The sequence below is a fragment of the Parambassis ranga genome, chromosome 12 (assembly GCF_900634625.1).
Source record: "Parambassis ranga chromosome 12, fParRan2.1, whole genome shotgun sequence".
Taxonomy (NCBI): Eukaryota; Metazoa; Chordata; class Actinopteri; family Ambassidae; genus Parambassis; species Parambassis ranga.
This window is the reverse complement of record NC_041032.1, coordinates 12,177,216-12,295,336: the sequence shown is the minus strand read 5'-3', so window position 1 is coordinate 12,295,336 and position 118,121 is coordinate 12,177,216. Positions and strand designations below refer to the sequence as shown.

The window sequence follows — 118,121 nt, the reverse complement described above, 5'->3', positions numbered from 1 at the left end:
GATGTGATCGCGGCTGTGGACTGGACCACCTATCTACAAAGAATGCATGGCCCATGGCTGCTGGACTCAGGTTAGCTTTGATAACAGATAATGCTAAATACTGTAACAAGATTAGACTTGACCCCAAGGTTTAATATGTAAAGTTTAGACTGCAGTACACCTGGTAAAGAACTGAATATGTTCTGATGCAGAGACACTATATGTGATTTGGAAGCCTGATTGTATGAAGCCCTGGTATCTATGCAAAGGGACAGTAGCCTGGACAGAAGTGCAAAGAGATTCTGAGTTCTTCCATTCTCTTTTTCCTGACTGAATAATCTCCTTTCTTTCCAACTCCTCAGCATTGAAGTTTCTTCCGGAAAGGCTGGCTGAGTGGGTAGTGTCAGTATCCAGGTGTCAGCGGTATGCTTTCACCGTGTGAAGGTTGAGAGCATGTAGGGATTAGTGGGAAGTGGTGTTTGAAGTGGGTATTACCCTTTTTATTCACCTTGTGTGCACCTTTTCTTTATTTGCCTGGTGTGCCCATGCAGTTGGAGAAAGTGGCATGTCAGGGCTCACCAGAGTGGGAGAGAGAAAAGGCCAAATCAAAGCTCAGAGCTATTCATGTTGGAACCTTCTTTCACCTGTATAAATTACACGGTCTCACTGCCTCTATAGAAGACACATTTTATTGCATTTTGTATGTGGCACACAAGAAGGTTTCAGAGGGAGGCAAGACGCTACTGCTGTAAGTGAAACAAAAAAGAGACCCTGGACCCTGAGAGCCGGAGGAGGGTTCACAGGAAATGAGAAACGTGGAGGTGCTAATTCAACAGAAGGACCTCCACCTCCGCATGCTGATGGCTGGCAGGTTTGATTGAACTTCTGAATATGTTATGTCAGAAGTGACGGGAACTTCAGGTTTACTGTGTCAAAAAAAACTCAAGAAAGAGGGGTCGAGTCCATTTTCAGAATACTGTTCTGAGTCTGTTGCCATGGTGAACATAACCTAGTCAGGGGCAGGTTTCTTATATAAACCCTGAGTTTAAACACAGTTCAGTTCCCTCAGTCATTCATTGCCCCCCTGTAGTGCAAATTTAGCAAATTGCTATTTCTGCAAAATGTCCTTTTATCAAAGACCCTATTGATGAGGAGGCTGGGGGGAATTACATTTAAGTAGGTAAAGATATTTTAGTCCTACCCGATCATATATCATATCTTATGATAACCAGCTGGATAACATTAACAAGGCTTGTTTCCAAAGCCCAAATAACACACACATAATACACAGACACAGGTTTAGGGAGTGCTTGGTTCGTAGGATTCTTGCAGGTACGAGGCTGCTGCTCTGTATTCAGTGGCTGCCTATGGTTTGGATATAACTCATTTCTGAAAGGAAAAACCCGACACCCCACTGTGCCTCCTATTGGCTTACTATTGTTTTTGTTTTCCTGCTACTCGAATATTGCATTCCCCGGCTCGCTCGCTTGAGAGCAATCTTGCTGAATTTACTGCAGCTGTAATACCATTTTCCCCAGGAAAGGTGACCTCCACTCCAGGTGTGGTGAATCTGTCACAGATCCCATTCCTACTACTGCTAATGACAACAGTGCTCGGCAGTGCATCTTCAGCTTGTTTATGGCTTGTTATGCCTAAAGGGATATTTTCAAGCTGAAATGGCTCAAAGGCAGATCTAAATAGCTGGAGATTGTTTGTGCATCTTCTTGTTAGATTTGACAAACCAAGAGGATGAAACGATAGAAAGGAAAGTCTGTTCTCTCATTCAACAGAAAAAAGCTGAAAGCGAACAGTAAATAAAATCTGAAGCATTATTCATAGACGGCACACACAAAGCTTCCCTGATGTCACCTGTAGCTTTCTGAAGCACCACTTTTTTTTCCTGTTCTGACTGTTGCCATGTTGGCAGCATCAAGACACCTAAACATCTAATACAGGCAAAGAAGTGAAACATAAATGAGGCTGAGGTAGAAGAAGGCAGCTTTGAGTTAAGATTCTAATACCCCGTTCACACTGGGGAAATCAATCCGGCTAGAGCGGGATTTGGCCGTATCAGGATATATCCTGAACACCGCGAATCCGGCTATATTAGGCTTGATTTCAACAACGCACGATTCATGAGCACATGCGGTCCCTGAATGGACTCTGTATATTACAAGGCGCCACCTAGTGGTTTTGGAGGCAAACAAGCCGGATTAAGCCACATTGAGTGCGGACACGCGTGTGTGATAGCCAGATTTGAAAATACGTCTGAACATATCCAGTTTAAAGAATATTCAGATACAATCCTACTCTAGCTGGATTAACTTTCTCCAGTGTGAACGGGGCCTATGGGTTGGCAGCACTAGATTTTGCCTCAGGCACAGGAAGAGGGTTCAGCAAACCAGGTGAGTTTTTTGTAACCAAAAACAAACAAAGAAAAAAACCCAAATCCATGAATACAAAACTAAAACCAAGGAAGACCGAACAAAGAAGTAATCCAAAAAAACAACTTAGATGAACCAAAGGAAAACAAGAGACAACAAGACAATCCAGTCCAGACAAAGGGGAGCACAGGACTGAAAAAGACAAGGTAACAAGACACAGGTGAAGCACATTAGGGCGGGGCAAGCAATCACAAAAAGCGGGAACACACAGGACGTAAAACACATGGACACACAGACAACTAGAAGCAGGACAACACAGGGAGCACAACCAATCCAGAAAAAAACCCAAACTACAAACATAAGAAAGCAACTGGGAAGTAAATTACAAAGCATGAAAATAACCAACTAACCACAATAATCAAAAAAAGACAGACATTCATATTTATATTGCATTATAGATCAAAGAGTACAGAGTTGTGACAAAGCTGAGAGATAAAAGCTTCTGGAAATGTGACACGTGGAGGAACCATCCCTTTGACATCTTTACATCTACTGAAGAAAACAAGGATTCCTGTTTTCATTGTTGTCCCTAAGACGTCCACTTTACTGTGATGGCACATTTTTATTCATTCTCAGCCACATGTGCATGTCTGCAGACACATTTATTGAAGAATCCAGCTCCGTCTGTTGATAAAAGAAACACACACACAGAATGTAAGCTGGGATAAGGTGGAATGGGATTCTCAAGTGCACTGGTCAGTCTGGATCTTATTATATATTATATACAGAAGATAATACAGAAGGATCATCTTTATTCTACCAACACTGTGTTTTGTTTTCTACTGTATGCTGAGCAGAATGCAATTTGTACAATTTGATCCGGACAAAAGTGTGATACGTGTGAAATGGGGGTAGTAAACACCATCTAAGATAACACTGCTGGTTAACAGTTTCCTGAGAGGATGGGTGCTGGGTGCTACAACTTGTAATTTAACACGTTTGATGAAGTGTGCTATTATTAGCATGTTTGAGTAGTGGTGGAGTACTCACAGAAACAGATGTAGGTTATTTTCTAAATTTAATTTCCATCTGGAGGCACATACAGCCTGAGTTATCATAGTGAGTTCAGAAAGAAAATACTGAATAGTAATGAAGAAAGTGTATGTGCTGACTAAGGTGCAGAACACCAGTGGAGATGCTCATAACTTGGACCACAGAGATGTATAATGACCACTGGTGGCCGTGCGTCTGATGGCAAAAAGGGGCTGCAGGGCCGTGCGATGTAAAACGGTCCTCTCTATTAATATCTCCGGAGCTGTAAAGCTGTCACTGCCACTCCGTGCTCTTCCCACATAAAGCTGATTTGTGATGGCTCCAATCCGCCAGCCCTCAGTCTCCCTAATGATGGCAAGATCCATCACACTCATTTAATCAGAGCTGTAAGGAAAGCAGAGAAGATGTATGAGGCCATTGTGTTCCTTAATGGGTACTTTATAAAGTCACACTCGTACCGTGGTCACACAACATCCAAAATCTAGAGGACAATATGGTCGGTAATCCATTGCAGCTGCTTACTTGAACTACTTGACACTAAAAAAAGCGTAGCACAAAGAACTCGACACCTGATTTACCTTTGAGAATTCACGTTGCTTTTGAAAGATTTAACTTTGAAATTTAAATTTAAATTTGAAAGAATTAACCATTAACTGTGTCAACCTGCCTCTTTTCAGTAACACCCAAAAATTGATACAAGGCTTAAAAACGTGGAAGTGTGTGAACAGAATACCTACCTATAGTAGTGTTAGTGGCCTGTCACTCACAGCTGATGTTTAATGCATACATGAAGTGCCTTTTTTCCCCTATGTCTGTGTAATCAACATCACTTTCTTTCTGCACATCAAATATGATAGGTATACAGAGCGAGTGTGTGGCTGAGTGCCAGAGTGGGCAGGTTAAGGCTGTGGACTTGTTCCCCGGGAGGACCTGGGAGTTCACCGAGCAGTCAGCTGTGCAGGATGAGGAAGTTTTTGTAGAAGAAGAGAGTGAAGAAATATGGAAATAAGCCTGTAATTCTCCATCTGTACAGCAGGAAGGTCTGCCCCCATGACTGGATATGAATAATGTGTCATGGCTCCTGTCCTTGAACTCACAGACACACAGTGGTGAAGCAGAAACAAAAAGAAAATCCAGCACTGCTGACAGACAAGTGGATGGAAAAAAAAAATCAAGAATTACTGCAACCAAAGTGGTATTGATCCTCTGTGCACTTCTGCACTGTTATTTTAGTCTTTCTTCCATGTTTAGTCCAAGGTTTTGCACCTGATTCCACACGATCAACTGAGTGGACATTAGGTCTGAAACTCAGCATAAAAGTTGACAGTGTTTTTCTTTTGCCTTAAGCTATTAAACCACATCACCCGTGCAAACTGTCTGTAGATGTGTGTGTGATTTCAGGGTGTTGATTGATATATCAGCAAAACAAACTGGTGAACAAGACGGGTAAGACGGGTTTCGGGGTGTTGGAAAGTGTGCAGGCAGCCAAACAAATAGCTGACTCTGTATTCCTCCTGGCAAAATGAGGTTACTTCTCCTGCAAAGCTGCCCAATAAACTCTGCAATGAGGTTAGGGTCACAGACAGGACTCAGCTTATCACTTTATGTATGTGTAACGGAGGGTGTGTGTGTGTGTGTATACACACAGGATGTAAGAAATGGAGAGGAGAGAGGCGAGCATGGAGAGAGAAGAAGAAGAAAAACAGGGAAGAAAAAAGGAGGAGACGCACTCACAGTAAGACGCCTACCTCTGTGTGTTTGAGAGAGCGTTTCGCCCACTGGGACAGCCCGTGCCACCATATTAGATTTTCTGCCTTATTGCCTCAGCCACACTGGCTCGCCTCAGGTCACTCTCCTGTATGAGGGGACGTGTATGACTCCAATCTGCCAGAAACCTCCTGGATATGTTGATCCAAGGCCAAGACTTTAATATCAGGCGGCTAACCTCTTAAGATCTACCCCGGGTTAATTCAACTCAAACAACTTTAATAACGATTGAATCAATATTGAAAATATGAAGGTTGGTTAATACATGTGGGTATATCACATCTCAACAGTCACAGGTCCCAGGGGATCAGGAGGATTCCTCTTCATAGTGAGCTGCATCACATCAGTGATCATTAGTGCTGGAGAAGCTTTTCTTTACACTTATATTCCTTTTGGTCTAAGGGTGGATGAAGGCTATGCAAATTATGAAGGGAGGGAAGCTGTAATCTGCAGCTGACTGATGGGGTTATAAAGAAACAGAAGCGAGAAATCAATACAAATACAAAGAAGCTTTTTCTTCCAAATCAGTGCATCACTATTGCTTTTTACTGCCTAACCTTGGATGATTAATGAAATGTAATTCATCAGCACACACTCACACACAAACATGACTGCACCACCCCTCGTGCCTTCACTAAAGATTAGCATTGTGGATAAGAATGACAAATATATCCTCCTGTTTCCAGGTAGGTCTGGTGGGATAAAACATGCTCATCATACTCTTCTTATTCCACAGATAACCTTGAACAACGCCTTAATTTCGAACAGGGAATGATATGGATGAAGCACTAAGCAGCAGGCTATGCTACTGATGGGTAAAGGCCTGTGCATGTTACTGTCAACTCCCTGTCAAACAAATGAGTAAATTATGAACAAACACTATACGACTCATCCGTCATATGCGTCCCTGACATGCAGCTCTTTGCATTCTCCTCATGCAAATTAAAATACCGAGCTGCACTTATTCTGTGTGAGCTGAATACATGAATCAATATTTGCACAGAGAGCGCCACGTCTTGTCAGTTTTGCCGCACTATGCCACGGTCCAAAGAGAAAACGTCTACATTGTGCTTGTTGCGTTTGAAGCCCGTGTACGCTGAATGTGCACCTGAATGAACTCAAAAGATGAGTAGGACGGATGTACAGAAAAATCCATTATGGCTCTGTCATTTGCATTTTTTTCTTCTTTAAACACAGAGGTACACTAACAGCAGCACAAGCAGTAAAGAACTGGTTGAACTCTGCACGGCATGATACAAGGACGGGCTGAGGAGGGACAAAGGAGGAGTATGAAAGAAGGGAAAGACGTTTCTGTGACAAATTAAATAGAGATAAGTGCTCATGCAAAACAGGGAAAGGAAAAAAAATAAAGGAAAGTGTGAAGTCATTCCTGGGTCATGCAGAGAGGAGAAGAAAAACAAGACGAGGCTGCTGTTGAAGCTGCATCAGCTCTATTATTATCAGACCGGGCAAAAGAAACAAGCTTTTCTCGCATGTGTTGGACGAATGAAGGTGTCACAGAAGTCGGTGCTCATCAATGGCATTTTTTGAAGAATGGCAGCTTTAATGACTCCAGATTCCAGTTTTAATGGAAAAAAAGACTAAATTGTGTCATTTAATTCTCTCTCTGCTACATTTAAAATCTGCTGGTCTTAATCTTAGTGCAGCATGGAAAGCTGTCCGAGCTCCAGCTGAGCCCTATCTGTCTCACAGAAGGTAAGATTGGAGAAGGTGCACACCGTACACCATCCTACATCAAACCTGCAATATTTACTACCTGCTAATATTTAATTATTTTGTTAATTATTCATCGAGCAAGTAGAATTTGACACATTATTGCACATTACAGTCACTTTGGTAAGCCATTAAAAAGCCTATTACCCAATGAAAAGCAAAAACGTTGTCAATTTATCATGATATTAGGACTTCATGAATTAATTACAAAGCAAATATGTTACACATGAATTATATATGAATGTTCACAAGAAGCTGTAATATGAGCAAAAAATGCACATGACTGCAGTGTGAGTGTATCCTGTGCTTTTTTTTAAGGTTTATTATTATTTTGTCCAAAAAGACGAGGGACCTGAATTTTACACAGTAAAAATCAATCTGTATAAAGTAGGAAATACGATCAAATATGATCGTGGCATCTTATAGTTTTGAGTACATCATGAATAAACAAACTGCGATTAATAATTAATAATTACCCCAGACTGTGCACTCTTACTAAACCTTTTTACACTTTTACACTTTTTACAGTGTGGAGAATGCTCTGCATCATTGTAATTACTCCTACTGCCAGAAGGGGGAGACAAAGGTTCTGTGGTGTAGCTTTAAATACGACATGGAGCTCGACTTTTTCTCTGGACTTTGCAGCAGCATTGTTCTCTGCCTGGATTTCACAGACACTGTAATTACTGAACAGAACTTCAATAAATGTTCAAATAAGTTTTAAAAATAAAGATGCAATTTCTAAAAAAAATGTCTTTTTTGTCATTTAGTATGTAACGCTGCATAAAAGAGATATATGGATGTCACCAGGCTCCTGTTTGGATTCTGCTGACTCCAGATTTGTGAAACACTTACAGGGTATAGAGTCAAGTGAAAAATGGGTCCTCTGTGAGTACAAATGAGAAGACCGTTAAACACCTCTGGGCTCATGACCAGTGAAAAAAATGACAGTTTTAATTATTTTTCTGTATTAATTAGCAAGAGGGAGGGTAAAAAGTTAATTATGAGGATAAGAGGGTTCAGGGCAGTGAAAAGGTCAGTAAGAAATATAAATAACAAATAGACACAGTGTGCAACAAGTGCAAAGCCAATGTAATTTTTTGGAACATGCAACTGTTCACGGCAAGCTTCAAATGCAAGTGACAGCCTGCTGGGTCCTGAACATAGTACACTGATCATAGTACTAGTATGTGTCAGAGTTTGTGTGAGAAAGGACCCAAACGCAGGACTTTTCAGCAAGTGCAAAAAACAAAGTTTATTTCTTGGTAGGAGTAACCAGGAAACAAACAAACTCAAGGAAACAAACTACTCCAGAAACTCAGGGAACTCACAGGAATCTCATGAAAGAAAAGAATCTCACCAAGACAATCTGGGACAGACAAAGGGGAGCACAGGACCTAAACAGACAAGATAACACACAGGTGAAGACAATCAGGGCGGGGCAGGTAATCAAAACAGGCGGGAAACACAGTTGTCCACATTATCTGATTTTAGGGCCAATACCGCCACAAAAGTGTTCTGTGTTAGGAGGTTGGGGTACAGTGGTACATGCAATGCTGGCAGAACTGAACTGAAGAGTGTGGAGGATTGAGTCCCCCTGACACCGGAGGCTGTTTTGTTTTCACCAGCTGCTTGTGCAATAAGGTTAAGATTCATTTTTAGTCCTGGCTAAATTTGGCATTAAAAGCTACTGGTTAAGGTTAGACATTAAAAACAGGGTAAGGGATTGCACACACACACACAATCAGGCTGCTGTTTTTACAGGGGGATCTCAGCGTGCATTACTTCTGACAGGATGTGACAGAACCTGGTCGGTTGTGCAGATCTCTGCTTTAACACAAAAGCTGGAAGAATTAGACATCTAGCTTAGAGGGGTACTTGTCCTTTTTTTATGAACGTCTTGCACAACTCTTCTAATAAAAGATGGATGGGGCAAAATCAGGAAATGGACAGAACCCTGAACACCGTGACATCTGCTGTAATGATGACACATTTCCAGCAATAAGCAAGAACTGATTCTCAGGATCCACTGACGTCTGTGAGGATTATGATAGCAGGAGGTTACCTTCCACAAACAAAGAGTCACATTCTGCACGAGATTCTGTGAGAAGCCCCACTTTCAGGCTTCTCCTGAATGTTACATTATATATATTTTTTTTACATTTTTAAAAAACATAGAACTTGGTTTAAAGCACCAACAAGGTCATGGAGCATTTTGCTGAATAATAGAGACTTTCTATTTAAAAATTGTTCTTATGTAACTGCCTCCTCCTTCACACACACACACACACACACTCGACACTATGCCATGTGGACTAAATGCTCGTTCTGATTTTGGTCTCATTTGTCTGTCTGTCTCGAAGCTGCTGATGATAAAAAAGTTATGATATCCAAGAGAGTAAAAAAACAAAAAACAAAAATGGTTACATAAGCTGTCACTTTTTATTTTGTGTTGTGCAAGAAGTAGAATTCTGTAATGGCCCTAAGACACCGGTTGGAGCTGTCAGGTATACCTTAACGTTCCTAACTTTGTGTCAAGTGATGAGCAATGCAGATAAAATTCTGCAAGAGTTCCATGATGTTTTATGGCTTTATTTGTTGCCATGGAAGCATGCAACAATATCGACTTTTAACATCTAAATCATTAAAGACGTTCCACCCATGAACCTGTCCATCCAGCTATCTGAGCTCAGGCTTCAGGGCATCCTTTCGCCAGTCCGTGTGCTCTAAGCCTCATCTGGGTGAACCCAAGGCTTTCCTCAGACCAGTTGGAATATCTAATCTCTCTCGAGTCTTCTGGGCTTCCCCTCTAGTCAGACGTGCCCAGAATACCTCTGCAGGGGAGGCTTCAGGGGGAGATGTCCTAATCAGATGCCCCCGCTGCCTCTGCAGGCTCCATTCAACAAAGTAGCAACTGTTGCAAGAAGAGGTGAGGAGCTTAAAAAGGGTATCAGAGAATCAGAGTTCTTAAGCCCATTCCAGCAAAGAAAGGTAATTTCAAAAGCATGTGTGTCTGTGGTTTCATCCTTCTGGCCACGACCCCGAGCCTGTGACTAAAGATGAGAGTTGGAGTGTAGATCAGCTGCTAAAGCCCAAAATTCAGCCTCAGACTTTAAGGTGGAAGCAGAAGAAGAAGAAAGACAAAGAGTAAACATTTCCATTAAAGACACAATAGCATTAATGTTCCATGTGTAATGAGCTGTTAAATGTTATTCATAATCAATTAACTACAAGGCTAATCTGCGGTGCTAAACTCATTGTTTTATAAAAGCCTGAACTTATAATCATGGTGTGTATAAATGAGCCCAGCCATGCTGCGAGCAGACACGTTTTACTTACCAAACTGTGAATTAATTGAATTGTTGTGAGGGTTGCCACAAAAAGAGCCACAGGAGAAATAAAACTTGACAAATGCTGCCAATATATGTGGTAAATTTCAGTGGATTTAAAAAAAAGAAAAGAAAAAAAAAGACAATTTTCAGCTTACGATCTTGGTTAAGAAGTAACAAAGCGACCATCTGCAGTTGTGTAAATACACAAAGAAAAAGAGAGTCTTCACATCCCAGAGGTGTATCTGGATTCAGCTGAAAAGCTCACATCTTTTTGTCATAATACAGCGAGGCAGGAGCCGTGTGAAACACAGGAAGATAACACCTCAAATTAAGAACTCTGTTGCTTCAACAGTGTGACGTTATGTGAGAGAAACGGGGTATAAATGACACAATGTGTGGCGAAAGGGGGGCAAAAAAAGCTGTGCTGTGTGTAACTTTGTGGTAGTGAAGAAATGATCCAACAAACAACGTCTGCGACAAGCTTCTCTGCCAGTTTCTTGGCCACCACAGGCTCTTCTCATCTCCTTAAATGTGCGCTTGCTTCCTTGTTTCCTCAATCCTCTGCCCTCTTTCCTCTGAAATAGACCTCAGTATGCCATTTTGAAGGACGCCTCAATTCATAAAGCACATTTAAGCACTTTGCAAAATAAAATCATAACAATTTGTATTTTTTTATTTAATTCTAAAACATGATACATCACTGGCATTATATTCATCTGACCACAAGGGGGCACCAGACATGCAAAACTGGTCCTGTCATTTCTTGGAGAAACCAATGGTAGGTTTAGCGTTACATTTCCTGGTTGGGATGTGCTGCTGCAGACACCACCATGAAACAACAACAACAACAACAACAACAACAAACGAATGATGCTAGTCTGTTCTGACTTGTGCTCTACACCTCTGTTTGGTGCTGATGTGAGTAAACCTGTGATAGCATCAGAGGGCTGTACCCTCTGTACCCTCCTGCTCAAACACAGGTTTGGCCAAGACAGGAAGCCTCCGTAACTTCTACACTGACGCACACGCTTCAGCCGTTTTGTTTGATTTGAATAAAAGTGTGTTAGCTGAAATGGACACATTCCTGCCGCCAACATCCTTCTATCAAAGGCTCTCATGGGGTTTGCCTGGTTATTAGCCAGTGTTCCATATTTGTGAGGTGTCACCAGTAATAAGCAGGTTCCAGCTTACACTTCTGCTTGTGTCTGTCAGGCAGAATATTGAACCCACAGCTCCTACAAGGCCCCTCTGGGACCTTCTACCTGCCAGCTACCATCAATTAGCCTTACGTACAATAACGTCACGTGCCACGGGGAGCTGGAGACTGCACAGGAAGGAGAGAAGAAGAAAGAGAGCTACAGTGCACAAGGCCACATATACAGAAAGAGAATGGATGCTGCTGAAATGTATAGAAAGATATATTCTCCATGAGCTTCACGTGAGATCCTTCAGTACACAAACATGTCAGCCAGGGTTAGAGGAGACATTATTGCAGGTATACCTTTTTTCTCAGTGGTGAAGCAGGCAGGAATCCGTTAGAAGAAGAAGAAGAAGAGGATCCATCTTGTTTTGTGCACCTCTCAGAACAACATTTGAAGCATACAGAAACAGGAGAGAGGGCTTTTACTGTCACAGCACAACAACATTAAGGTGTTACTCCTGATGGATGGTGGTAGTTCTGAAGAAACAGAAAATGAGTTTTAAACTGTATAATACTTTATATCTTTAAAATTGTTTGGCAAATGTTTTTCTTATATTTAAATGGACAGTACTATAGATTCTTGTACTCGTGCCTACAAATCCAGCGTAGCATAAGGCATTTTCAATCGACTGGGTTCCTCAAATGAGCGACAGTTTTGGCACTTATTGGCTTTTCCTTCAGCCTGGTGTTTGCTGCTCCCAACGCATCAATTGACTGCGACTGTCTTGGAGTTTTATACAGCGTACTGCACTCGCTCGCTTCTTCCTACCCGAGGTTTAGTGTCACACTGTGAAATCATCTGTTACAGGGATTGTCACTGCTGCTGCCAAAGCTGGACCGCTCAAAAAGGTTGTGGTTAAATGTCAGAGGCAGACTCAGATGGAGCAGCAACCGGGTCAGGTTGGCTCGCAATCTGAGCTGCAGGTAGACTGATGTCTTTAATGAGAAAATTCCAGACTCATTTCTCCAGAAGATGAATGTAGTCTAAAAGATAAAAATGATTTTTTAAAAAATAGATTCTGTCCTCATGTGTGGCAAGCAGCTTTTTATGTAAGGTTTTATTGTGTCAGCGCCCTCTAGTGCACACAGTAAGTAGTGTCCTGGGGTGTCCATAGTGTCTGCTTACAACCAGGAATACATTTCCAGCACTTTTGTAGAAAAATACCTGCCTTTGTTAATTCAATAATGCTTAAAAAAGATGGTTTGAAGATCTAATTTCCCTACAAGAACATTTTGCTGTTTTAAATGTAACAAGAAATAAAAAAAGGCCAGTCAGAGTGAACATTTCTGCATCACATTCTCATGATTGTGATTTATAATGAAGGATAGCTGTCAGGTAATGCAGAGTGAAACAGCCAGACTCAGAGTTGCTTCAGTATTTCGTCAACCTTTTCCTGTTCTCGCCTTGTATTATTATTCTAATGAAGGTGCTGACATGTCAAGAGCTTTGCCAGAACACAAGGTGAATTCTGCAAAGGAGTTAAAAAAAAGAAAAAAGGATCCACCTTTAACAAAAGCTCCAACACCTGAAAGCTCATCAGAGCCGACCACAGGAACATCAAGGCCGCGTGAAGAGGAGGGCCGCTGCTCTCAAGCTAATCAGCGCTGGGAGCTCTTGTCATGCACATCACTGAAACACCTCATGTCTGCACGTAAAGGCTCAAAGCAGCGAAGCATGATGAAATATTGCTTGACACTCATGATTGATTTGATTGATCTTATATCTGAAGAAAAAAGTCAGATGAATCAGTTTTTATATCTTACATATATACATTGTTTCTTAAAGAATTATTCTGTCATCAGAGATTAATTTTTGCTGTAATATTTATACTTTATGAAAACAGTTTTCGAACTTCTGGGGACAAATAACATAAAAACTTTAGTGTTTGTGATGCGTGTTGCTCTGAGGACTGCAAATAAATCTATTCTCACGAGGACAGAAGCCAGCACAAACGGAAAAGTAAAAACACTGTGGTGCGGCGGATCGATAAAGTGAGAAATGGAATCAGTGCAAACCTGTGTTTGCAGTGCTTATGTTATCGCAGGTTAAGCCGAAGCCAAAATCCTTATCATCATAAAGTGGATTTACTGTATACAGCAGCTGGATATAACAGACAGCGCACTAATGAAAGTGATGCTCCTGGAGTACAATGTGTCTCTGAATAACAGTCCTACACTGAAGGCTACAAAGAGAGGATATAACAAAGTTATTTTTCTGCAACTATAAGGATTAATTCATGATGTTTGCAATAAATCCCAATGCTGAGGAGGGCTTACAGCCGAAAAAAGTATTAAAAAAACATTCTCATGGTGCAACATGGAAATGAAGGAGGTGAAGGTGTCATGGAAACAATTATTGGTAATAATCTGCAACCATACATTTGCATCTATTTCTATCTATTTACAAGTCAATTATATAAGAAAAGAAGGAAGGAAAGTGTGATTATATCACACAATTAAAATAAACTTACCTCAAAGTTACACAAAATTGTAATGGATATTTTTATGCAAAGGAAGCAATATGCACACACACACACACAGAGAAGAAAAACAGAAGTCATGCCGATCCCTGCTGGATATGTGCAAGTGCTCCACACCTATAAACTGTCATTTGTCAAATAATCAGCACGTTCTGCTACAGCCAGGCCCTCTAATAACGTCAAAGCAGCCTCTGAGTGGTCATTACTCATTGTGTTGGCAATTCACTTACTGATCACACATGAAGAAAATAAGGAGAGCTGGTATAATTATCTGTCGACACTGCATTGTGTTGAAATTGCTCTGCAGTAAGGTCATAATTGCACCATACTGTGAGGAAAATAAAAAAGAACATTAGTTTAACAGGCAGCCTATCAGCAGTATTTCCGATCCTAATGACTAAAATAGACGCACTTTGCAAACAAAACAATACACGGAAAAACACCGATAAACGCTGCACACCCGTTTTCTGTGGCCACATTTAGTCACGTCAGGTTTGTTTTATCATAAACAACATTCTTTTTTCAAGTGCAGGAGGGGAGAAAGTTCTAGCAGGTTTGCTGGTTTGGAGGGCACTGACAGCCCCTCTCTAGAGATGCACGACATGACACGGCGTCGACTCTGCTCTCTGCCATCTTAGTGTCAAGTTTGAATACTTGGCGGCTTTACATATATTTCATAAAACTCAGCTACAGGACTCGATACAAAAAAATACAATCTGTCCTGTGTGTGTCTCTTTCTGTTGTCTCTACACAAACAACACAAAATTCAACACAATTGACGCAAAACATGCATGTAATTGTGTCACAAACACAGCAGTCACATGATAAAACCTTTTATAGCATTAAACTGTAGCATACTTCCTTTTTGACATTCATGGCTCCACAGTAAGCTAACCCCCCGCCTTGCTACAGACACACTGAAGATATAGGCAGGCTGCAATGCAAATCCCCCCATGGGTGTTCACAGAGTGAAGCCAAGGCAACAACAGCACTGTGTTATCTGTGTCAGAGCCACTGGATAGACTACATCAGATTAAGGGCCGGGGATGTGGAGATGAAGCTTCACCTTACAGCAGCAGCAGCAGCATCAACAATCAGTCAACATGTATAAGTCATTTAAATGGCCTTCTTCTTTTTGGTGTGTGCACTGATTGGCTGATAGATTAGCAGCGTGTGCTCTCTTTCCAGTCAGGTGTGCATGAGGTTTTCACGGCTCTGCAGTAATCTGTATGCTTACCTTGCTGGCATGCAAAAAAAAAAAAAAAGGAGAAGCAGGGAGGGAATGCTAATACACTCGCACTCAGAACTGTGGTGCAAATGTGAAGGAGAAGGCTGTTAAATGGCTAGAAGCAACATCACAAAGGCAGGCGCCGCATAGCACAATACTGACTGCTGCCTTTTACAACATACTCTTACTTCTCCTCTTGTCTTGTCTTCACGATGGGCTGCAGACCTTCAGATAACACCGTGATGCTGTGGGTGCTGTTCAGCTTTACGTGTTGTTGCTCTCTGCTGCCACTTGGTGGCACTGCCCAAACAAAATGCGGGCTGACCAAGCGGCAACCTTCGGGGCTCAAAGTTGAAGCCCATGCGGAAGTGTCAAAACTTGTAATTCACGCCGCAACTGCTGGGGGCTGGCTCCAAAAGCGAGTAATTTCCCATAGACTCCCATGTTAAAATGGCCGACTTCACAGCAGAAAAAAACATGTTTACAGCCTGGTACAAAAAACCACTCTGGTCTCAGATGATAGGTTCTCTTCTAGTGTCAATTGTACGGGGGGTGAATTTTTTTACAACTCACTCGCTTCAATGGTATTCTGACTTAAAATTACGCATAATTATGGGCGTTGCCGCTTGAGTGACAGACAGTTGACGTATCACAACGTGAGTTTCCTGCTTCCACGATCGCCCGCCCCCCTAAACCCCGCTCGTGCTCCCCCTTTTTGTCCATATTTGGAGTTTTGGCGGACGTGACGCTGCCAACATGGCGGCGGTCATCAATGTCCTGGAACCTCCCACCGAGCCTCAGAACGGCTCTTCAGAAACAAAAGGGTGACGTCACGGAAGCTCTGTCCATAGTTTTTACTGTCAATGGGGCTGACGTGTGCAAGTTAAAACTTTCAACTAATCCACTAAAAGAGCTGGAGCGCTGCAAATATCAGGTTGAATTCTCACATAGATACAAACATGGTCACCAGCGTGCAGCCATGAATCATCCTTAACATCAATGCACACAATCAACAGAAAAGCTAGTTCGAGTGCTTCGTGCTGGATGCGGTGAAATCTGAGCAGAGTATGTCCTTATTGAGCTACAGCAAGAAGTGGAGGAGAGCATGAGCGTGACTGGAGACAACCTGCGAGTCGGACCACAGGAAGTCCAAACTACCGGAAGCCAACAGGGACAAACAGCAGCAGTGTAATAATTCCCCGGCACTCTTAAAGGGGCGGCACACTTGAAACAGTACAAAACTGCTCTAAGATATCAAAAAGCTGGATACGACTTTAAAGACAAACAGTGTAAAAGCTGAACGGTGTCTCTAGTTTAAACACTGCAGAAGATACTTTGGAAATTTAAATAAGTTTGAAGGGATTTCAAAGGGCTTCCATTCATTTCAAAGGGCTGAATATTCTAATAATTCTGAATATTTTAAATAATACAGTATCTTGAAAGAACGGTCGACTCCCTAGCAGGTGAATGTATGACTGCTGAGCCGAACAACGTACAGAAGAATAACAACATGTTTGAATGCCATGCAGCAATCAAACCAATTAAAGCTAATTTAAGCTTCTAAGCCTGTTTAACAGAATCCTTTAGTGACATTTAGAAGAGATAAGACATAGTTCCTTATGGTGCATTATGACAGAAAGCTGTAAGCTCCTGCTGGAGGAAGACATTCAACTGCACAGAATGAGCTGTTACACAAAATGGTACAGAGCCGTTGTGTCTGACTGATCCCTGCATGAGGGCTTGAAATGGTATTTTAAAGAACTTGACACAGCTCCACAAATAAGCAAACAACATTTTTGCTGCCAGTTCTGCACTTTGTAGGGGCTGAATAGGCAGCACAGCCAGCAAGCACACAGTGTCAAGACCAGACTTGAATGCCTCGTGCATCTAGTGGCTCTCCAGAGAACTTTTGAACTATAAACTGAAGAGCTAGATCACACAGCTGGCAGCTTTTCTCAGTGTGTGTGAAGTCCTTTAACACACACACACACACACACACACACCCTTCCTATCATGACTCACACTCATTCAAGGCAATCAGTGGTGGCACCACGTTGGTCTGGTTTTTATAGCCAAACACAGACACTTAAAATTTGATCAGTGACAGGTTGATTTGTGTTATCAGGGGATCGTAGGAACAGATGTTCAGCATTTGGGTTTATTTGGAGTTTCACTGATCCAGTAATGGTCCTGAAGAGAGACAGACAGGCAGACAGACAGACAGACAGACAGACAGATACAGAGACAGATACAGATACAGATACAGATACAGATACAGACGCAGACAGACAGAGAGACAGAGAGACAGACAGACAGACAGAGGCACACACAGACAGACAGATAGACGCAGACAGACAGACAGACACAGACAGACAGACCTACACAGACAGACACAGACAGACTGACAGACAGACAGACGCAGACAGACAGACAGACACAGACACAGACACAGACACAGACACAGACAGACCTACACAGACAGACACAGACAGACTGACAGACAGACGCAGACAGACAGACAGACACAGACACAGACAAACAGAAAGACAGGGGCACACACAGGCAGACAGACACACGCAGACAGACAGACACACATACACACAGATACAGACAGACAGACAGACAGAAACAGACAGACACACAGACAGATAGACAGACAGTCCTTCATTTAAATTAAACAACAGATCCATGAGGGCTGTGAGTAATATTTGTCAGTAGAGCGGGATGAAAGATGCAGAGTCTAATCAAAATATGAAGAGCAACAGACTCAGTAAAACCGACAGCACTAAGGCAATAAAACCAGTCAAGCAAAAACTGATAGTTAAACAGCTGTAGAATTATGGCATTTCATACAAAACAAAGCCCGTATTCTGGATGCTGGCGGAGGAGAGGAGAGAAAAAAAAACTGTTTTCTGTCATGGCTGACAGACTAAGAAAAATAAAAGCATAAATTAATGCAAGGTACTGTAAAAAATGTGTTAAATTTAGTAAATTGGCATCCACAAAATGTTATGACACTGTAGATATCCTGTTTACCTAAACTACACTGTGATCCTATGGGAAGACTTTTATTTGACGGTCCACATCATTCTCCCATCTGGCCTCACTCAGCCAATCACTCTGGGAATAGGAAGTGCAATTAATAATATCCAACAGTTCATTTCATTTAACTCTGGATCCATTATTGATGTCTTCAGCTGGGTATGAACCCTATTTGGAGCTGAAATGAGCAGGGATGGGATCTGAAATGTTTATTACGTCAAAGATATTGGTAAAATGATAGAATAAAGATGTTAGACTTATCCCATAGACATCTTTACTTGTAGATAATGTAAACATTGGCCATTGTCCCTGTTTAAGTTGTTTTCAGCGTCAAGCTTCATGGTGTCAAATTGTCTTTCTTTATTGACCAAATGTGACATTTTTTTCATTCATTGGTCGCCATACAGCATGATGCTATTAGCATCAGGCTAGTGATGTTGCCGTAGCAACTTAAAAATCAGATATCTGACTTTCTCAGCAAGTAGCGGCAGAATGAGCGGCCATATAAACCCATTCCTGGAAGACACTGATGGATATTCAGGTTCATGACACCAAGCATGCACATATTATTATGCAGCTTTCACGAGATTGAAATTAAATATTCATATCACAGTATGCCCCCATTTTTTTTTTAAATGTATTCCCTTACACTGAAATATAAGGGCTGTTCTTTTTACACATGATTATTATGTGGCACTTTAGTAGGGCAAAAACCACTTATCTGTGTCAATATTAGGATGGCACATAATTATAGAGGCAACTAATTAAAAGCTAATTAATGTCCTCTGATATCTCCACTTACCTCATTTTTTATTTCATTATTCTTTTTACTTTGTACAAATGTCCAGGCACACAATTACGCTGTGTAATCATGTTCTTTGTGATAACAGCTCTCCCAAAGCTGCAGCTGTAAAACTTTTTACAGTTCTCTTTAACTAGGACGTCATCTTTAAGCCCCACAAACAAAATTCAATTTACTCCTGCTGCATTGGGTTTGCAGGAGAAACTACGAGGAGATGGTATCTAGAAACCACAGAAAACAAATAAAAGCCGAAGCTGTGTGGACGGCCCCAGCAGACCTCCGGCTCTTTGAAAATTATGTATAGGCTACTTTAAGGGCTACTTTTCAAAACCAAGGGCGCTCTGCGTGGCTCTTTATTGTGGTCGATGTTGCAAAACATTAACAGGGCTTTCCTCTGACAGGTGGAAGGCTGCTAAGTGCTCTTATTTAGCAAGATCAAATCAACATTTTCAGATTAAACACAAATTCACACACACCTTCAAACATGCATGGCTGCACTGAGACAGAAAAGAGAGACAAGCACAAACACACACAGAGACAGAAACAGAGGCACAGAGAGAGAGAGACACAGACACAGAGAGAGAGAGAGAGAGAGAGAGAGAGAGAGAGAGAAAGACACACAGAGCATGAGAGACAGAAAGAGAGACAGAAGAGAGAGAGCGAGACACACACACACCCACAGACAGAGAGAGAGAGACACACACACCAAACGTGTTATCCATTTACAAAATGTGAATGTTTATTAAATGTTGACAAGAACATTAAAACACAGTATCAAGATTCAGCAAAACAATCTATAGTACTTCACCAAAAACAAAAGAAACAGAAAACAGAGTTAGTTCTGCGCTATGGATGGAGGAATGGGAGGTTTTAGAGGGAGAGGAGAGGCCAGTAAAGAAGGATGAAGAGGAGAGGAGAGAGAAGAAAATTCAGGAGTTAGGGATGGGAGGGGGGGGGGTGTTGGCAGCAGAGGCTAAGGCAATTAAGGAGGTAAGAAATATAGAAGGTTTGGGGACCTGGGTGATCGATCAGGAGGGCGCTGATGCTTTGTAATGAGGGGGATAACCGGGAATGATTAGAGCCCAGATTTTCGCTTTTATCATCTCTTCCACGGGAGACTTTGTAAGCTGCAGCTAAGAAAGTGACACTCAACGAAAACACAGAACGGGGCAAGTAAAGTGTGTCTCTACATTAAAATCACAAGGAGTAACATAGCATTAACATATACAGAGAGCACAACGTGTTGAAGTTAACAAAAAGAAGAAGAAAAAAAGAAGAAATAAAATAAAGAAGGGGGGGGGGGCTGGGTTCTCAGGGATGCAAGCGCAGTTCAACACAGTACCAGAAGGTGGTGTCCACTCTAATGGGTTCACAATCACAATAAGTAATAGTTCTTTATAATTAAGTCGATCTCTCTGTTATCAACACAAATAGCAGGGGCGGCAAGTTGCACATAAGCATCACATTACTTCAAAAACTCCACAGAGAGACGCTGCCTCCTGCTCTCCGCTCTGATTCATGCACATGGGCATGTGCAAACTAGAAGCATATGCATATATCTGTACACACACTGATGCCATAAACGCACACCGGTGTGCACACACACACATATGCTCTGTCTAGCACGCGTACACACATACACGGCCTTCCCCGTCGTACAATTCCAGCTTATTTATTTATTTATTTTTTTTATATTCCACTCCTCTGACGTTGTCATATTTCAAACTCTGTGCCATAACAACATCTGCAAGTAACATGTGTCTGTGCTTTGATGAAAGAGAGGCGGCAGTCGTCCACCTGCAGGACATGACGTATAGCTTTATGTACACAGCCGAGTTGCTGCAGGAAACACACACCCACACGACAGCAACAGCACCTCGGCGAGCACCGGCGGCGGTGGCGGCGGCAGAGACACTCACAGCTGTTCCAGTGTCAGAGGTATTCAGTGCAGCGTTGCTTGGTGCTACACGTTAACTCACTGTCAGCTGTAGTGACAGCCTTCAGTACATTCACAACTTTTTCTCTGTGTTTTTTTTTTCTCCAGTGCCACAGGATTGCCCAAAAAGCCAAGCCAACAACCACGTGTCCAGCGAGAGAGCTTCCAAACCTCTCATGTTGTGCCTTCATAAAAACATGTATGTTTGTGCTGCAGAGGGATAATCACATTCCTCATCTTCATGTTAAACCTTCAGAGCAGCACTCGGGCCGCTCCCACCTGTCCTTCAGGTAGAGGACGAGGGGGAAAAGTCCTTTTTAATATTTTTTTTTTTTTTAGCAGATTTAGTCCATGTGCTTGAGTTGTCTTTGTGTTTTTAGCATAGTAAGAAACAGATTCACATGCTCTAAAAGTCATACACACTGTACAATAAAATCTACAGATATTTTAAAGCTTTTATTACATCCAAAAGAAAACAAAAAGAAGTTGATTCACCGACTTAAAAAAAGGCGGAAAAATTGAAATTGCACTTTTTTCCGCCCACATGTTGTCTTTGTGTTATTTTTCTTTTTTCATTTTCTCTCATTCATTTTTTTTTTGTAGTTTGTTTGTTTCCTTGCTTTAGGCAATTCTGCCATGACACATTTAAAATTTCTACTCAGGAGAGGGAAAAAAAAAAGAAAGAAGGTGGCTGAGAGCGTCAAATCTTATTTTACAGCAACTTTCAGTCTGTTTGCATGACGAGAGAAAACTGCATCAAACAGACCACAGTAATCACCCGGAAAGGAGAAAAAGAAATTGCAAAAAACAAGAGGACAAACAAAGAGAGGCGGGGATGGTTGGATGTAACGTTTCCTGCACACACACTTTGTTTCCTTCAAATCGTTGCTTCTTCCCTCCTCATACCTCAGCACATACTTCACAGTGTATGAACTGCGTGGATGGAGTGAGTGAGGGTACGGCCGGCCATGCATCACGTTTAGTCCGTCCGTGCTAAACATTGTAGTCAATCGAGACGCTCTATTGAACCCATGACAAGAAACTGATAGTGTTAGAGAACTCTGTCTGTCTGTCTCTCTATCACACAAACACCTACACGCACACACATACACAAAGTGCTGGGTTACCATCTGTGAGTGCTGCATCAGTTGGCCAGTACTCAGCTGGCAGGCAGATCAGACAAAGTGCCCAATATGCTCCCTAATGGCCCAAGTCAGATGAATGAGATCCTCCAGTGTTTCTTCCTTTTTTTTCATTCTTTTTCTTTTGTACCTCCTCTCCCCTCTCTCCCCCTTTGATTCACTTGCTCCCCCCTTTTTTCCCTTCCACCAGTTTAACTCTTGTCAGATTGTTTTCTTGTTTTCCTTCCTGCACTTCTTTGCCACTAAACCCTGCTGAGTCTGATGTTAATGTGACGGAGCGCGCCGCAGCGCTGGCCCCTCTCACAGGTGAAACTCTACACTTCCTGTGCAGAGGGTGAGGAGAAGAAAAAAATTAGTACCTCCGGCTCATGTTTTGTGAAGGGTTTGTCTTTTTCTATTATATGTGGAGCCACAACTCTCCATTCACAGATTATACAGCAGCGGGCAGTGAGACTGAACCACCATCTAAGTGCCATGTCAGCACAGACGGGAGGTCAGAGTTACATGTCAGGAGAAAATCACTGGTCTGTGATTGTGTAGGGGACGGTCAGACCACCATGTCAGGCTGAGTAAAGCTAGCGCAGTGGGCTGTGGGCTCAGGGCTCTGGTACAGTGTGTTGAATGGTGAGAAATAAGAGCATCTCCGATACATTATTTTTTTTTTTTTAAGGTAAGGATTATGGCAGCCAGAATGACTAGCGAGTAGCTGAGTGATGAGGGAAGAGGATTAAAAAGGAGGAGGAGAGACATCACAAGGCAAACAGCAGAGTCAACTAAAGAGGTATGTTTTAGTGAATAAACTATGTCGAGACAAGTAACTCCATCTAGCTGTCAGAAAGTGTGGTTTGTAATTTCTCAAAAACTTTCCTCCTTTTTCAGTTTCATTTATTCTCAGGGTCGCGGGTGGGCCGTATCTTCATCTCAGAGAACTTGAGTGAATACTGCCAGCCAGTCCAGGAGGACCACTCGATGCCGTCGGCATAGGAGGTGTGCTGGCCACGCAGGTACTGCCCGTTAAGGTTGGAGGTGTGGCAGTTCCGGTACCACCACGCTCCGTGGTAGAAGGAGGCGCAGTTGTTCTCCGAGTGGTCATTATCTCTGTCTTTGGTGGTAAACTTCATTCCATTGTGCTTCAGCAGGGAATCACCTAAAAAAACAGCAACAAAATGTGAATGTGTTAATTCATACAGGAAGCACTAACCAGGAGCAGAAGATGGGATACAGGGAATGAAAGTGGTGTCCAGCCTGCTCTCAGTCCAACATTAGAGGAAGGAGGCAGTCGTGAATGAAACAGAAATGATGGCTGAAGGTCTTCTAACCCTCGGAGAGCAGGATTAAATGACAGACTAGCTAGGCTCTGTTTTTTAAAATCAGGTGCTGTGCTGCTACATCCTCACACACTGAACTCCAAGTGTTAAAATCCTCAACATGTCAAATCCATGTGACATTCATGAACAGATTTTTTCATGCATTTTTCAAACATCATTTTAAAGTTTGTCATGTAAAAAAGACCAAATACTTCTTAATTTACGATGGTAACAGTAAAATACAAATAACCAGAAGATCCTCAAGACTCACAGACACTCTCCTGACTGATTCTGATTGTGCACAACTTATTTGCATCATGCTACATGCATGCATTAAACTCAGAGGGAAGACTTTTACAAACAGCTGGAAGCAACAATCTAACTTATTCAGCAAATAAATGAGTTGTAACATGATGGCTCTATTAACTATTCATTAAGAAAGGAGCCGCAGCAGGGGACGGCAGACTCTCCATGAGCCACAAAGACTCAAAGAAGTACAATGGATGAGCTCCAGACATGAATATTTCCATTTGCAGAAAAAAACAACACTTATAAACAAGGGCAGGCGGGAGATTAAATACAGTCAAAGAATATATTCTTTCTTCTTGCATATTTCACCAGAATAAAGTTAGATCTGATACCAGGAAGTGATTATTATTAGTTGTATTCACAAGTAATTAACTTCAAAACGACATAAGACTCTTCAATTAAGCATTTTAATAAACAGAGAGATGAAAGAATGAAAACTAAAGCTCCTCAGGTCTCCAGAGTGTTTCTTTCTGCATTATCTAAAGCAGGAGGTCAGACAGCTTTATGAGCAATTTATCAAAGGCTCTGCAGTGACCTTTATGCCTCACTCTCTTCAATAAGACACCAACAATGATCTGGATATGATGTCCGTCAGTTTAATGGACACAAATAGAGAAGAAAATACATTCAATCCACTTAATAACATATATTGATTTCAATGTTTTCTGTAATTCCTTTCCGAATCGTGAATATGATAACGACCACTTCACAGCCTTTAACCATGATCTGGATGTTAAGTCAGATCCAGGATCAGGATCTTAGGATCGCTCTGCTGAGCTGATTTCTTCATGATGTCTCTGGATGCAGCTGAGGATGCAGTAAATGAAAGCAACATCCTCGCGAACAGCGTGGTGAACGGAAAGTTTTCCGCAAATGGATGTTCAAAGAGCTCGTAATGTTCAATAAACTCCCCATACCTCCCCTTCACTCTCTGCCCTTTGCGTTCTTTCTAAAGCAGGCCTCACACTGTGACGAGAAGTGGATAGGAGGATAAAGCTGTGAGCGGAATGAAAGACCGCTCGCCAGCCATCAGGTGATGGCTAACAGCTCGTCAGGGCGTAAAACAGCCCTTAATTGCTCAGGATGTGGCCTCCCAGCTCCTTACCCTCTCACACTGTCCTACTCCCGCTCCCCCATTTAGCATCACTATGGTAACCACTCTGTGGTGAAAATAATTTGACAGGCATGTCTGATGTTCATGTTGTGTGCTGCCTGACGCTAGGACAGAGAAGAGATGGTGGGAGGGGGAGACAGAAAGGAAAAAAGAAACAGCTTAATGGTGTCAACAATGGGATGATGTCCAGAGGGTGTATAAAAAGAAAAGTGGAGGAAAAAAAAAACAAAAAACAAAACAAAGCACAGACACTTAAAGGCTCATTTACAAGGGACTGGATGTCACCTTGGTGGCTGGAGGCCGGCAGCCTCTTCTGATGCCCATTAAGATCCAGCTGCTCCCTGCCCAAATGAGCACCTGTCAGCTGATCGGACAGCAGCCTCAGCAGAGCAAAAAACTAATAATACTAAGAGTAGCACTACCTAAAGGGAGAACACGAGCATCTTGAGAGGGTTTGAGTACCGTTAATTTGACTGGATTCAAATGCCCAACAGGGAAACGAGTTGAAGGTCAGGACACAGAGAGGACAGGCCAGGAGCTCTGCAGGACTTTCAGTGGACACCATATCTGGGTAATAAGCTGTTTTCTGCCCCCTCTCCCTGCTTTTTCTTTTTTTTTCCACTCCTCTGCTTCCTCCAGCCCCTAGATATCTCTACCCTCATTTTTATTTACCTCTTCCTGCCTTGCACCTGTCCCTTTTTCATCCTAGTTTCCTCCTCCTTCCTCTTCACATCTCTCATACCTGTCCCCATTCTCTCTCTCTCTCTACCTGTGTGTGCTCACAGCTCTGCTCCCCAAAGGTGCCTTAAATTGGTTCTTCATTTTGACGGTAGGGTTTTTGTTTACGGTGCAGGTCAAGCAGCGCAATTAATTGGCAGTAATTTAATCAAGATGACAGGAAGCTGGCGAGGATCTGACGGCTGGGGAGCAAAGACACAGGCGCTAACAGTCTCTCGTTCTGTGTAACTGTCTGTGCGGTGTAACAAGTGGACACACCTACTGCACTGTAAAAATAACATGCTATTATTTTACAGGATGGAAAAAATAAAAAGTGCAGAAAAGCAGCGTGCACCAATCAGAGTGTAAGCGGAGCACTTCGTTCTGCATGGTGTTGTACATACCTGCATTGCCGGAATAGTCTCCCACAGTCAAAGGGTATCCATCATCATCAGGGTCCACTGAGAAGAGGCCCACTCCAAAGGTACCATACTGAGCGTATGCTGTGCTATTTTCAAAGTCCTCCAAGTCGATACGCAGCTCATAGTTCCCCTGGATGGACAGGGCATGGATCTGCTTCAGCCCTGCAGGAGGGGGGGCGAGACACAGACCAAAACAATCCATTACAAAGTACTGCTGTTGTTCTCAGCAAGCAATATAAAGCTATTTCAGCAGCCTCTCAGTGCTGTACATTTTCTGGAAATAAGATGTAACATGGTTTTTGTCCCATTTAAAGTCTGCCCTCTTCATGCAGGTTCTATTTCCAAAACCAGATTAGACTGCTCACACAGCTGAATCTGCTGGAAGTGGTAATGTATGTGAGCTTAAATTATTAAATAATCACAGACTGTTAGCTCTTTCTTAACACTCACATCAAATCTCATGTTTGCTTTTACAGAAACATTCCTTACCCGACCATCTAGGTGCACACCCTGCAGCTGTAATTGTTGGTTTTTAATTCATGTTTATTATGTGTGAGAGAACAGACACCAATGCTAGCATCAAAGCTAACAGAAGGTCGCATTGCATTGTGTTTAATGCCTCTGTGTTTAAAACACTTTTGAGATTCAAAAACTTAATTTTCATATGGGGATTAAAGTCATTATTAATCTTAATCTTTACTCAAACAAACAGGATGTCTGACCGTATCTGGATATATCCAGATACGGCCCGAATCCCGCTCTAGCCGGATTGATTTATTTAATGTTTTATATTAAATAGAAATACACAGAATCATAAACTCTGCTCTCACACTTAACTGGACTGGCAAAAATGAAGGTGCTCTCACAGGACGTATTTACTAAAATAGTGAGACAAAGGCTAAGTAGGTTAATTTCATGTTCTGCAACAGGAAGTGCTGCTAAAAAAAACGAGGTGTACCATGTCATTAGTGCAGTCCTTTCACAGCAGGAACAGATAAATACATATAATTGTTCATGTTGTAATGTTATTCAGGTGAAACTAATTTGGTTTAAAGAAAAAAAATCAGTTCAGCTACTAAACTGGTAATTACCTTTTGATTTGAGTCTTAGCTCATTAATGGACTGGAATTGAATGAAGGAAACACCTTTGATTAAAACTCATTTGCATATGAAAGTTATGTGTCATTACAGTACACTAAATGCCTTTTTTTTCTTTAAAAGAACACTTTAGCCTCTGTGTTTGTGTAAAGGTGAGTTTTATAGACAGGATATAAACTTCAAATCATAAACTTGCAGCTGTCTGAAATATTTTACATTCAAGCCTGCTATCACTTCATCGGATGCCCTGAACGAATCTTTTAATTATTGCTAAATCCTTTAGAGAGAGTGTGTAAGACAGAAAGCGCCAGAGGGGGAACGTGGGTTTCCATCCCTCCTTCCTTGCCCCCTCCTGCTCTGAGTGTCCCCCCGCTGTGTTGCAGTGATGGCGCTTTCCAGGGCAAGTTTTTTTTTTTTCCTCTCCTGGGCTGATCAAAGGAACGAGACGAGTACTATGTCGAGCAGGGAGAAGCAGGAGGAACTCTACCCGAGTCCCTTAAACACTATATCAACAAGGCAGGAAGACAAGTGAACTACAGCTCCAATACCCCCCCCCCTGCTTATGAATGTACTTTGCACATTTACAGTGTTTATTTGAAGGAATAGAAAGTGACAGAAAATGCACTGATGGAGGTGCTTCAAAGGGTTTCTACTCAGGATTTAGAGCATGTAGCAAGAGCTGCACTGTGTGGTTTCAGGTTTGTTTTACAGTCTGTCCTGTAACGTGACTCGGAGTCACCGTGAAAGCAGCTGCACCACAGGAAGGAAGGCGTTTTTTTTTTTTATGAAGCCTAATGCTGTCATTTTACCTCCCGCGGCAATCATCACTTCCACAAATGAAACTCATTCTTTTTTTTTTTTTTTAAATCTTACAAACCTTAGACTCACTTTGCCTAATTTGAATTCTATCGATGTCAAGAATCGCACTCTGAGAGCGCCTCGTCTGAAGTAGAGGGCTAATTTGATGACAAACACAGCTGAGAGAATCCATTAATATTCAGACAGAAGCCTGCAGTCTGGGCCTGAGCACTTAGTTTGGATTCAATCTTAACCCGACGGGAGGTTGATCCTGTTCTTTTCATTTTCACAGTGGATCAGCAAATTGGAGGTGGAGAATCAGTCATTAACACATTCATAAGGCAGGTAATTTTATGCACATCAGTTTTCTTGGTAAAATTTTTGTACAAAAGTGTAAAAATACTCAAGTATGAAAGCAGAAAGAAGGAAGGAGTACGACTTCAGAGAAAAGGCTCGTTTGCAGAAATAGTTTGTGTCACAGCCCTGTGAGAAAAAGTATCAATCCACACAAACACCTGAGGGAGAAGCACCCTGCAGCGATTTGACAAACTTCAAAAGACAAAATTAATATGTTTTCTCTTTCAGGAAAAAAAAAAAAAAAACAGACGCAACACAACTCTATTTAAAGACTCTACAGCTTCCAACTGTATTTACATAACTTTAATTCAGTCCCTAATTAAAGCCCCAGAGAATCTCAGTGAGACTCCAATTCAGAATAATTAAACAGGAAGACAAGTAAAACAACAACAGAGACTTCTTTGGTTAAAATCTAAATGCTCAGGTGTGACTCCTTGTTAATTAAATGCTATTGTTATGCTATTTAAAACAGGTTCTAATTCAAGTGTGAGTTTTGAGGTGTTTTGCTTCAGTATTAACATGCTGATTGCTCCACTGGGGGGAGAGAGTTTTCTCTCTGATTTTTCATTTAGGGAAAGAAAAAATGAAAAAAAGTAAAAAAAATAAAAATAAATCTGCCCTCCCACACACTTTACATGGACAGTTAGAGTATGCATTCATTATTCCCTTTATTCCGTGTAGCTCGTTTTGATGTACTGTCTACAGCAGCAGATTACTACAATACATATTACTGTGCCAAAACATATCAAAGTATAATTATGTGTATGTATTCATTACTGTAATTACAAAAAGCAGCAAAGATGTCTAAATGTCTACAAACAACAAAAAATAGACAAATGATTGGGTGTGACCGTGCCAAAGGAATAAAACAGTGTGAACTGTTGTGCTGCTGAAATGTTTATTTCTGTATTCAAATGAGGTTTTTAACTGCATGAAACTGAAGCTATAGCTGCTGTATGCTAGGAGGTCCACAGCACTTTGACCGAGTGTCGATGATTACCATCCTAATTAGCTGTAACGTCTTTGCTAACATGAAAATGTATAGCCATGGCTGAGAAGCACATCTATTCTGTAGTAACGAAGACACTCTGTATGAAGCAGCTCTTCAGTAAATGCAGTTCTTATAATTTATACTGGTGGCTGGTTCCCAAACTAAGCCATGTATTTTTTTTAAACATATTTTTTGACCTGAAAATGACAAAAACACTGCAGGGTGTGAGCCTGTTTCATATGACCTGGAGTCAAGATTGGATTAAAAACTAGGTGATCCAGGAATGTGCCTCAGGACCTGAGACCCTTCAGGGTACAGACACATGGTGCCTGTAATCTTCCCTCATACTGTAAGTCAACAAGCATTTATAGTCGAATTATCAAACGCACCGAACCTGAGGCTGAAATATCATTTTCTGTCCTGTATCTTTGGGCGACATCTGGGGGGGATCCTGGCAGGTTAATCCTGCCCTGCACTGAGCTGCCTTTTTTCTTCAGTATCTTTGGGCCACAGCAAGGCTTGAAACCACAGATTGTGAATGAGTAAAAGTGTCAACCTCACACAAATACACCGGCATAACTACTCATCTGAAAAGACCCCGTCCAAAATCTGAATCTCATTTTCAAAATTCAATATGTTTACTGGAAAATTATTTGTGTCATCATCGCCTCCTTTACAACAATTAAAACTGAACTGCAACAAGAAATTAGCATCATAGATATTAGCACCACAGGTGGATAAATGGCACAGAGTACCCTGTTTGCACACATGAGTAACAGGCTAATATTAAATTTAGAACACACCAATGCATATGGGAGCCAACCTTTGGTCCTCTTTGGTAATAAATCCATGGAAAAATGGCAATAAAAATGATAAATATCTGCAATTACCTCATTAAACTAGGTCATAGTAATCCATAACTCATTTTCACAGCTCCGAGGTTTTATAGGTAGGAGGACAAATTTAGGTTGTTTAGAACATGTGAGACAGTAATTTGTCATTTTTATCTTTTATTCAGTGTGAGAGGGCACGTTGTGTTTCTGCAGGACCAGAAGGGAAACAAAGCTCAAGACTTCCTGACATTGATTAAACCATTACCACCAGAAATTCCTGCTCCTTAAATGTGATTTTACAGCTAATGAGACTGACATCAATGGCTCGATTAAAAATGTAGAAGAGCTCTGTGAGATGTCTCTGTGATACTGCTAAAAGGCCCAAATATTAATGATTTATTTGCTTTTATTTGAAAAGTATGTAGGGGGAGGGGGGGGTGTATTAAGATGCTTTTAGGGGACGGGTTGAAGTCCTGCGCTCGCGGTCTCAGCGTAGAGTATATGCAGCACTACAGGGCAAAAAGGAAAAGAATAAAAAAACGGATCTCTAAACCCAACAGAGAAATGATTACACTTCTCGCTGCCTTTTGTGACATTTCTGGAAGTTAATTATTCATCATGCTTTTCTCCCTCTGTTGCTGGGGGGCAGCTCCTGAGACTTTCAGAAGGAAAAAGAGGAAAAAGAGCAGCACTCTTCGTTCTCCTCCTCCTCATCCTCCTCCTTCTTTCCTCTCCCCCTCCCACTAACCCCCTCCCTAATGTTGTCGTTCTTTTTCTCCATTTTTCACCATCGCTTAATCTTCCTGTCAAGCTGTGTTACTCTGCAGAGATTGTGGAAGAGGATGAGGCTATTTCCATAGCCACAAGGACAGTTCCTGTGCCCTTTGCCATTGGGGGGGGGGGGCTATACGTCAGTCCAGGGGTCTGTGAACAAGCGTCTGCTGAAAAGCTTGCTGTCGTCTCCTCTTAGGGAATACAAAAGGCCTGCTCTCGTTGGTTCTCCCCTTGTCATCAAAAGATAGGAAGGCAGGGAGAGAAAAACAGAGACAGGTGTGTGCTGAACTCTCCGGCTTGCCGTTCCCTTCTGAGCCAACTGTGACATTTGGCGGGACAAAAAGAAAAAGATATTCTATGATTAACTGTCACACCTCTGACATGCCTGCATGCAACTTTTCTCTTGCAAATACCAGTTCAAGTCTGTGGGTTTTATCATGAAGAGGAGGACAGTATTTGGAAAAATATTCTAATCCCTGCTGAAGGACTTTTTAATGCTAGCTATAGGAAGGGATATACTAGTTAATGCATGATCTCTTCTTTGAAATATGAGCTCCTGATCCCACTTTCATGACCTGAAACATGCAAATCCAACCCGCTCACTTCACACTATGAATGCTGGATGTTCACACTGGCTGTAGATCTAATGAGATATGGACTGTACTGAGGAATGGGGGAAAGAGCGACAGGGATGCACTATTTTCTGTCTGATTTAGTTGCACTCGTGCACCCTCCCTGCTTTTCTGGCTAATAGAATAAGTGCTAAGAGGCTGATTTCACAGTATACCAAAGCTGAATATTCTTTAACTGAATGTACTATTTGTTCAGGCGAACATGCGGCGCCGCTCCCCAGGCTCAGCCCGACTTGGGAATAACGATCCCGGGAATGTTTGTTCACTTTGCCCACAGCGCCCTCATTATACTGCTCTCAGGAGTCGCTACTTGCTTCATCTTTGAAGATAGATATTGCGATATATTATTAATACATATTGTTTCCTTTGATTCGTATCTGCTTTCTGAATGCAGACTGAGCTGGATGAAATCCAGAGAGCTGCATCACCGGGCTGAAGACGGAGGTGGTTCAGGCATGATTTCAGGCGTGAAGACCCACCTCTGTAGATCTGATGAACGGTGTGTAAGATGACAGCGTGAATAAAGAACGATACAACAGATCTCTGAATGTGGTACAACCTTCACAGGAGAAAGAGGGTGTCAACTTGAGTGTCATTATCGTTCCAAGGTCAAAGGGTCGGGTTTAATTATTTAATGGACAGTATGAACATTCAAACATCACGCCGTGTTAGCTGAAAGCATGGCTGCTTTTTTTGTGACAGCCCAATGCAGCCATTAAGTGTTGAGAGCGAGACAGGCTTAAGTTATTATGGTGGTGTTCTAATGCAACATATAATTAAATGTTAATCCGCCACAAAAACAGTACTTTGTGCTCTGAAATTCTCTGTCTGCATCAGGGACAGCGCAGCCTGCAATAAAAATATTTGAAAAGTAAACACTGAAAGTTTTTATCTGCACACTGACAAAATCTAATATTTTAGTGACCTTGTTGCACAAATACTTTCACATAAATTGCCTGCTGTTTGCTATACATAAATAAATACAGGTATTTAGTATTACCCCAAATGACTTGAGAGATTGTAGTTTACTTTTATTTTGTGAGTCAGATTTAAATGTATATAATTGTTTTTGAATATATTCAGCTAAAGAAATTATAGCAGAATAATCAATAGATTATTTTTTGGTTGTCCTTCAAGGACGATAATGTTTTTCTGGCAGTGTCAAAGCAGAGGAAGGCTAAAAACCCAAAAAGTACACAAACCACAGGTCTTCTAAATTCTTCAAACTAGAGTTGTGTTTTTATCATATCTCTACAAACGGTTCTATCACGAAGCCGCGCTGAGGCGTCCGTGACTACCCCACACATCTGCCGTTTTAAAGTTGAGCTCAGCTCGACTTTTTTTCCTGTCGCTGAAATCTCTGCGCCAGCTGTCACTCCTCTCCCCATCGCACCGCATCTCCTCCCTGTGCTCATTTGAAATGAATGAGCACCGGTTTGCTTTGTCTCTCGTTGCTGCTGCCAGTGTGAGCTCACAGCAAGGTGACAAGTTTTGCTCATGTTGCTTATAATGTAGCTTGAACAATTTAATTGAGTGTTTGTACGGTTCAGCTCCTGCTACTGAGCTTGATTCGTACTTCTTTCCATGCAGGCCTGGTTTGAAAAAAAAGAAAAAATCTTCATCCTCCTTGTTGCTAATTTCTCCCTACATGACTATTATTAATGAGTATATATTGTTTTAATAGATAAGGACAAGCAGGGGTTGACGTAACATGCAACATGCAAAACTAATTGGCAGATCACAATGATGTATAGCCGCATCGTGGTAGTGATGGGTCCTGATTAAAACTAATGTCATTTTTGCTTCTAACATAGTTCAACCAGGCAACCATGACAAAGATGATTACACTGCAAACACACACGCACCTCTTTCTGCTTGATATACAAACCTACAGATTCATACTTTATGTAGAGACACGTTCTAATTATTTCAGCTCATCACTGACGCTCTCCATGTTTATTTCCTTCTCATCATCTCAGTGTTTCACCGGTGAGATCCATGTGGAATTTTCTCGTGTATTAAGGTCCTGTTATGATGTATTATACATAAACCATTGCACTTGCTCCAAAAATAATTCATGCAGACATAATTGAGCATAGAAGAGGATGTCAGAATGTCTGCTACGACTCTACAGTTGACTGTGATTACTGACGGTAATCGCATTGCACAAATGACTAGTGTCTTTGATGATTGACAATAATGCTTTCCCCCTATATTGTTTTAGCTGCAAACATTTGGCCAGTTTTTTCAATAATGATAGAAAGCCAGCAAAAGAACAACAGCATTGATTGTCTCAGAGCACTTCACTTTTCTGCATCTTGACATTGCCGTCTAGAGTATTTCAAGGACAGTGTTTAAGTGGGGGAGATTTAAAAACAGCAACTAAAATCCCTGCTAGCTTGTTTAAGATTTTGTTTACTGATAAGACATGGTGATAGAATAAATCCTAATCTCTGAATGCTGGCTAGCATTACATAAAAGTTGTATTTATCTGATGTGAGATAGATGTCAGTATTAGATTGCAGGTTTGCTTTCATCCTCACGCTTTTGTGAAACTAAATGCTTCCAAATACTGTCCAACGGGCAAAATAATGGAGGCGATTCTGCTCAAGTGGCAGGATTACAGTCATAAAATCATGAGAGAGAAGAATGAGAGCCAACAACCCATCACTTCTGATACCATCAGAAATTAACCTTCAGGGTGGAAAGACTGAGCCAAGAGTACAGTGAAGGGGAGACAGAGAGGGAAGGTGGAGGAGAGGAAGAGAGGCAGGTAGACAAATGCTAAGAGAGCTGGCAGGCCTTCAAGGCTGTAATTCAGGGAGAGGACCGCATTAATATTTAGAGGTGCTCTCAGGTAAAACAAAATGAGCAGAGCAGCCCCAGCTTGACGGGAAGGACCAGCAACAGACGGTATAAAGATCCACTGGGTGTGCAGCATTCACACTGACACAGAGCTTTAAGGTTTGGCAGCAGAAGACACAATTGACTTAATAGGTAAACAGTTAATTAAATACAGCAGACTTTACTTATGCATTATCAATGGAAGCATGGCTTAAAGACAGACTTTAAGAACAGAAGAGGAATGTGGGTGTGGTACAGAGCTGCATCAAAGCTGACCCCTTTAAAAAAAGGAGGAACACATGTCTGCTAACGTTATAGGTGTATAACCTGTAGTGTGACTGTGTTTTTGGCCACTTTCAGCTTTTTTCTTAGCCAATTTTTATGAGCATCCATCTTTTCAGCAGGAAATTATTATGTTAAACCTGTAATTGCAATAAGGCACATCCAAGTAAGCAGACAGTGTTGAAGGAAAGGGAGGCACACTGGCAGATGGCCATACTCAGAGAAAGAGACAGAGAGAGCTGAGCAGGGAATGATGAACATGAACAGTGAAATGCCATGAAGACTTTGATCACAGGAAGATGACACTATTCTTGGCTGGGTGAGGGCAGTGTGATGGTCTTGCTAAGCCCTTCTCTGATTCCAGGGTCAAAGTAATGAGGAGCTTGAGATGGAAAGGGTGTCCAAAGGGGCTACGCATCTTCAGGCCCTCCAGCGCTGTTTGCTTGTAATGAGGTAGCTAAAAGTTCAGCGCTAATTAAGCAGCCGGTGTCATTAGAATTCTATGACTTTTAATAAGTCATGACTCTCTCCTTCATATATTAATATTGACAACAGTGTTTTTTCGGACCACTGAGTGAATAAAAACACAATTCCCCAGTAGGAGCCAAACCGCAGCTATTCTATGATAGCAACCCTAACATTATAAAGAGGCACTAAGACATATGATTAATTCAGTGACAAAAAACACGCTTTTCACAGTTACCTTGGCCTCAGCTCTTATTTAGAGTGTGATTTACAACACAGAAGCACACAGCATGGATGCTATTCTGCAAATATGTACGCTAATCTGAGCTCAGAAGGATGAATCGTTAATCCATATGTCTGTGTAACGTCTGACCAAGCATGGACGATGAAGCACTGATGTTGTTATGTGCATTTTAAGCTTTAGAAAACCAAGAGGAAATTTTACATGTAACCAAAGAGAAGGAAAATTATAAAGACTTTTCTGTTACTGCCATTGGGAGATCTATTCAATCATACCTTAATCAAATTTCCAATCATCTCATTCCTTCATGTGCACACCATGCTCATAAAGTTTTACATTTTCTGGAAGATCAAGAGCCTTCAGTGCAGCATGGGTCACATCATATTTTGGGTCCAGCACAAGAAGGAGGGTGGTGGAATATACCTTTAGGTTGGTGATGAGAGGCCTCAAATAAAGTCCCTGGGTCTTGTGGAGAGGGCTACGAATTGCTCTGGTCCTCATACATATCGAAATTACTGGGAGAATTGCTGCAAATTGCAGCTATCTCCACTCCAGCACTGCAATCTACTGCAGATGGAGTGTCTGCCAGGGTACAGCCAGACCAATCAGAGACAGCAGCATTCCCCTCCTGAAGGAAGTGGAGGCAGCGCTGGAGGCCGAGGCATCATTGTGTCAGCACCGGGACTGATTGGCAAGGCTGCAGCTGGCTGGCTCGCTGGCTGGATCCCTGGACAGCCAACATCAGTGTGTCAGACTCACTGAGGAGGAATCATCCTCTTAAATAATTGATTGAATATGAATGCAGTATTGGAGGAGCTTTAACTGAAAACACTTACATGTGTTCTAAATAATAGAGTGCTAGGGATTGTAGTTTATATTTCTCTTTGTCATGTGGGATGTGATATCATATGATATGTTCTTGTATTTTTAGACAGCTAGGTTTCACACTAATCTCAATCAGTTCCTCCGAGTTGGCTCAGAATCTGTAGCGGGCGGTGGCACGCTAATCAACACAGCAAATGCAATCATCACAAGTATCACAGAGCTAGCAATAACCATGTGGCAAGTGTGTTGACTTTGATATGAGAATTTTATTTTGATGAGTGATAATTGATTTGCATGGTGTTGAAGTTATGTTTGATGTGTGTAAATATGACTTATATGTGCTTGTAGTAAAGTTTCTCCTGTTTAATTTGATATGCAATATGATTATTTTTTACATGGTTAGTTCAGTGTTATATGGCTTTTATTTTTTTTGTGCATGAAAAAGCCCCCAAATTTGGGTGCCGTGGGGTAGAAAGGGTTAATGCGCCTGATGTGCCAAATACAGTAGTAGTCTTTTTTTCTATCATAGCAGAGTAAGGTATTTGTAGTGCTATTTCTCTAAAAATGCAGGAACAGCTAGATGAGACTTACTTACGCATATATCAAAATCCCTTTAAACACCCATTTGGATGTTTCCGCATGTACTAGGATGTGCAGATAAAGTACAAATTAAGCAAGGAGCAACTTCTGGGACTAAAAAACCGAACCAATGTGAAAGTGCTGAAAGTAGCAGTTACTCAAAAATACCACTTGAGGCGAGTTAATCCCCACAGACCACCATTAGACTGTATATAACGATGTGCCAACCCACTGTGATAGGTTTCATCTAACTTTGACCCAAATAGGCAAGGAGTTGGAGCATAAGTGGAGCTGAGGCAGGTGGGTGATATATGGGTAAAACAGCTTTTGTACAAGGCTATAAACACCTCTAAGTATGTATAATACAAACACATATTTGATTCGGAATCCTAACATCTTGTTTAAAAAAATATTTATACATACGGTAACACCCACACTGCAGCCTTTAGAGAGACTGTCCTCATTCATCTCAGACATCCATTTCTTATTCAGTGCATGGTATGTATTATTGTAGTATGTTCAAGAATCCAAGGTCTTTTCTTTGCAAGTATTTAATGAAATCCTGGGTCCAGACATACTATAAGGGTCATACAGCTCTATCCCTGCTGTTATGAAGAGCCAATTATTATGGCAGCAGTTGTATGAAGCTCTATAGTTGTTGCTGAAACACTATGTCATGGTCAGGAGTTAAATATAGTGTTGTACTACCTCATGAAATCATTTTGTGGATTATAATTATGAGTCGGCATAGATGTGGTGGGGAGAAACTCTTGTAGGGCAGAAAGCCAAAAGGCAGCATGAGCCACATGAGCAGCCTTTGTGGGCAGACAGGGATTGTGAAAAAGCTGTGTGTGTGAAGCTGGGTTTTGTGGAAGGTCCTACAATATAGTGCTACAAAATCTGCATTATTCCTTGTGATAACCGTCAGTCTGCAGGGGGACATGACAGTGAATCCACTGTTATCCTGACACATGATTCACAGTGTGTTCAGTTAACACACAAACATTATAAATCATATGAAGCGGTATTGTGCACTCCTCACAGACCATGTGTAAGGTTGTGCGTCTATTTTCAGCATGCATATTAATCTGACCCACAACAACTTTAAAAAGACAACAAATGTGTTTTTACATTACTCTGACAGTAAAGATGGTGCCTGCTTCTTGTACACGATCAAAAGTAATCCTTTGTGAACACAGTGGTGATGAAAAGACGTAAATGTCTAATGAGTCATGAAAAGGTTTGCAGATAAGTACTTCACAGTTTTGTTAAAAACTGACGTGTTCCAAGATATATAAACTGACAACTTGATTCTTAGCAGAGTTCGGGGGTTTAAATGTCACCTGCTGTAAACAACGCACAAGCCTTTGAGTATAATGCTTGCCTCCTCAGGCAGAACAAATCATCTGCTGACTAGCTCTACATAACAGAATAGACAAATGGCAAATTGTAGTGTAGGAAAAATTTTTAAAATATCCCATAATTCCTTGCAGTATAGTTACGGGGGCTATTGTGTGAAGCGGAGAGAATGAAGAGTTTTCACAGCGATGTGTGATAGGAGTTTTTTTAGAAACAATGGAAGCGACACACAGGGATGGATGGTGAGTGCCTGGTGGAATAATGAGGCCATTTATTCCCTCTAACGGGAACAGGGAGAGTTCAGGGGTAGGCTATGTAGAGCCTTCTGGAGACTTTCGAAGCTGTGACCTTCCTGCAAGGCAGCAGCCTTTATTGACTCTACAGCAGGTTCAAATCAGCTTGTTATGCACATGAAAATGTGCAGATGTAAGCACATATGCATCTTAAAGTAACACAACATGCCTAAGAAGAAAATATGTATATGTACAGGTATGATTATAGAGGTAGGATGTTTTAAATCTACCTTTTCTTAGATGTATTTTTCAGCTTGAACTCCTCTTCCTCTTTCTTTCTTTTTTTTGACAACCTATTGGATTTCCTTTCTCCTTAAGCACTTCTCTCCCTTTCTGTTATTCCACTGTGAGCCGACCTAATCGCTAACAAATCCTTGCTAATGTCAGTCATGTGTTTCCTCCTCCAGCTACCTCACCAAATTTCCACACTCATCATCTGTCCAGATTTGTTTTTTGCCTATCCTCTCATTCCTAACTGTCCAAATATGATTTCACACACCGCATAAGCATGGCTCTGCAGCCGAAATCTCAGCCGTTAAATAAGGCAGTAGCATCACCTATCTGTTAAAGACTGGAGTAATAAATCTCCCAGAGTACAATCGATCAGCAATCCATTCCTGAGTTCACTAACCCTTTGAGTGGTAAGAGGTACTGACCCTTGACCTTGCTACTATCACTATACTATTCTGCTGAGCTGAGAGAAGATGAGCAACACAGGGTTGCGGTATCTGGCAGGTTTTCAAAGATGAACCATTGATGGGGTCAAGGCACATCTGCTGCCATTGATTTTTACTTCTCTCTCTCTCTCTCAGAACAGGTATACCTGTAGTGTAATCAGTGCTGCAGTCAACATGAGGGTCATACAAAGAAAAGATTGGAATCATGAATAATATCCATGTGTATGATCAAATGTTTATCCAAACTTCTGGCCCTCATATCCACAGACTAACTAATGGAAAAAATACACAAAGAAAAGCAAAATGAGCCGTCATCCTCACGGGAACGGTGACGTTCTTTGATTCGTGCTCTCTTTGTAGATACAGTCCTCTTTAGATTTTCTACCAGCTGACAAGAATATAAATACAAGTTTCAGGATTTAGCATTGTTACAGTGGCAAGCTGTGGAGGATAAATGTGCATAAGGATGCATTTATGCACGGGTGTGTGGGAAAGAAAAAGATTAGGAGGGATGGAAGAAGAGAGAAACAGTTGCAGAAAGTATGGGCACAGACAGCAAAGAAGAAGAAGAAGAGGAAGAAGAAGAAGAAGGGGAAGAGGAAGGCTTCCAAGCTATTTGCTGCATCTTCTTTTTTTATGGCTGCTGTCCACAAGCTTTAAAGCGCATTCCTGCCACCTACTACAATAATGTAAAGAAATGGAAATGAGGGTGCTGGATTACTTTAAATTATATCAATATGATTAACATTTTAAAGCAGGATACTGGAAGGTTTGAATAATATGATGATCAGGAATATAGAAATTTACATGTTATATCCATACAGGAAACAGAAAGAAATGGTATCTTTAAGCTGTTTTGGCCCCATCACATATGGTGTCAGTCCCATTGTGTGTCGGTCCTGTGCATGTGTGCGTGTAGACAGCATGTTCTCAGCAGACAGAAGATGAATGGGCTCCCCTGCTGTGGGTGGCTCCTCTCCTTCTCTAAGCTCTGAGTAGTTCTAAAGGCTGGGAGTTAATTGCCACAGACTTTGTGCTATTTCACATTGATCTGAGGAACATGGGTAGGAAAGGAATCCTGCTACAGAAAACAGACAGACACGAGAGAGGGAGAGAAAGGGTGAGAAGAAGGCAAGAAAACAGCTAAAGGAGAGACATCAGGCATGCTTGGCATTAACACAGGCTTACCATGTGTATTTATGTGTGCTTGCAGATGGGTGTAGGAGTGTTTGTTGCTACGTTTTTCTTTTGTAGTTTCTGTGTAGTAACATTTTTTGTTATTGAACCCTTTGCTTTACATTTCTCTGATTCTGCAAACTATGACTGTTACAACTCCTCATTCTTTTCAGCTTGACCTTCTGATGTAAAGTGTCTGCCGCTTACTGAGAGGAGACAGAGTCTGCAAAACGCCCATCTCCAAATTACAGTCATCCTCCAGCCTGGTTTCCATCTGTACTCTCACTTTTGCATAAACACACCCAAACATGCAAATGTTTCATTCTTCTTGGCTCACCTTCCTCCATAATCACATGAGTCTACAATACTCTGGGAGGGCTAAGAGCTCAATTATAGCACTTGCATGTGTCCCGCTCGTTAAAGGTGAGCAGTAAAGTGGTTAACACTGCAATCTTCTGCAGAAATTCATGCAATTTCTGTGACAGACAAGAGAAAAGGCTGCAGAAGAGGGGATGGGGGCGGGGTTTGCTTTCTTGTGTCTTCTCAGTGGCAGCTGTAAGTGTATCTTTAATGAGGCAGTCAGCTGAGGAATGTTAGATCACAACAAGGCACTCGTCAGAAAGAGGACAACTTCCAGGCAGACACATGGGTCTTATTACACTGTTTCCCCACACGCACTGCTGGGGACCATCACAAAAATAGGATGATGTGGCACACTCTGGGGACACTTAGTAGAAAGAGAATCTTTAAATACTTAAGGGGGAAAATGAATCTGTTGTATGGTCTTTGGTGTAAAAAATGCAATAACAGAGAAATTATTGTTTGCAGACTGGACTATTATTTTGTTTCTCCTTTATTAAACCCATATGCTAATGACCGAAAAAGAGTCACATGCCTGAACATGATGCTTTCACGCTCTTGCTATTATTCACTGTAACAAGGACAAAAATAGCCAAACATGCAGCGTGTCCAGGTCACTGCAAATACATATTTCTGCTGTCGCTTGGTAACCCTGTATACGGGAAGTACCACAGTGCAAAAAGGAGTCTGAATAAATGATGATGTGTAATCAATAACGTGACAATGCTGTGTGAAGCCGAGCCTGCAGCTGCTTAAGGCTACACAGCAAAGCTGAATGTTATGTACAGAGTGATGGACATTGGGCAGCTGTTGTTTGGAAACACAGTGGGGGTGTGTTATCCGTTCTTTCTTGTGAAATGGACATCTCTGACTGCCAGAAATGTTCCATAGCAATGATGATATCATAAGAGTAACCACTAAGAAGAAGGGTGCCAAATTTGTTCCAAAATGTTTCTGCTTTTTCTGCCTTATTCCACAAACCCATCAATCACCCAGTATTTGTGTTTGTACACTAGTTATGCAGATGGATTGCATCTAGCCAAAATTGCCATCCCTACGTTAGATCTGTTGCTAACAACAGCACTCAGCAATCACTTCTGCTCTGAAGTCTAACTTTACTGCATTTGATTTGCATCTCTTTCAATGGAAAATGACATAAAATATCAGGAAAAACAAGGACATGATCCATAACGTTTTCATCCTCCTTTAGTTCCCGCTGCCTCAGGCAGAAGCTGTTTTTTAAAAAGGCAATTTAATAAAGCTTATTTTCAGCTCACGTCTTTTACAGCTGGCTTATTAAACAGTTGAGTAACTGTATTAGCATTCTTGTCTTAGATTAAAACAATCCATAAGGGCTACATGTGTCTCATTTTGCCTGTGGGATGGACCAGAGAAAATAGGATCGTGACAATGCGATCAGAATCTCTGCAAGAAAAAAAAGACAGAAGTGACAGAAAGCATCTGCGGGGGTAATGATAAGAAATCCTACAGGGGAAGGCTGACACCTGGTGCTTAAACAATGCCTTCCAGTCCTTTATTGTGGAGCACCACTTAGAAGGAAGGAGTTAAATAATTCAAGGTCAGGGTTAACGGGCATGTTCACTGGCTGATGATGGTGATGTCTTCATCAGTTTGCTGGACTCTTTTCCAGTGCTGTTTTAAAGCCAAGCATGGCAGCTAAAAATCACTGTGGTGTTTGGAGACCAATGTGCCTCAGGAAAAAAAGCACTGAGGTGAACACACAGATCCAAGGACGGCCATGTTCTCGTCCAGCTTCCTGTGCTCCTAGAGGTTAGCCATCCAAAGGCAGAAGACTATGACAGTTAAAGGAGGTAGTGCTGGGAGAGCAGTTACTGGAATGAGTACACTGCAACAGGGATTACTTAATTAACCAACATGTTTTGCCCAGTAGGCAAACTGCAGCCAATCCAACACAGAGTCTATGATGTGTTTTTACATGGGCCAACAGGAGAAGAACAGAAGGATACAGGCCTAAAGTTATGGCAGCAGAATGGAGCCTCACTCTCCTGTGGTTATATAAAGAGACGGATGTAAAATCACCCAATCAGGGTAAAATTCATCATGATGGAAAACGGCAGAGAGCTTTGTTGAAGGTGGGAGATGGAAATCAAAGTAAGAATGCTGAGACTGTCGGACATTTAAAGCATCACAGAGCCTGTGATGAGCTGAGGACCTAAGCCTGGTGAGGGCTTAGAATTGTTGCTTAGGGCCAAGCGACATATTATTTTAGTTTTTCATTGTAGCATCTTTTGCATGCTCTAATTCTTATAGCTGTATTTTAAATCTCAGTCAGAACATATGTTTTCTATCTGTACTAATACATCATGCTGTCACAGTGTGAGTAAGCTCAATCAGGCCCAGTTCCTCACAGTGTTTACTGAGGGCTTTGCAGAATTATTATTTTTTTGCCTGTAAGCTGAGCAAAGATGAATGATGAGAGGGTCTAAAAGCTGCATGGAGGACAGAGCAGTAAGCATCCTTTAATACTGTGTGACAGTGTTGTTGCCCAGTGGGATACTTAATATACTGTCTGGATTTGTGCAGACCCTGGCTGAGGTTTGTTCTCTGGTAAAATCCCCTGGAATAATGATTGAGAATGAGAAAGAGAGTTTGGGTGTTCTTCCTCCATACAGGCTATCCTTGCAGCACTTCACTCACACAGGCTCGAGGCTCGACGTAAACACACCGGCAAGAATAAAAGAGGAAAAAAGTCGTTGTGGTGGATAATACGGCTTACTGTTATTTAAAAGTGCCAGAAGGTAGGGATTTTATTTTCACATTGTTGTATCAATACACAAACCTTTACTGATATAAAAGAAGATTCTGACCCTTAATTTCCCTGATACACTGATTCCTGTCCACCTTCGCTTTGAATACACACACCAGGCAGATATCATACAGGTAATGTTCATGTCAGTCTGTTCCATAAATCCATAAAACCCCCATGCATATTTGATATATAGGGCCAAAAACAATCTTCCCCTGAATTGTTTGGAAATCAGGGTGCAGTGCAGCAGGGTGCTAAATGATCTTGAAAAATAGGAAAAGTGGGTCATTATTTATCACTTTCTCTTTAAGTTTGGTGCTTTTCTTAAAGATCACTGTGATTAATTTTGTATTCATAGTGACATTTGAATGTGTATTGATTACAGAAAAAAACATTATGACTAAAGACATAAAAACACCGACAACCTTTTTTTTCCTATTGTAATAAAATAACTACATGGATGACAGAAATCCAATCCAGTAGTTGTATGATATCAAATGAATATTAATTCCTTTTTTTGCTGGGAGTAACAAAAGAAGTGAATTCCATTTAGAGCTATGTATTAAACTGTTTATGCTCTACTGATTAATACAATTGAGTACAGCCAAAGAATGTTAAATGTTTCTGTTTTATTTGACTAAAACAGTCCTTCTATCAACCAAGAATCTCATTATTCCAGGGGATTTTAACAGATAACCCTCAACCAGGAATCCAGACAGTAATACGTACAATTACACCTTCATATGACTGTAGCTAAAATTACCTTCTAAACAAACAGCTAAAGTTTCTGAAAGTCACTCCTTTAATGACAGCTATCACAGGAAGAAAGGACAAAATGTCACTGGAAATCGGTTGTGCCAACTTTATAATGACATTCCATAATTCCATAAAACACGCCGGCTGAAGTGCCAACCTTTGATGATTTGTTATGTTACTTTTCTGGTACACAGGAATAAATTATAGCTGGGCAGTAGACAGACATGAAGGCAGCAGAAACGACGCGAATGTGACAACAGATAATTGTCCATCCTGTTTTATTTTACCAGCTGGATTTAAGTGCAGCTTTCAACGCTGTTCGACCGCCTATCCGGAAAAGTAGGTTAGTCTCTTTGGGAGCACATTAAACTGTTTCAGGGCCTATATTACAGGTAGACAAGCCTACATCAGCCTGTGTGACCAGGTGTCTAATAGATTTGATGGTGACAATGGAACTGTCTTGACCCACTTTTATGCTCTTTATACTTACTCCTCTGGGAGCGATTATTCAGCAGGATGTTAGTTTTTACAGTCATACACACAGTGTGCAGCATGTAGATTTTTCTGTTATGCTCAAGGGCATACATTTAACTTCCTGTACAACACAGATTATACCTGTCTGCATGTATGACATCAGTTAATGGTTTTATTTTTAACAATCTGCAGCAACGATGGTGCTTACATGGACTGCTGATGGACACATTGCCTCGTCTTGAGTGGATGATGGCACCTAATTCTTTTAAATCAGCACCAGATTTAAGAAATCGCAGCTAGCTTGTTCAATACTATTATTATTATTATTATTACGATCTGGCCTTATTGTTTAACCTAAGCAACAAAATGGAGATGACACTTCACACAATGCCAAAGGTGTTACTATAGACAGGACATCTGGACCTCACATGTAAAGACAAACTGAAACTAAGGCTACGTTCAGACTGCAGGTCTTAATGCTCAATTCAGATTTTTTGGTGAAATCCGATTTTTTGGTGTTTACAAAATAATATGCGACTGCTACCACTCTCCTGTGTGAACGGATTGCGGCCCTGAAGTGGCCCGCATGCGCAAAAAAAGGACACAACGTCACACAATGTGTGCCTGCTCCTGTGTCGCAGAATTATGATGTCTGTTGCCTTTCACTGACGCAAAAGTCAGATATATGCTGCATAGCCGTTCAGGTCGCCGTTCAGGTCGCATTGCAAAAAATCGGTTACATATCTGATTTAGGACCACATATGAAAGTGGCCTGGATCGGATATCAAAAAATCGGAATTGAGCTGTTCAGACTGTCATGACAATATCAGATACAGGTCACATTTGTGCAAAAAAAATCGGATTTGGGTCACTTTAGCCTGCAGTCTGAACGTAGCCTAAGTCTTCACATCAGATATAATGAAACTTTATATTCACCTGAAACTATAACTTCAAATTATTGTAAATCACTGTCGGCGACTGACAGTTTAGTCATAAATAGAAGAAGAGATTATTGCACTTCCTCCAAATGGAATTGTGGCTATAATTAAAATCTAGAGGCACTTTAACTAATTGACACCTTGGCTGCAAACACGAAAAATGTATTGTAAGAACCATTTACTGGCACTAAATTGAATTTAGACAATTTGCAATAACAAATGTGCTCACAGTTTCAATCCTGTGATCATTTACACACACACATTTCTCAGGAATGCAGAGAAGCTGGCCACTTTGCAGACTTTTATTGTATTTTTGCACTATAATTGTTTTTCTCTGAATGAACATCCAAATTAGCAGCGTATAAAGATTAAGAGGAGTGCGAAGGACTTCAGAGGTGGTGGGTGGTAGAAGTGAGGGATATTGGTCTAGAGAAAGTAGATGCAATGAATTTCTCTCTAGGTTAGGGGCAAGCTTGGATCCATTTTTCATTTTTGCCCTGAGGGTAATCGATGATGGGGGGTGACGAGACAACAGCACAACCTGAATGAGCAAGGGCTCTCTCAAAGGTTCAAAGTCGCCTGCTAGCTCATTCAAATTCAGTCTGCTAAATCCTGAGCTTTCCATATTCCCACCATGTTTCTACAGCATACCACAGGGACATCTAGCTGGCACTCTAACCACTTTTTTTTTTATTTTTTATTACAGGCTGCACTCTGTAATGGCCTCCGGTCGGCACAGGGACCTAGATCTCCATTAATTCACATAAGCTGTGCAAATTCTATAAACTATATACAAGCATGATTTCTGCATCCACCGTGTGGAGGTGGTGTAGCACTGAACACACAAGCAGACCCACATATCATGTTCCGGATCCGCAGTCTGGCCAATCTACATACAGTGAATTATTAAGAGTGAATATCTGATGGATGGGTAATCCGGTTCCTTTCGGAAAAGAATTTATGGCTGAGATGGCAAAGAGCTGCAGAGTCATTCAGCTCATGATCTTATTTTGGTGATGTTTTAAACATCACACGCACACACCGGCCAGTTTTGGCATTCAATGGGTTAACAGCAATAAAAAGGGATCAGCCAGAGACACACAAAATTGAACACATCCTTTACCATGTGTGACAATTAATCTAGCATGGCTGCAAAATGAGCTGCCCACAAATACTTATTAATGTCCAGAGCATTCTACGTGTGTGTGTGTGTGTGTGTGAAGGAGAGCTTTAATCTGCTGATGGGAGTGCACCTCTGTGATATGACCTTGACCATGACCAAGCATGTATGTGTGCGTGTTTTTACAGAAATAGACTTCTTCAAGCTCCACTTACTCTACTACCCTGAACACGAGCAAACTGTTACGAGAGGGTTAAGATACACAGGCTTACCCTACAGCTCATTAATACTCTGCCGCTCTGACTTTTTCAGGCCTGGTGTGTAAGTAGAATATATTTAGTGATTGTGAATGCAAGTTGGGTGAACATTTTTTTGTTTCATTAAAGGTCATAGTTTTTATTTTCGCAGCGATTTTGTCTTTGTGAGTCATCTCAGTAGCTTCAGAGTGTTGTCACCGTCACAGTTTCACTGTGTCCATTAAGCTGCAGTTACAGTATGTATGGCATAGGGTGAGTGGGAGTAGCCCTGAGGATTCTGTGATCAGTCATGTTCTCTCACCTACGAAAACCGTCCTCTTTGTTAGTTGTGTCATGCGGTTGTGTACCTCACAGGGAAGCAGCGTAGCACTGATACAAAGTGTTACACTGGCATCCAATAGAGATGCTGATTGTGTCTGTGACAACTATGATTAGATGTTGCTATGGAGTCTAACTGCTCAGCTGGTATAGTTTCTAATTTAGTCAACTCATACTGCATGCTACATTTTTTTGGCTGCCAGCTTTCACACTTAACACCTGATGTGACAATCTTGCTGTCAGACTCTTTCCTTCCTGCTATATGAACAACTGCAAAGGTGCTTTTAAACCTTTAGGGTTGTTGGAGTAATAAAAGTGAAAGAAACTCTAATTCGGAAGTGTCAAATATAATGTGGCTAACATGGAGCCACAGGAGTGACCGTGAGGGGACATGCAAGAAGAAATATATTTTAGTATGTTTAATGAGGAGTGGTGTGAAGATGAGGAATTTGGCTTCAGAAAAGTTGATAATTTCACAGTTGAATTCACTCCTTTGTTGGCATTCTTTGCCTGTCAAATTGAAGGGGAGGCTTGGACTAATGTGTCAGACTGCCAGCAAGAAATACAAGGATTGAGACAAGTGCTCTCAGAGAATAACATACAAAAAAAAAAAAGAAGAAGAAACAGACTATAAAAAAAAGAAAAATTTGTCAGGTGAAAAGTACAAATTTTTAATTTAATTGATGGGGTTTTGGCTAATGTTGTGATTCTGTTTTGCTGTACAGGAAACTCTCATGAAATGTAGGAACTTTTCCACCTTAATTACAGTAACCAGTCTTTAGTTCACTCTGTAATCTGTAATCTCTGTATAACCCTGTATAATTTACCCTTATACCATATCATAACAGATCTAATCCTGAAATGTTTTGCCATGATGTTCATATAAGACATTGTTCACCGTTCCAACCACAACAGCTGAAGCTTCCTTGGCTGCTATTTTCTCATTGGACACTGCCCAATGACTGCGGTATGAGACATGGTGTCAGTGTCATAATTTCCGCAGCTTATCTCTGTTCAAATGAGCAGCAGAGGCTGTCATTGAGTTGTTGATAAGGAGAGAGATAAACAGCTAAAATTGACATATGTGTGGAATCTGTCCATTGGTTTGTCTAGGCATGGGTCTGCAAGCCTTTGATACACATGTGTGTGAGTCATACATTGTTAAAGTGCATTCACACGCTGCCACTTACCGAGCCAGTGTTCACCAGTGATCTTGCCAAATCCCTCACGATAGGACTCCCATCCTCTGAAGAAGTTTACCGAACCATCCTCCCTGCGCTGAATCACCTGCACAGTCAAAGAGATCAGAGGTCAGATGAGACTCATCTCACGTGGTGGGTTTCTCATCCTTTGTGATGAGTCATTCCAAACCTCACTGTTGGTCGCTGAGCTCATCCAGAACTAAACTAAATGAACTCATAAATGCTTGCTCTTTCACAAATGAATAATGCAAGTGCTCTTCCGACTAAAAAGGCAATTTGTCGGAAGCTAATAAAAGGAATCCATTATATCTTGACTAACTTTGTATCATATTGCCGTGGAATCTGCATGCTTAATTGAAATCCCAGTAAAAAGCTGATATTCATAAAACAATAACACTAAAAGACACACAGAGGGAGATGCTATCTCTTTGTACAATGTACCAGAAAATTCTGTAAGGCAGTGGTGTGTGGAGGAATCAGGTGGTGTGCTTTTTATAGCAACTCTCTCAATATGAGGAAAAAAAGGGGGAAATAATAGCAGATATGCAGCTTTTTAAGCTAAATGCATGCATGTGTGAGAGTGCAGCATCTGTATCACCCAATAAAACCACCATCTATTAAAAGTGCTGACAAGTGCCAAGCATCAGGCTGAAGATGAAGGCAAATTGGAAATGTGCGCCTGAACAGGAAATGCATACAGATGGAAAAATAGTCTAAGACTCACTGTTGGAAGCCTGTGCTAATGTGGAAATGACAAAGGAAATTCCCTAAGACAGTTTATATTCAGCGTGACTAATCCCCCCAACATACCGCCAGATACCAGATGGCACCGACAGCCATATTTGCTTTTAACATCCGCACAGAGAAAACAAAACAAAACAGAAAAAAACAGCAGATCAATGGCAAATTTTCATCCTAATCATCTGCACCCTCATAGCTGCCTTCATCACCACCATCTTAAACATCATTACTGTATCATCATCACTTATCAACATCATCTGGCAGTTGTAGGGATTTCTCTCCTCTGACTAAAAGAAGCAAAATTCCTGAGATTGATTTCTACTCTTAATGCTGTGGTGATTTGTTATTACATTTTCTTCCTGTGTGTCAAAAGCTAGTGCTGATGTGTGATTTATTTATTTATTGGACAACAATAACAGTTTATTTACAATAAGAAAAATAGGAAAATCTTTACTTATGTCTTGTGTATTGTGTATTTGTCATGGAGGTTTTTGATAACAATGAATCTGTAGCACAGAGGAATAATTGGCTACATGGATTCATTTAATGTGGAGCTTATTGAAAGTAATTGAAAAACACAAATACTTCTTTAGCCTCTTGCATTTATCATAATTTAATTTCATCTTTTAAATTGTGATGGCTGTAGCCTATATAGCTTATAGACTCAACTCTAAACACAGATACAAAGGGAATTGTGTGAGCTGTTGCATAAGGCCGCTCACAGACTTTGCTCTATTTGTGCATCAGACCATTAGATGTGGGATCGTGTCCCAGATATATGTGATGATGACAGTGATTATACTTATTAGCCTTCTCAAGATGACGCTAAAATCCATCCTTATAATTTGACTCCCTATGGGTAAAGAGGGTGACTGAATGGTACTAACATCAGTCCAGTGTTATTTATGTTCAAAATAAACTTGACGCTTGAGGTTGTTTACTATTTTCTGTTTTTAATCTAACAGAAACTGTCAACTCTCAGTTAATTATGAGCCACGTCTGAGCTGTCTTCTTAGCATCTTAGCCTCTAAGTGTGCTTTTTTTTGTAATTCAGAGGGATATGTATCGGGTGTCTACCATGCAGTGAAATATAGATGCAACAGAAATTCAATTTTATTTTATTTTTTTTTACTTTGACATTGAAAGTGAAGTTGAAGACCAACACATGTCTAACTGCCCAAACACTGTCTGGTGTAATCATATCTCTAATTCGAACACAGGCTTAGAGTGTAGCTTATTTTCACATTCCAACTGTGTCCAACAGCTGACAGCACAGACGGAGTGATTGCAACTACACTGCAATCCAGTCTGAATATTGTAACCCATATTGTAAGCTATGCTGACATGGTTTCCTGCCTGCTATACTGAATGAGGATGGATTACATGAATTATGATTTTCAGTCACTTTGAAAATACTCATAGTCAAACACATTCAGTTCAACATCAATGAATGGCAGTGGTGTCCTTATTGAAGTGGTCACAGAACCTTGGGGAAAAGGCAGTGGAATTATAAACATTGTAGCAAATGTGCCATGATTGTATTGCTCCAATGTTAGCATGGACTGTGAGGAAACCTGTCACAACCCTCCTGTTCCCCCCTCTATCGTACATCATATGTCTTCTGCCTTTTCTCTGCCTTAGTGACTCTACACCAGGCTTCCTGCCCAACCTTGGCCCAACTCTCTAGTCCCCCCCCCTTCATTGTAACTCAATTGTAAAGCCACTGGAACAATTAAACCATCAAATTTTAACACCTTCAGGCAGAGTAAATGACACTGACGCTACCATTTCTCCTTGAAATAATGGTTTTCCCGCCCCCTTATCTTACTCTCTGCTTCCTCTTCCCTACAGTCAAATTAGCTGAAATAAAGACTACAAATTGATAATGCTTTGTTAAAATTGAGGTAGAGGATTTTCTTTTAATCCATCCCTAATTGTTTTTCCTGTCTCCCCAGGCAGTTAGTGTATTAACACGGGTTTACAAGGCAGGAAATTAGAACAGAACTGCACCCTTCAACCTCTCACAAAACATTATTATTATTATTTAAAATCACACCAAAGAAAGTCAGAGACACACAGCAGGCAGCCTTTATGAAAAAAGATTTTAAGATATCTAAAGCCTTCAATTGTCATTTAGATCACTTGCAGACTTTCAAAGAAAAGCATCGCCCCCTCTGTCACATGTCTGAAAAAGCAGAACCTGTCTGGATGCATATATACTGCACTGTAAACCCTGAAAGGAGGAAGAGGATGAATAAAGAGTTCACTCTCACTCCATCGCTGCTCCACTGATGCAGATAGACCTCATCTACTTTTTCCACAAACAAGCATAAAAAAGTTTTTGCTCTTTAATTTTGGTTGCTCATGTATTGAAGGTCAGTACACATCCTTGAAGCAGGTTTTGGTGTCTGAGCTGACCTTTCCTGCTAGCATCGTGATTTAAGGGATGTGTTCAGACAGAAAATCCTGATGCTGGTGTTCTGCTGGAGTAGTTTCCTGCTGGAGTGAGAAGCTGGCAGGAATTCACTTGAAGCAGTGCTCTACAGGTTAACCAATAACCACTTCACTTCCTATTAGGGGTTAACACTCTCATTTTGCCATGCCTCCATTAACACTCTCATTTTGCCATGTGTTCTTGTAAGACTGGAGAGCACATCAGAGGTTTAATTGCATGTTAAACCTGAAAGTCAGACTCAGTGTGTGTGTGTGTTCCTCTGACATAAAGCTTTGACTCATCATTTTTTCAAACATGCTTCAAGAGGAAAAGCAGTGAGCCCATGCAACTGGTCAGACAATAAATATAGTCAATGCATACCTAAATGTGTGACTATAGGTCCATGCGTACTTGTGCATGTTTATATATTAGGTTCAATTTCATGTGATTACCCATACATACGCATATGGGTGACAGACGTGCTGAAACTCTCTGGCAGCAGGCAGAGAAGTAGATGCAAAGGTTGAATGTTATATGCTTCTTCTCTCTATGCATTACGTGTAGGTGGAGAATACACACACAGAGAAACATAAACGCAGTTTCCTCTGGGATGCAGCGTAACATCCCGACTGACAAATCCTCACACGCAAGGTCTGGCTGCAGGGCTGTACCTGACATCAAAGTTGTTTCTGTCAAGGTCAGACACTGCACTTGTTCTGTGTGGGTGTGTGGCGGGCAATGCGCTGGCCATACTGAGAACTGAGAGCTGCAGTTGTGACACAGCGGCCATTTTATTAAAGGGGTCGAGAGAGAGGATCCAGTGGTTCACATAACGAGAACACAACCATCTAAAATCTGTGTGGAAAAAATCGATAGTGACTGCAGCCTGTTCATATTGATATACTGGAGGAAAATCTATGTTAATGGCTTTTGGAGCCCAAAGCTGTTATATGTACTGTCTACCAAACTTTGCAAATGCTTTCCATTATGTAAAGTATCGCTTTTGCTTATTTGAGAAAAATAAGAGACATCATGAATAATGTGTAGGTGGAAAATCCATAATTAAACTGATGTTTATGTCTGTTTTTTGCATTTTAAGATAATGTGCCGACCTTCCATAGCAGTTAATTGCTTATTATTAAGGCTCAACTCACACTTAAGAAAATCTTCATTATATCATTGTTATTTACAGCACAGGCATTCACGTCAATGGGTGACATCCAACAATGTTGATCCTTCTACTTAAACTTTAAATCTGTGGGAGAGCTGTAAAGTGGTTCTTAGTGCACTCAGAGGTATTTCTCAATCCTCTAGTGTTAGGCTGACTTGTGGGGTACCTCAGGGGTCAGTTCTGGGACCACTTTTACTAGCAATTGATGTGCTGCCCCTTGATGAAGGTTTCTGCAGACATATCGTTAGGCTTTTATGCTGATGACACACATTTGTTTGTTAAGCACTTTGATCCTGACCCCATAAAGACACATAGTGATTACATTTGTAACCTCAAAAGCTGGATAGCACAGAATTTCCTCCATCTTAACATGAACAAGACTGAGGGTTCACATTTAGCATGTACGTAAATCTCTCAACACATTAGCCTACTCCTGTTTTAGCAATGCTATACCTTTTGTTCTTCAAAAATGTGAGGTCTGCATTTAAGGACTGACTCTACTAGCAACTTTTCAAATAAAACAAAACAAAACAAAAAACCTTCACAGGGAGTTTGAGCATACATAAATCGCTTCAACACACAAACATGGAAGCAAAAGGCCAAGCAGCGTTAACAAGCAAATCTCCAATCCTTAACGACCATCTCACCCAACACTTGCTTAGGGGCTATTGCACTGGCATGATCACATTAAGCTCCCTGTAATCTCCACAGTAGATGAAGGCTACTTAACAAGATGCCTTAAGCTCTTCAGCAGGCTTTCTGTCAACTACTGGGAGCCCGCAGCGTGCACAGACGGACACCCTGACTGACAGACCAGAACACAGGAAAGAAACAACACAAACACTCCAAAAGCTGATTCTGGGAGATTTACAATCTGGCATGTGATTCAGTGGAAAATAGGAAATGTGCCAATAGCTTGTTAGCTCCTGGCATACACACACTGTGAGCACACTATGGTATATGTTCAGTGTTTTGGCAACAGATGTCTCTTGCTGATGCTCTGTACCTACAGTTAATCTGTAACATCATCCACAGGGTCAATAATACATAGGCTTAGTACAGAGGAAAGAGATTAAAAATGAAGCAAACTTTGATGCTAATGAAATTAGCTTTAAAAGCCAGCTCATACCTCTTTTCATAGACTGAAGACAGATCAGAACAGACTGCTAACAATTTGATTACATTGTTAAGAATATTGATGATATGGTGACAAATTCAACACTGTCTGATGAAAGCACTCATAAATCCACAGCAGTCGGCACAATTGCTATCTTCAAAGAGGCCTGCAAACATCTGTTGTTGAATGTTTTATAATCCTATCAGAAAGACAGATGTGCTCCGAACACAGCAGCAGCAAACGAGAGCAGAAGGAGAAACACAATCCACAAACAGTCTCTCTCTCTCTCTTACACACACGCGCAGACATAATTTCTGCATTTACATGTAGCCTACTTAAGTAAAAAAGAAAAAAAAAAGATTATTCTTGGCTTTCAGCACTAACCTGATTTCATTCTGAAACATACAAACAAGAAATCTTTTTGGTTTAAGAGATTAAAAGAAACTGGGTTAACACAGGTAGATTTCTGCTAAGGCTTGTAAACATTCTTTTAAAATCTCTGCATGGGCGAAGACCCAAGGCGGTACAGGACTTTAGGACTTAGCATCACAGTGGTGCCAAGATTAAAAATAAGATAAAATTGATTTATTACATCCAAAACAAAACAGCCTCCAACTGAAATAAAACTCCTTTACCTCTTTACAGATGACAGCAGGAACTGTATGGACTTTAACAATGTGTTGCAGTGTTGGGAAGAATACTTTTAAAAAGTATTCAGTTACTGAATACAGATTACATGCCTTAAAACATAATTTGTAATGTATTCCGTTACATTACTCAATCTGAGTAACATATTCTGAATACTTGGATTACTCACACATTGAATTGCATTTTAAGTGATTAAGTGCAACAATCAGCCCCTGCTTACTACGAAGGACCCTATAAAACATTCAAGAGAAAATGTCCAGATTGTTCCAGCTGACTGCATTCAGTGTTATTAGTTATTCTAGAGAATACAGAACGTAATTATGTCAGAATAATATATTTTTTAAACATAACCTAAAGTCATTTTACACAAAAAAATAGTTGAATACGTACATAAATTTTCATATTACCACATATAAAACTACCTGACTGCAAGCGACATTACTTAATGTCTTACTTAAGTGTTAATCAAATGACACTGACAGGGTACCGTCATCATGACTGAGAAGCATTAAGCACGCAGCGCTTCATCCTCATCCCCAGACTCTGACCTCCATCAGTCCGGCTGCTCTGTCCTCTCTGTTCTCTCTGTCCCCTGCTTCATGCAGCTCTCTGTCCAGTTTGCCGACATGAACCAAAAACTTTAGCTTTGATCAAAGATGTTGTATTGGCGGTAACAGCTCTCACTCCAATGACTATTCACCGTCATACACACGTATATGACCACACAATGAGACAAGTGATCAAAAGAGTCAGACATCTGCTGTAAAGAAGATCTTTGTTGTAAGAAGACGATGATTTTTATGTGACTTGTTTCATCCATCAGAGTGAATAAACATGTGGAAGTACTGTCATGTAATCCACTGATTTTAACAATGTAACTGTATTCTGATTACCATCTCTTTAGACTGTAACTGTAATGGAATACAGTTACTATTTTTTTGTATTCTAATTACATAACATCGGTACATGTAATCCGTTACTCCCCAACACTGATGACAGGTAGCAGCTAAATGCTAATATGATACAATAAACAATACATTAGCTTTGCACACTAGCAGATAATGTATTTTGCACAAGCAACTGCCATGTCAACATAACCACAGCTAAATGTTGGTAAGTGCTGCACGTACGATTGATTTAATGAGATAAGCTGAGAAGCTTTCACTGGTGTTGACGCATGAAGCGAGCATCTAGTCAGAGGTTGATTAACTTTTGAACTGTTTAACAAGCACTGAAATTGCTGTTATTGCGGTACTTCCATAAATGACAGAAAAGGTGTGTGTAGTAATCCGATTACTTATCAGCTACAGTCATGTTCATCAACAACCTTTTCACAGTGACATGTTTCTTTCACGTAGACATAGGCATAATGTGGGTGCTCAGACTCCTGTGTGTGTGCCTTCACATGTTACAGAGATAGAATCAGTGAATGTTCCTGCAGCAGTCCTCACACAGCTGTCTAACCTTTCTTCACATAACCTGCACCCAGCCAGCCCCAGCTAATGGCACTGATATCTAAAACGTCTGACACCAGCAGTGATAATGCTGCCAGCGCACACACCTCATGCTCGCTCTCTTTGCACCACTGCGCTATCTTCTCATACCAGTCATAAAGGGAACAAACAGATGTCTGCTTCCTTTTGTTAGAACAGTAAATAAGGAAAAAATTAGATCATTTTTTTTAAACAAAAGTTGAAATTGTACTCAAATTTCTTACCTTGCAAAACATTTCTAGATAAGACACAACTGCAGAAGCATCCATCCTGGACTTCTTTTTTTTTTTTCAAACTAATAAACTATGAAATATTGAAGACGCACTGAGTGACACAGAGATAGCGCAGAGCCTATATAGTGTACACTCTGAAATGCTCAAAAGGCACTCCAAGCCTCTAAAGGAGTGACACAACATGCACACAATCGTACATTCAATCTCAAACTTTTACATTTCAGTTCTTAGCTGGATTGAATATTTGAGTGTGATTGCAGTGCTTCTGATAAAAGCACCATTTGATAATGCAGGCCCACACTGCACTCTGATATATCTACTCTCATTCATTATTTATGCTGCGGTCATTTTTAGTCCCTTCCTTTTAACAAATAAAATAGTAATAATAGAAGACATTACCCTAAGCCGTGAGGCTGTATTTAAATGGCATTTGAAATCTCCTTTTGCTGAAACAGGTAGCAACCATGGCCCAGAGGATTACTTTAGCAAGGGCTTTGTGGATGTACATATTTTAGTATTTGTGTCTGGCTGACAGGGCCTGTAAGCACACTTTCTGTTATATGTACACACGTATGTATGATTATTTGTACAGGATTGGTTGCAGATTGTTGAAGTGTGTTGGGGGGTTGGGAGGCCAAGTAATGACAGCTCTTTTCTGTTATGTCCTATCTGCCCTCATCCACTCCTACCTCCATGGTCCAGCAGGCTCCAGGGCATGAGTTATAGCAGTGGAGAAATACTGACCAATTTCCTCTGACAACCATTCACAGCAACCTGTAGTAATCTCCTCTCCTCTCCTCTCCTCTCCTCTCCTCTCCTCTCCTCACAAAGGACTCTCAGTAGCTACAGCTCATCAAACACAGACTTGTTTTCCTCACAGTTATGCTTATTTTTCTGCCTTCGTCACTTAAAGATAAGGGAATAACATCATATGTGACCTATGAGTCATTATGCTGCAGTATCCCTGCATCCATACAGTGAGGAAACCTCAGCATGCTATACTCATTACTGTATATTTGTGTTTCTCATCCCGCATTTCCCTCCCTGTCTTTCGATCTCTAAAGGAACCTGACAGGTGCGGTGCATTGTCATCTTCTTTCTCTGAACCTTGAGAGGAAACAGCTTACTATTTAACCCATTCAGCAACACTGAATGTTAAGGTAAAGCTGTCATTTATATAAACATTAGACACTGAGCAATCTGTAATTGTGTAGAAAAGTATTATCCTAAGTGAACCTGGTTTTAAAAGCTAATGTCTCATTCATAAAAAGTTAATGGGATTTGTGGGTGGTTATGTTGGGTGGATTTTGACTGTTGTGTGAATCATGCATGGCTTTATGGAAAATAGTTTCTTTGATCGTGTTGCCTTTTGCAATTGGTCTGAAAAACTGGTGACATTTCCTTAGAATTCAAGCAAAGCTAACTGGGTCTGAACATTAACATGAAAAAAACGCTTTAGGCATTACAAGACAGGTTATCATTGACTGATACTACACTGAAATCTAGAGCTACTACTGCATTATCTCCAAGGCTCCCATTTCACTGCACATACAACAGAACAAAGAGATGCTGTTCAGAGTAAAGATGTTTCAAAATTAGAGAAAAAAAAATGTAATTGCTGTTCACCTGCTGTGTTTTTTCCCTTATATCTCACCTCCTCTTTCACTGCCTATCAGGTTTCGATGATCTCCTCTTTGTCTCTCTCTCGAGTCCTCTGTTCCCTCTAAGTAACCTGCTCATATCTCAGTCTGTCTGCAGCCTCTGCAATGGTGCTACACTGTGTCAAAGTATGCTAATGAGGTGGCAGCATATGGCTCATTCCTTATTTAAGCTCTGCTGTCAGACAGACAGTAAGCCACTCAACACACCAAGCATCCAGTCTCCCCTACCTGTCCCTGCTGGATCCCACCACGCTGATCTCTTAATGAGGCTCAAGCGTTATCACAATCAGCTCAACACACCAGGCCGGATCAGTAACTGCTGTATTATCACTTCGATCTGAGCTGTGTGTAAATCCTGTTACAGGTACAATGATGCAAAGACTGTTACTTGGTGCATCTTTGAAACGGGTGGAGTTAAACTGTGATGATATGACTCTGATATGAAAGAACAAATAACTTCTGTGTAGGTGTACTCACTTTGTAGACACACACACACACACACACACACACACACACACACACTAACATTTACTCACTGACAGGCTGGTATGTAGCTCCATTCCATCATGCTGCGGTAAGCACTCTGTCACTCTGACAGTCTCACTTTATTTGATGATAGGAGGGTATGACCTTGCCTATCTCACACAGTTAGTCAACGATTTACAAGTGCATGAACACACACACACACACACACACCAAATTCACCGCTGGTGTCTTGAGCTGAAGTTTGAAATGTGTTTTTAGTGCAAAGTAAACTAAGGCAGGGATAATCCTGCCTTTATAGGATAGGACATATTTTAAGCTATATTTGGCTTTGCTATGCTTCTTTTTCTTTCCATGATTAGGCTTGACAATGCATGTAATTATTGCAGAAGTACTCCTGCTTGCAGTAGTGGAAATTACAGTTGAATATATATTTGCATGTGGCTGCAGACAGAGATTCCTAGAAGAGTTGTTTACAGGTTTGAGAGATCATTCTTTTTTTAAAAGAAAATATGGAGACATGTTCACACCTTTATATTTTCACACATTCAAAGAGAGAAGAGTGCCCAAATTATCCAACGACATGTTGTCAACAGGAGAGCATCATGCCTATTTACTTGAAAAATACCACGTTTGGTTTATTTTAACGAGTGAATCAAGTGATAAAACCATTATGCATGGGTAGAAACAATTTTCCCTAAACTTAAATTTAGTAGTTTTGACGTCTTACCTCAATATAACAAACAAACAAAAGTAATAATGAATGAAGTAGGTGTTAGAATAACAATCTAACCTAACTTCTTCATTCACTCTTTCTCCAAACTTTGCTGGCCTTCAATATATCTATTCATCACAACAACAATCGAATATGTTATTAACTATCACCAGTTATATTTTTGTGTGGGACAGACTGAGAAGGAGACTTGTGATGGATTTCTGTAGCTGAATTTGAAGTGTTACAAGGCCTTAGTTCTCTATTAAGAACTGTTCTGTGTTCCCTGAGGACTAGCACAGTACACTTCAGAACAAAGGGAAATAAATGGCTCTAACCAGTAGGATGGTGTGTGCGTGTGTGCGTATGTGTGTGTGTGTGTGTGTGTGTGTAAAATACATCTAAACTACACTTCCAAATATAACTTCAAACAGCTCCGTGTCAGTGTTTGTTCACCTCGCTGTCTCTCATTCCCCATAGACTCAGTGCTTCCAGTATATAGTCTCACTTAAACAGCGATGTTTACTCTAGCAAGGCCAAAATATTATTAGAGGACAGGCAAGTGAGATTTACTAACTAAGGTCAGAAATGTGTGGACGACACTATTGTGGAAACGGTTTGAAAATGCATGGACAAATTGGTTTACAGACATGTTTCCTGCACGTCATGCTATCTTTATATCTGGAAAGACAGCTCAGCATCAGCAGACAAACTGGATCACAGCGAGTTTCTTAAGTCTCCATCATTGATGTAATGGTACCATTTACCTAGCCTGCTAAACACAAAGTATCACCATTATTCACCCGATGTGTCGCGCTGTGTCGCACAGTACCGTCTAGCTTTTGGTGATCTTGCGTACTGCTTTCTAATGAGTCCACTTGAAACTTAAGATCTCCTCAGTCGGTGTTAAAACTTTGATGTGACAGTTTTAAATTCATGCATGAAATTCCTCAGTACAACTGTAGTCACAGCAGGCGCTGAGAAAAAAGGATGAACAACTTTCTGTAGCGATATTTGTGGAAAAAGATGCATGCTCAGTAAATCATTCTTATTTTGGGGATGTTTGAAAGCAGATTTGTAAAAAAAAATGCCATCAATTCCTTTCATGTTGATTATAACCCCCCTCTATAAATGCAGCATCTGAGTAAATGTTTCTACTTTAGGGAAATGCACATGCAGCTTAAGAGCTTTGTGGGAGTACGTGTGTGTCTGTAACACACTGTGTGTGTTTCCCTCTGACTCACCGTCCAGCCTCCTCCGTCTGTGGTCATGTCACAGTAGACCTGGAAGCCTGCCGGGTGGTGAACAGGAAACACAGAATAGATACCATCTTCTCTCTGGCCGCTGGCGTACAGATCACCACAGTCACGTGGACGTGAGCCTGGGGAAAGGTGAGAATATGGAGAGGTTAAAGACACGACTACCAACACATTGTAGAGAACTAACCGCCAGGTATTGTGTTGGAAAGGTACTTGCTGAAGCAGCCGGCCCTGAACTGTACAACTGAATTAAGAGCACTTTGTACCAAAACACAGGATACAACAGTGTCTACTCTAACCTCAGACCACCATAAGAGAAGCAAAAAGAAGCGATTGTTTTTATGTTTCTAAAGACATAGAAAAGTTCTAAATGACTGCATTTCTACAATATTATGTCATCAAAACCCCTGAAAGGACTCTGTAGGGAACCTTGGGACCTACAGAGGACTGACTCGCTCATTCAGAGAACTTTCAAGGACCCAGGACAATGGCAAAAATGTTAATGACGCACAGTTGTACACTTATTACACTGCACTGGCGCCAGTCGTCTGAAGGATCTAACTAATGAAAGGAGAAAGAATGCCTGAAAAACATCCGTGTTAACTATGCATTTTGATCATTAGCTCATTTGTGTGCTGGACAAGCGTCTGATTTGTCTGATGTCCATAGAAAGTCAAGTGAGAAAGCAAAAAGAAAGAAAAGGCAGTGTATCTGTACAGAAACAACAGCAACCCCTCCTCCAGAGAAATGTACAAATTGTACCTTTTAAATAAATTATGTCCAATATGGATTGCAAAGGGACAGAGTGCACTTGTACACTTGTCACACTCTTTCCTCTGTTTGCATCCAGGCACTAGTGAGCGAAGCACATAAACACAGGAATCTGACAGAACAATTCTGGTCCAATGTTGTGAAGTTTTTTTAGGTTATGCAATCTTCATTTTCCAAATGAAAAAAAAGCTCTTGTAAAAGCGATGAGAAGGTTGAGAACTGAGAGAGAGAAAAGATAGAAGATGAGATGGAGGGTAATAAATTACACAATGGGACAACAGTATGACACAGACAGAAATGTGACAAAGAGGGAAGTGGGTCAAAATGAAGAAGACCTGAGGAATACCACAGAAGAAGAAGAAACCTGAAGAAGTTAGAGAAGAGGGAAAGTAAATATTCGAATGACAAAAGTCGGGAAAAGAATCAGAAAGTGTGGAGAGTATATAAGCAGCAGAATCCAGGAAGAGTTTGTGAAGCAAAGAAGTGACAGTGACAGAGAGAGCTTGTAAGCTACAGCGGAGCAGAACAGTGGCACCCTTGTCTGTGACTGAGAAACCAGTCATACACAAGGGATACAAAATCTATTCCCCAGGAAGCCAAAGAGGAACTCTGTGATGAGGACAGCGTCATAGATTATGCATGCCAGCCTTCATCGGGTCAAACCCTGAATTTGAAAGAGCCATGAGAGTCCTTAAAAAGGCCAAATGAGACACACACACACACACACACACGATACGTTAATGTTTGCTCTCCCCGAAGCTTTTGCATTTCCCCTTGTAAGCCTCGGCTAATAGGCTCCAAGTTTTATCATCTTCACACATAAATGGAAACATTTCCGCCTTCTTTTTTTAAAGTGAACCGAAGTCGGTCCATGAGACTTTAAAAAAAAGAGACCATAATCATTATTTAAGAATTTGCTCCTCTAACAAAGTTTTTCAGCTTAATGATCCCTTACAGCTTTTCTTCGAAATTTTCTTTCAAGGACCTTCTTCATTGATCACACTAATGCTCCAGGTCCACTTTAACTTGCCTTGCTTCACAACGTCTAAGTTCAGCTAAGTTCAGTTCAGTTAATACAGCAGTGTGAATGGAGGAGCCCCGTGCTCTTGAAAGCAGAGACTTGTTAGTGACTGCTATCTTGGCCTGCCAAAGGAAGCACGGTTGAGTTTTTTTTCTTATTAATAATAAAAGAAAAATGCAATCTGCAAAGATGCTAATGAATAAGCTGCTAATGTGCAGAAATATGGGCACGCTGTAGGTGAGACTTTTTTATTTGGGTTTTTATTACCCAATCCTTTGCCTGCAAACATGTTCTGTCATTAAATTAGTCTTTCTGTTTCTGGCTTAAGACATTTTCTTCCACTCATTTGTGTAATTTACACACACACATAAACAGCAGGTTAATTCTACCCACAGGTATCACAACATGTTGCTGTTCTGTCTGGAATACATCTAGTTTTAGTCAAAGGTTGGATGGATTTGTCTGACCCTCGATTGATGACATTTCAGACAGCTATCTTTTTTAAAGTATTTTCACACTTTCTATGAAATAGGCTCACTTTAAAACACGTTTGTTTTTTATGTTATTACACAGTCTTAAAGTTTACCTTAGTTTATCCTATTTCTTTGATGTCTTAGGGCCAAACATGTGTTTAAAACGAAAAAAAATCTAATATGCATGTTCATAGTGTTGTACAAACATTTGAATTTTAATGACTATTTAATGCCAGGGAGCTGTTTTATTTTCAAAACTACCTTTTTGCTGAATGTCCACATGTCAATGCTCTGACTTTTTTTTCTAATTCTATAAATAAGAACTTCCTAAAACAGCAGGATTGTTCTGTTAGTTTGATTTATTATGGAGCGACTAACTCCGACGAGCCCAGTGTTTACATGATTGTTTCCGACCACAAATTATGTCCTGCGTCTAACCTTTATTTATCTTTGGCCTTTTCTCTTTTGTATTAAAGCGCATTACTAGTAAAGTTTATATGACAGCAAGAGTAAAAAAAATAATGAAAGAACAGTACTTCCGCTCACATGCTTACTGCTGCTTACACTGCAACAGTTCAGCAAAGTCAAGCAGTCCACAGGCTGAAAAGAAGGACTCCTACTGTGGTTTCATCCAACTCAGAAAACCCTGCTGCCATCGGAGCAGAGAGGGGCTTCGCTGCTGTCAGGTTTGGATTCACATAACTTTGAAAATCTAATATGTTCTTTTGGGAATCCAAAGCAAACAGTGCAGAGATGAATTCTTCAAATATTCACAGGCACAGTGGGACACACAGGCAGGGAAAGATATTCAAGGGTGAGCCCATATACTGCATGTAAGTTCCTCATATGTAGCATACAATGTTATTTATTTGTTTGTTTGTGCGCCAGGGTGACCAGTTGATGCAGCAGATACCCAAGGATGAGACGGAATTACAAATCAATAGCAACATGTCAGCGCATGGGGCACTTTCTGTAGCACAGATATCCAAAGTCAAACCCTAATTGTAGAGGGTAGTGTGTAGATGTACAGATTTCTGGAGCTTCTCTAGCTGCTCCTGAGTTCACAGTAGACATCTCTGGTGAAATGTGGAGCATTCGACAGAAGCACTGATTTGCCACTGGCTGCTTTGTTTTTAGCTTGTCCTGACAGCAGCTCTGAGGAGCAGAGTGCATGTAAATCTGAGTACGAAGTGCACACACGCATACTTACACATCTAAACCTTATTTACACCAATTCCAAACTTACTGCTTTAGTAATTTATGGCATACTCTATTTCTTTAGTGACCACAAAGATCAGCTGGGTGCCACATTATTAGTCTGTGCAAAACAGAACGAGCAGATGGAGTCAGAGCGGCGCCTTGGTAATGACCAATCACAGCACCTCTGCACCACTTCAAAAGAAGCAACAGATCAAATATGGGTCTACAATAAACATACATCCATATGCAAAATATCACTCTAAATTTAACCGGAAAAACAAGAAACAAAATGAAAATATTCCACTCAAACTGAAGAGCATTGTCTTCTTTTATTACCTCTCACCACTGTGTGCTCAGAAATGTCCTGCTTTTGACTTCACTTTCCAGCATGCTGCTGGGAACTTTGCCATTGCAGAAATGATATGGGTATAATGGATCCATGCTACTAAGGCTGATATGGGTGCCCTATCCTTTACCCTAGTCCTCATTCTGTCCCAGAGTTTGTCGGAGTAAGACACTGCTAAAATGGAGATGGATGGAGCCACCACACTGAGCTGTCACAAACGTTTCAACCTCCTCCTGGTCAAACATCACTTGTTTTCTGTTTACTGTTGGATGCAGACATGCTGATTGTGGACAACATTGTGGCAATTTGTTTTGGCCCAATTTAACCCGTTTCACATGTCTGTAAGTAAGAGGTTTTTATTTTTGCAAAACCTTGATGGGGATCAGATGTCGTTGTCAAGAGTGCTGCGGTACTCCATATAATTTTTAGCCATGGTGGCCGGGTAAAGTGACAATCAGAATAATATTTAGCTCCACACTCTGACCAATCATCGCAGGATTTAAATAATTCATGAAGTCGCTGCTGTACCATTCTCACAAATTACACACAGCCACTCTGAAATCAGCAACTACAGATGAAACGCACATATCTTCTCCTTGCCACAGAGTGATGACTACAGGCATTTAATAAATTGCATAGGAAAACCCTGCAAGCTGCTGTAGACTGCCTGCTCATCAAGCACTCATCAATCAGTATTGATTCCTTTGGAACACTGGGTCATGCTACAAGATGATATTATATGTAAGAACCTTCCTCAATCAAAACATAATTGTATATTGATGTATATAAATATAAATAAATATATATAATATAAAAAGAAGAAATAGTTTTTTATGTACTCTCAGGAAAAATAGACTGATGCCCATGGAGAAAGGAGCATAAAAAAGTAAAGCAGCATCATGTTTCTGAGAGCAGTGCAGCTGAGAAGCTCCATCCATGGTGCGGCAGCTTTGAACAGATTGATCAGCTAGACTGATTTGTTGTAAACACTTTTCAGGTTGCTATGAAACTATTAATCTGAAACATATCCAATAGAATCACTGGGTTTTAATGATCTACTTGTAAAATGGTTCTTAGAGTTTAATTGTTTCAATCATGTTTATATATTGTCCTCTATCCTGTCAGGGGAATTTTATCAACAGTAAGGATAAAGTGGGTAAAATGTCTACTGTCATATATTACAGTGCATTAGTATTGGCTGAGGTGGAGCCTTTGAATCATTGCCAAATACGGCACCAAGGAAAGCAAAGAAACGAATGGTGAATAAAATGCTTCTGTCTGTTACCTGCAGGAACACATACATGGGGAATTCTTCACATGCTCATGCTGAATGATTGATAGAGTAAACAAAAATAAATGTATCCTCCTGTATTCCCAGACATCAGTGTCAAGAATAGAACATTCAAGCCATCGGCTTAAAGCACAATCACACAGTGTGTTTTCCTTTCGTTTTAAAATCTTAATAATATGTGCATTTTTATGAAGTTGCTGCAATCTAGGAAAAAATTGATAATGACCTATAATCCCTGACAGACATTTGACTGGACACCTGTTTCTAAAAGGCTTCTGAAATAATGAGAGCATGAACAGGGTTAATCATTACAACAACCTTGTACTGGATGCTGACTTAACCAGGTTGGACAGTGCTGTAATAAGAAAAAAAACTTAGAGCGTGTACATGAGTATAAATAAACAAATATAAGAACAAAGCACATATACAACAGTACCTAATATCTGTAATAAATATGACCACCTAAAGCTTTTTCTCTCTTTAGGTTTTTAGGTAAATATTGTGTTTTTTTATCCAGCAGGAAAACTCAATGCAAAGCATAAATTGAAAATTTCCTCAGCAACAGGAAACGATATTGCCTCTGTCTCTGCCACTGTGTTCATTAATACAGAGCCAGGAGACAATAAATTAAAATAACGCCGGAATAAATTATTCACATCCGAGCTAAAACACCTACTGTGAAATAACAATTTTGCTAAGATCTAAGAGATGATAACAATGTTAACTGCTTTGTAATTTACTGGCATTTAAAATTCTGCTGTGTTTCAAGTAACTGTTTGTAGATTGCTTCAGACAATCAAGTCAAGACTTTCATGAGGCCCCCTATAAACTGTGAGAAACAAAAGGACCGGCCCAGTCAGTGCAACTGTTCAGCACCACGGACAGCACTTCAAGCTGTTCTCAGACAGCCACGTATCTCCCTCAATGCCATCTGTAAGCAGCGTGTTAGATTATAAAAAAAATATAAAAACAAAAATAGAACTAACCCCTAAAATTAATGGTGAATTCTTACTGTAACGTGTAGCTTTTTGTCACATCGTTATGGAGCCTTCAGATAAAACTGTGAAGTAGATACACTCCATAAAATCATCATCAGTTGCGGGCAGGAGAAAACAGCTGAGAGCAGGTGTGCTAAATAATTGCTTAGCTGCGTCAATTAGGCTTATGGTGTCAAATTTGTTATATATTGGAACAAGCTTTGGGTTCTGTGAAGCAGAAGTAAAACCAGAAGCTTAAAAAATATGTGTCACATTTCTAACACATGCCACTGACTTCCGATTGCCTACGATCCCAGGCTGTGCCTCCAACACAACAACTGCTCTCTTATACTTTTTTTTGTGTGCTGCATGCTGTACACGAGCAGCCTTCACTCCGTGCTCCTTGGCTACCTATGCAAAGAAAATCCAACAGAGGAATGCCATTGGGTATACTATGCCTGGTTAAAAGCCTTCCAATGGGATGATGCCTGAGGCCTTTCTCTGCCTCTCGGCGACACGACCCAGCGGACATGCAAGTCATCTCTCATGTACAGTTAAAAAAAAAAAAAATACAAAATCCACATCCACAGAAACATACTGCTATTGCCAGGAGAAGCTTTATCAAATTAATATATGATAAAGATGGCTGACAGACAGACCACAATAGAATATAATTTTACAGAATAGTGGAGTCAGGATAAAAGAAGGAGGATCATGGCATAGAGATCAATAGAGAGGCTAAAGGTGAACATGTACGTAAGCAGTGATGTGTACATTGCACAACAGAGAAAGAGGTATAAACAACACAAGATTTCTCTTACCATTGGAGCAGCCTTTGAAGCGGGCCCCTCGGACTGGGGCTCTTTGTAAGTCGGCCTTGGCTCGTGCCTTCAGACCCACGTTCTCCTTCTGCATTGCATTAAGCGCATCGCTGACTGAGTTCACTACCTTCACCATGTTGATCTGGCTGTCCGAGAGCAGCTGCAACACACACACACAAAAGAGACAGAATGACACACTCAGCTGCGCCTAGTAACAATGAAATTATGACAAAAAAATATTTTTGTTCCAATTATTACTAAAACCCTTATCTAAAACCATTTTCCCTATTGTAAAATATGATGTCTGCACCCTTCAATGTAGTTTGCATTCATACATGCAGTGTGCACTAAGGCAGGCATCCATTGCGTGATCATATATCATGTATGGAAACTACCTGTATGCAGGTTTTGAAAAAAGGAATCATCTTTGTGCCGGTATAAGAAGACATAAACTTTTCATCATGGCCAAAGGTATTGAATGGAACTCTGTACTGCATTAAAGACATTCTTAGCACTACAGTCATTCTGGCTGGATAAAAGGTGGAAAAATAGTGCTGCCTTTGGAGTTTTCAAAGTTATATCAAAATTACATAAAGTTCTGAAAAGCATCTGACAAAATGCAGCCAATTTTCTATAATGATTGATCTGTTTTACAGTGGCCCATGCTGGCTTAATGTATGGTTGAGTAATGATAGCTGTGCATGCAACACTTTGTACCTGGTTTATTCAAGAGTGCTCAGGCATCATTGAATAGACAAGCAAGCACACTACTCCTGGCTTCACAACCATGTGTTGACTGGAGGGGGGAAAGTATAGAGGAAAAAAAAGTTCTTGTACCAAATCCAAAGGATGTCTCTAAGGTAGGAAAATCTAATAATGTTAGTATCATTTGGAAAATAGCACTTATGTAAATTATGCTCAATTTGTAGTTAATGGGCTAAGCCACACAGTATATAACCACAGGTACAGTATAGTCCTTTAGAGACCTTTAGATACACACAGGTGCAAAGACACCACTAGTACCCCAGCCGGTAATGCACTCTGGTGAATGCTGTGAAACAAAAAGAGCCCTGTGGGAAGGCTGTTGATAAATGTGTGCTCGGACTAGCAGAGAGCACGGTAACCTCTCTGATCTGCCATGGTCACTACCTTACCTGCAGCCCTGTGTGTGCTCATTGCAGAAAGGTCGTTTTCACATGTTGCCCTAGTTGGCCAATGCCTATGCACAGCCAGGTGTTGAGGCCCCATATGTATACATATAAGCACACGGTGTATTTTCACAAATAGGAGAAATATGTGTGCTGGTCCCTATACATACACACAATCCTCCTCTCAATTAGTTTTCTCTCTGTCTCCTCCACACACACACACACAATGGTCTGTTCTGTTCAAAGTCATATATACAAGGTTGGGGGTCTTCTATCAAATGTATGTGTGTGCAGCTATATGCAGGTTCTAAACCTGCATCAGATGGAACCCCTAGTGGCCATTTCTTGGCCTCAATAACTATGCAACACACCTCTGAGGCACAGTAAGCCGCACTAAAATAATATTACACAGGCACAGGGAGGCAAACCCACACACAAACAACAGCACATATTTACCTAGAATGCCCTCATATTAAAGCAAAGAGAAGCATGTGTGTGGGTGCAGATGGATGGCATTACCTAAAATATGAGTTTTCCTCGTACTTCCTGTTCACTGAGAACGATCCAGTGTGTGTGTGTGTTTTCAAAGACAAAAGCAAGGGAGTGTCTGCAGCCTTAATGCTAAGCCTTGAATGACACATCAATTAGGATCATGATGTAATTAGCTCTCATTAGGCAGCCCTTGCATGAGCTTACAAAATCTGTTACAGCGCAGCACTTAACACAAGGAGCCTTGTTTTTGTCAGTCACAGGCAAATTTGGGAACCTCTTTGCACATCTGTGGCAGACTCAGGAAAGATTTCCTTTTTAAAGATGATTGGCACAACAATGCGAACTGCACTTATAATCAAAGTCAAGTTCTTTGGTTCTCACTCCAGTTTGTTTTGATGTTTTGTCTAAGCTTAACTGCATTACACACGATTGAGCTGTTTAGTGAAGCACGCAACAAGCTGTGTTTTTTTGTTTTTGTTATTTTTTTTTGGGCTGAATCAGACGTGCCATGCTGCGAAAGACGCTGCAAGGCCCGGAACAGACAAGTATAAAACATCATTCAGTTACCATCTGCCTAATGTGACATCTTCACAAACAGTGGCTGCCCAGTCAGCTGGAGTCTAGAGGTGCAAATCAAGAAATGTCACACTCTTTAGCCCTGGCAAGATGAGCCATAAATTCCTCTGACTCTGGCTATGAATCTAAATGACCAATGGATTTATACGTGGATCTTTACACTGCTGTCTGTCCAAAAGGTAAAAGATGGCATTTATAAAATTCCAGGTAGCATCCCAGTTACATTTTAGGTTAGCAGGACAGAACATCAGAAAGTCAGGTGAAAGTCATGCACTGCCAGCTGCTGAGTATAATGGTACTGCAGCCTTGTAGTGGCTTTGTAGAGGTCGGTGACTCTTAGATGAAGTTAAACAAGTATGTGTAACTTCACACACAAACTATGGGCCACTGATAGACAGCGGAGTGCTGAGTATGGACTTAGAATCAGTTTCAATGCATTCCAGTGGCCATTCTTAGTAGCAACTAGTGTATTCTGGGTGTTGAAGTTTTACTGCCTCTTTGGCAGGATAGAATCACACAGCTCATTTTTTCTGTTTAACTGATGTTGTAGCACTTTTTCTTTTACCTTAATAGGCATTCAAATGTTTTTTTTTTCAGTAGCAAAGTATCATTTTAAATCAAATATCAATAAACGTTTGACTGGGTTTACTGTATTAAAGGGGTGCACGAATGTTCGGTCGACCCCTGCCCGGCTTACTGTATCCATTCGATGAAACAGACTAAAATCCTAGTATCAGAGGCCTCTGAAGCAAGGAAACAATAAATAAAAGATTACCAAGATGATGGACAGAAGCTTCATACATAAAATAAATGTTTCCATAGCAAATCTGATCGATATCACACAGTCTCTGATCTTTGCTCAGGCCTTTGATTCTGTCCAGTTTTGAGCACAGGCAGGGTGCAAAGAGTCCAGCTGCACAATTAAATCTTTATTAATGAAATAAGGCGGTGGAAAGGGGCTTTAATATTGTTTCTCCTCTATACTGGGCTTAAAATGTCTCACTTGAGCAATAACCATCACAGGCATCAGCAGTTTGATCTTTACATTAATAATAATAATTAAAGTAATATTATTATATTTACCCACACTGTAGTGATCTTTAAAAACAAGATTTCTAATATTATAGAACTATAATTATATTTCTATTGTTGTTATAACTGTAGTTTGGACCCCCTCCAGACACTTTATTCCTTTAAACTGGTGAGCTCTGCCTTCAAAACTTTGATTTTCTGTGGATTTTATCATTGTCTGTTGTTGGTTTTGAAGTTGTTTGTATCACATGCCCGGCTGAAACATTGCTTTTTGCCATTGCTTTCTTTTTCTTGAGAATTCAAAGCACTTGCATCGATCAGAATGAACATCTTGAGGCAATACGGTTTTCTATTATACGCTAACAGCAGTTTGCTCTTCGAGCACAGGTTGAAGGTGTCACTTAAAATTCTGCAGGCACGTAATTCAGTCTAAAATGTGACCTGCAGTTCACGTAAATCAGTAAGTGAAGCTCTTCCCTGCAGCCATTACCTTCTTGCAGGTCCCTTTTTCAGTCAGACGATGTGCAAAAGTAAACATCAAGATGGCAGAATATAGGAACTGTGGCGGAAGTTGCACTTCTGCAATGGGTTAAATAGAGTTGTAAGAGCACAGGCCACATTTACCTTTAGACTCTCACAGCCACCGTGTAAAAAAAAGCAAAAAAAGTTTAATGTAACTAACACCACTGATACACCTGAATGTATCACCATGACAGACTGGTGAACGTAACAAGAACATGTAACAAGACTCACACTGCAGTAGTGTGAGGCTGTTTGTCTGCAGGTACTTTAGATTTTGTATTGAAGTTAGCGTGAATTAGCAGATGTGTGACTGTCAACAGTAAACAAACATTTAAGTCTGCGGCTTTCTTTTACAGCAACCACAAATGGCCATTATAAGAACTGCATCATAGTACTTCTGCACTGGCATCATTTTTCATTCTTCTCATTTAAAATTTTACATTTTGAAGGGTGCTTGGTCAGGTCTTATGTATATTGGATGTCAAATTGAGAAACAACAGTGTTATATGAGCATTCTTGACTCACATCAACATGCTGCAGCTTGTCCATCACTCTGAAGGCTGACCATCAGCTGAATAAATACCCCTATAAATCACCATCAGGGTGATTTATTTGAATGCAAATATGTAGGCTTTGGTGTAGCCCTAGCTATTCGAGGCTGCAGGCAATCACTTTGAAAAATTGCTATAACTTTTTTTTTTGTATAATCAAAACGGATCGGTCCTAAACCCACTGCAATCAGATTCCCCTGCACATCATCCCCTCAGGGGAACACGGAAGGGTTTCTCCGTATGTGGGAGGTTGAAGCTGTTCTTCGGGGGGGCTGTGGTGCACACTGAGCCATTACTAACACTGGCACAGTCATCCCTGTGTCATGGTATAAATCAGAAGTCCTGGCCACAGGTGGCCCATAGATCACACAGTCACACCATGGTGTCGGGCAGAAACAGTGGATGTGTGCGCCACATGCCTTCCCTCCAAAGAGGAAATCAATCACCTGGAGTATCTGAGCAGCTAGTGCCACCTCCACTTAGCCTCAGTGCCCACTGTACTGTGCCACCTACACCACACATTAACGGTAGCAGTGGAACTGAACCACTGTGCAACCAATCTGCCCCTGTGGTTTCCTAGGCCATGAAGGCAGAGCAGACCCATCCAGGGAGTATTTTTTTAGTGATTTTTAAACAATGCTGAACCGAGAGCTATACAGGCCTGCATTAAAGAAAGGACCAGCACCAGCAGAATGCAATCAGTTGTTTGAGCTCTATGGCTGGCAGCTATGAAATCTATTTAGAGCAGAATAAAGAGAAACGGCACCCGATGGGCCAAAATTAAAAGAGCATGTAGTGTGAAGATTTTCCACACACATTTAGGAAATGTGCCATCAATAAATCAATGTGGACAGTGCAAAACTAAAGGGGGTCTAATTATGTTTTTATTCAATGTAGAGTCTGACGTCCACATCCAGGGAACCATTTGTTAGCTTACTGAATTAATGTGCAAGTTGTTCTCTTTCTGGAATCATGATGGGCATTTGGTCCCCTGTGACTTCATCTTCAAACACTCAACTGAGTGAGCTGTACTCAGTGGAACACGAGCCCAATTTGCACTTTAATTTCACCGTACAGTATAAAAAGACACGGCCGATTTGGCATTCAATTAGTGAATGATGACATTTTGATTTTCCAATTAGGAAAAAGAAGTAAATAAATAGCACTGACAGAAAAAAACAAGCTGTCACACATCTTAAGGTGGCTTCACGATCGATACATATTGATAGGTAATTCACAACCCAGTCCTTGAGGAACTCAGTCGTGACTTCCGGAGTGATTCTGGCACACTGGACTCAGTTCAGCTGTTTTTACTTATGAGGGAATCACCATTACACCAAAATACAAGAAATAACTAACCAAAAAAAACTTGCAGTATTTCACAAATGTTTAGTAAAGTTAAAACAACAGCCTACACATTACTGCTGAGCATTATTTAGGTGTTCTCCTTTATTTCAAGTGTAGCAGGATTTGCATCTCTCCATAGACCAGCTTATGAGTGTCTGTCCAGGCTCATATTATTCTATGCACAGTTTTCTGCATAAACCATTCTGCCAAACTAGAAGGAATATCACCCTTAAGGTGTTCCTAAGATATTGATGAATGGTATGTAAGGTCACAGTGACCTCTGACCTGCAACCAATGAAATCAAACCACCTCTTCTTTGTGTAGACAGGATGTTTCTTAAGAGATTCTACTATCGTGTTCCTAAAATATCACATTTACAAGTTATGGCTAAAAGCACACAATGACCATCAACATTTAATTGGCTGCCAAATTTAAAGAAATTTCCTTAATTTGTATCTGAGATATTACATTCTATGGCAGTGGGATGGATGGATTTGTTTGGAATGGAAAACATGATGCCTCCAGCTTCAGCTTTAGTCTGTATGAAGGCCTAACAATAGAGGAATCCAATATATTCCTGGGGCATTACTTTCAACTTATTCTGACCTCACAGGTTCTTTGTTGTTCATTGTTGTGTTAGTGTTTCTTACCTGAATGAGCCGTCCCTGTTCTGTTTGCAGTGTGTTGAGGTCTTGCCCCAGGCTGCCCTGCCCCCTGCGCAGAGATTCAAAGTCCATTTTCAGTTGTCCCGCGTGGGCTGACAGCTTGGCCACCTCCTCTGCCAGGCTGACAAGCAGAGCCCGGTCCTGACCCTTGACTGATTTCAGGTCAGAGTCGTGGTCAGTGAGCGAGTGGAGCAGTGAGGTCTGCACACCCTCCAGGCGCAAAAAGTTACTGTTGTAGTCGGGACAATTAGGGTCAATGAATATGTTGATGCGGGAGCCGTCGCCTCTTTCAACCGTGACCAGGGCATTGGATTCATCCTGATTGGTGGAGATGTGTGGTAGGCCGTCCGACATGGGCGGGGCCTGGTAGTGATTCATAAAAAGGATGGTGCCTGTTACAGTGACAGCCAGCAATACAGCCACGAAGAGAAGGATAGTACAGAGCAGGTAGCTGCAGCTCATCCTCTGAGAAAAAGAAACAAAAGGGAAAGAACAAGGGGAAAATGAAAAAAGTACATATTAGAAACGATTATTATACCACCAAGAAATTACATCAAAACACCTGCTGTATTAGAGAAGAAATTACTTCCATCCATCACTGGGGTCTGCTAAGTAATCTACCCACATACCCACATGTGTCAAAAGGTAGCTTTGAATGATTTATGTAGCAACAGAATGCAAATTCCTTTAACTGTCAGTCTCGTTAAAAATCACTGAAAGTATAAGGAGACAGTTTCTGTTCACCCTGCATGTCTCTAGGCTGCTGCTGGTGGTGTGGAGGTGGATGTTGGCATGAGGACAGAAAAAAAAATAGTCAAGGACCTGGTATGATGTCTTTCCATTTCAAAAACAGGAAGTGTAACACTAAAAGAACATTAGCTAGTAAGAGAAAGCAAAGGCAAGCCGATAGGATGTAGACAAATGGACAGAGTGAAAGGAAAAAGGCAAAACACTACAGGTAGCACAGTCTCCATTAACTGGACGATAAAAGGTTTGGCCCTTTAGTATCCAACTCCATTTTTCCACTCAGGTCAGGAGAACTATCATGAGAGCAATATGGCCCACCTATACATGATTAACACTGCCCCCATATCTTCCTCCGAATGAAAAAGCACTTTTTTTGGAGAATGTTCTCTCTTTATTAGAATATGTGGGCTGATGTATGTCCTTGTTTATATATGAAAGTGAGTGCAAGCTCATTAATATGTAAATTGGCCATACAAGCACAGTGAAGCACACTAATAGACAGGTAATGGTCTGCTTTACGAGAGAGGTTTACGGTCTCTTTAATGTGAAGAAAATCAATTGTGTTATGCAGGAAGTGCTCCAGTCCACATCGTTTTTTAACAGTCTTTGGGTAGAGGACATAAAAAAGTTGTAACTGCCCATACGGGGGGGTGTTCATGGGATACATCATGCTCATTCTGGGGAACTTGTCAACAGTTGTCTCATGTTCTAGACAGGGATTACAGCCATTTGTCAATGTTGACACACTCTTAGTTCATCTAACATAGGCTGTGAAATGAGCGTCTACACTATAGGAAACAACAGCAACAAAATGTGACTAATGTGTCATCACATAATGCATATTTGGATGACTTATTTTTAATCCTAGAATACATCAAAAGGCTGACAGTAGAATCTATTGAGTACATTGATTCAATCATGCATTACTGTTGTTTCTGAGGTACTTTACTGTTGTTTCTAGGGCATCATTTGCATGTATGCAACCAATGTCACTGTGAACTGCCCCTAGGCTCTATTTGTCCAAATGGGTTTGGTACATGAGCACACAGTATAAGTGCATGTACACACATAATTTGAACACCATCCTTTTTGCCAAACACGTGCAACAGACAAGTAGGCACATGCACATATTGCACATGAAAAAAAAAAAACTGGAACATTGCTTGTCAGAACCTTCCTACTTCTTCCTGTTGTTTCACCCAAATACATCATCAGAGAAAAGAGCTTCAGGGGTGTATTGCGCAGCTAACACGTCTTTGTCTCCTTGCTCTAACTCAACATGTAGACCCTGAAATCTCTGCTCGCATGTCAAACAGTGTTCTCTTTGTGTTCCCCCCCTTTGTGTGTATGGGTACAGGTGCAGCTCAGTGGTTTTGACTGTGTGGCAGGGCTTGGCTGTGTGTGTGTGTGTGTAGCAGGGTGTCATGGTGTGTGTGTAATGGCCTCATGCGGCAGAATGGCAGCAATGTAACATTAGAATTGTTTCCCTGAGCTTTACTGCCAGCGGGCTAAGACATCAGTGGAAGCCATCATTGGCAACGCACTAAATATTCATTGCCAGCATACTGACTGTTAGCTTAACATGCAAGAGATACATGGCTCTAGATATGCTGACAGTGAAACACACACACACAGAACTGACATGTACAATATCCTCTTCAGTATACATACAGGAGCAGAGGATTTTTGTAAGAAGAAGCATAGAAAATAGTTTGAATTCATGTCTTTATATATAAATGACAGAATATGAATCATGTTATAAACAACATATGGAAACAGTAGTAAAGAAACAATGATGTCTGATTATGTATGAGGGCCGTATTTAACCAGACTTGCACACAGGAGACAATGGCACCCTCACTTTCATCCTCTGTTACTGGTTACACTATTAAACTACTTGACTTGGTCATGTTTAGGCCTCAGAACCACTTGCAGGAAGCCTCTCAGCCATTATTGGACTACCATGGCGATAAGTCCCTGTCCTGGTCTGGAGGTTTTTGAGGATATAGCTTTTATAGTACATGAGGTTCGAGCAACTCGTCCACCCACCCTGACTCCTTCAACAACACATGATTTTGTCTTTTGCATCTGCTATTACAGCATCTCTAAAGATGATTTATTCTATGTCTTATCACTGATTAGAGGTAATGCATCAATACCATGTAATTATGGCAACAATAGGCTGCTGTCAGGGATTTAGGTGATTCATTTTACATGAGGAACATTGCAGAAAATTATTTATATTCCTATTTTGTTTACCTGTTTACAGGTTTGTTTGACTGTTTACAGGAATGTTTTGGTCTCTTTCTAACCAAAGTTATAAAATGGTTGGGTACAAAATGATACCATAATGTAACTGTAACTGAAGCTACAGGTGTAGCAACAGGCTGGGTACTTAACCTGAGGTCAGCCTGACATAAAGTCAGAGAATGAAACTAAACATAAGAGTAAACCTTGTTTGTCTGATGATCAATAAAAAAAATAAACTGCAACGACAAACCTGCCTTGAGTCCCTGAATAAACAATCTCTTAACTCATGGGTTGTAGCGGTAATGACCCTGAGAGCGAGATGCAAGTAAAGTCTTGACACAGCTTTTATTATTTATATTATTTATTTAGTTAGTTTATTGTTTTCTGTAAATGAACTCTGTCAGTCTCACAGCAGGAGTCGACTCTGCAATTAGTGGCTGGTTTTGCATCCTCTCCTGTTTCCCCCCTCTTATGCACACTTTGGGATTTGAGAGGACAACAAGGGAGTTCTGATGGATGGAGTTAAGAAGAGAGGCAAAGAATCAGAGAGAATTCCTCTCTGTGGAAATGCTGTTGTCCTCCTACGCAGAGAAGCAGGCAGTCAGTTTTCAGACGAGAGGCTTTGTCTGCTCATTAGAAAAGCAGGAAATCAGCAGAAGTCATACAAGCCTTCTCTCACTCTGTTGTCGTCTAAAACACAAGCACACATCCGCTGACACAAACTGACACAGTAGACGCTGAGGAAAAGGCAGCACAAAGCATGCACAAAATCAGTCCAAAAAGAATGCTTTTCGCAACGCAGATCCTTCCCAAATTCTGCTGCGCGCTTAGGCTCCTTTTCCTTGTGAAGCAACGCTTAGTTCAGGGCCTAATCCATCTAATACTCGTGCGTCTGAGTACTTGAGATGAGGTTGTGCCGTTGCTGCTGTTCAGTGACAAAATGTGAAGTGTAATATGCAATAATCCTTCACACTGCCATTACCACAGCAGTGAGGAAGAGGATTGTGATGAAAGTCATTGTCAGTGATATCTAATCTTCTCCGCAGGTGAGCAAGTTGCTATTTGTTGAGTGACCCTGTTTTGGTTAAAAGGAAGATGTTGGAATGTATACAAGCTATATCTAGAAGATAAGAATTCATCAAGTTGATGTTCCATTCATTTTTTTTTTTTTTATTTCTATCCTGTTGGGTTTGTGCCGGAAACCACATCGAGCTACAACTTGTTCCAATCGATTAGTCAATGGGCAACCATTTTTGTAATTAACCTGTTTATAGACAAATTTAAATTGATCAAAAAAAATCAATGGTCATAGATATTTTGGGGTTTTGCACCATTGGACAGACCTAACAAGCTGACGTCGCCCTGAGCTCTGAGGCGATGAAATATTGACATATTTCTCAATTTTCAGTTATTTTGGAGAATAAATAAATAAGTAATGGAAGCCTTGACCTATGGCCACCAAAAACTAATCAATTCATCCTTGATTTGAAGAGAAAATTCCTGCAAGGAATACCATTCACAAGAAATGGAAACTTAAAATCATTTAGCCTCCCCATTGCTATGCACGCAGACATATATACATAAGAGTATACATAGATTTATTGGATTTCAGTCACTATGAATTGCATTAAATTACTGATTTTTTTGTCTACACTTTGCGTGTGTGTGTATGGCGTGGTTACTGGGGGGGCCTTACCTTGGCCGGGGTCTCCCTGGCAGTTTCTGAGTCTGACCAGCGATGTTTGAGTTGGGAGGAGCTGGGCACACATTCACAGAACGTCTGCATGGGACAAACAGACAGGGCCACCAGTGTTGGCGTTTGTTCAGGTCACATGTGCAATCAAGCATGCAAGCACATGCACACAAACACACATGCATAAATGCACAAATCCACACAGGAGGGATCTAAATTTAAATAATCAAAAACCATCAAAGGAAAAGGGGAGGCAGGGGAGCGTTTTCTAAGGCAAACCCTTAAAATCTGATATAAAAATCACTGTTAAGAGATAAATGGCGCTCGAGCTGATAACCACCTACACACCAAAAATTCACACTGACATAGAGGGATTTTAACAGACGTGTGTACACATCAAAGGTATCACTAGATTCAATAGTTTATGACAGGCTCAATGCATCTTTACAGACCTGGAGAGTAAATCCTGTGTACTAGTTTCCTCCTACTTCAAATAAAAGAAAAAAAGACCAAAGAAGAACCTTTAATTGACTGTGACTGGGTAAGCCATGTGTGTGCAAGCATGCATTCACTCATTCAGGTGAATGTGGGCGTTACATATACCATATCTGAACACTACATGGTTCAGTATATGTGCCTATATTTGCATTTATCTGGGAGTATTTATAAATGCTGGGCAGATAAAAGCAGAGTAATTATGAAAGCTGGAGCTTTCAAACTGCTCCAGGAGAGCACGTCGTTCCATGACCTTAAACACTGCTGCTCACACTGTGGAATTGCTCAATTAGCCTGGGACAATAACACCAACACAAAAGTGCACACACAGACACACACACACACACAGCAGCCTACTTAAGAATGGATGCAGGAAACATTAACAATTAATGTATCATAATGTGCCCGCTATCCAAGCGTGGTGTCATAAGATGGTTGCATGTGTGAATGTGAGATTAAATATGCTTTTTACACTTGTTATATGACACTGTATGTTTTAACATCGGTGGCAATGGAACAGGATTACTTCAAAGATGTATTCAGTATAATAGTGCTAAAGAAAAATCATAAAAATATGCTTTGGCTGCCGATGGTTTGTTAGAGGTGTTGACAATCAGACTATTTTAACAGAAAAAATGTGCAATATCGACTCATCCACATCACAAAAAAACCCAGAAAAATGAAGCCTATTACTGTGTAGCACACGCGGCCCTGGCAACCTTAAAAGTGTAGTTTTCGGCAGTTATCGTCTTGAAAAGGGGTGATTTAATCCAAACCACAATCTATTCCTAAACCTAACTGAGTATTATTGTTGTTGAGATTATTTGCCCTTGTGGACACAGACAGCTGCAGGCAAAACCAAGGCATAGCTGTGGTTGTTGTACCACTTCCAAGACCGCACAGACATGTTCTGAGACAAATTGCAGAGCTATGTGCAGGGAAGGAACTCTTCACAAACCCTCTCTTCAAAGCGAGGTGCTGTGTTGTTGGTGTCTTTGTAGTAAGGGGTTAAAGCCTTCTCTTTTTCAGTGTTGGAGAATTTTTAAAAGACTAATTGCTGTGCTCTTTTCTCCCAGTTTTTCATCTGACTTCTGAGGCACTAACAGGTAGTATACACGTATTTTAGCAGGACTTGTTCTTAATCTGGAAATGGCTGCTTGCAGGGGGCTAATGAGAGCAGCTTACACACAGGCATGCAGAAATTGTGGGGGCCTTAACAAAAAAAATAAGACTTTAAAGAGACTTTAAATTTCTGTGCTGCTGCAGTGTCAGGTGATCCTCTCTCAGATTTCAGCACTCCCTTTTCAAGTGAGTCATTTCAAATATGGCAACATTAACTGCAAATGCATGTGTGTACCTGAGCATTTGTGTACCTGCACTTGTGTTGAGTTGCTGCGTATGCAGCTCACACAGTTGTTTTTATGATGGCTGACCAATAGTTCACCCCTTCGCTCTAAAGCATTCTCTTCTATCATGTAAGATAGAAAGAAAGGAATAAAAGAAGGCAGCAAGAGCGGAAAAAAAAAAAAATTAACGTTAGGGGGTGGGAGGCGAGGTAGAGAGAGGTGTGTTGAATTCTAATGTGCAGCCTTGGGGTCAGCGATAGAAATCTATGTCTGTTCTGTCTAAAACATAGCAGCTGTCTGTGCTGTCAGTACACAGAGGCACCACAGAGCTACATTACTAAATAAACAGACTCCACAGTGATGTGGCTCACAGACTAACAAGTCAACTACATAACTGGACTTAATTGTAAACATAGGTGCATGCATTTTATATACCAACAGAGGCATGGAAGCAAAGTCCTGCTTTGATGCAAAAGAGTTACAAAAAAAAACAAAAAAAAAACATGTGCATGCACGTGCACACAGGTGAACACAGAACAAAGGTTGTGTGTTGCAGCTGGGATTCCAGATGCTCTGCTTTCCCATTAGACTGAGCAGCGTGTGTCAGGGTTTTTAGTTTGTTCATCCCTCTGCCTGCTAATGCTCACATTGGGGTTCTGGGCTGCCTGCGCACACAAACATACACACAAACACACACACAACACAGTGACACACTAGTATCTGTGGGGCTTCTTGTTGGCAGTGGTCCCGGTGGGCATGACTGCTTGGCAGTGTTTGTCTAGTCCTAATCTGACTCCACAAGCTCCACCAGCGGAGAGGATTTACACTTAATAGAATATTTGGGCTTTTTATTGGTTGGACCTTATGTGCAGAATCCTATCTGATGAGGCACGTCTGAGGAGACAGGAAGGGCTCAGACTTATCCCGGGTGTGACTGAAGGTGTACGTGCGTGCTTTGTGAATGAGAACATCGACGCGTTTGCATGAGTGCATGTGTGGATGTTAAGTCTTTTAAGCAAGAATCCCTGGGCTATCTAAGAATATTTGAATTGTTAGAATGTGTTGTTCTTGGCATATATTAACTCACTTTGCAGAATACCTTTGCGTGAGTGTGTGTGACAGGGAGTTTAGCAAGGTGTGTTTAAGCCTGCTGCTCACTAAGCTGATGGAGTGGAAGAGGCTTTGCATATATTCACTTGTGGGGTTACTAATCATTTAACGGGGCTTGCAGACTGCTAAATGAGGGAGCTGAGACTGACAGGATGGTGCAAAAAAATAGGGGGGGGGTTGCTGCACAAGGATACTGTGTCACAGATGGGATGACAGCTTATCTATGTTTTATATAGGAGATTATCCGGTTGAATGTTCACTGTGCTATGCCTTGTACAAACCACAATGAAACAGTAGTAGAAACTTGTACGTACTCAAACCTGGAAAAATCACATTAGCCCACCCAAACATGAGTTATTTTAAGAGTCCATGCAGTACATGTGTACATGTCATGTCTAATGACATTAGGTAGCATTTTGCCATCTGTCATAAAGCAGAAAAATGAAAAAAGATGTAATCACCAGTGGTGGAGGAAGTACTGAAGCTTGGTACTTAAGTAAAAGTACAATTACCCAGCAAAATATATACTTAAGTAAAAGTAGAAGTGCTACATCAACAATCATACTTAAGTAAAAGTCCTAAGTACTTACATTTAAATGTACTTAAAGTATTAAAAGTAAAAGTACTCACGCACCAAATATATATTATTGATTTGACATGAACAGATTAAAATAATCAAAGAAATCATCTTAAAATTAAAATGGACAATGTGTAGTTAATTTACATGTTCAGTCCAAAAGCAGCTATGGACAGGTCTGTGTGTCATGAGGCAGGCTGTGGGCATCAAGTGAACAGAGAGGCTGCTAATAAAAAACAGGCATTCACCATTTTTACTGTGTGAGTATTCCTGCTGTAGATTCATGTTATGATTCATGTTAATCAGACATTAATGGATGGACCTGTGCAGCCAGTAGCTAACTAGTTAGCTAACTGAGCCAGAGCACCGGCATCATGACTGAGGCTCATTATAGAAACACAGCTGGCAGTGCAACACCACCTTCATGCAGAGTCTGACCTCACATCAGTCCAGCACTGTGTTCATCAAATGTAACAAGTAACTACAAACACTGTAGAAATGTAGTGGAGTAGAAAGTACAGGTAACAGCTCCAAAATGTAATGGCGTAAAAGTATAAAGTATGCACTATTATTTAAAAAAAAGTATAAAGTATAAATACATAAAAAATTACTTAAGTACAGTAACTAAGTATACTTCCACCACTGGTAATCACTCACTAGATTATGTGGTGAACTTTAGTTTAAAACATGCAAAAATAAGCTGCAAAAGAGCAACTGCATTATATGGTTTAAGATAGTGTGACTGTATACAGTCAAACCACGCTGGACCACACACATACTATTCACCTTCAGCACCTCTTTTAGTCCTGCAGGCTGCTGTATGGACTGTTAAATATGATCAGAGAGTTGTTTATTTGCTTTGCCACTGTCTATTTTCTGACCATAGAGGTTTTGATATTTTAGAGGACACTGTTGATGGCCAGCATGGCAGCTTTTGCAGACTTCAAAGGGACTATTCCCTGTATGGCTGATGGCTGATGACAGCGCTGGACACTTTTTTGGAATATTTGGCCACTGGCAGAAAAACAATGCTTGCACAGCCCACCAGGAGGGACAGTGTGATTTGATAGTCCATGAGGTAACATCATGGAACATGCAGCAGCAGATCCACACTGCTTGTTTTCTTAAGTGTGTTCATGAGGCTGTTTTTTTTTCTTTGGTTGTTCCTCTTAGAGAACTTCTTGTCCTCTTGATTGGTTGCATCTGCTCTGAGATTAGCTATTTCAGAAAGAACAAAATATTCTTTCAGTACACCTCATCACGCCTGGCCTCTGGCCAAAAGAGGAGGAAACACATCTAAGAACACCACAGTTACAGCAGCCTGTAATAAATAATATAATAAAACATGTAATACGAGCTGGTGCTGTATTCGAATATAAGTTTATATTTAATGAAAATAAAATAAAGAGCTGCATTGTAACCCCATTGGCTAAACAGGCCAAAGCACAGTGCAATATTGCATTATTTAAAGTACCTATGTGTGAATGTCCTCTGGAGTCCTTGTGTTGATATACAACACAAACGGTGTAAATCCAGAAAACACAATCAGCTGCATCAGCTAAAATGAAGGCATGCAAACGTTGAGAAAAAATGCTCTTCACCTTCAAAATAAGACAGCATGCAGAGACAGAAGAGAGAGGCCTGGAGGAGACCGAGGGGATGAGTTCAATCCTAAGAGACAAATCACCCGCTCTACCCTCCACTGCTTGTCCTTGGAGCTCACACTGCAATCGGCCACACACAGAGAGGAAGTCTGTCACCCACTGTCCCTGAGACGCACACACACACACACACACCGGAATGCAAAAACATATCACCGGCAGTCACTAATATAAAGCACACAATCACCGTGAGGTCAGAACGGCTTCTTTCTGAGCATGACGTGAACCGGGGAGATTCAAAAAGGGATTTCAGTTAGGCTTATAGTGTTACCTGTTTGAGGACACGTGATCTGAGGAAACTCGGAATAGTGATTGCTTATTTATTAGTGCTTACATAGTCAAGAACTAGTGGCACCATGGTGACATAAGTTAGATGGATTGTGATATTACGCTATACAAATAAAGGTAAAATTAAACTTTTAATGCACAAATAATACGTTGCAGGAGCTTCGGTGCTCACATCCAGCAGGTATGTACTGTAATGTGGATAATAAATGCAAAAACAACATCGCTGCTCTGTGAGCGTCTTTAAGCACAGAATGACCACCTTGCTGATTCTGGTTTAGCACAGACAAATAATTGGCGGTATCTTCTTTTAAAGGAACGCATTCTTTTTACCACAAATACAGAGGAGGTAATTATGATGCTATTCGCTTGTCAGGAATAATCAAAATGATTCTCATCAAGGACTCCTCACATCTTATCTTCACAGGCATACACGTCTTTCTACGTCCTTCCCTGTCCCACTTCAATTTCTCTTTTTGAAATTGTGGGCCACTTATAGTCATGATTGCAGATACAAGCACAGTTAAGTGCACCAGCAGAGTCACGCAGGCACAGAATTCACACATACCTACAGACACACAAAGCTTTAGACACACACCTTTATCCACAGACACACACAGACACGCCATTAAAAAGCAAGATGGATCTCCGCCCCACAGCCTTGCTCCTTTAATAGCAGCGTGATAAGAAGGCAGACACTTCTCCTAACAGGCAGAAATGAAGAGCAGCCTCTCCTTAATGTATACATTTGCATACATTGCCATCCAAACCATACATGGGCTCATAAATAACACATGCATGTTATGGATACTGCTAGCTGCGCCTCATGGTACACCTATCTTGCAGAATGACTCATGTTTGTAGCTTAAGTAGCACTTCATAGCTTGTCCTAACAGTGTGTGTGTGTGCATACATCTCTGTCTGTCTCCATTATTGATTAAGATTAAGAAACCTTTATTAGTCCCACAAAGGGGAAATTGCATTTTTGCAACAGCAGATACAGACAGCAAAGGACAAGTTAAGAAAGATATATACATGATAAAATAGACTACCAATTAAATATAGAATAGAATAGAATAGAATCAAAAAACAGTATACATATTAACAGTTATTGCACAGGTGAGTAGAGGTAGAAGTGGTCTGTAAGAATCTGCGTCTCTGTGCATGTCTACCGTCTGTATCTGCCTGTATTTGGACGCGGGGAATACCGTGCATCTTGACAATTTGACCTTGACGAAAAAAATCAAATTTTGATGCTGATGGTGCAAGACAAATGTGGCGTTTGCTCATTTTTTGGGTTGTTGGATATTTGTGCGCATGTGTGTGTTATGTGAAAACCTGCACGGATATATCTGTGCACGTGTGGCACTGTGTGAGTAAAAGATGTGTTGGTTGAGTGCTATCGGGTGGCAAGTGCTGTGTGTTTACTCTGTCCCCGAGGGGATGTTGTTCTGCAGCGGATGTGGGCCTTTTAAGGTCAAAGGGTGCCATGTGAACTCAACTTTTCTATCATAAAGCCAAGTTGTACAAGCACAAAAACAAAATGTTCATTTAACCTATCTAGGGCTATATTTTCTGTGCTGAGAAAGAGTGAGCATTACATGGAGGGCGAATCACTCACTGCACAGAGAACATTATTTACCAAGGCTCTATTCATTAAGATCAATGCAAAACTATTTTTCCTTTGAGTTCTCTCCTTAAAAGTAAATGTAAAAATATTTCTTTGGACTACACAGTTAGATGTTAGTGTACAAAGCAGCCCGCATGGTGTCGTTACCAACACTGGCAGTATTCATGAATACAAAAACAATTTCCTCGATTGGGCTTTCACAATAATGGAAGCATTCTAAATTTCTGTGCAAAATAACCCCTCAGAAGCTGCGAGTAATAAGTGCACTACATGTTTGTAGAACGGGGTTATGCGTGCGTCACGTAGGGTCCCCTCTCAATGTCGAGTGTGGGGAGTTGCAATCGCAGCCTTTTTATTAAAGGAGTAGTATCATTCACAGGAAACACTTTATATAACTGCAAATAGCATGGTTTCATTGAGAGTAGATGTTTGGAAACCATGAAAAGAGAAAAAAAAATTACTGCAGTCAAGAGAGCAACAACTGCCAGGTGATAGCTTCATGTGATAAAACGTGCCCTAGCAATTATTAAACACACAAAAAAAGCACTCCGCTACCACCACCGCAACAAATACATAAATAAACAATAACTACAAGCACCTATGCACTCATTTTCATTTCATGAGGAAAGCAGTGAAACCCACCTTAGTGGAAATTATTGTCAAAAACAGTGTGAAATTAAGCACTCAGCAGAAACACTCGCTTGACTCGTGTTTGATGTTATTCTGCAGTGTTTTGGGTCTGGATAAACTGCTAAAAATCTGAATAAAAAGTCAGCAAAGCTACGTGAAAAATAAGCAAACATCTCATTAACTGTGGTGTCATTGTGACCTTTGAGATGATTTTTTCCCTAATGAATTTGTTTGGCGCCACCAATCTTCACCTCCTTTAAATGCTAGCACATCCTCGCACATAAGCAACAGATAAGACGGCGCACCATTGATCTTTAGAGCAAAATAATACGGTCATTTGGTTGTCAAAGAGAAGAGACGGGGTGGAGTCCATGTTTCACATTAAAAACAGTCCTTATGACATTGTTTAACATCAATTATAAGACTAACTTTGCCCTTTCTTGGAGGGTTTGCTACACAGAATCATGTTGGAGGTTGCCCACAGATGTTTGGAAACAACACACACTTTCTGAAGAATACCTAGCAGGTGATTGGATGAACTTCTGTCAGTCACTGTTTATGAAAAGGGAGGAAAACACAGGAAGGTATGTTCTGAAAGATGGTACATTAGCAGCTGTTAAAAGCAGAGTTACAGTAATGTAATCCGAATGTGCTTGCAGTGCACTAAAATTGCCCATATAGTACAATGGAAGTGCAGGAGACACACATGAAAAGGAAGGGCCACTTTATTCTGGAAGCTAGTGACACTGCTCTGAATCCCTTGGACTGAGCTGGTGGTATGAGAGCAGAAGCAGTGGCTTGCTCTGTGGCTGTTTGTTAAAGAAACTGTCACAACTGTCATTTTATTCTGTGAATGAAATAAGGTGATGTCACAAAAAGGTAATCCAAATGAACACTCAGAAGAAGGCGAGGACTAAATCAAAGCATACTGGCTGCATAAATAGACCACTCCAGTGCGGTTAGCTAGTGCTAAACATCAGTCATGCTCTGGAAGTAACAGACAAGCTCTCCGCTATATGTGTACCCAAGCAGAACTGTGTGGTTTAATAACTCAAACTCGCCTCCTGCCTGACAGGTTTTTTATACCAACAGTGTGTAGGTTTATATGTAAGAGAGTGATAATGAGCACGTTTAATCAAATTATTCTGCATCCAAACAGCATCAGCAGAGCTGCTAAACCAAATTAATCTCTTTGTGAGTTTTCATAGATTACAAATAATGGATTCAAGATTATTTGTGTTGACTCGCAGAGCTGAGAAGTTGCTAATGGGGAATCAATGTGCTATCAAACTTTTCAGAGTACAAAACTTCTCACTTTCATTCTGCCTAATTAATCAACACACACAGCACTAAAATACATGCAAATCCATACAATCTGCCTGTCTGCATGGCACAAAGCTATGCTAAAGTGATGATGGCAAACATGTTTACACATCCGGCACATTCTCATAATGTGGAAACTTAAAAAAAATCGGATGTACGGAAACTTAATTAATGCAGCTCTCTGCTGACAATTCCTCCGGAGTTACGAGATTAAACCACTTCATTAGTGTCTGGGGAGACAACAGACGAGAGATGAGAAAGGCAGAACTAGAGGAGGGAGGATCGGGGAGAAAGAGTAAGAGCTTTGCTTTGTTAGTGTTTGAAAGAGCCACTTTCAAGGCAGTAATTATGACGCAGAAAGAATGTAATTATTTTTCCCAGAATGCCAAAGGGCTCCAAGTGCCTCTTAATAGTGATGGGTGACAATCTAATAGACCACAGATATAAGTAGTGCATGAGGCTTAATTGGTGTTTGAACGTAAATGGCTTGTCAGGAACACATCCAGGCTTTTCCTAAATGTGTTAGCTGTGCCAGCACCTTATGATCCTGCCTGGCATGAAGTGACAGATTAGATCAGAGCAAAGCAGCGATACTGTGCATCTCATGCAAACTGACAGCTTGCAGTAATAAGCCTGAGGTATTGTGAGGGTTTTTTAAAACTGAATAAGCCACCATCACATCTTGCACTTTCCCCCCAGAGATCCTCAAACTGTTTTGTGTCAAATTTAGCTGGTGAGACTCGACATGAGATTGCCACAGGTGACTTTGGGATCTTTTGCTGCAGATGGTCCCGTGTGTGTGTGCACTAAGACAAAAAGTGAGAAAATGTACGCTGGTAAAAGGGTGATAATATTCATAATGAATAAATTATTCATATTAATTAATGGTGATATTGGCATTTCTGCTTTGAGCGAACAGCACACTGACTCACTCTAAATGACTTTTCTCACATGGGCCAGAGTGACAGAATAAATGATCTACTATAATAGATAAACCACTTAGCAGCTTGTTGCTTCTTTTCCCAGTGTACTGGTGTGAACATGGCTTATGGGAAATGAAGCATTTTGCGCATAACTCCTCTGAGAGAGCTGCAGTGATGAGTTAAAATGTCTGGACCCCTAATGGAAGGATCGGCCGTGAGAACAAACCACTTTTTTTTCCCCCCAAGCTCTTGTCAGCTCACATTTGCGCACTTTCTTCACAGAGTCATTTCCTTTCCTTGCTACTCTTCTAAAAAAAAAAGAAAAAAAAAGTCGATTCAAAAAGCTTAGTAGTCTGATTGAAATCATAAATCCATTTTATTCATTTCTAGATTTTCATTTTGTGCAATGCATTATTAAAAAAAAAGAGCTACTGAAAGCTCGATATGCGCAGTATGCTCTGACATTTAGGGTGAGCCGCTGCAACAAAGTGATACAGCGTCAGAACTCCAAGAAAATTTGCTTAGAAGCACAGTGCAGGCTGTGTGGCTGTGCGACAGATGTGACGAGCAAGCTGAACTTTATTCTAATAAATAGAGGGTGGGGGGTGGGGTGGGGTGGGGGGTTGTATTTGCCGCCACCCTGATACTCTGATCAGTGTTTGACCCATGGCCCCGCTCACAGCCAACTTCTAATTGTGACAAGGCACATATGGCAGATAATTATTCAGAATAATCTGTTACCATGGTGACGGCTGACCCTGATGGTTGCTGATGCACCCTCTTCCATGTCCAGCACTATGGTTGGAGGCAGTTTCGCCTCTTTGCCCTCCTAAAGTGCTGGGGATTAGAGATGTACATTATCACTTTAATCTCCTCTTTAACCCCTTCTATCAGCCTTCCAGCCCCCGCAGAGAGAGGCCCCAAAGCCACTCAGCAGAGCTGCATATGGCTGTAGACGTATGTTATTCCCCGCCTGTGTGTTATATATGAAAGCCTAATATAAATACAAGATCTTGTTCTTCCTGCGTCCTATCTCAGTAATCCACTTCAATCCTTATTTCCATCAGCTCCCTTAAGTGTGTGCTTGTGATATAAATACACCAAGCTGCTATTGAACTCTTACTTATTCTGTCTCCCCCTTCAGACAGTCATATTTTTACAAAATGGATAAATAAGCCTTTGAGTCTCCAGGTCTATAAAATAGCAAACAAAACTTCCTGGTGTGGCATCCCTCTAGATATCCTCCCCCCTCAGCTGTGTGAGCATGAAATATGAAATATGAAATTGCTCTGAGTCATAAGTGAGTAGCACAAAGATAATTAAAAAAAAATTGAATGCGACACAAATCAGTAACAAAAGCAATACAAAATGAAAAAGGTAAGAATTGCTTCTTTCATATAGAAATAATTTCAACACACGTAAACACCAGAACAGTTCAGGTGCAAGCTCTCCTGCTGTTTTCTTAGCTGCCATGTAAGCGATGCTGATGCAAGCGACAAATTTCTCAATTATATTTACACAGGAGGGTTCATAGCTACTGTACTGTATGTACACTACCGTTCACATGTTTAGGGTCACTTGGGTCTTTATTTAATCCTTAATTCTACATTTTTTGACATACAGTCAAGACATCGTTAATGTGGTAAATATATACAAAGGTATACAGAGGCACTTTTCTAGCAAATATCACACCTGTGTTCTAATGGTACATTGTGTTAGCTAATTGATGATTAGAAAACTCCTGTGAAATTATGTTAGCACAGCAGAACTGTTATGCTGATCAGAGAAGCTATAGAACTGGCCTGGTGACCCCAAACTTTGGAACGGTAGTGTATATAAGGGTTGTTTCCATTGTCGTATAAATAAATGATTATTAATAGAGGACATTGGGCACTAGATGACCATCTATCGCCTTAAGCAAAATGTATACATCTGTGAAGGTTCTCCTGCTGGACAGAAAACTGAGGTTCAAAGAGTTTGTTGCAGCATCAACCAGACTTGATAGAACGAAACTAGATGGATTGCAGAGACATTTCATGCACACATACACATCGTGGTTGTCATCACAAGTAAATTCTCCATCAGCCATCTGTTATTTCTGCTCTACCAGCTCCTTGGAGCCTTGTTCCAACCTACTACCCACCTTCATCAACAAAACTACTGTCATTTCACTCAGCTTCACGAAATTACATCTCTCTGCAGAAGGCCAGTATCCATTTACATGACAGGAATGTCAGAAGGCAAAAATATTGTAGGGACGATGTCCACAGGTTTGTCAGGTTAGTTTATTGATAGCGTCTTGTGTAAAAAAATAAGCCACCACCATCTCTGTAACCTCTGACCCTTCCCACTACAGGCTGACAGCAGCTGTCACACCCACCACACCATCCAGCAGACGCATCACAGCGAAATATAAAATACACTGTCATCACTTCCTGGCTGCCTGAGGACTGACAGTGCTGCGACCCTGAGGTGAACAATGTCAACCTATCACAACAGAGGTTAGCATGCCAAAATCCCTCCTCTCCTCCAACTCCTCCCCCCTAACCTCTTATCCCGAACCTGTCACCATCCCTCCCCATCCTTCTCTCCTACATCCACTCCCCTTCACCACACTGCTCTGAGGAGTTTCTCTCTTCATCTTCAACACATTTGCAATAAATCAATGTGAACTAAGGGGATGTAGAAATAGTGTGAGTCTGATTGATTTCTTATGTTAGCACATTATAGAAGCCTGTGAGCGGTCGGCCAGCTTCTATTCCCTAAGTGGGGGCGGCAACGGCAGAGAGAAAATACGTTTAGCGTGCGGTGAGGAATAAATACACATTGTATGAGAACAAAAAGCAAAAAGCTGAGGTTCTTAAGATTTGTCAGTGATTATGTGCTGTTTTTGTCTAGTCACAAAGTGAGCATAGTTAAGTGAAATGGGGAGGAATAATGATTTTTTTTCTTCCCTGAATAAATTCTCTGGAGCCCATTTCAGTCTCTGTCATCATGACATCGGTAAAGAAACATTTGATTACAGGTGGCAGATAAATATCCATTTTTAAATGTCCATTTTTTACAAGTGAAGTTGATCATTTCTTAAAGATACTTCGAGTTAGTCTTGTTTCCATTTTCAAAACACATTTTGCAAAATTGTCCTTACCAAACTCAAACATTTTCTTACGTTGCCTCTCTGTGGTTTCTGACATTAACTGAAGGGTAAGCGTGCGCTTGTGTGTCTGTTTTTATGTCTCTGCTTGCACCGAGTTGTCTGTTTGACTGAGTGTTTGTTTCTCTGAGGAATATGTCCTGTTCTCCATGCTGCCAACTTCTACCACATCAGCAGAATCCATCCGCTGGTCTGCAGTACTCAACATTTCCATATCCAATCTCATTCAGACTTTGCTATTGCAGAGAGGTGCAGAATTTCACCAGAGGAAACAAGACAAACCAACAAATAAATATGAGCATGTCAACTGCAGTCATAGCAGGGCCTTTAGAAAGCACCATGAAATGAGATGCAATGTTGAAAATGTGCAGAAAGACCTAATGTTTGTTCCTCTTCTGCTAATGGAGAACACAAGCTGGAAGATGTACAGCACTACAGACACTACAGAGGTTTAAATGGGGCCAAGAACAATAAAATGTTTCTTTCTAAAGACATGGTAAACCCAGCTACGTAAGTTTCTGTGGGGAAAGATTTTTTCATTTTTTTCCAAAACAACAAACATTCTGCTACGTTTTCTTGACTGATTGAATGTTTGAATCATTTAAGGGGAGGGTTTTGGAATAACAACAAGCCATGGGAGTGAGGTCTACAATCCTCATTTATTCAAATGTGCCACTTTCCCTCAGCACATCTGAATAATGGCACACAGTCTGCCAGATTGAATTTTTGATGATGAATAAATAATGGATGTTAGTGGATAAGTCTGTTAATATATTAGCCATGAGTTTGTCATAACTGTTTAATAGGATAGCAGCAATAAATATATCTCTGCATCGTTCTGCCTCCCTGTCTGTCTCGCTCTGAATATTTCTTCATTCTTTATTCCTTGCTTTAAACTATTCTCACCTATAGCCTTATCATTTCGTTGAATGTTGTTCTCATCTGGCTGACCAAGGATGTAAAAACTAATTCCATTTTGTGTGTGTGTTAGCTGACTGAAAATACTGCCAGTGGAAATTGTTTTTAACCTGTCTCACTGTCTTTATGTCTCTCCTGAAGCTATTCTCACTTTGTGTCTTTTCTCATCCTTATTTATTGGATTGTTCGTCATTCTCTAAATCACAGATAGAAACATTAATCTTTTTTTGCTGTAGCTGACTGCTCTCAGCAGGAACTGTTTTAAAATGCATGAATTATTTCATTGTTCACCATAATCTTCTCAGAATGTTGTATTTTTAGGGAAAGATTAGTTTTTTTGGTACAGGATCTATAACATGTAGCTGCCCTTGAACTTAAAACTATGCTGCAGTTATTAAGGTTTTTCCTGAGACATTTCACTGAATTAGGTGTTTAATCCGATTCATAGATCAAAAATGGAACAACATGAGTTTCTCAGCCTTCATCCTTGGAGTCAATTAATGTTGTTATTAACCTTGAGACATCTGATGGTGCACGGCCCATAATGATGCCATTATGTTTCCTCCGTTAGCTTAAGCAAGTCATCAGCAGGTAAATATATGAAGCCACTTTGCTGTCGAAATGACTCTATTTGGCTCAGAGGAGAACCAATAATGTGATTCTGAAGAGACTACAGAGTAAGAGCGAGTTAGAGAGTAAAGTGGCTCAATCACACATGCTTTGGCAGTTCAGCAGAAGATAAAAAGAGCCTGTGTACACTTGCAATGGAACAGCTGTCACAGTCACTATCTTAAAAAATCAGCCGTGGCTCGCTGCCAGGCATTTTCTGGCAGATATATATAAATAAATATATATATTTAGGGTAATTGTGTGTTAAACTGGTTTATGTTGAGTTAAGGCTGTGCTCTCGTCCTCCTCCCTCTGTCCTATAATGTGCTTTCTGCTCCAGCGTAGATTGATTGCTTGATTAAACTTCTCCATTCATCCTAAATTATTTACTGGATTTTCAGAGTCTAATTAATTCCCTTATTATTTACTGTACAGTCTGCATTCTCAGTCAGACGTGTAACCCACCACAAAAGAGGAGGCTGCTCGTGTGTACGTGACTTTTTATGTGTGCTGGCATGAATGAGTATTTACAGGTGCTGATTAATAATGAGCCTGGAGAACAAAAAGAGAAAAAAACTCATTATGATGCTGGAAGTACGTTCCACTAAAAGGCAGGCATCCTGATCCTCACGTCTCGATTTGATCAAGTCAATTCTTTGGTCACATGAGCAGAGCTCTTTAACTCTTAGATTGAAATCACCAGTAGGAAATTGGACACTTCTCAGCAGTGATATGGAGATAGAGCCCAATCCGTCAGTGGAATGGGCCTGGCTAGTTGTCCATCAAGATGACTGAACTCTGGAACACATCCACACAAACACGTGTGTGTCTTTCTCATCCCTCACTCCACCACTCTTCCTCATTTCTAACCCACTCTTTTTTCCTGCATCTGCCTCTCACAGGTAACTTTCAATGCATTTTTAATGATGATTTAGCAGAGCTGTGAATAATAAATTGTATAATGGTGATACGACAGTCTTCCAAGAGCTTAAAGTTTTCCTGCTTTCAGTGTGGTTTTTTTTCTTTCTTTCCTGAGCAGACACACACAAACATGAAGGAGGGGGCTGAGTCCTGCTGACGGAAATCTAATGCCTTATCCTGCCTGGTTTCCCTCTCTCCCCCTCACTCTCCTCTCTCTTACACTTTTAGCTCTTCCACTGTGAAACCCTGCACATCAGGTCAGCTTGCTGACACATCTGTCAATACATGCTCAGGGAGGTAGAATATAACCTTGCCCTTGTGTGCCTCCTTAATGTTTTCTACTCAGCTTTACTTTGTTCAAATCTTCAAAACATTGAAGCCAACAGCATCATCGTGTGCATTATAGCCGCCCACTCACATAAAAGGACATGCGAGTGTGCACAGTACACACACACACACACACTCTACCTAAAGCATGTATAAAATCAACACAATCACCAGAATCAGGAATCAGTTAGACAGAATGACTTTGTACTGCAGCTGTTGTTCTGGATGTGAGCAAGCCCCTGGTGATGCTTTGGGGCATCTGTGATGAGCCTTGTAACTGATCCAAGAGTCAACCGTGGAAACAGACTGCCTTTCTTCCAAAAGCCATGTGTGGCATATCCGATAACAATCCTTTGTTAGAAGTATGTGGGATTCTAAGCAGCTGGAATATATCTGCGTCATCTTGTGAAGGTACATGTGCCCCCAGCTAGCCTGCCGTCTGCTCAACACTGAACTGGGACCTTCTGTGATTCATACTCCAACCCTCACATGTCCTTTCTCAGTACTCTACTTTGGGTTACTCTTTTGTTTCCATATGCTGGCTCTTATTTTTGTTATTTCGCTATTTATTGAGTCCTGTTTTCATTCTTGTTCATGCCCTTCCCTGTCTCTACCTCTTTTTTTCCCTCTCAAGGCCTCCTGGCTACCTTGCAGCACCAGAAATCTGATATTGAAATGTCCTGTCCCCTTATGTCAGCAAGAGCTATGGAAAGGGAGAAAATGAGAAAAAGACATGAGGGTCAGATAACAAAGGCAAACAGAGGATGAGCAAGGCCAAAAGCACATGGGACAGCTGCTGTCATGCGTAACCTTCAGAGGAGTAAAGCCCTGGTTTCACAGGGATTCGGCGTGTGCCACCAAATGTCAAAAAAACATGCTGCTCCATTAAGGCAGTAAATCACTTTCTATGAGAAAGCACTTACTTACGTAACAACTTGACAGTAATGGCTCGTTACTACTTTGAACCACCAACACATGCACTCCTCTCACACATTCATACCTTCGTTCTAACAATAGGCCTACACTCCTGTCAGCCACTCAGGTTTTGATTCTGCAATTCAACAATTCTAAAGCCATAGGTTTGCACTAAACAAACTTGTACGTTCAGCTATTAAAGGTGCCCAATGTTAAAAAAATGATAAAAAGAATAATAAGGAGGAGGCGATTAGAAAAGCCTTTGTGTTAATGACATGTCCGCTGGAAGATGGAAAACACAGCCATGCATTAAGGCTTTTAAATTCATTATAGACCGTCACCAGTTTGTGACGATGAAGTGAATCAGTGGCGCTCAGGGACAAGTTTCTCTTTTCTTTTGCTGTTTTTTTGTTGTTTTGATTGAACAACTCTCTTCACACTCTGTCCCAAAGAATGGATAAAATATAATAAAATATATAAGTAAGACATGCATAAACTCACACAAGTTAGCTAACACAGAGGCCAGGCAGAGATGGCCTGATTTGATCCGTGTCTCCTCAACAGTGATTTATGAGGTTGATTAATATATTTGTGGTGAGGGCTGGCTCGATATCAGATTTTAACTACACGACTATCTTTAAGCATGCGCAATAATGAGATCAACACTACCTAGTACCAAGCCTGAGCTTAACAAAGAATCATGAGAGAAAACATGCAGTCAAGTCTAACTGAGACCCTTAATGTGACATTTCAACTCGAACTTGCAAGCTATCATTTTTCAGGTACTGTACAGTAGCAGTGTGCTAGCAGCAACTTCTAATTTGTCTCTCAAGTTGTCGACAAGTCAACAGGCGCAGGGTTATTCACCTGATTTCTGATTAAATTCTATGTATAGCTACATGAAACCTACACAAACACACCAGGTAAACAATTATAGGTGTCGCAGGTATTTGGCACTTTTAACTTATCTGAACAGCGTGAAAGATATAATAATTCACATTATCCCACTTAATTTTCACTCTGATTGCATATTATCACTTCTAACCTGCTCAAATGTTGCTGTCAGGTGTTTTTTATTTTTTTTACGATGCCACCCAGAGCAAAGCGCAGGAGACAAAAGGCTGAGGTTGTTAGAGCTGCACTGCTGGCATAGCAAGACCCCCCCACAGGGAAATCACAGGCCCAGTGATCCAGGGAAGTCTCCCCGCTCTGTTTTGCTCCAGTCCACACAGTCTCCTATACTTCCGACCAGCTCAGCAGGTTCATTAGTTCGACAAGGATACCCACAAAACCAGCCAGCACACATCTCACACATTCAGTTCACTATTTGGCAAGATGCTTCATATTTATTCGCTGGTTATAGAGCTTTATTAAAAAAAAGGCTAAACAATTATTTCAAGTCAGGATTTGAAAGGCTGCAATTTTCAAAATCATGAGATGACTTGTTAAATAGAATTTACAGTGTCTTGACATGCTGTGGCAAGTTCATCAGCTATGTTGACAGCCTCACATTTTCTCAGTTATAATGTAGTTAATTAATGTTAATGCTTTGCATATCCTGGCTGCCATCTGGTTAATATGCTCACTCTGGATATGTCAGTGTATTTAATTTTCTCATTAGGAAGCTAATGTAAGTACAACCATAAAAGCTTTTGGATTTTTTTTGATAGTATTAAAAGTAACCCACGCATGCATATAAACTGGATTGAGGCATCTTTGAGTGGCAGGATTGTGCCAGGTCACAAGTCATCACCCGCTTAACTCAGCTCCACACACCTCTTTGCCCAATTTTGAGGGTCTCCTGCACCCTATAAAGTGTTAATAGAGGGCCATGTTTGGCCTGTATTCAGTCCAATATCAAGAGAGCAGTGTGTTATTTTTATGAGCTACACTGCTGTGACTTTATTTCAATACTATTGATTAATGTAAAGTACACAACTACTTTTGGTGGGGGCAGCATTGTGGGTTGTTCTTCTGAAATTGCATTTTTATTACATAAGTACAGTGCAGTTTTTAATGCAAAACTAGGCAAGTTAAGTGGTTAAAAAAAGCTTTGTATTGATTGTGTTAATGTAGAAGGAAGCTTACTTTGTAATTACATTCAGTTTGGTTCAATTCAATGTAGGCTTCATATCGAAAAAACGACTAGAAAAGAAATCACTTCCACAGTAACAAGTGTGTGCTGACAAAGCAAATGATCTTCCTCACAACATCTCAACTATTGTTATATAGTCTCTTAAGTTGAGATCATGGGATAATTTCTATTTGATTGATTTGTTGTAAAGTGATGTTTGGACTGTTGACAAATTGATGGGTACGCCCCTTTATGTGAGGTGCTAAGGCGTAGCTGTATTCTGTAGCTTTCTGCACACACACACACAAACACAAACAGTCCTTTCAGTGCTTTGGAAAGTTTGGAGTTCTCAAGTTCTCAGAGTGTTATTGATTACCTACAACCCCAGTGGGCAAACCCACTGGGCCTTACTGCCTTCTCTGTGTGTTTGTACACATGAGCTCATAAGGAGAAATATACAGACATATACTGTATAGTCATAAATGCTGTATGTGTGTGCACACATATCCCACCTTATATAAAAAATGAGACAAAGAATAAGTTTAACCCAAGATCATGGTAAATTTAAGATGATTCCATGGAAACAGATATTAAAATTCCACTAAATCAATATTGGTGTTTACTCCTCACAATATTACACCCCTTAGTGTATTCCTCTGTGTTATCACATCCAAAGCGAACAGCAACCCTGACTCATCTTAGTGATTTCTTTTTCATCTTAAATGCTCAGTATGAATGTTTTGCTGCTGAGTTCACCCACAATACAATAATTCAAGAGTACATCTGACCATGGAGCTTCAGTTGTATTTGCTTCTAATCTAGTGAATTCAATTGTAAAGCTGATCTTAAGTTCCACTTGAATCTCCGTTTTTACTCTAATTGGCTTCCATCTGTTACAAAAGGGCATGGGTGACAACCCACACATACAGCAACAAGTCAAATATGCACAAGTACCAGGGAAACAACAAACACCAGGCCGTGTTCTGTGACATCAAAACAAACAAGAGATCTCTATTACCTGATCCCTCCCCACTGTGTCTGAAATGACTGTGTCAATAGCACGAGTCTGGAGATAAAGGTTTGGTGTTACTGCTCAAGATTACAGCGAGTGAGAGAGAGATGGGCTGACACACAGAGAGAACGAGTATTTATGTGGGTCTGTGAGTGATAGCAAAATAACAAGTGCACAAGAAGAAGACAGATTGATGCAGGGAGGAGTGGGACAGATAGGAGCATTAGCCATCCCCATTTCCCACAGCCTCTCATCTCATCCAACATGCCCCGATGCTGTCTGATCCAGCATCAGTGTTAAATTTATGGGACATATTTAGCCTTTTTTTTATCCTCCAGGCTTACCACTCAGCATATTTGAGCTTCATTCGGATTTCTTTTCACAAATGAAAGAAATCTTTCTATTCAGCCATTTTTTTCTACCTTAATTTAGTTAATTCTTAAACAGGGATTCTGGTATTAGAGGATTCAAATTAAACCCAGTAAAGACACATTTGCTATTCATATGACCTTTAAGTGGTTATAAAACAGGCAAAGGCAGCTTGCAGGCAGTAGGCACAAAGTTGGCTTATGAGCTCCACCTCTCCAGCACAGAGGTTACATGAAAATGTGCCATCTGGAACGTATGAAAACTTAACCACAGGCCTGGAATCAATCGATACTAATGTGACTACAAACTCATACACAGGGCCACTTCAGAGTGCCACCGCCATGCAAATGACTCAGACCGAGCCATGAAATCTACATGAGCAGAAGGCAGGAAGCTACCAATCTGACACAAAGCATTTTAAATTACAGGAAATGTGCCATAGGCATGTTTCAGCAGCATGCTGAGTAACTACATTCACATACTTGCAATTAATATAAGAACAGCTAAGAGCAAACATTTATTTTTCAATTGCTGTAAGTATGTGGTGATGGAGGTAATCCGAGAAAGAATCATTTCAAGGGTTTTATTATTTTTTAAGCATTTTGCCACGTCTCTGAGAAACTTTTACGCACCATACGTTACAATAATGTTGCGTAACAAGATTTTTTTAGGAGAAGATGTTTGCCTCTGCGCGTCTGCAAAGGTAACAAGCTTTTATCAATGCTTTGAAACCCTATTCAGGGCTCCAGAAGAGCCCCTCTCTCCCTTACCAGCTGTCAATAACCCTCTACTGACCTTGTGAAAACACATTGACTATTCCCCAAAGTGAGCTTCCCTGGCTGCAACACAGCGCACGTCCGCTCCTGTCTCAATTCATCCGAGCCTGAGACAGCCTAAAGAGCTCTGAAGTGTTAATAGCTATTGGAGGATGCATGTGTGTGCCAAGTTTCAACACGCCAAACAACACATGCGATTTCCCGACATTCAAGTGCAGCGTGAAGAGGAGGAGGAAATGTGAGAATATGTGGTCAAGATGCAGCCGAGATGCGCAAACAATTATCTCCCGCAGTGATAGCGGATACCATTATCCTATACTCGATTCATCTGTTCTCCCACTATAACTAACACATTCAGGCGTTCTGCTAAATAGTAGTCGCCACGGGGATGGTGGTGTGATGTGCTGGTGGGTTTAGACAGTGTGACAGGAACAGAAGTGCCAAAGCTCGGGGAGTCAGGAAAAGCTCATCTGCAGCTACATACTGTCTCTACAGTGCAGTGATTCGCCCGGGAGGCACATCACCAAATTCAGCGTGGTAACACTGCACCAAGCAGATGCACCACTCCTCATAAACCCATAGCACTGCTGCTGCTGCTGCTGCAGGTTGGGCTGACATACCTGGTTTTTATGCCGGGTTCCATCTTCGACTTCAGAAGAGCTGTTCATGATTCCCCATCGGTCATTTACCATCCTACGAAGAATCTGCGCATCAGATCCGCCTGTTTGTTCCAGGCGGCAGAGAATAAGCCCACTCTGTGTGTCTTTACCTGTGAATAAGCCTACTCCATGGAAAAAAACGGGGTGATAAACGTAAGAAAAACAATGACACACAACTACTTCTGCGGCTCAGCAACCGCACACACGGCACAGATTACGCACCAGAATTCAACTTAATTTTCCCCAGAGAGTTTCCTCCGTTATTCCAATTAAAAGGAGAGAAAAATTATTTTTACAAGATCCGGTGTAAGTAACTTGACTCAGGTATGCATCAGGATAAAGGGTTTAAAACAAAAAAAAAACAAAAATGAACCCAAAATGATTCCGGCAGCTCAGAGCGCAGTCCTTTTACTCCTGGATAATGGAATGAACACAATCTGCTTGGACTCAGATTGCAAAGTGCTACCTGACCTTTCTGTCCATCCACTCCCGTTACCAGGATAGTTTGAGCCGTCAGGTTGGTCAGGTCTGTGTTCACCTATGACTGAAAAAGGTAGAGGCAGGATGGGATAGGGTCTCAAAAGCCGCCGCGTCCTTTTTACTTTGCCACAAACATCCAGTGTGGAACCCAGGGGGGGATGGATAGTGCCTCCTTTATTTGCGCCGGGCTGATCTGGCTGGTATTTTCACAGAGATTCCTTTGACAAGACGGGTGCGAGGGGGATTAGCGCGCTCCGTTTGTGAGCCGCACGGGGCGCTCCGTGCCTCCGACTGTCAATCAGCGCCTTTCCCTTCGGTACGCGCAGCGCGCTCCAAGACAGCGTTCCTTTCCCCAGTACCGCCCTGCCCTCGATTGCTGTGCCACTGCCTCGCCGCCTGCTGCTTCCCTTCCACCGCAGCGTGGACCCTCCTATTCTACTGCAACCCAAACAGCAGCAGATTGTTATGAGCATACAGCATGTGCAGACAGTGTAGGCGGTTAAACATAATTCATGGGATCAGATTGCTGATAGCAGAAATGAATTGCTCCACCAGAGTTTGTACATCCCTTGTCTGACTGATACTTTCAGTCTTAATGACGGGGTGTTTATCCTCTAATTTGAGTGCCAGCCTTTGGAGAGTGTTTGGGTTTATAAAAGAAACTCACTATGGAAAAAATATGAAACTCAACTGAAGCAACAGCCCGCCTCATTTATTCCACAGAATCCAGACCATTAGAGCCCTTTCCTTAATTAGCATAGGTTTATTTGAGGTGTGCGTCACTGGACATGAGACATAAACTTTCATTTTTTTTGCATTCTTCAAATATAAATGCCCTCAGTGTAAGGACCACAGGACATAACATGGAACTTAAATAACTCAGCTGGGTTAACATCTGAGTCCTGATGTTTGAACTCCAGGTATAAACAGGATCCTGGAAATCAATTCCCTCCTTATGACATTTTTCAGTGTATCTTTCCTCCACGACCACCGCCACCCTCACTTACACACACACAGTAATTTCTGTGAATGATGCGGCCCATGAGACCGGTCATGTTTTTGCTCAGTTCAGGTGATAGACAGGTGATTAAAGGTCTAATCATTGGTGCAGCGACCAAAGCAATACAAAGATTACCCAGCCCTGCAATGTAAATGCGATCAGAGGGGGAGGATTGGTTGGGTTGGGGGTGAGGGGGTGGGCGGGATAATGCAAAATAGGGTCAGTGCTACACAATGAGCATCGTCAGCAGGTCTGACATCTACCCAGTGGATTGAGGGTATGCTGTTAAGATGGAACAGTTTATCATGTATGACACCCCCCCACTCCCACCCCTGCCAAAAGCAACAATTAAAAGCAGTGATGTAGCATTACTGAGTGGAAAATGAGTGGAATATTCTGTCCCTTTTCTGTTCACATAAAGTTTAATTAAATGAATAGTCTTTGGAACAGAATCAAAGTCAGCACACAGAAACACGGTGCCTCGCCTCCCTCTATGCTTTGTCCCACTCTATTTTAAATCACTCAGTGAGTGGTCTACAAATAAACACTGTGAAATAACATAAACTGTTCCAATTCTGGTAGAAAACGCTGTGCTCGTGTAGGACCCTATCTAGAAACTGTGTCTGTAAAACCAGCACTGATAGAAACCACACATCTGATGTTCATCCCCCAATAACACACGGTCTAAAAAACATTAAAGTTCTTAAAGGTTTTACATGATTGCCAGGGTTAAGAATACTTATTGTAAGTGTCACGAATTCCTTCAATATGAGGCATTAATCGAAGAACAACAAATGGATTGCAAAGAAGAGAAGGAATGCCTGTAGATACTGATGAGTCCTGCACATCGCTACAGAATCTGACACAGTGTGCATATAGAGTATACATGATTTTATGTGTATTCAGATTTTTGAATGATTATCCACAAAAGTGGAAGTCACTAACTTTAGTAGTATGTCTCTTCCTAGTAAATGAATATTTTCCGTCAGCACTATATGAAAAAATCCATGACGTAGGCCTTTGTGCAGTCATCTATGATTTTGGATGAACTCATCCAATACCCATCCCATTCACCTTATTTATCATCCTCTGAGGAGTTCAGCAGTTGCTATTTTGACAGTGATGATGATGTCACTGCTGCTGTGGCCCTCTTTTAGGGCGATGGCGTCTACAAAGAATGAATCACAGAATGTAAAGAAATGTGAACCACCCATCTGTGAACTCCCCCTAAGGTCTTCTGTTGGGAGGGCTTGAACCCTCCATTAAATTTGACTCCAGCTGACTGGAGCTGACTGCTCTTGACAATATTTAGCCCCCGTTTTGATAAATTGATAATTGATAGGGGACTTGACATTTTTGCTAAATCATGATTTCCACTTGTGTAAATTAGATTCGTTTGGAAAAAGAGCAGGGTGGCTTTTTTTCTTTGTAGGAATCATAAACCGGTTCAAGTGAGCGTGTCACACGTCATGTAAAAACAGACATAGTGTATTGGCTTGTGCTTACAGGGACATAAGGCAGTTAACTCTAAATGTCTATTTACACCCTGGGGTCGTGTTTCCTATTTGATGAAAAAGGAGAATTGTGCAAGCACTGCACATTTGTTGACAAAACTGCAGGGATATTCAATTTGGCCTTTATCCTTCCGGGCTTCTGACAAAATATTGTAATAAAATAGTGATTTCTTTGACAATGAATGAGCCATGACTTCAATATCAAGGGAAAGGGTTTAACAGAGGACTGCCAAATATACAGCAGAGCAAGCTATTGTAGTCGGACCCTTGGTCACACCAGCTGTTTGTCATGTCTTTGTCTGATAACGTGTGTGTGTGTGTGTCTTCTCAGTGTTGGCCTCATCTTTGAATGTCACTGAAACCTGATCAGCCAGACACATTCAGAGAAAAAAAAAAGGAGAAGTCTCCCAGGAAGAGCTGTTTATCTGTACAATTAGTCCAGACAATACAGCTTTTATTGACTTTGGTGTTTTATGCTCAACTTGGGTGTTGTGAAATGGTTTGCTTAAGCTCCATACGTTAAGTGTCACTGCCTGAGAATTTTTTTTTCCTCCCCTTGCCTGTGTTTTTTTTTTTCTTTGTGAATTTTCACACATGAAGTGGCAGCAGGACAAATGCACAGAGCTGTGAAGAACCAACAGTGTGAACTGCCCTTCCCAAAATGCCAAGCTTATACTTTGTAAAGCGACAGTGATCCAAAAAAAGGAAAGAAATGGTAGAAAAGAACATGCAGAGATGCTTAAACACTATGCTCAGATATTGTAGGTTAATAAAGAAAAGCACAGAATAGCAGGAGGGGGATAAGAAATAACAATAAAGAGCTGCTTAAAGAGGCAGTAGATGAAAAATGTATAAAACGCACACATAAATATATGTTAAATATATCATCAGACAAAACAAAAACATGACCAGTTGATCTACTATGTGCAGTAAGATGCACAAATGTAGCTGTTAGCACATTCCTATATATATAGAATATTCCTATTCTGTGTGTTGCTGGGCTTTCACTTCCTTAAATCTTGACATTATTTGACCCAGCCAATGGTCATTCAGAGTGCATTTACAGATCATCATGCAGTTTGGTTGATGGATGATTTCTAGCCTAGCTTTACAGCCTGGAGGACTAGACGTGACACTGAATCAAGTGGTATTAAATCTGCGGCAAGGTGGATAGCATGCTAACTTCAGTAGACGTCTCTGTCCCTTTAAAACTAGCAGCACAGACGTAAATATTCACACTGCGTTAGTAAATTCACTTCACTCATCAGCATACCTGCACATAAACAAAAGGCACTTCCACACACAGAAGTGTAGACACACACCAAATCACAGTAGACAGAATCAAAGTGTCAGTCCCTATCCTCTCATCAAAAGAATTCAGTGAAAAATCAATAAGGGACACAAACAGAGGCTGAGCAGACTGAGGGAGAAATCTCTGCTGTTATTAATGTATAATGATGGTCTTTCTCAAGAATCTCCAGAGAAGGAGCAAACCGCTCACATCTCTGAAGTGCAAAGTCAAAGGCAGTGTTGCATCTCTCTCGAGCCCCTCTGTTAATTCCCTAACTTAGCCCGAGGTCAGCCATAGGTGTGGGACATGATTGAGGTTACTGACACATCAGATTCTTTTTTAGAGCTCTTCTCTCTGCCCTATCCCTTTTTCAGTCTGAATATCAACCCTGCGGGGCGAAGCTGTTTCATCAAATGCTACACACATACTACACCCATTTGCAAACACACATTCTTGAGCAATAAGGGTCTGGTGAGCACATGGAGTTACTGGTTCCAGATCAAGGTGAAATTAACCAATTAGGCTTAAATCTTGAGATGGGATTGCAGAAGTGATGGTGATACTGACGAAGACCACAAAAGAAATCGGTTATGAGCTTAAAAATATGGAAGGTGTTTCAAACACTTTATGGCTAGCAAACCGTCTTCTTTACTGCCCTCATTACTCTCTCAGCTATTGAGTATGATTATGGTCTTTATCACCAATATTTTACAGTATTTATAGGATTCTGCACTCTTCTTCATGGCTCCCATCCTTTTTTAGTTAATCAAGTGTTGCTCCTTCGATCCACATTTCCAACCTGATAGCTAATGTTGTACAACTCATGTACTCCATTGTTTTGCCATCTCCGTCTCGTTCGCGCTCTGTTTACCTATTGGCTCACCGTCAGAATGTCTCAGTGAACCGCTGAGCTGTGTTTGTTGAATGGTTTGTAATTATCCGCGGGCCTCCCTCGGGCAAAGCTCCCGGGCACCTCTGCGAGTATATAGTAGTCTGATTAACCCTTTTAGGGCCACCATTTCTTTGCAGAAGAAAAAAGTGCAAGTAAGCCTGTCAGACCTACTTGCACAAGCATGCAGTTCGGAAGAATCACTTTCTCAGTCCCTCTCCATTTTCACCTTATTGTAGTACATGACCTGAAACAAACTAGTAATAAGACACAAATATGTGAGTCTGCTACCCACCATAGGACATTACAGTAGGTCTTTCATGCTGGTTTTCATGTTTGTGGGGCTGACCTCCCACAGAGGTTTAAGCTCAATCTGTACCTCTTTGGAGGATTTACAATTAAGTAGGAAAGCAGTAATCCAAACCTGCTTGCTCTTGTAAGGTCTTATAATTCCATTAAGTATCTTTACCCCCCACTAGGATACCCTTGTACCTGTGGTGTAGTCCATGACTTAATGTGACTTGTTCGATTTTCATTAAAGCGCTAAATCACATGTGCTCAGCTGTTCTCCTAAATGAAGGGACTAATGCTATGGGCTTTCCTAATATGGTAAACCTGACACAGCTTTTACTTTAATTGTAAATTATATATACATGTTTTTATTATCTATACCAATAAAACTGTCTTATTCTACATCTGCCATTTCATCTTTAAGGTTTATGCAGACCTTGGAAAGGTTGATTTTTATGGACCTGAAAAAATGTTTTACCAGTGAATATTTATACGTTTAATCATACATTTAACAAGTTGTGTCAGGTTGTTTCCCTAAATTTCAGCATCCTGTAAAAGAATATCTCAGATTTCTTGTTATATCAATTTATATGCTTATTACACACTACACGTCTTTATATGTGTGTATGCTGTGTTTAATTGCTGCTACTGAAGACCTGAATTTTATCTAAATAATATCTTTTAACCCTTTAACACCACCCTCAATAGTTGATGAAACGCCTGTCAAAGGCATACCCAAATTAAACTACAAGCTGTTTGTGACCCCTTAGGAGTATGTGCAAAAGCTTGGTCTCATTGTGAAGGTAACACTCTGAAATTTTTATTTTAGCTGTGTGATTTACTGCAATTGCAAATGGTTAACAGTGAGAGAAGTCTAAACACAGAGAAATAAAAAGATTTTGTAGCTCGCCTAAATTTTTTTTGTAAAAAAAGGCTGCTTGACAACTGGAGCATGGTGATGTTGATTAGATGACAATATAGTGACACAGGCTGAAGTCTTACCTATTCCCAGTTAAAAGTAGATAGTAATTGGACAAGAAATGACCATTTGGGACAGGTTTTTCTGTAGGTATTCCCAGGCGCTCTCCAAAAAGTGCCATTTGGAGTCTCCAAATGGACACTTTGGCACCAAAGTGCATAACTCTGGAATGCTTCAACATACAGACATCAATGAGAGCTCTAATGAAAGGTGCCACTTAGAGGAACCTCATTCCATATTCAGATTCACTATTAGTATGATTGAAATAATGTTAGTGAAGCAAAAACACATTGAATGCTCATTATTCTACTGAAACTGAAATTGTGCATCACAAGAAAAGACTCAGAACAAGAGATATGGTCAAAAACAACACCTTTATCTAAACAAATACCCAAACTACTTACAGCAAACTGTTTACATGTTTACAATTCCACAGGTTTCACAGCCACATGTTGTTCTCAGTATGCCACTGTTACAGTCACGGGCTGCTACAAAGCACAGCTAGAAAGCTTGATGGGTGTCTTACTGTCACCAGAGATGTAGACTGGCTTGTGATGTTGTACACTGGGAGTAGGAGGCTGCTCTGGCTCTGGTGCTTGGCTCCCACTCTGTATCTGAATCAGTTTGCCTAAAATGCAAAAAATAAGGTTTTCATTCACAGAACAACTGTATCTGCATTCATTGTTCACCTCACAAATCAATAGTAAAAGTGCACACCACACAGGTAAACAAAATAGAACAGTGTTTGCCTAAAATGCAAAAAATATATATAAAACAAAATAACTATAGATGTATGTATGGTTGTATGTATATATCAGATATTCATTCACAGAACAACTGTAGCTGTATTCATTGTTCACCTCACAAATCAGTCCTCCACAACTACTTTTGGAGGAATAGTAAAAGCACACACCTCCCCCACACAGGTAAACAGAACAAAGGACCCACACAGGTAAATGAAATAGAACACAGTGTTTGCCTAAAAATGCACAAAATATATATAAAACAAAATAACTATAGATGTATGTATGGTTGTATGTATATATCAGATATTCATTCACAGAACAACTGTAGCTGTATTCATTGTTCACCTCACAAATCAGTCCTCCACAACTACTTTTGGAGGAATAGTAAAAGCGCACACCTCCCCCACACAGGTAAACAAAACAAAGGACACAACACTGTATTCACTAATTCTTTGAAACGTCTACATTCTATTTATAAAACTGCAACATGTATAAAAGTTACACTTACTTGTCATGGACAATATCTTCTCCTTCAATGAACATGTCCTCCTCCACCGAGTCAACAGACGACACATAACTTTGCGCATCCGACACATCCTCGTCAGAAAAGTCGCTTTCCCGTCTCGTACACTCTTCAATAACTTCTTCAACAGTGTAATTCTTCTTTTCCATGCGTTTCGCCATCTCTCTGGTCACTGGAAATACCACTGGAATGGAGATATACGCTCACTCTCACTATTACGCATTTACGCATGGACAGCCGGCATCCATTGTTCATGTTTACGCTTAGGCCTGTAGCCCACCCTCCTTCCACAACCCCTTCATGTGGGACATCCCCGTGACGGAAATCTTATTGGCTATACGTCCATTGCATCAGATTCAGCGTCAAATATAATGGGCTGAAAATACAAGCGTAAGAGTGGGGGGAGGTGCTTCGCTCGATATAGTCGCTCATTGGATTCTTTTGGCTAGGGACAGGCCCTCGATCCTTTTGTATGGTCAAACGAGCTGTCAATCAATAGAGTAGGGAAGTGGCTTTCCAACGAGGTGTAGGTTGTCAACAAAGAGCACAAAATGGCTGCGCCCAGACGGAGATATTGCAGTGAAAACATGAACCGTCCCGTCCTCGGGCCGCGTGTACTTAAAAGGTTAATCAATCGTACAACAGCTTATCCCCCTGTTTAGATGTGAGGACGCCTCTAGTGGCTACTAGAAGAACTGCTCCATATCTAAGGTCCTAAAGATTATACATGAAGATGAGTTGTCAATACAGTGCATAAAGTTGGTCTTAATGTGATATTCTGTGACCTGCTCGATCATAAAAGTAGAAATGCAATGTTTACACAGTTTGCATCTACAGCATGTAATCTGGATTAGAAAATTTGCAATCATTTTGTTTGATTTTTATGAGACTGCACTGTGTGACCCCGGAGCTCTGGAAATGGATCAATTGGAGTGTCTAAGAGAGAGTCTCTCCTGTGGCCATATGCTGTAATGTGTGTAAAAATACTGAAAAAGGGGAGATGAAATTCTCCGACTTCACTCAGCCTGTGTCAGTGCACTTTCAGGATAAAACCAAATAGCCTGAACCAAAGACAAAAATGAAAATGACATATAATAATCATAATATCTCAGTCTTTCTCCTTGAAATATTGCAACTATTGGATCTGATGGCAGATAGGCTGGGACAGAATGTCAATCCACTGAATCTGTGCATGGCTAGACAGGAGGTTAAAACAGTACCTTGATGGAAGAGGGGTTGTGTGGGTTGAGTGGCCAAGGATGAAAGAGGCTCCAACTCTTTCATCTGTGGGTCTTGAAAAAAAAAAAGACAAAAAAGAGCCACATACAAATACTGTAAATTACTCAGCTTGGGGGGCAGGCCAAAGGTGAAAGACTCTGCTCACTGAAAGGCTGTGCCTCTCACTAATGGCTTTCTAAACTTAGGTAGACATCACTCTATTTAGATTTGTGTTCAAACACAACTTAGGTCAATACCTTGTGTTTGTTGAGTATAGTAAAAATATGGTCATTTTAAGCATCCATCATCCATTTTCTTCTGTCCTGTTCTACAGGATCACCGGGGGGTGGGGAGGCTGGAATGGATCTCAGAGAGGTGGGGTACACCCTGGACAGGTCGCAGACACAGAGGGAAAAATAATCACATCATGTTCACACTCACACCTACCGCCAATTTAGAGTCTGTAACCTAACTAGGGCTGCAACAAACAAGTATTTTGATACTCGGATACTTGTGTACTCGAGTACTCGGATCAAGCGTAATTGTCATAGTTTTCCCATAGATACGGCTGCAGCTAATAGCTAGTGGATACCTGCTTAGGAGCGCTGCAGTGTCTGTGGTCGTCTCCATGCCTGGCGCCAAAACTGTGTGTGTGTGTGTCCAACCTGCAACAGCTTGCCTGCGTTTTGAACCCAGAACAAACAACAACTGAAAACACTGATCATCCCACTGCACGAGAGAATCATTCTCTCTGACGTCACTAATGAATACTAAATTAGTTGTCGATGCATTTTGCCCTTGAATATTACTCAAGTACTCGAATAATCGTTGCAGCCCTAAACCTAACATGCATGTTTTTGATATGTGGAAGAACATGCAAACTTCACACAGAAAGCCCCCCTAGCCAGGAACCTAGAAACCCTCTTTTGTGAGACAGCAGTGCTAACCACTTCACCACAATAACATGTTGATTGAAGCTGGCCCTTCAGAAAAGTGTGATAGTGTAAGAAATTAAAAGTATTATTATTATTGTCAGCAGCAGCAGCAGCAGCAGAATTGTTATGATTAAGTATCCCAGTGTCATAGCTCTCTATTCAGCCACTGTCATTCTTTCTCTGTCACACAACAAGATCAAAATGGCTCATACAATTTCACTTCACCGAGCCATCCACTGCATCTCCTGCTCAGCTATGTCACTCCTGCAGAGTCATCTGAAGCCTAGTGCAGAAAAGGACAGGATGGCTCCAGGTTGCATTTAAAATCTGGAGAGTACAGTGTGAACATGAAAGGAGACAGGACTGTTCCCCTGTGGGGCTGCACAGCTACTTACAGGCAGTAGAAACCAGGGTCTGTCAGGTACTAGTCAAGCATTAATATTGTGTTTCTGTGGAGAAAACGACTGCAATGCAAATGGAAAAGCAATAAACCTGTGGAGGAAGCACGCACAGTTTCCCAGTAATGTAATATATGTGCTTATGAGCGTGCAACCTAAATCAATATTACAATTTATAGGCTGTGTGTAAGTGGTGGTCAGTCAGTGGTGATGGACAAGAAATAAAGGCAAATGAAGCACAGATGTTATTGTGTATGAATCTGATTTACTCTACTGTATTATTTAAGTGCTTTAAGGTGGTTTGCTGATGACTGAAAACATATCAGCAGACTCGACTGAGTAATGACAAACTAGAAATAAGCTTGCAGAAAAAAAACTAAATATAGAGCTGATTGTAATACTCAGAGGAGATAAAAAGATGCTCGCGTAAACTGTCAATTGTTGCACTTATTTTATCACAGGTAAAGTTACAAATGGTTCTGTCCTCTTGTTAAATGCTTTCATGGAAAGACAGAATGAGCACAGGGTGTCTTATCATCTACATTTTGCTTTCTTTCTTTTAAAATACTGTGATTTTTTTTTGGCACATGAGAGCAAGAGGAAACAAAATGGGATCTCTCCAGTTACAAAAAGATCAGATGACAGTTGTACTCAAAAAAAACACAGTATCTATAGCAGCTGTTCTGCAGCACTAAATGAAGAAAAAGAGGTGCACTGTCATTGCACATACTGTCTTAATCTACTGTTTATGTTAAGCTTTAATCTCTATGCTTGCATATTCACTTAACAACTGAGCATATACTTTAGCTGGCTTGTGTCTCACTTTGCATGCACATCATTCCATAGTCAGAAAGAGAGTTAAAGAAGAACAGGAGCTGATGGTCTACTGCTGACAAGGCTGCTGCACAGCCAAATTGCTATAATGTACTGTCAGTCTGACAAAGAGGTTGAAATTAAAGAACATAAAAAAAGCCACAGTATTTCCTGGAAATACATTTTGTGCAACTGCAAAGCTGAGCCGATCACACAGAATCTACTGCAGATTAATGAAACATAAGGTAAAAACAGCAAGAACATCTTTCTGTTTCAAAATTTCATATATATATATATATATATATATATATAGATATAACCACTTAATATTTTCTAACTTTTGTGGTACTGACAGAGGAAGAAGCAGAATTCCTGTAATGCCAGAAAGTCCCTTTGCCTCTAGGTGCTGCTTGCTCTGCCTTCTTTATCGAGTAAGTGATTTTCCCCAGGTCAACCACAGGAGTTTGCAGTGACAGGCACCACAGTGCAGCGGAACTGGGCATTACAAATTGGGAGAAAAGCACAAAGTTTCAAACTTTCAGCAGGTTGGCTTTGAATGAGGCCAGACACCATTTTCATAGCAGGACTATAAATTCTAAGTCTCCTGAGAAAATAGTTTTCCACCTGCCATGCTGTTTTTTTTCCCAAAAAAGCCTTTTATACTGCAGCATTTGCATGACGAATAAAGAAAACATAAATAATATTAATTTCCTATAGTTTGAGGGTCTCATAAACGACCCATCTCATTTGATAAGCCTCTGTATAAGTTCTTATTTTCTATGCTGTTTGATCTGATTAGTACATTTTTGAGGTTTACTCCTTGTTCTCCTATCACTAATTTCCTGTTAGTGGCAGGGCTGCCACATTATTCCAAACTAATTTGTACGATGCCGACTCGTACCCACAGTCCATCCCCTGTCACTCTGTTAATAGGTTTCTCTCGAGTAGAGCAGATGCATGAGTGGCAATCAGTGAAAGTGATTCTGTCAGTTTACAATTAGAAACCTATTATACTATTAGATATCATCTTCATTTTTTTTTACAAAAAGGTTAGACCTATTTCCCAACTGCCTCCTCCAACTGAAAATATGTGATATTTTATGAGAAAGACAAGAAAATAGCAAAACATAATGAGATTAATCCTACCTCCAGGGACTAGCAAAAGTGGAACTGGTAATTAGAAGGGGGGGGGGGGGGGGGGGGGGGGAAACGAACTGGGAGTCCAAATTTAAAAAACGCTTTGTTCAGCCGGATATCTAATGATTTTCCAATGAGAGCGGGCGTCCAAATTAAACAGTTGACAAATTTGTTTAAAGTCAAAACACAAAGAATTTATTTATATAGCACCAATAACAAAAAAAACTGCCTCAAGACACTTTATAAAACCCAGAATCTGAAATCCCTAAAGGAAGCACTGAGGCAAGTCAAGAAAAAAAACACTTTTTACTGATATAAACCTTGTGTATAATGCCACTCATGGGTTGGGGGGGGGGCATACTGCTTGAAACTGACTGGGTGGAGAGACAGAAAAAGAAAAAGTTTCATTTTACGAAAGAGAAAGGATGAGAGCAGAAAATAGGGAACAAAGCAATTTCAAAATAAAGCATATTAGCAAACCATCAGAGATAATAATGATGGGACATGCAACACTGGATAAAAGGCAGAAAAATAGATATGCTGAAATGAGTGAATTCAGGATTTAGAAGAGAAAATGCAAATGGTAGTCCTTTCTATATGTTTAACTGTGTCACAGCCATTATTTGTAAGCTCTATAACTTTATTGTCTTGACTGAACTGACTAAACAATGCTGGAGGTCAAACATTTTACCCAGGAGTGACTGACTCACTCACTATAGAATAGCTAGCCCATACATTGGGTTCATCTACCCCCCCAGTGTCTCCTCTCTAGGCAATAAATTGGACTATATCTAAGTCTTGCAGACATAAAGCTTGTAGTAGCGGCTGGTGCACTAGTTGCTAGTTACTTCCCATTACTAGTGGAGTAGTAGATTGACTCCACAGGTCATATTTCTGCTAAGTACAACTGCAGCATTTACGCAAACTGGTCCTTTATTTCCTTGAATATTTAAACATCCTCACTCATTTAGCCCCACTTGTTGACCTGATATACATGTTAAAGTGATTACAAAATTCAATGTATTACAACTGAATCCCTAATAAAGCCAGCAAAAAGTCAATCATTTAAATTCCAGGAAGAACAGCAACCTCTGCAAAGAATTCATTAGGATTCTATTGTACAGCAGTACGGTGTGGGAGAGTTACTTTGTATGCAAATTACCCTCCAAAATGTAATTGTACTAAATCAAGCAACAACGTACAAGACACAAGCGAATATGACAAAAACAGCCAGATACATCTCTGCCGTGATCAAGGCCTCAATCACATCTTCAAATCAAAGAAAACAATCCAGCACCCCAAACAGGCAGTCCAGTAAATAAAATAATCTGAAGCGTGGAATGAGCTGAACTTGGGACGGTGAAAAATCAATTAAGTTGGGGGTCCGTCGTGTGTTTGGGGGGGATGTGTGCTGTTCCTTCCTGATAAGAACATTTCTGTGCTTAATTTAGTTATGCCAAGAGAAGATTATCACTTGGCAGGAACAGCAGTAGGCCTTACTCATTAAGTGGTGGGTTATTGCCAGTCCTCAACACCAGAGCCAAGGTTTTAGTACATTGTAATGCAGGCTGAGTAAACACTCGAACACACTGGGATTTTTTTTTTTGGCTTGCTTTAGTTTTGCTAAACTAAATTGCCTGTTTTATCAGGGACTGTTATTAACCTTGATCCTGTTTTAATGGCCACTTCATCAGATGATCAGCGCTCGGACATGTAGTGTCACCGCAGTTAGGGCACCAAAGAAAGAAATGAGGCATCTCTTTATCCTTTAAAAGAATGAGACAAGGGTCATTACATTGGCTTCACTGCTGCCGTTAGCTATTGTTTCCTTTTAAATGATTTGTGGGATTTGGGGATTTTTTTTTCTGCAGCAGGGTTTGTTTGAACCAGCAGAGAATCCATGGATGAATCACACTGCCAAACAAGCTGTCCATTTGTGGTACAGGATGATAATTGGTCTCACGTGAGGTAACAGTAGCTTATGATACTTTTCTGTCAATTATATCATTTCATGTTAAAACATTTTAGCCTTACTGTGCTGTGAAAATGTACTCCAAGGGACATGGTAAGGAAACAACGGCTGTTTAACGGACAAAATTGAAAGTTATGGTGAAAAACTTAAAAAATGAAGATTTACCCCTCAACCCATAGGTATGTTCCTGACCTGCCCTTGAACATGTTCGGTAGAAAGGTTTCAATAACAACACAAGTGCATCACCCCAGGTCCCAGAAATGAAAAAGCCTGTCATGTGTAATTGGTGTGTGTGGCATTGTGCTGAGCCACTGGGACCCCGAGTAAATATAACCTGACAGTGTGAAAAAAGGGAGAGAAAAGGCCCTTTTGATCCCTTATTCATCTCTCCCCTGTCACTGATAAGGCTGGCAGGGTTGGACGATGGAAGGATGATTTTCCCTGTGGAGAGTGGGAGGCAACGCTACAGCGTCACAATAAAGACGGAGAGCCAGAGACAGACGCACAAGGAGTGTGCTGGGGATGGATTTGAAGAATAGTGCTAAATATGAGTGATTATTAAAGTATTTTCTTGGTGGCAACAGAAGCAAAAGTAGGAGAGGATTAACTATGTTTCCTAGTGAGGGGAATGTTTCACCTCTGTTGTGTTCTTCCTCCTTCTGACTAAAGCACGTAAAATAAATACTTTGAATTAAAAATTTGACAGTAATGCTTTCATCTTTTTGTGCCTCAGTAGTGTTGAATCCTTTAAGTAATGAAAACGTGAAGAAGTTAGTGTGTGCTCTGAGAGAGGGGAAAGAAAGACGGGGAGAGAAAAGGGAAGAAGTGGAGAGACATGGCTGTTCATTCGAGCATAATTCCATTACAGTTGGTGGCTGCTGTGAAGAGGAACCATTAGAGGTGTAATCAGGATGGATGGATGAGGATGAGGACAGACACTATGAGCAAGGGGAGATATACAGCTGATGCCATGTGATTGAGCCATAGCCTATGACCCATAACCCTCCTCTTAAGAGAAGCACTATCAGGGAGAGATGACACCTGTCACAGAAGGTAATCATGATGTCATCGACTCTTTTCTGCGCCTCCTTTCGTTCTCTCGCCCTCATCCTTCTCATCTGGTCTCTCTTTAGGATTTCCTACAAAGTCAAGATATGGCTCAAGGGATGTTAGCTTGGGATCTAGACAAATCTAAGATCTCCTTTTATTTGCTCTGACAGATTACATCTTGCGTTCCTCCAACGGATCCACACTTCCTCTCCTTGACTGTACAAAGGAGTAATACTGAGGCTTCTGTTTAAGAACATGGCTACAGCCAACACGTCTATGAACAGCACTTGTTCACCTACTCCAGAAGTGTCTGAAGGTCATGCTGGAGAGTTTACACAAACACACACATGGACGCATTGCATTCTATTGTTTAAGGGCAGCATAGACTGCTGTGAATGTCAGAGTCCGTCATGGTTTGGATTGGGCTTTAAAATTACTTTTACAACAATAATCATATTCTACAAGCTAACTTGTCCCATCTCTCTCCACCGATTGCCATAGTGACTAATTCTGCTCTGAACAACACATTTGACATTTACTAATAACTCGATGACTGGTAAGTGCCAGGTACATGTACACTGATCATTTCAAAGAATGGAAATGATGGAATGGGTTACTAAAGTGCATAATGTAATTGCTCTAATTGGTTTTAGGGATACGCAATTGTGTCCTTTGGAGGTTTATACACCTCAAGATTGTAACGAAGCCTTCATGATAAGAATTTGTATCCCCGTATTTGAATGAACTGTGCTATCTGCAAAGCTTTACAGGCCATTAAAACTACTTCAACTGGCCAAGTTTTAGCACTTGGTGTCTTTCTACATACAGTTCTTGTGTAAATGTAAAATGGTACAATTGATTATTGAAAACAATCTAATTTTTAAGCTTTTAGGTCTTCTAAAACTGCTTTATAGCTTTGCACCACCTGGAGTGGTGTAAAACATCTAAAACTAAATTCTCTCTGTAAAATCATGCTGTGTAGTTTATCTACTGGACACGTGGAAAGCCGTTGACTTTCCCTAACATTGCGGAGAGGGTAAAGCCAGATGAGGTATGTTAAAACCAATCAATCCACACTCTGTAGACCCCTTGGGTTTCATGCCTGTGCTCTATTTTCTCCATAAGACATGGTGCTGAATTTAAACTAAATCCAGGGTTATTTGATGCAAGCAGCAGATGTTTTTTTTTTTTTGTCATGTTTAATGCTGCCTGCTCTTCATACAAAGCTATGGCCAGTTCAGTCATTATATTCATGATAAAAATTATGTGTTAGTCCCACTTGCTCAGTTGTTAGGATGATTGCATTCATTGGCTATCACAGTTGCTTGTAAGAGCAGGTATGAAGGCTGGTAGGTGAGTGCTAATCATGCAGTTACTGGTCTTTGTGCCACCTTTTTGGGTGGTAAAAGAGCTATGGTTTGGTCAGAAATGGTGGAGATTTAAAGGAAGGTCACATCAAAATACAATAAACCGACTAGCAGGTATGCTATTACTCAGGAAATAGGGATATCTACCTAGTGCCATGTAGTGCCCAAAGAAAAAATAACAGCTATAACTAAGTAATCATAGTCATTGTAGAGTTAGGTTTGTTTAGTGTCTTATGATCTTGTGCTGTTTCATGTCAAACACATTTTACATTAATACACTGAGGTATTGTATATGGTTTTAATGGAAAGGTATGCATACACAGCATCATTTGATTTGAGTATTTTTACCAAAAGCTAGCTGCCACATTTGGATGAACCAAATCATCGGAGACGGCTACCTCTCTATCCTACAACTGTATGCATTAGCAAACAAACGAAACTCAGCATCTACTTAATGTCTCTGTTAAAAACTACTACATAAAAGCCAGGGTCAATGGCACGGAGAGACAGCTCTAGATGTGTTAAATGGTTCAACGTGAACATGATTCTTTTGGTTTGTTTAAAGACACACAAACAAGAAAGGTGAGTGTGTTTCAAATATAACTCCTCAAACTGTGCCTGATTCATGTGAGGATTTCAGTCTAGCGGCTGTCCACAAAGATTCAGCTGGGGGCACACAAGCATCAATATCTGATGACTCACTCTCAGCTGGCAGCGGAGTCATGAACAAAGTGGTAGTTGGGTAGTGGGTAGAGTTACTTGGTGCTGTTTTCCCCACCGCCGTCTGATTCATTTGGCTGAAATCTACAGCTCCGGGGCAGCTGTCTTATCTTCGTGGATTGATGTGTTCTACTCACATCTAATCACATTAGCAAAGAACTACTGTCTGAGACTGAATAAAGAGCTCAGAATAAATAGACTCACACAAAAAACATGTTAATGCACAAGCCTAATTGCAAGTAGACAATGAGCAGATGAAGACCAGCAGGACCATATTGTTTGAACCCTGAAACGCTGTATGTTGAGTCACCACATACATAATAACGTCAAATAGAATGCATGAAGAAATCCTCTTGTTTGATAGTAGTATGAAAGGAAAACACTGACACTGTTGTCTATGTCCTGACATATTAATGACGCCCTCAGTTATACTACAGAGTGTGTAATGGAAACAGTATTTGATTCCATGCCAAAAATAGATGGATTCTTTCAAACAGCTAATGTTTGGATTCTTTCAAACACACAGGCCTTATGAAAGGAAAGACTAATGAAAGATGCTCATTAATGAAGTCTAACGCAGACAACTGTCAGAGCGTGGAGTACATTTTCACACTACCCACATAATTCAGATGAGAAATGAGAGATTTTTCTGATGTTATAATACACTTCTGGGGAGGAACTACAACAACACAGAGCTGTGTTTATGTCACTAAGCACTAACATTTGGGGAGCTGCTTTTGGTTTGGTTTAAATATGCACTGACTGTATTCTCCGATCAATGCACAAGTCTCTAAGCAGCCTACATTGCCCATCATAACTGTGA

The 118,121-nt window shown here is 40.8% G+C and overlaps 1 protein-coding gene across 2 annotated transcripts; it reads right to left on the bottom strand.

The window, feature by feature from the left end:
• Positions 1–22,063: 22,063 nt before the first annotated feature.
• fibcd1b (fibrinogen C domain containing 1b) lies at positions 22,064–100,065 on the bottom strand. 2 transcript variants are annotated; one of them, XM_028418159.1, is made up of 8 exons: positions 99,937–100,065; positions 78,265–78,348; positions 73,557–74,036; positions 67,239–67,398; positions 60,324–60,460; positions 48,375–48,471; positions 25,932–26,111; positions 22,064–23,227 (listed from the first exon to the last, which is right to left on the bottom strand). In XM_028418159.1, exons 1-8 carry the CDS (start codon positions 100,006–100,008, stop codon positions 22,962–22,964), a joined length of 1,476 nt encoding a protein of 491 aa, XP_028273960.1. In that variant the 5' UTR covers positions 100,009–100,065; the 3' UTR covers positions 22,064–22,961. The 2 variants fall into 2 exon arrangements, with proteins under 2 accessions (XP_028273960.1, XP_028273961.1); XM_028418160.1 differs by lacking the exon at positions 78,265–78,348.
• Positions 100,066–118,121: the final 18,056 nt, after the last annotated feature.

Excerpts from the sequence above, each read along its gene's own strand:
- fibcd1b (XM_028418159.1), bottom strand. The coding sequence starts at position 100,008 with ATGGTAAATGACCGATGGGGAATCATGAACAGCTCTTCTGAAGTCGAA. Across the intron at positions 60,461-67,238 it reads CTTCAAAGGCTGCTCCAATG|GCTCACGTCCACGTGACTGT; the intron begins GTAAGAGAAATC and ends ACCTTTCCCCAG. Across the intron at positions 48,472-60,323 it reads CAGACGGAGGAGGCTGGACG|GTGATTCAGCGCAGGGAGGA; the intron begins GTGAGTCAGAGG and ends TTGACTGTGCAG.